Genomic DNA, 142,925 nt, shown 5'->3' with positions numbered 1-142,925 from the left:
TCAGGAAGTATTTGATGAACAGATGGTTTTCTTGGCTCCTGTGAAATTTCTCGAAAGTGTTCTCTTGGCTTCCCACGGGCCAATGCAACCACATTAGCAGCTCTGGCTCTGGCACTTGCTGTGTACCAGGCACACTGACCACTGTTCTCAGCCTGCTGCACAGAATCCTCAGGGTGGCTTCCCCAATGGGTGTTTCTTTTTGCCCCATTTCAAAAATGAGCAAGAAGTGAGTCAAAGTCTGTGGCTGTCACCTCAGGACCTGCTGAAGGCCAGGTCCCGAGGAAGGCAACAAGAGCTGGGCAGGGGCTACAGACAAGCAGGACCCCCCAAAACAGAAATTCCCACCTTCCAGCTTCCAGCTATGAGGAATGCTAGGAATTTTGAAAGAGCTTGGTTTTGTTGTTGTTGTTATTTATTTGTGTGTGGGGTGGGCACACACATGCCACCTCATGCATATAGAGATCTAAGGACAGCTTTCAGGGGTCAGTTCTCACCTCCACCTTGTAGATCTCTCTTCTTGCTCCCTCTGTTGCCCAGTGTACCCATGCCCACCCGCTTGCAAGCTTCCGGTTGATTCTCTTGTCTTCACTCCCATCTTGCTGTAAGAGCACTAGGACTTCAGACGGAGTACCATTGAGCCAGGCTTTGTTATGTTGTTTCTGGGAACCAAACTCAGGTTACCAGGTTTGTATGGCAAGAGATTTTACCCACTAGGCTAAATCCCCCAAAGAGCATCTTGGGTCACTCTAGATGAACTGAGAAGTCGAAGTGGAAATCCCCTTGCATATGACCAACTCTCATCTAGAAATGAGGATCTCTGGGCCTAGGTGTCACAGCCCTTTCCATGGGTCAGTTCCAAGCCTCATTCCTGGAAGGCGGGGTTCACCAGGTGTCACTCAGTAATTTACCAACTATTGCGTGCCAATCATTCCATCTGTAGCCTTCCCTACTGGCCACCTCCTGGACCCCACTGTTCACATGGGAAGTTTGAGGCTCTGAGAAATATAGCCACATCATTAAGATGGTTTTGCTATGAACCTGTCTGATGGTGGAGCAGCAACTGTCCGTAAGCCAGAAAGGACACGTGGCAATTTAAAAGGCTCCCTCAAGTCCTTCATGTTGTTTGATCCCATTGCTTCTCTCTCTCTCTCTCTCTCTCTCTCTCTCTCTCTCTCTGTGTGTGTGTGTGTGTGTGTGTGCATGTGGAGGCTCAACATGCGTTAGGATAGGCTGGCTGTCCAGTGAGCCCCAGGGATCTACCTGTCTCCACCTTCCTGGTGCTGAGATTGCAAATGCAGCCACCACACTTGGTTTTTATGCAGTTGCTGGTAATCCGAACCCAGACCCTCATGCTTGTACAAGAACTCTGCTGAGGAGCCATCAGCGTCCAGAAACTAACCCCCCCACACTTATTTTTCAGTCATTGTTACTATTCAGATGTACAGAAAACAAGTGTGAGAAAGAGCACAAACTGTAATTGCTTTATGAGTTTTGACAGTGTGAACCCCCACATAACTAAGCACTACAGACACAACTCCCACAGCACTTCCAAACACCCCTGGTAACCTCTTGGGAAGTCACCACACATGCCTGTGGGCCGCTGTCATTCTGGATCATGCAAGTGCAGGTTACCTAGACAGTTCTGGAATACCACGGAGCTGGAGTCTTTCCCCCAAGCTACCTTCTCTCCTGTCCTTATGTTTGGGAGGATCATCAGGTCCCCGTGTGTCTTGGTTCACTGACCTGGTATCTTAGTGAGTGCCTGGGCTGACACAGGCCTGTGCATTCTGTGGCGACAGCCATGAGCATGGCTCCTGTGGTTTGACCCACTTCTTTGGTTCTGCTTGGTGTGGATGAACGATGCCATCACACTCCCACCAAAGACAAACTCAGCCTCCCTCATCTGAGCTCTGCCCCCCTCCCGGGGGAGGGTGGGGGGAGCCTGGCTGCAGTGTCCTCTATGGTGTTTGTGCCTGCTGTGTGTCTCTGAGAGTCTTTTGTTGGAGACAGATCTAGTCAGTGGGACTGTCTGGCAAATGGAACTATGCAGGAGGAGAAGCCCCTAATCCTGGCTGGAGGCCATGACTTCATCCCATGGGAGGCTCTTAGGAGAGGCCCCTTTACTCTGCTGCAGTGGATGGAGGCAGCAGCATCCTGGCTCTGCTGGCTCTTCCTGTTTCCACCCCTGTGCATGCTGGGAGAGTCAGGAGGCTCCTCCATGCTGTGACGCGCGTGCCTATTTGCACCACACTCCTGTGAGACCTGTTAAATTATGCTCTACACCTATGCTCTACACTTAAGGGGTCCCTGGCAGACTTGTGTGCTAACCCCAACTCTGCCGTGTACTTTCTGGATGACTGTGCATAGTTCCTAACCTCTCTGAGTCTCAGTTTCCCTGTTTGTGAAATGGGAACAATAGTCTCTCTTTCCTGCTGTGGTTGTAAGAGTTAAATTAGGTAACTATACAGTGCTTGGTGAAAAGGAAGGCCAGGACAAAGGTAACTTTTTTCTACTGTTTTTTTTTTTTTTTCATTTTGTGTGTTACAAGTTGGTGCATGTGTGCACATGTCTGTACATGTGTATGGAGCTAGCATTTGACATCAATCACTCTCTACCTCTTCTTTTGAGTTAGCATCTCTCACTGGATCTGGAAATCTCCATTTGTACTAGACAGGCTGGCTGACAAGCCCAGGGATCCTTCTGTTCCCGTCTCCCTGGTGCCGGCACTACAGGTGAGCACCATGCCTGGTTTTTTAACTTGGGCATTTGGGGATTAAACCCAATTTTCCATGCTTGCATGACAAGCCCTTTCATGATGGAGCCATTTCACAGCCCCCAGTGGTAACTGTTGTGGTGGAATCTTGTCTGTGACATTCAAGGTCTTCCTCTTCCCTTCCACCCACCAACTGGAGAGTGTGCTGGGCTGTGTCTAACAGTCTTAGCAAGAGTCTTCCAGGCTGTGACCAGGGAAGCAAGCTAAGGACTTCCGACAGTGACCAGAAACACCCCAGGGCACTTCGGCTGGAGCAGAAGTGGTAGAGGGAGTTGCTAAAATCACACAGACTCTCACTGAAACCTTCATACCTTATGATTCTCCCAACTCACTTCTGAAAGTCTGCACTCTAGAAACCATTAAACAACAGAGAAAGCCATTGAAATGGCCCAGATGGTAAGACTGGGATTTCTAACTAAACCCTGTCTGCTTCTAAAGATAAAAAAAAAAAAAGCTTAAACACAGAAGGTTTAAACATGGTAAAAACATGGAAGGTATAAAAAACAGACCCAGATGAATTTATATATAGAGAATAATGTATTGAACTAAGAGAGACATCTGATAAAATTAACAGTAGATTAGACAATGCAGAAGAGGGGGTTAGCTGTTTATTCTGGGTACCTTAAGCAGTGAGGATGAGGATGAAGAAGATGATGCTGATGGGGAGATACCCTCAGCTAACATTTATTTACCTCTAGCTGTGGACCAAAGCCTGTTCATGTCACAAATTAGTTTCTTTGTTGTGACTGTAATGAAAGACCTGAGGCTAGGCCCTTTATAAAGAGGTGAGTGTAGCTCCCATTTCGGAAGACTAAAAGTCCAAGACCAGGTGGCTCTGCAGATTCCTTTATGGTTAAGGCCTTCTTGACTGGGTCACACCTCAGTTATTGGTACTGTGAAGGAGTGTGGAGGAGTACCTGTGTGAGAGAGAGAGTTAACTCAGCAAGATAGGCAACCAGAGACAGGGAGGGGTAATAATGGCCTCCCACTAGGCTTTATATCTTTTTTGTTTTGTTTTTGAAATAGGTCTTGCTGTATAGCCCATGCTAACCTAGATCTTGTTATATAGACTAGACAGGCCTCAAACTGACATTAAGCCCCCTGCCTCTGCCTCCCTGGTACTGAGATTACAGGTGTGCACCACAATGCCATGTCCCATCTCTTAAAAGGCCCCTTGCTTCTCAATATTGGCATAGGAGGACCAAGCAGGGCTGATGCAAATGCTTTCTAGCCTATAATATACACACATGGACTCTATGCCTTGCAACGTTCCTATTCCATGGGTACCATTGTCAAGCTATCTCACACAGGACTAACGGAAGGGGCAGAGAGAATTGACCTGCTCCAGTTTGATCTGCCGGGACAATGGGAAGGCCAGGCTCCTTAACCCAGGTAGCCTACATTTTAATCAATCCTGTCTCCTGAGCCCTCTCCTACTCCATGTCCCACTACCGCCCACAAATGGCTTGCTGTCGAGGCATCCTTCACCGGGTGGCTCAGTGTGGTGTGCTTTGACCACAGCTTACCTCAGGATTTTCCAGCAATCTTAACAGGGAGGAAACCTTGGCCCAGGTTTGCAAATGAGGACACCAAACCTCATGGTGGCAAAATCTTTTCCCAGGGACCCAGAGCTGGCAAAAGAAAGAGCTCGAACCTGAGCGAGGTCTCTCTGCCAGGTGTGCCCTGACTCTGCTAAATGTGTCAGGAGCAACAGTGAGGCAGGTGCTTTGAATGTCTGTTTGTGGCCTTCTGGGACCAACAGAGAACTACTGTGCCTCCTGCCTAAGACAGGTCAGATGGGGGGAGGTGGCCACAGGCCCTATCAAGAACCCCAATCTAGAAGGTTGCTTTCGGTTAAAGAGGCATGTGGGCAGGAATTTGGGTCTAGTATTGAGCAGGTGGAGGCCTGACATGAGCCAGCCAGTCACAGGAAATGCTGGAGGCCATGGGCATGTCTGCAGCTTCCACTGGTGTGACGGTTTCACAGGAGCACTCATTCCCACACCCATCAAGTTTCTTATAATTTACTGAATGACAATCACCCCTCTACTAAGTAACTTACACAGATAAGAATATGCCAGAAGAATCTAGTTTGCCTGATATTGGGTATTTTTCTCCTTTTTAAAAATTATTATTGGGTGAGGGCATTTTGTTTTATTTTGCTGTGCCTTCAAGAAAATTTTTGGTGGCCCAACAGCTCAGATTGGCTTTGGACTTGCAGCCATCCTCCTGCCTCAGCCACCCAAGTGCTGGGATGAACTGCATAAGCCACCATGCCCAGGTCATTACTTCGAAGGCACATAGTTTTCTCACAAAGGAATATTAGTTCATTGGCTGAGTCAAGAAACAAAGGGGCAGCCAGTAGAGTGTTCTGTAGCCCTAGCACTCCTGAAAACCGAGGCAGAGGGGCTGCAACTTTGAAAGCAGACTGGGCCACAGAGTGAGACTCTGCCTAAAACAAAGGAAGGAAGAAAGAAGAAAGGGAGGAAGGAAGGGAACCTGCTGTCAACACTTTGGAATGAACTCATAGGCCAGGAGTAAGGAGGTCAGTCTAGGCATTACGTCCCCAGCAGTCACCTACAAGCATGGAGGAGCCCATCTTCTGTTGATGGACAAGGTCCTTGGATGTGTACTTCAAGCAACAGCTCTGTCCTCATTGGCTAGGTCCCAGCTGTTTGCCACATTAGTATTCTTTCCAGTAAATTGGGGCAGATGATTGGTAGATTCAGTTGTCAGCGCAGGTCAATTGCCCTCCAATCGTCATAGGTGTTCTTTGAGTCAGCAAGCCCACATGAGGCAATAGTCGGGCATCAACTGGGATATCGAGACATCTCTTTTTTGAACTTGAATGGAAAAAAAAAAAGTCAGCAACCTGTGCGTCCGTCTGTAAGAGACTTACTATATAGATAGTACAGTGGTAAAGTAGGCAAAGCGTTAAATTGTGAAGCTGCGTCCCAAAACCGCAGCTAAAGAACACTTAACAACACAGACACGCGTTCACTTAAGTGAATTAAAGACCAAGGCTGGGGCTGGGCCTCAACTGGCAAAGTGCTGGCCTCAGATGCATGAGGCCTTGGGTGCCAAGCCTGGCACCACACAAACTGGACATGATGGCACACCGCTGTGATTCTAGAACTTGGGAGGTGGAGGAGGACTGGAAATTCAAGGTCATCTTTGACTAAATGAAGACTTTGAGGCCAACCTGGGTTACACGAGGCCTTGTCTGTGGTGAGGTAAGGGACTAACTACAAAGTACCGCATATAACGTTTTCCTAGTTTGGTAAAGTGAAAATCTGGAAGCAGAAAAATAAAAACTATATACGTAAGCGTGTAGAAGACGGATAGTAGATAAGTAGATAGAAGGAGAGATGACAGATTAGAAAGATGGTAAATGTTAGATTGATTGGCAATAGATAGATAATAGATTACGTAGATGGCAGATGATAGATTGTTGATTTTTATGATATTAGATTTATGATATGATATTAGATGGATAATAGATTATTGATGATAGATGATTGATGATAGACACATACATACATAGATACATAAATGCATAGATATATAGATAAATTTTTTAAAAAAGTACCACAAGGACATAAGCCAAAAAGCTAATCATGTTTCCTGTTTTTGCAGATGATCCTACATTTCAAGTTTGTGTTTTTCAGATCTTGGGCTGTGGGGCTGGGGTTGTGGCTCAATGACAGAGTGCTTGCCTAGCTTGCCGGCGGCCTTGGGTCCTATGCTCTTAATCTTGAGGGTGCGTCCCAAATCTCCCATTCTAGATACATGTTTCCTTTTTTAAAAAACCTGGTGGGGACCCCAATATATCAAAAAAGAGAAAGAAATACAACCCCAGACTCATAGAAAAGAGGAAGTGTGAGGCACTTGGGTTGATTCAGCAGGAACTGGAAGGGTTGGGTAGCATGGGTGGGGGGACCTGATATAAGGGGCTGCCCACGAGACAGGGGACTTCTAATAGCTGCTGGCCTCACTTTGTGCTGGAACCATGAGACTTGCCCTGCTGTGTGGACTGCTGATGCTGGCTGGTGAGTGGGGACAGGTGGTCTGGGGAGGAAGCAGGATTGAAGGTAGATCCCGAGTGTCCCATCCTAGCCTGGGTTGCTTTGTTCCTGGAGACACCAGAAGTCTGGTCCCCAACACTTACACCACCAGCAAGGAGTCATCCAAGGCTCAAGGCTACCAGGCACCTAGGAATATGACTTCTGGCTTCAGCCAGAGAAGCAGGGGCAGGGAGACTGAACTGTGTAGCAGCATTCTGGGAAGAGGATCCCTCGTGCATTGGCCAGGAGGGGATCCGGGGACAGTTTCTACTCTCTAGAAGATCAGATGTAAAAACATGGCTGCTTGCACATTGGCTTTCATTTTCTTAATCCATCTCAAAATACATGGTTTTTAAAAGGTAATTTCATAGCTGGGCAGTGTGTCACACACCTTTAATCAAAGCACTGGGGAGGCAGAGGCAGGCAAATCTCTGACTGCAAGGCCAGTCTGGTTTATAGACAGAGCTCCAGGATAGCCAGGGCTACACAGAGAAAGCCTGTCTCCAAACACCCCCCAAAAGTGATTTTCTGTTGTTTTGGGACTCCCACACCCTTGAGAGGGATACTTGCCCAGAGTTACAGTGAAGTCCATTAAGCATGAAATGGAGCTACCGAAATTCATCCTGCAGCTTAGACAATGGAATGCGGACTTCTAGGGTGCATCGCATTTACCCACCACCTCCTCGTGGCAGCACGTGCTAGACCACACCACCCAACCTCTTCATGCCCTCACCTGCTCAGTGGACCAGGGCATCCTCTCTCTGTCGAAGAAGAGACCCCTAGTGAGAAAATAGTGACCAAGTGTTATATAAGAGTCACACAAAGGGACTCTTCTGACCATGTATTCCTCATCCCTGAGAGTGGAGGGATGCGAGGGAATCAAGGACGAATTGTTGAGATAGGAATCTCTGACAAACTGGTGGACATCGCTTGAGTGTACTTCCACAGGCTCCGTTTGCCTCACTACTGAATGATGAGAAATGGAACCACCCCACGAAGCATATAGAATTCAGCTGAATGCATTACTTGCCTGCCTGGCGAGGCAGAGCTGCCCCCTTCAGGAGGGAGCTGAGTGGCTCTTTCTGGGTTGAAACTGAGAGGGCTAGCTTTGAAGCAAAGAAATAGAGGGAAAGCCTGGTGGGGTGGCTTAAAACCGGAATCCCAGAGCCGGGTGTTGGTGGCACACGCCTTTAATCCCAGCACCCGGGAGGCAGAGGCAAGTGAATCTCTGTGAGTTCGAGACCAGCCTGGTCTACAAGAGCTAGTTCCAAGACAGCCTCCAAAGCCACAGAGAAACCCTGTCTCGAAAACAAAAACAAAAAACAACAAACAAACAAAACGGAATTCCAGCACTTGGGAGGCTGAGATAGGAAGATAGCCATGAGTTCAAGGCCAGAGGAAAAAAATTGTTGGAGGTGAAGTTGGGGGGACATAGACAGCAACAGAGAGGCCAAGAAAGGCAAGAAAGATTCTGAATTCAGATCTTCAGTTGGTGCCCAAAGAGGACTCTGCCTTTGCAGTTAATTGCTTCATCATGGAATTCAGGACAGTTTTCTAGTTCCAAATGGCAATCCTAGATGATTCCCAGGGGCCTGGGGTTATTTATCAGCACAGTCACGGATTAACTAGGCCTCCCTTTAACAGCCCTTAGCCAGAAGCACTGTGTCAAAGAGGAGTGTACACACAGGCTACACACAGAGAGGACAACACTGCCTACACAACAGTCACTTCTAATTACAGCCCAGGGCCTCCTGCTTATGACCTCCTCTTTGTCCACTGCACGAAAACTTTCCAAAGCTCCATTTCTCACACCAGAGTCCTGAAACATGGGCCTCAGCTCTCCTTAATATTTACTATGTGCCTGAAGGCACTCACTTTGATGCCAGACTAGGAATGGACTGCTTGGTCCCATCTCCCCTAAGCCTTGTGGCTGTACCTAACCTGCATTCCCCACATTCTTGACACACACTATTGTCCTCATCTTGTCTGTTTCTCCCAACTTTGCCCTGAATTCATCGATTCCATATATTTTATTTCTCCTAATTTAACATAATGTGCTCCTCTCTCCCAATAAAGCAGATTTCCCTTAAGATCAATTCTAGCCAGCAGCTACGAGGCCTGAAATGAGCAGTATTGACTTCTAAATCATCTTCCCCCTGCCGACACCCAGAGTCCTACCGGGCTTCTGTAAAGCAAAGATTTCTCTGGAGAGGAAGGACGGGCTGTGGGAGGGAGGGTGAGTCAGGCCCCCTCTTCTCATTCCGAGTGGGAAATCAATGCCCAGAGACAGCATCGGTTTTGATCCTAACTCGATTTTCTTCCTTCTATGACCTTGAGTAAGTCAGGGAGACTTCATCTGCTCACTTGTAAAATGAGGGTTACAAATGGAATTCCCGGGCTTGGTGGACAGCCCAGTTGGTAAAGGTCCTGCCTTGAGAACATGAGAACCCGTGTTTGACCCTTAGAACCCGAGTGGGAAATGCCAGATGTAGTAGCATGTGCTTATAAGCTCAGTACTGGATGGGGCAGAGATTGTTGGGCTCAGTGGCTTGCCTAATTGGTGAGCTTCGGGCTAATGATAGACCTGGTCTCAAAGACAAGTAGACAATGTTCCCAAAGATATTAGGCTGTCCTTTCTTCTCTCTACTCATGTGTGCATGTGCCCAAACACACACACACACACACACACACACACACACACACACACACACACACACTGGAACTCTTGCTGGGTGCACCTTTCCAGCAATGGAGACAAAGGCAGGCAGATCTCTGTGAGTCCGAGGCCAGCCTGGTCTACATAGCCTCTGTCTGTTAGAGCTACATAGCGAAACCCTGTCTCAGTGACAAGAAATGGAATTCCCAGCTGGCCATGGTGGTACAAAGTATAATCCAAGCCCTGGGGGTGGGAGGGTTGGAGGCATGATGGTCAGGAATTCAAAAGTCAGCCTCAGCTACTTAGCAAGTTCAAGACCAGCCTGTGCTATCTGAGACCTGTCTCAATCCTCCTTGCCAAAATAAAGGATTCCCAGCACGGCCCCCACCTATGTACCAGCTTTGATTTTCACAACAGATCCCCAATAATGTAAGATGAAAACATTAGGAGAAACCGAGTGAGGAGGGAATGAGAGCCCTCTGGACCATCACTGCCATTTTTCTGAACATCTGAAGCTACTCCAAACTAAGTATTTACTTATTTAAAAAGGGATGGAGGGGATAGAACAATGGCTCAGGGGTTATGAGCACCCCTTACTCTTGCAGAAGACCCATAATTAATTTATAGCACCCACACCAAGATGCTCACAAGCACCTGTAACTACACCCAGATAATTCTATGCTCTCTTCCAGCCTCTGAAGGCACCTGCATTCATGTGCCCAGGCATACACACACACACACACACACACACACACACACATACACACACACACACTAATAATAATAATAATAATAATAATAATAATAATAATAATAAACCTTTTAAAAGAGATGGAATCAGGAAATTAATACATAAAAGATCTGCCACTAAGGACTCAGTTCCAATCGCTGTATTTTTTATCTTACCTTCTCAGGTCTGGGCACAGAGCTCAGGGCTGACACATGCTAAGCTTGCACTCGATCACCAAGCTACACTATCTTAACCGGTACTTTTTTAAACACCGGGAGAAGTTGCCACTATTTGATAACACCATCCTTTTAAGTCCCTTGCTTGGCCCAGCACAGTTGAGCGCCCCCCACCCTGCCCCACCCAGTGGGATCCCTGTACCCCCATGATCTTCACTCCTGTCCTCCTTGTTTGGATGTTTGGCAGGTAGGACTCCAACCCAGGGAGGGCTCCTGAACCTGAACAAGATGGTCAGACGCATGACTGGGAAGATAGCCTTCCTCAACTACTGGCCCTATGGCTGTCATTGCGGACTTGGCGGCAAAGGAACTCCCAAAGATGCCACAGACTGGTAACCTCCCCTCTCTGGCCTACTTGGGACTCTTTCCTCCCTTCTGTGTTCACTGATTCATTTAGAAAATGCATTTTATTGAGCATGTACTGCATGCTGGGAACTCTGCTGAGTGCTAATATAGTCCCATTCCTCTTAGAACTGGCCTTCCAGAAGGTTCCCCAGAGTTCCTTCAAGTCCTGACATCTTCCTAACCTGGGTCTTAAGTCCCTCACTCCCTGTTTCCATTATATATGGTATTCTGAAGCTCAACCTTGACCTCCTTGCCTTTTCTCGGTTGATTTTTTTCACAACCATTTTCAGAGTCAGCCAGAGAAGTCACATGACCTTTGCCAAGCATCTCAAGCCTCAGAATTATGTTTCTTCATCTGTGAAATGGGGATGACACCAGCATCTCCATCATGGGGTAGTCACGGGGACTAAGAGAGAGCATGTGGCTGGAACAGGTGTTCATGGGGCAGTCATGGGGACTAAGAGAGAGCATGTGGCTGGAACAGGTGTTTAGTATATGGCAGCTCTTGATCAACAGCAGCTCTCGTGACCTCAAGGGAACCCAAATGTCACTCGTCCCTGGTGGGCATGTGGGGGGAGCAGGCAGTGACCAGAGCTGACTGCATAACTCCTACAGTTGTGTGCCCTGCCTGCCTATCCTCGTAGGTGCTGTCACAAGCATGATTGCTGCTATGCCCACCTGAAGACCGATGGATGCAGGATCATGACAGACAATTACAAATACAGCATTTCCCAGGGCGTTATCCAGTGCTGTGAGTGTCTGGGGGCCAAGGGCTGGAGCTGGGGAGTCCTAGCCCTCCCTGCTTCCATAGGACCAGTGGTATTATATGAAACACCCAACACCTGAGCTGTTTCTCTCTCATGGGCAGTAGGGGACAGGCAGGAACAGGGTAGGGGTATGGAGAGGACCAAGGGGACATCTCACCCTTTTGGTATCCGGAAGGCAGGCCCATCACTGACCAGCTGTGTGCTCAACACTGTTTAACGTCTCTGAAATTCAGTGTCCTTCTTGGTAATCTGCTGAACCAAGCCAACAGGAAGAACTTCAGGGGGATGCTAGCCACTCCCATTCTCATGGGGGAGCACATAGGCACCCCTAGGATGACCTTTCCTTTTTGCCACTATTGGACCCATAACAGCTCACCACTGTAGAAGCTAACACAGATGCTCACCCTGTGGGGACACTCGCTGGCTACCCCAGCTTTCAGTGCGGACGGTGATGTGAGCTAGGATGGCTCCTTGACACTGCCTTGCCCTCCCGCAGGCCTGCACCTCTCATGCTTTGGCTTGGCACTGTTTGGTTGTTCATTCTGTGGCCTTCTACCTCCTGCCTTCCCACTGTCCATTTGGTTTAGCTTTCGTCCCCCAGGGTCAGTCTCCCGGTAGCTGCTCAGGGAATGGATGTAAAACAGGTAAAGAGCAAGAACACGGGGAGGTGGAAGACACGCTCACCGTGCAGCCAAAGCAGCTGTTTGGGGACAGGGGAGCAATTCAGCAAAGATGAGCAGGGACCCTGTGTTGATTTCAGGACCCCACCCCACCCCACCCCATAGGCAGTCTCCGGAAGGGACAGATACTGAGCCATCCCTGTTTCTTCTGCCCACAGCTGACAAAGGGAGCTGGTGTGAGAGGGAGTTGTGCGCTTGTGACAAGGAGGTGGCCTTGTGCCTGAAGCAAAATCTGGACAGCTACAACAAGCGCCTGCGTTACTACTGGCGGTCCCGCTGCACGGGCCACATTCCCACATGCTAGGAGAGCCCACTGTCTGCCCCCTGGATTTCACCCTGTTCCAGGGCTTCTCAAGCACTCAAGTCCTGCAGGATTGCTGCCTCCCTCCCCAGTGTCTAGTCTCCCAGACCAGCTGGCTTTTAAAGCCCTACTTGGGAAAGGTCCTGGCCTTGAGGACTTTCTCTTGGTGTCTCTCTGCTATAAAGGACCGTATTGATCTTTCTGTCTATGGCTCTTCTCCTTTCAAACTCTGGTCTTTCTGGGATTAGGATAAAACCTCACCTATGTGTTCAGAGTCCAGCACTCTGGCCCTGCGTCCTTTTCCCCAGCTAGGCTGTGAGGCCCTCCAGCCCATCTTGGATTCAGTTGGCACCTTGATGCCCAGGTAGCCTCCTAGAGCCAAGACCAGCAGGGTCACCACCATCAAGGACTTGAGGACTGGAGCAAGCTGCAATCTTGTTGCTCCGGGTGCTGGGGCCTGACCTGCTGTTTCCTGTCTATTTGTGCTTTCTCTTGGGTCTTCTGCTGCAATGTAGGCTCAGGGGTCCCTCCTCTGGAAGCCCTTCTGGGCTGGCCCTACTCCCTAGTTCTGAGGGCTTCTTTGTACTGAACTGTCTGGATGGCATAACAGTCCACGCGTCTCCTGAGGCCAGAATGGTGAGATGTCCCAGAAGGTCATCTCTCCCCAGGCCTGGTGTCTTTCCCTGGTTCCCTGAAAACTTTCCCTGGAAGGTCTCTCCAAAGAGTCCTTTCAATAAAACACTGGCACAAGAACCCCTGACTCATGTCCCACCTGTAGGGAGACACATGGCAGACAGATAACAGGAGAGCCCACTGTCTTTGTGTTTGTCCTGCCTCCCAGGACTATGGACCTGATTACAAAACCCAGAGCTGCTGCTGCTACAGCCAAGGAAAGTGTGTGTTCATTGGTGGCAGAATCAGGAGAAGGCATCCTTGGAAGATCAGCCTCCCATCTGAACAAGGATGAGGGCCCTTTTAACAGGGAGAGGGGGACCGGGGTTGGAGGGGTGGTTCCACTGGGTAGGTAGCCTTTTTGGCTCAAACCCTCATCCCTGCTATTGGGATTACAGAGGTCCCCATGGTTGGCTGAGCTGGTGTAGTGTCAGAAACAGAATTTGGCAAAAGGGGTCATCTGGCAGGATTATATCTGGTATTTGACTGGTAACAACTGTTTCAGAGAACATCTGTCATCCTTGTGTGATTAGCTGTGTTTCCAGCCACAGGGCCGAGGCACCTAGAGCCACCCACACCCTCCAGCCTGTGACACACTGCAATGAATGACAGAGCAGTTTTCTCAAAACCACATCGAGGCAGAGTACAAAGACTTCCCAGCAGTGGGCTCTGGGTTCAAGTTCCCTCGTTCAAAATACCGTCTCCGGTGGGGGACCCTGAGAGTAGTAAGTTGTGTGTGCTGAGGACAGTGTACTAAACGCTGCCAGTTTGTTTATTTTTAAAATCTAGTAAAAAAAAAAAAAAAGAATTCTAGGCTTGGCAGGATGGTATTGAGGATGGCAAGTTCAAAGCCAGTGACTAATCATGTTACTGAGGTATTCTCCGATTCCTTGTGTGGAAGGTAGAGAGGAAAACAGGAAGGAAGTAGGGTCAGTGTGAGCTCAGTAATGTTAGTATCCACACAACTCTGAGCATGGTGCCTGAGGGCATGCAGGAAACCCTGAGTTCTGTAGGGCACTGTACAAGAGAGATGGTACACGGCTGTAACCCCAGCACTCAGTGGGCAGAGGCAGAAAGGTCAGAAGTTCGAGGTCATCCTCAGCTACATTGAGCCACCCTGGGCTACATGAGAGCCTGTCTCAGAAAAAAGAAAAAGGAAGGTGAGAGGCTGGAAATTGGAAGTGGGGTGGGTGTGGGGTGAGGGGCGCCTGGCTCTCAGCTTGGCCCTTAGGTGGCTTGATGATGTCTTCAGAGCATGGTTTCTCCCCTGCCCTTTGCTGGGTCAACATCACCCATTGTTCCAGTTTTCCTCCGGGGCAGGCTACCCACAGCTCCAATTGCAGACATGGTCCTCCAGATCTCAAGGCAGAACAGTGACACTGTCTCTTCCACTTTCCAGCCAGCTTTCCCTAGGGACTGGCCACCTGGAGTTAGAGCCGGCTTAAGAGAGTAGGGTTACCCTGGTTGGTTCGGACTACCATGAATTTAGTTGTCCCTGAGAAGATGTGCAGATCCAGCCCTTAATGGTCTGCAGACAATAGCCTTGAGGCTGTGCCTTGTGTGGCGTACTCCACGTTGTTACAAAGTAGCAGCTCCCTCTATTTTGAGCGCATGCTGAGGCGGGAAGGCAGAATCTCACTGTGCACACAGACACCGCCACTTGCTCAGCAAGACCCACAAGGCACAGAATGATAGGTACCTTATTCATGCATGTGAACTTAATCAAGGTAAATCAGAAAACAGTGGGCACATCAGCGTATCAACATTGGTGGGGCTGACAGCTCACACAGTAGAGTGCTCGCCTAGCATGTATGAAGCCCCAGGCTCAACCCTCACCAACAAATAAAATGGGATGGATTGGTGCACACCTGTTATCCTAGTACTGCACAAAAGGTAGAGGCAGGAGAATTAGAAATTCAAGATCACTGGGCAGTGGTGGCGCATGTCTTTAATCCCAGCACTCGGGAGACAGAGGCAAGGGGATCCGAGTTCAAGGCCAGCCAGGGCTACATAGAGAAACAGGTCTGGGGGAGGGGGGTTTGTTCAAGGTCCTCCTCAACTACTTATTGAATTAAAGCTAACTTGGGCAAGAAACTCAAAGGAAAACGAAAGACAAAACAGAAAAACCAGGCTCATGAGCTTATAGAACACATCATATCTGGAAAGGATGTAACTGCCACAGCCTCCCTGGGCCCCACAGAAGGAGGGCCACCCGACAGTGCAGACCTTCTCTAGCCATGTGGATGGGTGGCTCAATCACTGCCAGGTCCTTGTCTTGCCTCTGCCTCAAAGCCTTGGCCCAGCAATGTGGCTTAGCTGGCCTCCAGAGCCCTGCCCAGCAGCTTCGCTGGCCACCTGAGGTGCCTCCGCATCCACGCCTGCTCTCGCCTCTCCCTCCAGGAGGGTCTCGGAGCTCCATAGCCCCTTTCACTCCTTTCCCAGCCACTCTGGACCCTGTTTGCAGTGTGGAGTGTGACCGAGAGTTAATATCAGTACTTCAGTTCGGAATAAAGGGCCTGTGACGGCCAGTGGCCGGGCCACCAGGGGAAAATTAGGATGACTTGGTACATGAAACCAACAGATGCTGATGTTGCGAGTGACTGTGGCTTGGGAATCTGTTGCGGAAAGACACGTGTGTCTGTGGTTGTGACGCCGTGTCTCACTACGCGTGGCTGATAGAATCAGGGTAGTGGGGCACTGCTGCCAGAGTGACAAGCCAGGGCTGAGGACTGAGATGTGCGAATGGGGAAGACAAGGCGTGAGGCAGAGCTGTCCTTCCCTTGTGGCCATATATGGTCACCGCGCAGGTAAAGACACAGGACAGGGGACCAGGATAGGCAGATGGCGCCTCCGGCAGCCATGTCTCTGGACCTCAAGACAGGAAGTCGAGACTTCTTCTGAACAAATTTCTATTACTAAAACTGGGCAAGAAGCAGAAAAGAAGGAGAGACTCCCAGCGTGTGTTTGCCATCCACTCTCTTCCCCTTGAGGTGAATCAGTGACGGGGCCAGGAGGAAGTATCTCTTAGGCTTCTGGATTCCTCCAGCCCAGGTCTACCAAGGAATGCCCTGTGGGTAAGAGGTGGGCAGCTCTGAAGACCTGTCAAACACGGGAGCCCACTCCTTCCCCACCACCTCAGACTTAGGTGGTGTCCCCTGCACTACAGAAACTTCAGGAGTGAATCAGCCGTTGATAAGCACCAGGGCTGGAATTCGAACCCAGATCTTCCTGGCTACAGGGCCCAGTCCCACCCTTACTCCTACACTCTTAACTGGGGCAGCTTCTGATTCAGCCCAAATATCCCTCCAGGGTATTAGTCACACCCATGGACCATGCTGTGAGTGTGGGGTGGAGTAGTAACACAAAGCACCAGGGAAAATGGTTACAATCACACAGTGGCGATAATGGTGTTCAAACCAAGCCCAGTAGCAATAGGCCTGTAATCCAGGTTCCTAAAAATAACTGGGAGAAGAAGATCCCAAATTAAAGGTCAGTTTGGAGTATAGAGTGAGTTCAAAGCCAGGCTGAGACACTTAGTGAGACCCTGTCTCAAAAGTTCAGGGGTTGGAAAGACAGCTCAGCAGCTAAGAACCTTTGTTGCACAGTCATGAGGACCTGAGTTAGGGTCCCGGAAGCCACATAACGAGCAAATGACCTGTGCATGCCTGGAATCCCAGCTCCAAGAGGGAGGGGACAGGAGGATCACTGGAGCTTTCCAGCCTAGCAGAGAAAACCGGAGCCCCCAGGTTCAAAGGAACGCCCTGCCTCAAAGGAATAGAAGGTTGATGGAGGACACCTGGTGCCCTTTTCTGGGCTCTGCTTGCATTCCCAGACATACATGCTTATGCATGCATGTGTGCACACCACACACACACACACACACACACACACACACACACACACACAAAGTAGTGTTAGGGGAGATATTCTAGGCTAGGCCTCAGTGGTGGAATGTTTGCTGAACATGAGCAAGGCCCAGTTCTCCATCCCCAGTGCTGTCAAACACAAGAGGGGGTCTTTCAATGGAACCCCACTTTATCTCACACCAGGGCCTCTCCCAGCTCTTGGCTGATGCAGTCCTCTGGCCTTATGGATTCAGGGTTCTACCTCCATGACTAGATCAAGGAGAGATGACTGGCAATGGCTTTGACCTGCCCCTGCCTGTTTTTCCAGCTGGATCCTGCCCCAAATACCTGTGTTCCTTCCATCCATCTTGCCCTCCTTGTGACATGCTTGTGCATGGCTGGGCTCCTGCTCTTCCACACCCTCCCACGGTGTCCCCTTGAGGGAGACTGGAGTGTAGGGATGTTTTTCACTTGGAATCTTTGCCATCCTCTCTCATTCCTGGGAGCTGGCAAATACCCCTGTCTCCCAGACAGCCAGGGGTCTGGCTGAAGGGTGACCCAACTTGCTCTCTCTAGAATCCTGTGAGTTTATTGTTAGTTTATTTGTGACAGGGTTTTTGGGAGCCTCCACTGGCTTTGACATTGCTGTGTAGAGAGAACGATGATTTTGAACTCCAAATCATCCCGCCTCCACTTTCTGAGTTCTGGGATCACCGGTGTGTTCTACCACACCAATTTATAGCTAGGGTGATGGGGACAGATCTCAGGGCTTACTGTGTGCTGGTCAAGGACTCTACCAACTGACCTGGATCCCCAACACTTCCTCTGAGATGTTTAAAAACTAAGAATAGAGTATTTTGAGAAAGTTATCTGGATATGTGCGCTTTACAGATCAAATACAAATTAGAGAGGTTGCAACGGATACAGAGGCCTCAGAAGTGGGCTGACAGAAATGCAAGTAGAGTCTGGATTGAAGAGATAATGGGATAATGAACCCCAAAGTAGCCAAGAAAAGGGTGTGGCCAGAGGGTCCAGGTCCACGTGGGCAGGCAGGCAGGCAGGCGGACGGGTACTGCAATGAGTAGGCCTTGTCAGTATCTGTGGTGGTCTGAAAGAGAATGGCCCCCAAGGCGAGTGGCAATATTAGGAGGTATGGCCTTGTTGGAGGAAGTGTGTCACTGTGGGGACAAGCTTTGAGGTCTCATTTGTTCAAGCATTCTCCGTGCGACGACAGCCAGTCGACTTCCTGCTGCCTTCTGGTCAAGATTTAGCACTCTAAGCTCCAGCACCACGTGGGTCTGTACATCCCTCAGGATCCTCATCCCCTAGATCTCAAGTAGAAGACAAGAAATGTCCTTCTCCCTTCCCTCCCTCCCTCCCTCCCTCCCTCCCTCCCTCCCTCCCTCCCTCCCTGCCTCTCAGCCTTTGCTGTCACTTCTTCCTCCATTCCTGGTTTCTGCCTTGCTCTCATGTACTAGGGATCAAACACAGGGCCTCATATGCTAGACAGTTACTTTACCATTGAGTTACAGGGTGCTGTCCACCTTTGAGGGTGTGTGGGTGTCAAGACAGGGCCTCAGATGACCCAAGCCTTGAACTTGATTTGTAGTCGAGGCTTGAATTCCTGATCCTTCTACCTCCACCTCCCACATGCTGAGATTTCAAGCATGTACTCTCATGCCTGGCTTCCCAGCCCTTTCTGTAAGTTTTACTTTAAGATAAAGTGTTGCTCAATTGCCCAGCTGTATCTTGAACTGGGGATCCTCCTGTCCCAGCCTTCCAAACAGCTGGGATCACAAGTGGGTACCACTGTCCTGAGTCAGGAAGCTGCGTGTATATGTGTTTTATAGGTAGGCATGTATGCATGCATGTGTGTGTATGTATGTATGTATGTATGTATGTATGTATGTATGTATGAATGTGTCATATGTACGTGTGTGATGGGTGTGTGTTCCAGTGTCATATTACATGCGTGTGTGATGGGTGTGTGTTCCAGTGTCATATTACATGTGTGTGTGATGGGTGTGTATGAGTGTGACGGTACAAGTATAGCAGTGTGCACTTGCACAAGGAGACCAGAAGCCAATGCTGAGTGTCTTCCTTGATTGCTCTCTCCACTTAATCTTTTGAGACACAGGCTGTTGCTGACCCTGGAGCTCACCTGTCTGACTAGACTGCCTGGCTGGCAAGCCCCAAAGATCCTCCCCTCTCTACCTCCTCAATGCTGGCACTACACTCACTCACTGCTGTGCCTGGCTCTTTATGTAGCTGTTGGGATTCAAACTCCAGTCTTTGTGTTTGTAAGCGTTTTACCAACTGAGACATCTTAGCCCCAGAAGCACTTTGAACAGTTGATACTGGAGATTCAGCTGTGCCTGGCCTGAGTCGCCCTCTGAGGAAGCCTTTCTCCTCTAGGTTGTGTGCTCACCCCACCTTCCTCTCTGGACACCGGCAGCAGAGATCCACCCCATCACTAGCCAGGACTAAGCACATCCATCCCTGGTGCCAAGGCACAGCCACAGAGCTGAAAGACAAGATGCATTCTAGACTAAACTCTAGCCCAGCGGACTCATGGGCTTCTAGCCCTCACTGACAGCTCACCTCGTCTCAGCCTATTGCAGGACCTTCACAGGGGTCACTGCGTATTCGCTTTCTTTCTTTCTTTTTTTTTTTTTAGGGCCTCATGCATGCAGGGGTCAGTAACCCGAGCTGAACTATAGCCCAGCTCTCTCCCTTTTCCACTTTTGTTGATCTAAATAGTTTATTTAAGAAAGAAATGTCTACCCCTCTCTGGTTCCTTGGTTCAAAGGCTCCAGGAAATGATCCACGCTCACTAGTTACCTTTGCCTCCTTTGCTGTTGCTGTGATCAGACACTGACAAAATAACTTCCTGAAGGAGGAAGGATTCTTTTTAGCACAGTTCAAGGGTACAGTCAGTGGTGGTGGGGAAGTCTAGGCAGCAGGCACTTGAAGCAGCAGGTGCTTGAAAGAGCCAGTCACATTCCACCCACAACCGGGGAATGAGAGGTATGAGTGTGCTTGCTAAGCCCAGCTGGCTTTCCCTGTTTTATACATCCCAGGATTCCCAGTCTAGGGAATGATTATTACCACAAATGAAATGGGTTTTCTACATCAATCTACGTAATCAAGATAATCACAGACATGCTCAGAGGCACGACCTCCGGGTGATTCTAGATTCTGTCAGGTTGGCAACCAACGCCACAGTCATGAAGGGGAATAGAACATGCAGCTCTGATGTAAGGATTGTTTAATGCCGATGGCAACTGAGAATCAATAGATTTTAGAAAGAGAGCTCTTGGCCTCCCCTTTATGAGAGCAGCAAGTATCAATTTCCCTTTGAGGAGGGGGGGGCTTTCCTCTTGTACTACTGAAGTCGTGTACGAACATCAGGATAACTTTGCACAAAAGACCTTATCTTAGAAGCCCTTATCTTTCATTGTGTGTACTTCCTAGTTATTTCTCCTCAATTCATCATCCTTGAAGCCCAAACTTCTCTTTATTAAAATTATAAAGAAGTTAAACCTCATTTTACACTTCCATGAACGGACATACACACACACACACACACACACACACACACACACACACACACACACACACTTATTATATATATATATATATATATATAATTTATTTATATATTTAACCATATATAATTATATAAATACATATTATCTATTTTATACATTTCCCCTGCTGATCTGCCCTTTGCTAGTTGAGTTTGCTGGCCTCGCAATGGCTGAACATGAGAAGGTAGAGAACATTTTCTCTCAACAGTGGCCTGCAATTTCCCATCAACACTCAAGTGACCAAGGGAAAAAATCCCCAAACCTCATACTAATAGAAAAATGACTAGAAAATCCCAAACACACCACACAGTACTGAGGGGATGTGTTGCATGGAAGGCTGGCAGAGAACATCGATGTCATGGCCGTGTACGGGGTTTCTGAGCCCCATGGGCGGACCTTGTCAGTGCTGGGGTCTCCTGATTTCCAGGCTGTCGAATCTTGGGTACAAGTTGTTGGCACTCTCTGAGCTTCAGCTATTGCCCAGGGAGAGGAATTACAGTCCTGTCCCCACCAGTTTCCAAGTGTGATGATGAAATGGAGTGTGCTTTGTAGCACAGAGGCAGTGTGGAAGCCAGGAGTGGCCATCATCAGTATTGGAGGCCATGGGTGATGTGTTTTATTGACATGTTTTATGACTGTGTCCTTCCCCAGGGCTCATTGCCACCCAGGGAGGTTATCTGAGCTCTATGAAATGATCCAACAAGCCACAGAGAAATGATCTCTCTGCTGTGACTTGGGGAGACAAGGGTAGCTCATAGATGCTTCCAACATGTGAGTCTCCTCCTGGGACAGCAACCGCACTGTTCCTGGTCCCTTGAGTTGCAACTTGGATTGCTTGGACTGCCCCCAACTCCAGGATCAGAGAGCCTGTTTTGAGCCCCACTTCCATCACAAATCCAAGTGCAACCTTCCCCAAGACACTTCTTTCATCTCTCAGGCTCCTTCTCACTCAAGTGTGCTTCTGGAAGATTCAGCCTGGGTCAGAACACTTGGAAAAGGACAATCCAGCGATCCACACTGGACGGAATATTTAGAATTCCTAATGTTCCACAAGGTGGCAGGCCTGTCTAGACCCAGCCAGATCTGGAAGGTAATGACAGGCTCACAGTTTACAGCCCACAGGTTTATTGGAAACCTGAGTAAGATCAGTGCCCAGCAGCTGGCTAGCTTTGATTCATGGGAAACCAGTTGTGCAGCATTCTGAATTTCCCAGATCAGCAGTTCAGGACTGATGACTCAACGAATTTTTGACTCCGAGAAAAACAATCTTCAGAGTCTCAGGGTTGGGTGCTCAGACTTGACAAGTGGCTTGGCGGATTCCCAGAAACTCTGCAGAGAGGAACACGTGGCTTTGAAATGCAACTGTTCTCTCTCTAAGAGAACATATTCTCCTAAGCACCTTGCTGGGCTAGGAAAAGATCAGTAGGTCAGTAGCTGTAGGTGGGTGCAGGAGGATTGACTTGAAGACCCAGAATCATTTGGAAAGGGTAAGAACCGGTTAGCGAGATGGCATAGTCTGTAAGTCGCTTGCTGCACATGCATGGATGGATGAATGAGGACTTACATCTGATACCCTAGAATCTGTGAAAGATGCTTCACAGTCAAAAACTGTAACCCCAGCTGAGGGAGGCATGGGTGGAAACCTGCTGCCGACCAGCTAGCTGCCTTGATGAGCTCCAGATTCAGCGAAAGCCTCCCAGAGTCACTTTCTGGGCCTCATATGCATATACACACATAGGAATATATGCACACACCCTCATGTTTGTGTGCCCACAACACACACACACACACACACTCACACACACACTCACACTCGGGAGGGAGTAAGGCAGTTGTTACAGGCATGCAGTATGTTTTAAAAGCAGAGAAGTGAAGACCACATTGTAAGAAATTGTTCTATCATAACATGAAGAAAGCTATAAATAAACCCTTAAAAGGTAAAAAAAACCAATAAAGTGTACCTATGTGGCAGACGCTGGTCGTGATGTCTCTTGTATTCATGATCAGGATGTGACTCCTGCACAGACCTCTGGGCCACCGTTCCAGCTTCAGAGATCTGGAAAGTTAGTGCCAGAAACTCAAGTTGCCCCAGACTCTAGATGTCTTCAATATATCCCTCAGGTGTATGTGAGCATCAGATGAGCTCTGCCCGCCTTTTTGACTGGGAGTAAAAGAATAGCATGCATGCGTGTGACCCGTTCAGCTTCCCAGGGCTTGTCTCTTCCCGGTGTCTCCACACATGACCACAGATTCCCAGGCGTGGATCATCAGCTCTGTTCACTTGGGAGTCTGGTCTTTCTGAAATGGACTTTCCGCCTATGCATCCCAAGGGCATCGAACTTTAGAATATCCCTTGGGCATAGTCTCAGAATCCCCCAGATTCCACCTGGGCTGAGCTTTCTCCTCTCTGCTAGGTCAAGGAGGCTGAGCTGTGCCCCCATGAAAGTCAGTTTTCCCAATCCAGAGTCTCGGGCTCCATGTTGGAGGCTGGTGTTGGGAACATAAACCACACCCTTCATAGTTGCTGACTGCTGCTCCTCTTCAGGGGACATGGGGTCCAGGGTTCCTTGGCAGGCATCCACCTTCCTGCCCCGTGTCTTGGATTCGGCCTGGTCTTCTTCCCTTAACCTCCTGCTCTCTCACAAAGCTAGTACTTGTCTGTTGCTAGTCACTCCCTGCCCCAGCGTGAACCTCCTGAGGGACAGACTGGCAGATGCCTGAGTCCAGCCAAGCCTGGCACAGGTAGATGCTTAGAAAACATGTGTTACAGTATTAACCATGGGTGCTCAGGAGACAAAGGAGGAGGGAGGGAGAGAGAGAGAGAGAGAGAGAGAGAGAGAGAGAGAGAGAGAGAGAGAGAGAGAGACTGTGAAAGACCGGAAGAGGAAGGAGGACCCCTGCTGGGGATGATGGAGATGGCACACTTTTCTGGAGGAAGCACTGGCAGAGCCTTGGTGCAGAAGGTTTTGCCTGGTGAAGCTGCTGCATTCAGCCTGCTACACCACACAAGCAAAGGGTGGAGTGTGGGAATGAGTAGCCTTTGGGACCAGCTACTGGCCTGTTTGCCCGGTGTTCAACTAGGGTCTCCCTGTAGGTGCTGTCTGTCTCACAACCATGGCTTCTTCCTCCTGGAAGTTCATTAGTGCTCCCCTAAGAAGGACTACACCATTGGAGCATCACCTGTAGTCACAGCCATGAGGGTGAGGTCTGGGAAAGAGGAGAGGGGTCCTCCCCACCTCTGGCTCATAAGCTGCCTCGATTCTCCCTTCTTGTGTTTAGGGGCTGACATTGCAGTTAGAGGCTTAGGCTTGGTTTGGTGCTCCACTCCCATGACATGCACCATTTATGAAGTGCCAACTGTATGCCAGGCAATATAATGTATGCTTCGTACCCCACTTTAACATAGAGACACCCCTGGCAAGCTAACAAGAAGGTATGAATTAACCCACTGGACAGCCACAGAGCAAAGGCATAGAAAACGGAATTCAGGTCACCTTGGGGGGATGTGAGCCCCATTCTGTTTTGTTTTGCTTTTTAAGGTTGTTTTTTTTTTAAAGTATGTATATACATGCATGTCTGTGTATATGTGCACACGAATACAGATGCCTGAGGAGTCCAGAATAGGGTAGGCATTGGCTCTCCTGGAGCTGGAGTCAGTCAGTTGTGAGCTGCCCATTGTGGGCACTGGGAACTGAACCAGAGTTCTCTGCAAGACTATTGGTGTGGTTAACTGAAAAACCATCTCTCTAGCCATTTTTTGAGACAGAGACTCAAGTAGCCCAGGCTGTCATTGACCTCTGTGTAGCCCAGGATGTCCTTGAACCCCTGAGCCTCCTGCCTCCATGTCCCAAGTGCTGGGATTATAGGCAAGTGCCACCATGCCCAGTAACTGTCCTTATCTCCTAGTGTCACTGCACTTTGTGGATGGAATCATGTGTGACTTTATGACTTGGCAGACCCAACAGCCAACCAGCAATCCTCTCAAAAGAAGTTTCTCAGCAGACTCCATGCCACAGGGTCCCCCAGGAGTCTCTGAGACAGAAGACCCTGTGTTGTGGTGGTATTTACAGATATCTAAGGCATCTTTGGGTCTTAGTGTAAAGTACGCTTCAGTTAGACATGGTGGCACACACCTGTAATCCCTGCTTGGTCTACATAGCAAATGCCAGGCCAGGCTGGGCTATATAAGAAGACCCTGTTCCCACAACTGTCCAAGACAGAAAGGACTGAAAGAGGGAAAGATGACACATGACAGACAGGTGGAAGGAGGGAGGCCAAGACAGAGAGAAAGAAAGAAAGAAAGAAAGAAAGAAAGAAAGAAAGAAAGAAAGAAAGGAAAGAAGAATCACCAGGTCCATCCAGTAGAATGTTACCTGTGGGACAGAGCAGGGTGGTGTCCTGTGGATGGAAAGATGACTCAGCTCAGTCCCTCTGTCCAGGTCATGACCAGGATGGAAAGCCCCTGCTGCTGGGCCATTGCAAAACAAGGGAGCAGTGCCGTTCTGACAGCTAAAGCCAGTGTTTGTGACAGCTTCATGACAACAAGTCACGCAAACATCTGTGAAATAGGAGCCAGAGACCAAGCTTATCTGCTCCGACTGCATCAGAACAGCTGGAGGCTCCAGTGCCCTCCCACCCCAGCCTCTCTGTGGGTAGCCATGCCCTGCCCAGACAGCAAGAAAACATTCCTGTCCCTTCTGCAGGTCTTGGGTGGGAATTTAAAGCCTCGAATTCATGGTTTCTTCCTATAAGCTCTCCTGTCCCATAGTTTTTATTTCACTAAAATGCTCTGTTGCACCAATTACTTGGCCATCCAAGGACTACGTGCTTGAATGGGGGTATGCATACGAAACAATGAGGTCACTGCTTGAGCCCTGCAGGCTGTGGGAAACCCCTTTATCACTGAAATCCAGTCATAAATGCATTTTAATCAAGAAAAGAAACCAATCCTAGATAATCCTGAAGCAAGCCAGAAAGCCTTCCTTTGGGTTCTGTTCCTCGGAAACTACAGCTAGTAACAGATTCAGAGGCAGGACACCACTCTACAATGATATACTGATGTGGGGATCTGGCTGGCTTCCCATGGTATGGGAGGGAGGCCGTTTCCCTTGTGCCTGATGCTGTCTCTGGAAGTTAGCAGGGCAGACAGTCGGGAAGGGAGGACTGTTGCAAAGCGGATGGAGAGGTCGGATTGGAAGCCGGGAGGGTGAGGGTGAGGTGTCCACAGGGTAGACTGAGTCTCAGAGTCCTCAGCCCAGCTTGCTGTGTCACATCCTTCAGAAGCCCCCTCCCCCCACTGAGTTAAAAACAACCTGGGCCCAGTGCAGATGGAGAGACCCGGCAGGTTCCCACCTGCCGGATGAGCCAGCCTGTGACAGTAGGTCTGAGCCATGAGTAAATCTGACTTCGTGCTGGGCTCAGACCTTGTAGGTGCAAAGAGAGAATGTCTGCAGCTTCCCTTCTGCTTTGCAGACAGGGTACACAAAAAACACCCCCTCTCCTTCCCTTGCAAGCCCAGTGCTCTGTGGGGAAAGGAACTCTGGGAAACACAGCTTGGGCTCAGCCTGAGAGAAACAGAATGAGTCTTCCTCCAGACTTGTTGCAAGACCTGGCCCTTGCTCCCAGCTTCTGAAGTGGTTGGTGGATACCATCTGCTCCAGCTTGAGCATAGGCAGCTGGCTGCCTCCTTCCTACCTGCCTTCCTCAGAACCTCTGTGGCCTCGGGCAAAGCACTCTACTTCCCTGAACTTCCGGTGGCACTCTTACTGTGAGATGAGAACATCTGCCTGCCATGTGGGTGCTCCGGGCTAGGCAGCCTCCTGCATGGTGACACTCAATGCACTAGCCTGTTCAGCTTTGCCCTCCCTGCTCAGCTACCACAAGGAGACTTCCTCTTTATCTCCTTTCCAGTCTGGAGACAGCTATGAGCGTGTGAACACACACACACACACACACACACACACTCATATACATGCACCACACACACATACATGCTTTCCCCCCCCCACATACACACATAAGTATGCTCGCACTGACATCTGTATGTTCACATATTTGGCCCATGTCGGCCCATATTTGGCTCCATTTGGAGTCCAAAGCACAATTTCAGATGCTGGCACCGGTCCTGCAGTCCCAGAGGCCTAATGAGTGTGATTCCACATTCCCCGATGGCTTTTACCTGAAATTTCAGGGAGATGACTTCTCTTGATGGGGTTTCTGCTTAGGAGTCCCCAGATCAAACAAGAGGAGGTTTCTTCACAGGTTTGGGGGTTCACTCAGCTCTCGGCTTCCTCAGAGCTGTTCACAGCAGTGAAGGTGGGCCCAAGGTGGCAACTGCCATGTGTGGCTTCACAGGAGCAGCAGGAATCCTGGAGCCCTGCCAGACGAACCACCCAGGGGACAATTCAAAGAGACATTTAGAACAGAGAAAAAAGTGGCTGGCTCTTGGTCTGAGTACAGGGGCATCTCTTGGGAAGCCCTTAGTACGGGGGTAGTCACTGAATTGTGATTTCCTCACTGGAGTGGAGTTGAGGACAGTGTGTGACTATGGGCAAAGTGAGGCCTTTGAGTCACATCCCCGGGTCTGATTCTGGGATCAGTCTCCACCCTCTCCTGACCCTAGTGGATAAACAGAGGTCCCTCATGGTCCCATCCAGCCCAAAGCCTCCATGCTGTGTTACTGTTTTTCTAATTACACAGCATCCCTGGCCTGACTGAGCATCTTTGAATACAAGGGCTCAGAGCCAGGAAGCCCAGAGAGAAGAAGCTGACTGCTTGCCCTTCAGCAGAACTTAGCAGCAGCATGACACCCAGCCTGCCACCTGACCCTGACAGGAGAAGCAGGGTCCAGGTCTCTTCGTGCCATCAAAACAAACACCAAGCAACAGAGGGACACTTCTGAGTTCCCACAAACCCACTTAAGGCTGAACTTGGAAAATGGCTCTGATTCTGAAAAAAATAATGTGTATAGGTCTATGTGTTTGTGCCAATGCCCATGTGAGTGTGTGTGTGTGTGTGTGTGTGTGTGTGTGTGTGCATAACAACTTCAGTTGTCATTCCCATGGCTGGCTACTGAGCTCCAGGAATCTGACTCTCTCCCCTCCCCACTACTGAGATTACAAACACGCACACACCGTGCCCAGCATTTGTTTGTTTGTTTGTTTGTTTTTATTAAGGAGTCCTGGTGATCCATTCCGGGTCTTCATGCTTGCTTGAAGCTGGCTCTTTACCCACTGAGCCATCTCTCCCAGTCCCCTGGATTTTGAAATGTTCATGTGTGAAATCAGCATGTGAGGCCCTCTCTGGTATTGTTTAAATATAGTCGCTAGCATATGCCAAAAGGTGTGAATCCAGAGTGGTCTCATATAATTGACTTTATTTAGAAAATGTTCGAACACTGGAGTTCTCTGAATAGAGACCTCATGTGTGCTGCACAGATTTTGGAGATGTGAGTGAAGAGACCCCCCTTTGGGGTTGAGCGAATCTCTTCTTCCTGTCATATTGGTATGAGAAAGCTCTATCTTTCACAAGGCGATAGATGACTTGGGATTTTCAGTGCCCTTAACTTGTTGAAAACTAAACAGGCAGCCCCTCTGCCATTAAGCTGTACTTCCAGCCCCTTGAGTCTTATTTAAAACATTTATTCCCACCCAGTGACACCTCAGGAACCCTGCAGCCCTGTATCTGCACCAGGGGAGCACTAGGAGCCTCATTTTAATTAGTTAATTGGTTCCCTTTGAGACACACTCTGTTGTAGTCTAGGCTAACCTCGAACTTTCTGTGGAGCAGAGGCTGACCTTGAACCCCTGACTCTCCTGCCTCCTCCACCCCGCAGGCACTGTGATGAGGGGTGGGCACTAACAGTGCTCCTGGAAGGAGTCTCATTTTATATGCTGAGGAAAGTCAGAGCAGTTCAGACTATCCAGAGGTTCAAGAGCACACAGCCACAGAAGCCAGGGCTGGGGGCTGGATGCTGCCCTCTCTAGCCAGGGGACCAAGGGGGCACAAGACCGTGTCTCAACTTCCTCTAGAAAAAGCGTGAGCCCCAGTTCTGGCTTGAAGGATGCCAAGGTTTAAGAAGATGAACTCAGACGAAACATGAAAGACATCTAAGAAGGCTCCCACCTGTTCCCACCTCCATCCCTGAGGGCATACAGGTGCCTTGGGTGTAAGAAAGGCTTAGGCAATCCTACCCCAGCCCCCATCAGAGGAAATGCTGGGGGTGTTTACTAGCCTTGAGAATTGGTTTTATTTAATATCTACATAGCAGATTTATAGAGTTAATTTGCCTTCTACTCCAGTAAAAGGTCTCTTGAGGGTGATAATGACAGTTCAGTTCCAGAAATCGAAAGAAAAGTCAACACGGCATTGGCCTGGAGCTGGGGGAACTCCTGGGCCCAGAGCCAACTTGACAAGTGCAGGTTCAGCCATCCTGGGAGTTTGCCAAACTTGGATCAGAGTACCTCTCTAGGACTGTGGAGGACAGAGTGTAGCCCTGAGGGCTCTAGGGCGTGGATCAGGAATACAGCAGGGGGCCCTCCAGTGTAGGAGGGCCCACACAGAACATTAGCAGAGGAAGTTGGGGTAAAACTGGTAATAAGGATTGTAGCTCCAGAGGTTTCTCCTCAGGCAGTAGACCAGCTTCCGATCACAGGCACACAGCCTCGTCTGACAGAAGGACCCGTAGCCTACAAAAGGGACATCAAGTGCCAAATGAGCATGGAAAAATTGTGCCCCACAAACTCTGCCTTGTTCAAAGTCACACCTGAGGGTGGCTTCTAGTCTGCATAGACCCCCATCTGTCCTGCTCTGGGGGAATCTCATAGTGTGTGGAGGAGGACTCTGTGCCACGGTGACACATAATCTGATGGGAGAGCTTCAGGTCCTAAGCTGAGGAGATGTGAGATCTGGTGAAAGAGGCTTGGCTGCCAAACTAGAGTCCAAGATCTTGATCAGGACGAGGTTTCCGTTCAGGGAGTGCCGGGTCTGATGGAGCAGACACATCCCCTTTGGGTGGAGTGGCTAGCTTAAGGGTGGAGATGGTTTCTGTGAGGGCATTAAATAGAGCTGTACTGGGGCCAGGCTTTGAACTCGGGGCCCTGGGCATGAGTCCCTCTTGCTGCACACTGGCAAACCTTTAATGACCTTCCATTACATATGTGAAATAAGGGAGATGAAGCCTACACCATCCAGGGAAAGGAAATCTGCAAGCCCACAGTACCTACTGAACAGTGGCTCTAAACCGGGCCCAGCCTTCCCTGGAAACCCAAAAAGGCTACAACAGCCCAGGTCCCTCACCCACACTCTGCCTCACAAGATACAGGCTGGCACATCTCTTGAGTAGCACAACTCCCAGCCTGAATGGGAAGTCACCCTTACCGCAGACAACCATGCCCTGTGTGAATCTGTAGTCGTAGGACTGGGTCCGGATGCCACAGTCTTTCTCCTCCAGCTCCCCATAACAGCGGTCATGCATCCAACAGCACCTGTCAATGTGAGAGATGGGGATGCTGAGTGGAGAGGTACCCTCTTGACCTCTGAACCCGCACCCAAGAGAGATCCCAAGGTGAGAGACAGTTCAGGTCAAATCTAAACAAAAATCAGAGCTAGAGGTGCCAGGGGGTGGGGGTGTCAGTGTGCTTGACTTTGGCCGTCTAAGCTAAGTTGTCTCTGAAGGACTTTTGAAGCCCCAGCCCCTACCAGAGGGTCTCTCTTTGTCCTACATGCACCCCTGCTTTACGAAGCTTGCCTGAGAGCACAGATGCCTGACACTAAGTTTGACTTTCTCTAAGACTGCGACAGTTTAGACAAGATGCTCCACATAGAAGGCTTGCCTAGAAACAGCACCTCCACCAATGAGCCGATGCCAGCTCTCGCCTCTGGTCTCCACAACCAATGAGCTTGGTATCTAAGCAGCTTATGTAAAAGTTCTGGCTCTCCTGCTAATTAAAACTTCCCCTTACCTTACCCTCCCTGAACAGATCCATGGTTTTTACAGTGTGCATATTCTCATTGCCGGGTACCACAGCTCCCAAATCAATAGCTACTCTTTGGAGAGTCCCTGGGAATGCTATTTAGGCTGACACCCCTAGCAGGTGTGCAACTAAGACCATGCTCCTCTGGCAGACGTCGTGGCAGTGGGTGTGAGCTGGCAGGGATGGTGTCTGTCAAAGTGAGAGACGGGGGTTCTGAGTTTCAGAGAGGCACCCTCTTGACCTCCATACCCTGGAGAGATTCCAAGGTGAGAATTCAAGTCTAGAACCGCCACGGATCCAAAGTTCGTTGACCTGTTTTTGCCTTGTAATAGCTAGATGGAGTGTAGGTGTGGTGGTTTGAATGAAAACGGCCCCCATGGGCTCATAGGGACTGACACTATTAGGAGCTGCGTTCTTGTTGGAGTAGGTATGGCCTTGGTGGAAGTTTCAAATGCTCAAGCCAGGCCCAGTGTCATCCCCTGTCTGCTCCCTGCCCATCCAGAGGCAAAACTCTCATAAACCTCTCCAACACCATGTCTGCCTGCTGCCATGCTTCCTGTCATGACAATAAGGGACTAAACCTCTGGCCTGTAAGCCCAAATTAAATATTTTCCTTTATTAGAGTTGGCATGGTCATGGTGTCTCTTCACAGCAATAAAACCCTAACTATGACAGAAGTGGGTACCAACGGCTGTATTGCTGTGGTAGGCTGAACCATGCTTTTGTCTGGAAGAATTTGGGACTTTGGACTAGAAATGTGACTGGACACTTTAAGCGGGGTTTAATGGGCCACACTAGTAGGAGCATATAAGACAGTGGTGCTGAGGGAGGTTTGAACTCTGAGGGCCTGGCTTAAGAGGTTTCAGAGGAAAAGAATATTAATTTGTGGGCGGGGCGTTGGTGGCACACGCCTTTAATCCCAGCACTATGGAGGGAAGCATAGTGGTGGATCCACAGAGGTGGATCTCTGTGAGTTCAAAGCCATCCTGGTTTACTGAACTGGGAGGCAGAGATAGGTGGATTTCAGAGTTCAAGGCCAGGCTGGTCTACAGATCCAGTTTCAAAACTTCCAAGCATGGGCAGTGACAGAGACCATCAAAAACAGAAAACGAGTGATTCATATGCTGCATTTGTTATAATTAATGAATTGGTATAGATATATTCTAAACTAGGTAACGGATTCTGTAATTGATAATATTAATTGTAAAAAATCCATTGTTTGTTTTAATTTCCTTATCAGTTACTTTCCCTGTCACTGTCAAGCCTGACAAGAAGCAACCCGAGGGAGGCAGGGTTTGCTTTGGCCTGCAGTCTGAGACAGCCCATCACGGCAAGGAAGGCATGATGGCTGGAGCATGGTGCAGCTGTTCACATTGCATCTATAGTCAGGTAGCAGAGTGGAGTGGATTTGGCTAAGATATTTCAAGGTCCACCAAAGTGACCCTCTTCTTCCAGCTACACCTCACCTCTTCTTCCAGCTAGGCCCCACTTTAAGGCCCACCCCAAAGTATCCTAACGCATGAGCTTATGGGACATTTCCCATTTAAACTTCAGTGTGTGTGTGTGTGTGTGTGTGTGTGTGTGTGTGTGTGTGTGTGTGTGTGTTTACATGAAGGCCAGAGGGGGCTGTGTCCTGTGTCTCCATTAACCACTCTCCACCTTAGTTTTTGAGGCAGGGTCTCTCACCGGAACCCAAGGATCACTGATTCAGCTAGACTGGCTGGCCAGCAAGCCCAGGAATCTGCCTGTCTCCACCTCCTCTCACAGCAGCATCCAGCTTATTCAAGAATCCTTATGTGGACTCTGGGGGACCAAACTCAGGTCCTCATGATTGTACAGCAAGGACTTTACTGACTGAGTCATTGTTTCAGTCCCATATCTCTGAATGTCTATATAATATAACATATTAAGCTAAATAGTGAAAGGTCCAGAAACAGGGATATGGAAGTAAAAGGACCCAGTAATAGGAATATAAATGTACAGGAATGTAAATTTGTAGCATAAAAAGAAATAGGAGCTGACAGTCACCAGCCATGTCAGCAATTAGGGATTAACTTCTAACAATGGAGTTCCTTGCTTTATGACTGGCAGTTGAAGGTTAGTTATCAGATAACCCCTGGCACTTACAACCGACAACTGTTGTGAACTAGGTTAACTTTCACTGCCAAGTTGTAACTTTCGGGCTGCTTTGCTCCACATTCTTCCCTGCCTCAGAAAAAACTGCAATTGCCAAGGAACTGCAGAGTTACAGTAAACACCACTAGAAGTGCGCGGCAAAAATAAGTTAATAAAATACTAACTTAGCCAAAGACCTTGTTAATGAAAGGTGTAAAAAACAATCTGTACTTAAGTTTTGTCTTGGGATTGTAAAAATTCTTTTGCTCATGTCTAATGCTTACTTCTACCTCTAAAAGGGGATCTCAAGTCCGCCCCGATTGCCATAGTTTCAGAAGTCTGATCTCTGACTGTGGTCCCAGTTAATTGGTAAGCTTTTGGAAATTTTAAAAACCAATCCATACTTAAGTTTTGCCTTGGGATTGTAAAAATTCTTTTACCCATGCCTAATGCTTACTTCTTACTATAAAAAGGGAGTTTGCGTCCACCATGTTGCCACAGTTTCAGAAGCCTGATCTCTGGCTGTGCTCCCAGCTAACTGATAAGCTTTTTGTGCCCCATGGTGATTGTTTTTTAAATAAAGTTTGCTTCTGCTTCAGACTTTGGTGGTCTGTTCCCCCACCCTTTGTGCCTCAGACCCAACAAGAGTTTATAATGGTGTGTTCAACTACAATCCATTACCACACAGGCCATTCTAGGCTCTCCTTGCTTTTTCATAGGGTCCCCACTCCAACTTGGCCCCAAAACTCTGATGTCCCTTTGACACCATCTACCATGGCACCCACTGGCATCAGAACTGTTAACTCTGTACACTGAGTTGTCCAAAGAACAACATCTCCTGTCTCACACAGTCTTCTAGAATGGCGACACTCCCCTATCAAAAGGTGGAATCCAGACCCTCTCTCCTTTCAAGCTGACACATAGCAACTGGACATATTGATGAGCACAACATGGTACTATATACATCATCCCATTGAAATTGCTCATCTTGACTGTCAACTTGACCCCATTAATAGCTGTCTAGAAGGCTATAGAATCCCACCTTTGGATGTGTCTTAGAGAGATTCTCTAGAGATTAGATCATGTGGGCTAATGGATGGCTTTATCCACTGATGGATTCATAATATGTTAGGAGGTGGTGAAGGAACTTGGGTGCCACATATTCCCACCATTGTATCCTGCCTCAAAATGGGCCCAGAAACGTGGACCCAAGTGCCATGTGCTGAGCCCTTTGAAACTATGAGCCCAAATAGCTGATTATGCTCTGAAGCCATTTCCTCATGGTGGGAGAGGAGTAACTAAGATAACCATGGTGTTGCACAACCACCATAGGAATGCAAACCACTTACCCATTGCCTCAAACAAGCATTTCTAGGTGGCAAGACCATCAGAGATCTCTCTTGAGCTGCTCATCTCTTGAGCTGTTCACTGCACATTGACTACAGTCATAGAACATCAAAGCTTATCCCCTGCCATTGCATCTGTGTGCTCTTTGGCTAGCCTAGGTCTCTTTTTTCTTGAGCTTTTGTGGCTGGACCAATTAAGAGAGCCACATAAGCAACACTGTGGAGTTTTGGAGGTCTATGATAAAAATACTACCTTCTATTGTTATTGTTGAGACAGGGTCTTGCCATGCAGCTGAGGCTGACCTGGAACTTGCTGTATCCATCAACCTCGAACACTTGCTTCTTCTTCCTCTACCTCCCCAGGACTGGGATTGCAAGCTCATACTCCCACATCCAACAAGCCATCCTCTTTCGCCTTGTAGTTTGGGAATGTTTGTTCATAACCCCCCAACTGTCACCATGCTGTTAGAAGACCGAGACAGCCCTGCAAAGGACCCATTGAAAGGGCCTGAGGCTCCACCCTTGGACGGCAACAATCCGAGCCACAGCTGTGAGCCACCTGTGGTGTGGGTCATCCAGCCCCAGCCAGCCACTGCAAAAGGAAACCGAACAGATAGGAGCCACTCTGCAATGGCCTCCCTGGATGGCAGGTTCATGAGCAAAGTAATCAATTGTGGTTGCATTAAGTCAACATGTAAGGATCATTTCTTTTATTTCAATAAACCAAGTGACTGAGATCTTGGAGTTCTTGGGAGTTATGTGGCATGTCTTTAAAAGATGCTTAACTCCTCTGAGCCTTAGTTTTACTTATTTTAGAAGCCAGCGTAGGGGTGCACACCTTTAATCCCAGCACTAAAGACGAAGATGCAGGTGGATCTCTGTAAGTTTGAGGTCAGCCTGGTCTACACAGTGAGTTCCAAGGTAGCCGGGGCTACATAGTGATATCCTATCCAGAAAAAAATGAAATAAAAATAAATAAAATTTATTTTAGTTTCGCTCAAGCACTGGTGCCCAAAGAGGCCTAAGGCATCAATCAGATCCTCTGTAGCTGGAGTTACAGGTGATTGTGAGCTGACTACCTTGGATCCTGAGAACCGAACTCAGGTCCCCTGACAAGAGAAGTGACACTCTTAACCACTGAACATCTCTCTACTCCTGAGCCTCAGTTGTAATTCTCATCTCCTAGAATAGACATGGAATCAGAGGAGGTAACGAGGGCAGAGCCCACAGCTTTAAAGGTGGTGATGATGTCAGCTCACCAATCAGTACCATCCTTGGGGGTCCCTCCGCCGCCCCAGCCACAGTAGCAGCCATAGAAGCTATAGTTGATTATTGGATCCATCCCAGTCACTTCCTCAATCATGGACTTCAGTTCTAGCAAGCCCCCTGGCACTGCAGGCACACCTGGAAAACAGTCCAAGCCCCCAGGTGACTCTGGGCACCTGGCAGCAACCCACTTGCCACCCCTCCCACCCACTCTTATCCTCCCGGTTAATGGGAGGAGGGCCAGGCAGATGACAGCAAGTGACCTGGAATAAAAGTTTGTTAGCCAGGCAGTGGTGGTGCAGGTGGATCTCTGTGAGTTTGAGGCCAGCCTAGTCTATAGAGCTAGTTCCAGGACAGCCAGGGATACACAAGAAACCCTGTCTTGAAACACCCCACCCCCAGCAAAAAAAGAGTTTGCACTTGGGGGCTGGGGCATGTGGCTCAGTTGACAAATGATTCCTCTAGTGTACGTGAAGCCCTAGTTTTGATGACCAGCACTTTGTAAACTGGGTGTGGAGTATGCCTGTAATCCTAGCACTCACGAGGTGGATGGAGGAGATTCAGAAGTTCATCCTTACCCTTGGCTACATAGCAAGTTCAAGGCCAGCCCCAGGCTGCATGAGATGCTTTCTTAAAAAACCCAAACTTTTAAAAATTGAATTTAGAAGCAGAGTTTGGAGTCAACTCCCTTGCATTGCAAATTGGGAAACTGATGCTCTGTAAGTCTAGAAGGAAGTATCTTGCCTAGGGTTTTCAATGCAAGAAGCCAGGGGCTCTTTCCCTGCCTTGGATCTCAAGTTTCTCCTAGGATCTCCAGATAGCTGGCAAGACATCAAAGTGCAGAGTTGCCCACCAGGGGCTTGTATACGGGGCTGCAGTGAAGCCTAAAGCCAGATTATTGTACCAGGCCCCCAGACCTTAGCATGACTGACTCCATGATGGAAGTACCATTCAGGCCATAAAACACAGCAGGTACACAGCACCATCAGCCAACATGAAGACAAAGGCTCAATCCATCAAAGTCTATCCAAGTTCTGGGAAAGTCTCTAAAATGTACTACCTTGCGTCTTGGCTTCTGTAGTTCCGTTCTGGCTAACTGTTCTTGCTAACTGAAGTATGTCAACCCAGAGTAGAGTTTTTGTACTTATAAAGCTCACCCCGAGAAAGGCTCAAGGCTGTACTTCAATCACCCAGCCGGCTAGTAGACTTTCTATTGGCTTAAACCCATGTCTAAGCAGTCTTCTCTAGTGGCTGCCCCACAAGATGGGGGCCAGCCCAGACCCGCCCAGATGGGGTGGTATGCAGACGTACTAAGCCGAGAATGACTCCGGAATCAACTGGAGTCTGTCTGTCTCTGTCTGTCTGTCTGTCTGTCTGTCTATCCTTCATTGAACCAAATGTATCACTGTATTGCAAGTGCTCTGCTACTGAGCTGTCCCCCAGCCCGGACCTGGGATATTTCCTAAGGATTTTGTGTTCTATTTTGTTCTCACTGTTTGTTCTTATTCTATTTTTACTCTTCGGGGAAATATCTGCTTCCCACATCCACAAGCCCCACCTCTGCCTGCTCACACCCTGACCTAGAGTATCCAAATCCTGCCACAGCACCACGCCCACCAGCACAAAAGCAGGGGCCCAGGGAGACCAAGGCCATTGCTGATATCTTCACCTGCCCCGCAAGGGTGGAGCTGAGACTCAGACACAGGTCTCTGAACCTCAAAGGCTGGTGGCCACCTTCCTTTCCACTACCCAGTCACTCGCAGGAAGACAGGAGGGGGCTGGGGGGTCCGGGGTTCAGAGGTCGTGAAATCAACACTTACTGCAAGCCAGGAACCAAGCCAGTGTGAGGAGGCCCTTCATCTTGGGTTCTGGAAAACAAAACACATCCCATGGTGTCTTAAATCATCACTGCCAAAGCCTGTTTAGACCCCACCCGGCTCCAAACTAGGTCTGGGTGTTCCCTCCCTCATTGGGTAATCCACAGACTGCTCCAGCTGGAAAAGACAAGGCAAAGCCTCCAGGCCTGGATCCACTGAATTCCCTAGAGACAGAGGGTCATTATCGACTCTACCGGAATGTGGCAGTGACAAGTGCCCCCGATTTTGTCCCCTTGGTAGATGCGTAAATGGATATTACTGGCACAAGATCAAGGGCAGGAACTGACAGGCCTCTCGACACAGCGGGAATCGGTGGGGAGGGGGCTGCTGGTGAGGTGGCTCAGTGGGTAAAGGTGCCTGCTGCCAAGCCCGGTGACCCGAGTTTGATCCCTGGGACCTACATGTTGGAAGAAGAGAACTGATTCCCACAAGTTCTCCTCTGATCTCCAGGTACACACCTTTACACATACACACCATACACTAAATAAAATGTAAATAAAGGGAGGAGGGAGCTGGAGCACTAAGAGTGGAGGGATCCGGAGCAGGGGGGGCAGAAGGAGCTGGAGCACTGGGGACAGAGGGAGCTGGAGCACTGGGGACAGAGGGAGCTGGAGCACTGAGGGAAAGGAGAGCTGGAGCACTGAGGGAAAGGAGAGCTGGAGCACTAAGGGCAGAGGGAGCTGGAGCACTGAGGGCAGAGGGAGCTGGAGCACTGAGGGCAGAGGGAGCTGGAGCACTGAGGGCAGAGGGAGCTGGAGCACTGAGGGCAGAGGGAGCTGGAGCACTGAGGGCAGAGGGAGCTGGAGCACTGAGGGCAGAGGGAGCTGGAGCACTGAGGGCAGAGGGAGCTGGAACACTGGGGGCAGGGGGAGCTGGCACTTGTATCTTGTTCCCATAGTTCATGGAGCTGACATCTCTGAGTTCCCGGATGCTCGTTTGAGGGCTGTAGCTGTTGGTTTGCTCACTGTTCCTGCACTGAGAAAGGTGGCTGGCCCGGCAGGTGCTCCAGAATTGAGTCCAGCACCCAGAGTGAGTCCTGGCCAGTGGGGGATTCACGATGGCTTCGTGGCCTCACTGCAGGTCTTTGATAGTCCTACATGTGTCACTGTTCCCATGTGCCAATGGGAAGATGAGGCTCAGAAACTGCCCAGAATCTGCCAGAGGCCACTCAGCGGCTGAAATAGAATCAGAATATGGTGCCTTCCTTCCTTCCTTCCTTCCTTCCTTCCTTCCTTCCTTCCTTCCTTCCTTCCTTTCTTCCTTCCCCTCTCTCTCTCTCTCTCTCTCTTTTTTTGTCAGGATCTCCTGGAGTCTAGATGGACCTTGGACTATGTAGTCAAGGTTAACTTTGGATTCCTGATCTCACTACCACCACACCTCATCTACAGACACACACCAACAACCATGGCCAGTTTATACGGTGCTGGGTGGAAGACAGGGCCTCATGCATGCTAGCCAAGAGCTCTGCAAACTGAGCTACATTTTCTCCTTGCAGGCTAGCCAGTTCCTACAGCTAGGACCAGGCTCTCCTGTGGACATGCTTTTCACATACCAGTCAAGCAAATCAAAACCTTCAACCCCAGCACCCACCACTTAACTCTCTCAGGTCAGGCCAGTCAGTGTTATCCCGATTGTCCCTAGAGGGAAGCCCAGAGCTGCTGAGGTGAATCTCACACATCCTGAGGCTACATACTGTGTTCCCTTTCTCTCCATTCAGACTCACTCACACTAGTGACAACCCCACCCAGTGTGACTCTTAGCAATGTAGCCCTCTTCTCCTCTGGACTGTAAATAGAAGACTCTTAGTAGCTATCATTTTTGTCACCTGCTGTCCTCATCCTGGATCCCATTGAGCTCCCTGGGCTGCACCATTGTGATGCAGATACAGTGGGAGTCCCTACAAAGGAGTTGAAAAGATAAGACAATTTCAAGGGAGGATCTGGCAGTAGGGCCTGGAGACAATTGTCCCTCTGAGGCCCCCAAGGGAGCCCTGAGACAAGGCTTGTCTGTTTTTATCTGATGACCATATGGGCCCAGGGACACTGCTAGATAATTTAAGAGTAGAGAAAGGCTGCCATAATGAAAGGTGGGACAAGAAGGCAGACAAGAAGGAAGCATAGAGGACGATGTGGAAGCCAGGGAGCTGCCAAGGTCATGTGAGAACAGGTCCTTCAAGGTCACATGAGGGAGCCCCGAATGCCCTGGACCCCCGTTCCCATATCCTGTCTGGAAAAGAATACAATGGACAGTCAGTTTTGAGATGCAGGCACCCCGTGCTGTTTCTGGTCCCCCACAGAGGGGCAGGCCCCCACTCACCCATACTGGGCAGCTCCAAGAATGAGTCTCACCTGAGGGCCCTCTCTGTCTTCAGCTCCAGAGAACAGGCAGCAGCTGGGCCTGCTTGGTCTAAGCCTGCCTGACACCTCCCACAAGCTGCCTGGGCCACCTCCAAGATTCCTGGGAACTCAGAGAGGCCCTCTTCAAGACCCTCTGCTGTTTCCCCTCTAGATTCTTGATTCAGGCCTCAGGGCTGGGTGGCTTTCAGGAGAGAGAGATCCAGAAGGGTCTGGCTGGAGCTGACCTGGGTCCAAGGCTCTTCCCCACCAGGGATGGATCCCTGAATCCCCTCCCAGGCACACTTCCTCTGCCACAGTAGGCCTTTGTGGGATGACAGTCTCTGGTTCCTTGTGGTTTCCAGCCCACGGCAGCGGCTTCTATTTTGTTCTGTCTTCTTCGGCCTCAGCTCAGGAGCAGCCATGGGAGCAGGGTTACTCACAACCCTGTCTTCCTTCTCTCCTTCAGCCCCAACTGTCTCTGGAGCCTGTATGCCCCCTGTGGGGACACTGCAGGATGCCACTTCCCACGTCCAGCGGGACCACCTGTTAACATGTGACTCACTCACTATTGAATCCCTTCACCCAGTTGTCTTCCATACATATCAAGACCAGCCCAAGATACCAAAACTGTGTTTCAAAAACCCCCAAATTGCCACATCCCTTCACCTCTGGTGGCTTTCTCTGGCTTTCATTTTCCTCTAAACATCCCATTTCTGGGTTGAGGCCTCCATGTCACCCGATCTTCACCCTCCTGGCTGGGATCCTGCAGTGCCCCAAGCCTGGCAGCCTGCACTTGAGGGTCATCCCTAAGTCTCCCAGGGCATTTTATCTCCTTCTGCAGGCTCCCTCTGCTGGCGCAAGTCCCACTGGTCAGCCCCCTTTCCCGATCCTCCCCTGACCCTGCTGCCCATCCCTACCCCCAGACACAGGTGGACTCTCCACCACACAAACACACTCTGACCCGCTCTCAGGAGAATCTATCCCACCCCTCTCTTGGTGGGCCATCAGCGTTCAGGGACTTGCTTTTAGACCTGAACAGGTGTTTAGAAAACAGGTGTCTAGGTGACAGGTGTCTAGGTGACAGGTATCTAGGTGACAGGTATCTAGCTGACAGATGTCTAGGTGACAGTTGTCTAGGTGACAGTTGTCTAGGTGGCAGGTTTCTATGTGACAGGTGTCTAGGTGACAGGTGTCTATGTGACAGGTGTCTAGGAAACAGGTGTCTAGCTGACAGGTGTCTAGGTGGCAGGTGTCTAGGTGACAGGTGTCTAGGTGACAGGTGTCTAGGTGGCAGATTTCTATGTGACAGGTGTCTATGTGACAGGTGTCTAGGAAACAGGTGTCTAGCTGACAGGTGTCTAGGAAACAGGTGTCTAGCTGACAGGTGTCTAGCTGACAGGTGTCTAGGTGACAGGTGTCCAGGTGACAGTTGTCTAGGTGGCAGGTGTCTAGGTGACAGGTGACTAGGTGACAGGTGTCTAGGTGACAGTTGTCTAGGTGGCAGGTGTCTACGTAACAGGTGTCTAGGTGACAGGTGTCTAGGAGACAGGTGTCTAGGTGACAGGTGCCTAGGTGACAGGTGTCTAGGTGACAGTTGTCTAGGTGGCAGGTGTCTAGGTGACAGGTGTCTATGTGACAGGTGTCTAGGAAACAGGTGTCTATGTGACAGGTGTCTAGGAAACAGGTGTCTAGCTGACAGGTGTCTAGGTGGCAGGTGTCTAGCTGACAGGTGTCTAGGTGACAGGTGTCTAGGTGGCAGATTTCTATGTGACAGGTGTCTAGGTGACAGGTGTCTATGTGACAGGTGTCTAGGAAACAGGTGTCTAGCTGACAGGTGTCTAGGAAACAGGTGTCTAGCTGACAGGTGTCTAGCTGACAGGTGTCTAGGTGACAGGTGTCCAGGTGACAGTTGTCTAGGTGGCAGGTGTCTAGGTGACAGGTGACTAGGTGACAGGTGTCTAGGTGACAGTTGTCTAGGTGGCAGGTGTCTACGTAACAGGTGTCTAGGTGACAGGTGTCTAGGAGACAGGTGTCTAGGTGACAGGTGCCTAGGTGACAGGTGTCTAGGTGACAGTTGTCTAGGTGGCAGGTGTCTAGGTGACAGGTGTCTAGGTGACAGGTGTCTATGTGACAGGTGTCTAGGAAACAGGTGTCTAGCTGACAGGTGTCTAGGAAACAGGTGTCTAACTGACAGGTGTCTAGCTGACAGGTGTCTAGCTGACAGGTGTCTAGGTGACAGGTATCTAGGTGGCAGGTGTCTAGGTGACAGGTGACTAGGTGACAGGTGTCTAGGTGACAGTTGTCTAGGTGGCAGGTGTCTAGGTAACAGGTGTCTAGGTGACAGGTGTCTAGGAGACAGGTGTCTAGGTGACAGGTGCCTAGGTGACAGGTGTCTAGGTGACAGTTGTCTAGGTGGCAGGTGTCTGTCTAGGTGGGTGTGGGGGCTGGGCTGAGTTTGGTAGGACTTTTGACTCAGCTAAGACAGGCTTAATGACCAAAGGACAGAATGTAGGAATGAGAAGGCACAGTGCCAGCCAGGGAAGCCAAGCTTCCAGTCACACACCTGATTCCAATCTACAGGTCCTTACCCTAGCAGGGGTTTTACCTGCTCAAGAGCATAGCCTCAAACACAAACTACAGTGAAGCTAAGGCTGTCTTCAGCAGGGGCAAAGAAAACCTGCTGAGATGGGTTGGGCTTAAGAGGGCAGGATTCCAGAGTGACCCTGTCTGATGAGGCCCAAGAATGGCTTGTCACACTAAAAGGGCCCCAGGATATCCCCACGGGATGAATTAAGCATCTCATAACATGTTTACTCTGGAGTTTTCTGCATCTAAGAGCAAGCCAAAGCAAGGATACCTGGCCACTCCTGCTCCAAGACCCCTGACTTCAACAATAACCCTGGACTTGGAATATGGTTTGTGTTCCCCAGGACAGTTCATCCAGGGACCCCTGGCAGAAAAATCTGCTTGCAGCCCTCCTCCTGCAGGACGTCTTCCAGGATTCCTGGTCACAGAAGCATGCTGGATGTCACCACATACAACTGTCCTCTTGGGCGCTTCCTGTTGGAGGGGTTCCTGCAAGTGGTGGTTCAGGAAGGAGGATGAGAATTCAGGGTTCACTGAACACTTTCGAGGTCCAAGGCCACATCGTCACCTGCAGTCCCCTCAAACCCTCCTAGAGTCTTGGGATGCACGGTGATTCCACTCTCCCGAGTAAGAGAATGGAAACCGAGGGGCAGGTATTGTGTGATAGCTTGCTGAGGTCACACAGCTGGTGAAAAAGCTTCAGAACCATGAGTCTGACCTGCAGCCCAAATACCTAGGGCTTTCCTCTCAGAAAAATGGGGAATGGAAAGTTGAGCCCCAATTTGTCATAAGAGCTCAAGATCCCAGGGGTTGTCTGTGACTGGCCTAGGATCTTTGCTTGTTCACTTTCAGCCCAGAGTTTGGAAGCTTGGGCTCTTAGAGCAAGAGTGGCCAGGCATCCTTGCTTTGGTCTAGGTGATAGCCTGTTCCTTTTAGACCCAGCAAGTTCCAGAGAGTGAAGGTATTGTGTGTTCTCCTAGAAGGGTCTGGCTTAGCACACATGGTGCTTTTTCAAAACATGTAACCAGGACAGGAAGATAGATCAGTCAGTAAATTGCTTGCAATGCAGTCAAGAGGACATGAGTTCATGCTTGTCATCCAGCTTATCCTACTGGGCAGTTCCAGACCAGTGGGAAAGCCTGTCTCAAAAGAGAAAGGGTGGACAGAACCTTGGGACCAACAGCCAATGTTGTCCTCTGGCTTCAACATATGTAAGCCCTCATGTACTCAATCACACATGAACACACCAGCATATACACACATAAACAAAAAATAAGTAGTAGGTTGCCAATGTACCAATGTTGAAATCTTACACACAACTCTAAATTCTGGCCTCTCTTAAGACACCTGGCATCCTATGTTGGCCACAGTTTCCTTTATGGTCATCTCACCAATCCTTATTGTCTTTAGCCCAACTTGACTCACAGGGGCTCACTTCTGGGGGTGTGGGGGATTCTTTAGAGATCTGTGTCAGAGTTCAAAGAGGAAAGGTCATCTCTTAGGACATCTCACAATGCAAGTGCTGAGCTCCGAACCCCATATACAGTAGTTGCTCAGTCAGTGCACAGTACAGGACATAAGGCACCCACTCCAAGAGGAAGAGGAAACACCTGTATTGAAGTCTACAGGTTGAGTTGGTCAGTAGTCAGAGCTTTTCTACCATGCTTGAAGCCCTGAGTTCAGTCCCCGGCACTGCATAAACCAGGTCTAGCAGTACATGTTGGCATTCCTAGTACCTGAGATGGAACAAGGAAGAACCAAAGTTCAAGGTCACCCTCAGCCACATATCAAGTTCTGGGTTAGGCAAGAATACCCGAAACCCTGTTTCTAAGGGCATGAACTGGGTGGAGGCCAGTTAAATTGAAGGGTATTTGAGGTAGAAGGAACCGCCTGTGCCAGACCCACAGGCAGGCACCTTCAGGGAACTGAAAATAGCTGTGGTGGATCTGGTGTTAAACGACTAACTGTAAGGGAAGAAACTGCTCCTTTAACACCTTCCAGATTCTGTGGCCAAACAGGTTCCCACAGTTGACCATCCCCTGCCATCACCACAAGGTCCCTGAACATAGAGCTGAGAAGACATGTGACCTTGACAAGTTAACTTAACTGCTGTGTGTGTGTGTGTGTGTGTGTGTGTGTGTGTGTGTGTGTGTCTTGGCTTAGCATATGGAGTAATGGGGGCCAGTGATTTTTCCCTGTTCTGAGATGACACAAACCAGGTGTTTAGGTACACAGGAAGGTGTCAATAAATGTTGGCTATTTTCTGTAGGAGGGAGGGACATACTCCCAGTCCACATATCACAGAAAATGATAACTGTCTTTAAATAATGAGTAGGTATCCTGGAAGAGATTTGGGAAGGGCAGTCCAACATACAACTGCAGCATCAGAAGGTACCTAGGAGACCAGGCAGAGAAGTCAGTCTGCTGTCCTTTGTTGTAGAATACCTTGATGGAGTCCCTAAGAAGAGACTCTGATTTTTTTTTCTAGGCTTGAAATGCACAAGGTCGGGAGGGGTGACACAGCTCAGTCATCACAGAGGTGACACCACCCCAAGCCAATTTCCATGACATCACCTGCAAAGGACACCTTGAACATGGAGACAGAAGGACAAACCCACAGGAACTCCAGAAGATCACAGACCACCCCTAGAGGGCAGGAGGGAACCAGGGCTCAGCCTTGGACTGAATAGAGTCTGGAAGAGCAGGGGACATCTGGGTCACAAGACATAGGTTAGAGGAAGTGGCTGACTGGCCTTGTGAAGGTGACTCAGAGAACCACATCTTCAAATCTCTGAAGGGCTGAGGACATCAAGACCACCATACACAGTGGGGCTCAGATGGAAGAATCAACAAAGGTTCCTCACTTTCTGGACTCGGAGTTTGGCTTAGGCCAAGACATCTCTGTGTCCTGGGAAAAGAATGAGCTGTCATGGGAGACTTTCTTGTCCCTGTAGTGTTGTGGGGTATTTGTACACTGTGTGAAGATGTGTCGCTGTGATTGGTGTAATAAAAAGCTGAATGGTCAATAGCTAGGCAGGAGGTATAGGAGGGACTTCCAGGCAGAGAGAGAGAGCGAGCTCTGGGAAGAAGAAAGGCAGAGTTGGGAGCCAGACAGGGAAAGGAAACAGGAAGAGAGGTAATGCCATGTAGCAGAACACAGATCAATATAACTGGATTAATTTACATTGTAAGCGCTAGTTGAGACCAGCCAAAGCTAAAGGTCAAGCTTTCATAATTAATAATAAGTCTCCGTGTCATTACTGGGGCGGTGGCAATCCCACAAAAGACAGTCTGACAAGAAAGTTTGCTACACTACAGGGCACTTTCTATCCATCCTTTGTCAGGAAAAGCAATAAAGAGTGGGACATGGGGATAGAGTGAGTGGGACACGCCCACTTCACCTTTCAAGCAAATGAAGTTTTGCTTTAAGGGCTAGAAACACGATGCTCTGTCAAACCAACCATTGCAACCCTTCCATGCTACTCTGTAAAATTGTCAAACAAAGACCCAGGGGTGTGGCTCAGCTGGTAGAGCACTTGTTTAGCACACACCGAGTCCCATCCCCAGCATTGCACTAATGAGATGTGGTAGTGTACACTATTGGGAAGCTCCACCCAGCCCCCCTCCTCCCATTCCAGACCCCACCCCCGAGAAAGCCGGCCTCCGACAGCTCCTCCCCCTGAGATGCTCAAGACCACGCCTATAGCCTATTTAAGATATGGTCCTGACCTGCTAAGTGGTTATCCCTCCTAGCTTTCTCCTCCCACCCCCAGACCACCTGGCAGTTTTTGTTTTTTTTTTTACTCGTTAAACTTGAACTATTAAATCTTAATTTGGCTTGGTTTGACTGGCTGTGTTGGAGGAGAGACTTAATATTGGGATACGGAGGCAGGAGGGTCTGGAGTTGATTAGCCAATATACCTCAGGTTGAAGTCCAGCTTGGGTTATAGGATACAATGTCTCAAACAAGCAAACAAACAAACAAATAGAAAGGTGTGAGAGGGAAATAAAATAAAAGCATTTTAGTAATTGCTTGTTTTGCTTTTGGCATTTTGTTGCTGTTGTTGTTGTTGTTATTCTGGTTTTTGCTTTTGTGGTCCAGACTGGCCTACTCACTGTGTAGCTCAGGCTGGTAATCCCACTGTTTGAGGCTCCTGAGCATTGGGAACACTAGCTGTGCCACAACACGAGTATTAATTAATATATTTTATTGACATTAGTATATTTTGTTATCATTTTTATTTTAAATATATGGGTTTTTTTTTTTTTTGCCTGCATGTATAGGTATATAGTGCCCACTGAGACTAGTAAGATGTCCAGTCCCTCGGAACTGGAATTACAGAGGTTGTAAGATACCACGTGGGTGTTGCGAATAAAACCCAGGTCCTCTAGAAGAGCAGCAAATGAGCAATCTCTCCAGCCTCAGGGTTGGTTTTTAAAGAAGAAAATTATGCACCAATCAGTAGCCATATGACCTGAAGGGAATGCTTCATTCCTTCTGTACCCTGGATCCCTCCTGTACCGATGACCACGCCCGGTTTAGACTAAAAGCTCGCTCAGCCTCCTGAGTAGCTGGGACTACAAGCATGACCATGCCCGGCTCCTGAGAGCCCTTTATCCTGCCCTTTACATACCTTTGACCACGCCCATGCGGGCGTGGTCATCGGTACAGGTATTGCGGTCTCTCCCTACACCCTCCCCTAATTTTTCTTCAGGCTGGAGTCCTGTTCAGTGACATGGCAAGCAATGGCAAAGCAACATCCGTGAGGTGGGACCCAGACTGGGCAGCAGGTGCCCACCAGGTCTGCTGTTCCACCAGAGGGGCACCTGGATTGCTCTAGAACCTTCGAGGCTTTCTACCCAGATTCCTTTACAGAATGCCCGCTAAAATACTTGGCAGTCGTGGTGCTCTTACTTTATTAACCTCCAGGCCTCATCTTAAAGGCCACCTCTTCCAGGATGTGTGAGAGCCAAAATTATGTTTTAAGTTTCAATTACTATGCCATTGAGATCCATGAAACAAAAATGCCTCTGATCTGCAAGTCACTTGCCCAAAGACAGATAGCTCCTGAAATGCTGGAGGCTGTTGTTTACGGGAGATAACAAGCCACATGTTTTCACTCCCCTAAACAAGTTTGTTTGACCTGTCTGCACCAGATGTGCTTGATCACATGTGGTCAGGAAGTTCACAGGCAGGAAACACATCAGGATGTATGCTTGCCCCTGATTGGCTATAGGCTGAAGGTACCTCAGGATGTAGCTTGCCCCTGATTGGCTATAGGCTGAAGGTACCTCAGGATGTAGCTTGCCCCTGATTGCTTCCCTAACGGGAAATACTGAAGCTGCTGTAAAACTTGATTGGGGGACATTTTTCTGGGAACCAGAGATGGACCTGGCCAGAGTCCATCCACCTGGATCACATTTAATTAAAGCTTGCTTCAAATTTGGTTTTAAATTGTGGTAGTGGTCTTACCCTCCATTGGTGGGATTTACAGATGCCTTCTCAGATGACCTACCTAAAGTCAGCATACTTTTTTCTTGCTGTCAAAACATTATGTGCTTGTTTGGTCTTGGCATTGCCCGAGAACCCCTTCCTTTAGAACTTGAGTATCAACAGGACAAAGGCACCTCTGTCTTCTTTACTGTATGAAGAATTTGATTGGATAAAATCTTGGAGTCTGGGGCAAACAGTGGCTCCACCCGGGTTAGAGCCCAGTGTCTCGCTGGCAGCCACTCTTACAGATACACATGGCTAGTCCTCCGTCCTGGGTAGTTCATGGCAAGTCACAGTTTGGATGGGTATAGCAGCCACCACTCAATCACTGGCTCAAGTACATCCACGTACTGTCCTAGGGAGGAATGTGTAGTCCTTCATACCCTTCCCTTTGGCTACTGCTGAAGCAATGGATCCTCTCCAGAATTTTTGCCTTTATAAGGACCCGACCAACATAACTTGCGGCCATTCTCTGGGAATCTCAGGTATGGATCTGGCCAGTGTCCATCATCCTGGCAGTATTTAAGAATGCTTGCTTCAAATTTGGCTTAAAAACTGTGGTAGTGGTCTTACTCTCGCCCAGGGAGATTAACAGAACCTCACCATGCTGTGATACCCACTCCCCCAAAATCCCTAGAGAGAGGAATTGTGTGCCTTGTTTTGACATCGCATGCCCAGTGTGGGGCAAATCCTTTCTTCTATAGGGTAGACTCTACTGTGTTGTTAAATCAAATGTTTTGTCTACCGTCGCTCCATAAAGTTTGGTTCAAAGACTTCTCCGTAAATAGTAAACTGAAGCTTAACTTGACACATAAATAAGACTTAGATACAAAAAATAGTCACCCACCCACCAAGTTATGGAGCCCACCTAGATGCCCATCAACAGAAGAATGGCAGGTATGCACAATGGAGAATTATTCAACAATAAAGGACATTACATCACCTGCAGGAAAACTGACAGACTTGGAGATTATCATGTTAAGTGAAATGAAAGGGACACCAAGATAAATGTCATGTTTTCTCTTGTATGTGAAATCTGTCTATCCATCTACCCTTTGTCCATCAGGATTCATCTATAATTATCCATATTACAGGAAAGAAGAAGGGAGGGTATTGAGACAAGATAAAGGACCTGTAGGATAGGGAAGAGAGCCACGAATGCCTAGTGGGTGGCAAATAGGGGGCAGAGTGTGATACACACTATAAAGATTTCAAAGTGAGAGCCGCCAAGATGGTTCAGTGGGTGAAGGTGCTTGCTACAAAACCTGATGACCTGAGTTCAATCCCCAGCACCCACATGATGGGAGGAATGAACTGAATAGTCTCATACATTGTCTTCTGACCTACATTCAAACACACACACACACACACACACACACACACACACACACACACTCACACACACACACACACTCACACACACACACACACACACACACACACACACACACACACACACTCACACACACTCACACACACACACACACACACACACACACACACTCACACACACACACACACACACTCACACACACACACACACACACTCACACACACTCACACACACACTCACACACACACTCACACACACACACACACACACACACACACACACACTCACACTGTGGCTTGTGCAAATCTCCACACTCCCACAAAAGAAATAAATAAATATGTCATGATGAAATCCATCCCTTTGCACAATGAATACATGATAGTGAAAAAAGTTAAGATATTCCACAGGCTTAGTGAAAAAAGTTAAGATATTCCATAGGCTTAGTGAAAAAAGTTAAGATATTCCATAGGCAAGAAGACAGAAAAAAAATAAACACTACCTATGTGAATAATTGGGCTGAAGGTTTAGGTTTTTTGTTTGACTGGCTTTTTATTTTGTTTTTAGTAATTCAGGACTTGGGCCAGCACAAGCTACCTACTGTTTAAACCAGGTGCTCACAACACAGTGAGTTTGAACCAGTCAGGCTGTCTCTCCCTCAGTCTCCACACCACTTCCTCTCCTCTGGCCATAAATACAGCCAGCCATTGAGAGGGTGAGGCATCCTGAACTGCTTTTGGTCTGGAGTGTTGCCTGATTCCAATCACCACCACAGTGAAGGTCTGTGGCAAACTGCTAAACTAGGCTTGTCACTTTCGCCCTTAGCAATATGCCCTTTGGATCACAACACAAGGGAGGCGAGGGCCAGGAACTGGCATGCCCTTGACACACAGCACTTAAGCTCAAGTTGAACCTCAATGACTGCAATGTCAAGGCCAAATACGTTCCAGAGCAGGGGCAATCAGGGAATGGAGGAAGAGGCCTGGAGGATGCGGACAGAGGAGAAAGAGCTCCTTGTATGAGCCAGCAGTTGTGTGGCACCCTTTTCTGGATTGCTTCATTGTGCCCTAAGTAGCTGGCACACAAAAGTCAAGGGGGTGGTAACTAGATGTGGATGAGCCCTTTCCCAAAGGTAATGTTTTCTTGTGCTTTGGATTAAAAAGAAATCCAGGGGCTGAGGAGATGATTCATCCATACAATCATGCAAGCATAGAGACCTGACCTTTCTCCCCAGAACCCATGGGAAGAAAACAAAACAAAACACTGGCACAGGGTGTGTGCCTGCCATCCCAGCACCAGGGAGGCAAGGAGCTCGAAAAATGGCCAGTGTATTCAGTCAGTGAGCTGCATGTTCAGTGAGAGGCCCTGCTTCCAAACATGATTGGAGATGTGAATAAGTACGGCATCTGAGGTAAGCCTCTGGTCTCCATGTGCATGTGCATGCATACGTGCACATATGTGTGTACATATATACACATCCATATACACACACACACACCTGAACACAACCATGTACATGTACAGACATCCGAGGAAGCTGCACACGCCCTCAGGAGAATGTAAGCATTGAGCCTTAACCACCCTGCTCATAACCCTGCCTTTGTTCATTTAGAAATGACCCTCTGAGTACCCTTACTCTAGACACGATCGGCCTTGGGAACTGCCCCAGCCCTGGTCTGACAAAGACTCCAGTAAGGGATCCTGAACCCTAGTACCCTCCTCTGGCAGAAGCTGTGCCCACCCCTACCCGGGTCCCTCTTGGGTTCTTCAGACCCCACTTGCCCAGATTCTCTCTCTCCAGCCCTTTGCTCCTCCCTGTTGGAGGCTCCTCACTCCCCATACCTGACCTCTTTGGCCTGGTCTCAGCTCCTGCTCCTAGGGCCTGTCCCCATGAGCAACCTTAGTCAGGGTCTGGATCCCCAAGTTTATGGTCTGCAGCCCAAGCATTCGGGTTGACAAGCTGCTAGACAGGAGGCCCAGACTCCAAGATGCTCTTTGTGGGATGACACAGTGAACACTGGCCTGCAAGCACCCTGCTCAGCCCCCAGCAGCATTCATGACAGCAGAAAATCCAACAAAAGCAGAGACTGGCACAGCACTGGCCCTTCTGCCACAGGGCCCTGGGCACTTACCCAGTACATTCCAGCAGAGGGGTGTGGCCCAGTCCCAGGTTACCCAAGTCACAGCCTTATCCTTGTCACAAGCCTTTGCTAATCCCTTCAGTACTCACTGACCCCATGGAGCCTGCACTGGAACTTTCTTAATTACCTGAGAGGCTGCAAAGTGCCTTGACTGTCTGAAGACTTCAGTATTGTCCTGGCCAGGAGTCTGAACACAGATCCTGCAGTTGGGATGACTCCCAGGGCGGTGCAGGAGAAATCTGTGCTGCTGAAGCCACTGGAGAGGCCAGAGCATCTCTGGATGCTGGGCCTGAGCCAGGAGAGCAGAGGCAGAGAAGCACCAGTTTCAGTTTCGATTACTCCAAAATTTTTTTTCTGACTAACAAGGGAAAATCTCTGTTGGAGTCTTTGGCTGGGGCTCAGACTCACAAGGGAAAGTCATGGCTCCTGTGGAACTCAAAGTTCAATCCTGGACACTGTACACAAGCAGGCATGTCACCAAAAACATTACCCGAGTGAGTGACAGATGTGCTTAGAGCAACAGAGCGAGCAGATAGCCCCTCCTTGCCCAGCCAAGACAACAACAGGGAAAAGGAAGGAAGGAACAAATGAACAGAAATGATGGGCCATCAAGAACTCATGTCTCTCCAAATTCCATTCTGAAAAGTTTGAAATCTGCTGACAGTTATGGGATTTATCCACAAATCCTTAATTATTAATATTTTACTGCTCTCTCTCTCTTTCTCTCTCTCTCTCTCTCTCTCTCTCACACACACACACACACACACACACACACACACACACACATACACACACAATTTGAGGACAATTTGCAGAAACTTACCCTTAAATCAATCTCCATTTCTTCTCTAAAGAGAAGATGGTACTTTATATAAACAAGCAAAATTGTAACCACGGAGAATTTTAGCGTTAACACAATACTGTTATCTGGTATCCATTAACTATCTAACAATCAAAAGTTTCCTCTTGTAAGGACAGTGGCGTCCTTAAATATCACTTTTCTTTATTTTTGTCTTTGCTTTTCTCCCATGGAATTCCTACACTGGGCATTCCTAAGGTTGTGGCTAGATTGTCTCCTATAACCTGGAACTTCTTGGTCCTGTACATAACACTGGATGTTTGGAGCCTGGACATTTGTTCAGCAGACCCCCCTCCTGGACTTGTCAGTTTCCTCAAAGAACAGTGTTAAATCTTTTTTTAGTAAGACTATCACGAGGGTCGAAGTCTGGGACCTGTGTGTTTTCAACCTTGTTAGTGATCTCTGTCTCAGGTTATTTCTCCTCACTGTGGTAAAATACCCAACAGACCCAGCTTATGGGGAGAAGTTTAGCCCATGGTGGAGGGAGAGGCATGGCCGAGCAGCTTCATGGTCCCTGAAGTACATCACAACAGCTTCCTAGGTCTTGGTGAATCAGGAAGCAAAAGCTCAGACAAGAACCAGAAACTGGCAGCAGTTTCAAGGCCACCCCCAGTGACTACTTTGAACTAGGCTGCTGTATCCCACCCCCCAAACTCCACAAACTCCTCCTAACAGCACCACCCTCTGGAGACCAAGTTGTAGACCGAAGTTTCTGTGCTACCTGGTCCCGAAGCCGTTTGGTCCCCAATAAAGGCTTATATTAATTATAAACTCTTTGACCGATGAGTCAGGCTTCTTATTGGATAGTTCTCTCTTAATTATTAACCGATTTCTATTAATCTAAGTATCTCCAAGTGGTCTTGTATTGCTGGTGATGGCCAGGCATCTTTCTTCCTCAGCAGCTACATGGCATCTCCCCCGAGACTCCTCTCTTCATTCCTCCTCCCAGCTTTCTCCTTGTCTGGTAGCCCTGCCTATACTTCCTGCCTGGCTACATCCTGCCTGTCCATTGACTGAAACAGCTGTATTCATCAACCAATAAAAGAAACACATATTCATAGCATACAGAAGTACATCCCCCATCACCAACACATGACCCTATGGGTAACATTTGAGATTTAAATCTTAACAGTTTTCCAATATTTTTCCTAAGGGACCTGATTATCTTCTGTTGCTGTGATATAAGCACCAGAACTACAAAGCAACTTGGGGAGAAAAGGGGTTATTTCATCTTACAGTTTACAGTCCATTATGGAAGAAAAGTGAAGGCAGGACCTCAAGGCAGAAACCTAGAGACATGAAGCAGAGGCCATGGAGGAGTGCTGCTTACTGGCTTGATCCCATGACTTGCTCAGCTCACTGTCTTCTATAACACAAGACTACCTGCCCCAAGATGGCAACATCCAGAGTGAGTTGGGTCTCTCATATCAATCATTAATCAAGAAAATATTGCACAGATACGCTGAAGACCAATGTGATGAAGACAATTCCTAGTTGACATTCTCTCCCCCCAGGTGGATGCAGTCTGTTCCAAGTTGACAAAAACCAGCCAACACACCATCCAAGGTGATACTTCTAGCAACAGCAAATGGAGCAGTTACTCTTCTCAATTCTCTGACCAACAAAAGCAACGTAAAGGGGTGAAGGATTTATTTTGGCTCCTGGTATGAGGGAATACAGTCCACTGTGGCAGGGAAAGCAGAATGAGTTCCAGGAAAACCAAGGCTACACAGAGAAACTCTGTCTTGAAAAACAAAAATCAACACCAAAAACGCCATAATGATGAAGGCCTGGTCCCCAGCCTGTGGCATATTACGAAACGATGGAAACTTAGGAAGATTGTGTACAAAAGGGAAATGCCAGGAAGGGGAATCTGAATCTTTAAAACCCTCTCTCTCTCTCTCTCTCTCTCTCTCTCTCTCTCTCTCTTTCTCTCTCCTTCTTTCTCTCCCTTTCTCTCTCTCCCTCTTTCTGTCTCTTTCCCTCTCTTTCTCTTTCTCTCTCTTTCTCTCTCTCTCTCTCCCTCTCTCTCCCTCTTTCTGTCTCTTTCCCTCTCTCTCTCTTTCTCTCTCTCTCTCTCTCTCTCTCTCTCTCTCTCTCTCTCTCTCTCCAGCCCCACCATTACTTATCTCTCCCCTTTATGTCCTGGGAATGGCGACCTACAACAACCTTCTGGGGTTGTCATTTGTCTCTGTCACACTAACACAAACATCATTATATTAACTGAGTGGTTCCACGTGGCTGCCTGCAGCCCAAGCCATTCCTTTCCCCTTTAGTGACTTCCACTGAAGTAAAACCATGTTCCTGCCTATGCCACAGAAAAGAATTTCAGGGTGGTGTAGAGTTGGAGTTCATTAAAAGGTGTTTTTGACTTAGATTTGAAGCACAGGTGCCTAGGGGAACAGTGAGACAGACCCAAGTGTGGGTATGGCCTTCTCAAGGGAGAGTCACACCTTGTCTTGGACAGGGCTGCACATCTAATCCCTGGGCTCTCTAATTCCCATCACTGGGAGAAAATCCTTCACAGCAAGTTAAATGTTAAAGCATTTCCTTTTATGGGGGAAGCTGTAAAGTTGATTTATGAGGGTGTGGTCAGGAAGTACCTAGGAGGGGTTACAAGTCCTGTGAGCCCAGGAAAGGCACTGTTTGCTTAGTTTACTCATTATTTTTAATGGTTTTGGCTTGAGATGTCTTAAGGAAAACATCAATCGTCTCTGCAGGCTTTTTTTTTTTTTTTTTTTTTTGGTTTTATCAATGGTGTGTGGAGCTTCCTGAGTCTGTCAGCAGGAGAGACGAACCAACCAGATCTCAGGAGGAAGGGTTTCTTTTCCCTCTCCCACCTCCTCAATCTTCTTTCTATCCTGCTGGTTAGGAGTGGCAGTCCTTGTCTAGTCTGGGGAACAGTTTCAGCTTTCTATCGTAGAATGTTGGCTAGGGCATTTTCATGAATAGATTTTGAATTTTATCTAATTTGGTGGGAGTATTTTTTTAATCATAAAAGTAAAATGCATCTTAAGAAATGCCTGTTCTACATCTGTTGAGATGGCCGGACGGCTTTTGCTTCTCCCTCTCCCTTGACACACAATGCAATTTTTTCATCAATTTGCAGACACCAAACCATCCTTGTATACTGGGGATGAATCCCACTTGGTCCTGGGTGTGACCTTCTTAACCTACGGTTGCATCTTGTTTGTTAGGATGTTGCTGAGGATTTTTTGAGTCTGTTCATCAGAGAACAAATTTGGGTCTTCATCCCCCTCAACCAGCATGGGCTTCCCATTTGAGCAGGCGTCTTGTCCTGTTCAAAGATGTTCAACAGTTTAGGGTAGACATCTGCAGAATACAACTATGTGGCCAGAATTCTGAGAAAAAGTGCTGAAGAAATAAGAAATGCCATCTGGTGTCATGGGGCCACCAGGATGTATGGGGTGGGAGGCAGCTTCTGCCTATTGTGTAGTAAGTGCTCCAGAGCCTGAAAGGTTGACCCAAAGGGGGATGGTCCACCCCAGCTGATGAAGTCTCTGAAGGGGACTAGATCTCTCTGAACCTTGATGTAGGCTTCACATCAGCTGTTCAGGGGAGGATCTGGACTGAAAGGCAAGCAGGATCTGGCAGGAAGCTTTGGAGGGTGCATTACTTCGTTGCAGCTTTCTTTTCTTTTTCTTTCTTTCTTTCATTTTTATGGGAGAGCATAAACACTCCCCCACCACCACAAATTATAGTCAAGATTCCCGCATTTGGGAAACTCTCAGGGATCAGTACATCCAGGGTGCCATGCCATCATGAGAAACCCGCCATCATGATCCTGGTGTCTCCCCACCAGGGAAGTATTCACTGCGGCCTCATAATAACAGTACAGTCCCCCCAAATGAGTAGTCTAAACGATGCAAAACAGAAAGACCCAAAACTGGGGTGACATGAGAAGGAAACCTTTCATCCTGATCTAGTTATTTTGTCCTTCCTGCTAGCACAGCCAGGAAGCTCCACACACCACTGATAATGCCAGAACTGCCCACAGAGATGATGGGTTTTTTTGTTTTTGTTTTTTTTTTCTAATGACATCTCAACCGAAAACATTAAAGACAAATTAAACCATGCCTACTTAGGATCAAAGTGATTTCTAACCTTGATTTTTAGCACTTCTTATTCCCATCAGCACCTGTTATAAATCCACTTTACAACTTTGTTCATAAAAGGAAATTCTTTGACCTCTCAACTTGCTGTGAATTACACAGAGAGATGGAAATTAGAAACACATGGGGCCAAGGAGTGACTGTCCCCTGAGAAGCCCATGCCCACACTTGAGGATGCCTCAGTCTTCCCCTGGGTGCCTCTCTATTAAGTTCTGTGCTGAAGGTCTATGCTTTAGGAGTCCTTCAATGAGCCCTGCTTATTGCTGGCCTGGCCTGATATGCTTCCATGGCAGAGCCAGGAATTCAGCTTCATCTGAGTACAAGGCACTAAGAGGGGCAGGGAACTCCCCAGGCTACACTTCCTGAAGTGCTGACTCCACCTACCTCCCTGCTGACAGAAGTAGCAGAAATTGATTGGCTCAGGGCTTTGAGGCAGAGACCAGAGGAGCCCAGATGGTTGGGTCCTTGTGAGGGCTCAGAGAGAGTCTGTCCAGGACTCTCCTGCCTTCTGTGCTTTGCAGGCATCTTGTGCTCATTGAGTAGTAGAAATGTCACCCTGTGAACACCTCTCTGAACCCACATGTCCCCTTGGTGTAAAGACATCAAGGTATATAGGTCTAATGACCTCATCTTTACTATTCATATCTGTAATGACCTTATTTCCAAATAGGGTCATAGTTTAAGGTTTCAAGGCTTGAACAGCAAGTGAGGTCAGGAAAAGGGGACACCATTCAACCAATGACACATTGGAAGAAAATCTGCCTTTTAATAAATGGAGTAAACCTGAATTTTCAGGAAGACATCTGCTTGAATGGCTCATAGTATAAACTACATAATGATGCAATGATCTTGTTTATCAAATACTAAATAGAAAAATACTTTACTTCTTACTCACACTAGATTCTCTCTCTAAGTGTACCAGAATGTTCCAGAATAGCTATCCTCCATTCCACCACTTAGTGTCCCAGAGCTGCTTCCACCCTCATGATCTTCCAAGAGAAACATAGATAGGACATGAGTTGCATCTGATTTGGGGTTTGTCCCAGCCTGGGTATGACACATTGAGCTCATGTTCATGTCTAATCAGGTCTATGATACCCATCTGCCGTTGGCTGGAAAGAGGGAGAAACAAGCAGAGCGCCTTGGTATCCCATAGCTTCTACTGTAGGGATGTCTGAAGGACTGGTGTCTTATGATTTACTTAAAGCCATAAGGCAACCGAAGCCTTATTCTTAGCAGAGGTTGGGGGGTAGTATTTACATTAGGAACTAAGGGTCTTGAATCACTGTATCCCGGAAGCCTGGAGAATAGAGGCATCATGAACCCAGGGAGCATTTAGAAGCCTAGTGCCAAACAGGTGAGAATGAGGAGGGACAGTGGTGGCGTGGAAAAAATCAAGAAGAGCAGCTGGATTTTTCCAGGTTTAAAACTTCATAAGGGACTGGTGAGGTGGTTCAGTCTGCAAAGTGCTTGCCTTGCAGTCCCAAGGACTTGAGTTCAAATCCCCAGAACCCATGGAGAGAAGCCAGATGTGACAGCACTCATTTGTCATCCCAGTGCTGGGGAGGGGAAGGTGACCAGATTCCTGAGACTGCCTGGGCTGCCAGACTGGCTTACTTTGTGAAGTCCAGGTCAATGAGAGGCCCTGTCTCAAAAAGCAAGGTGGGCAGCCCCTGAAGAACAATATCCAAGGTTGTCTTCTAAACTCCACACTCAAGCACACACACATGCACACATGTATATGCACACACACATGTATACGCGCACACACAGAGCTGCACACACACGCACCTGCGTGCACAGGAACAACCGCAGTTACACAACACGGAGAAGAAAGTCATCTGGGATGAGAGGGGGAGGAGCATGGAGGGAGGAAAAGAGAATCTGGAGGTGCTGGGCAGTGGGGGGCACAGAATCCACCCCACCCACTCCTTCCCATGCTAGACTGCACTGTGGGGACCCCAAGAACTGAACCCCTGCATTGTTCTCATCACCCTCCAGAAGTCTGTGCAGCCTTGAACCTTCACAGAGGCTTAGCATGGACCTTCTGAAACCCACTGCAGGGAGGATGGATGAAATGAACAAACACTCTTGAATCAATGTCCCCTTTCCTATGCCCAAATGTCACAGTTGATCAGGAGAAAGGAACATTGCAAACACTCTCACTCCCACCGCTGGACAAAGTCCTTGCCCACTCCTGGATGTGGCTGCTGGGAGGTGGCCTGTTGGTCACACCCAGATTGGATTATGGAAAGTTCCTCCTCCAGGAACTGAGCCGTTTTCTCAGCAGCTGGGGAGGTTTCAAAATCAGCAGGAATTTATGTCAACCCATGGCACGAAGGACTTTACAGCACTCACAAATGTCCTGTAAGATTATAAGGGGGGAAAGAGGGGATTTCCAAGGGCATTGGGTATGCCTATCTATGAGGCCATTATTTGCCACGCCCAGCTCTTCATCCCTGTGTCTCACCAACCCCAACCATGGAGGAGTAGCTATTTAAGGGCAGTTGGACTTCAGGAAAAACAAGACAGAACCTTGAACAAGAAACTGCAGCATCATCTGAGAGGTAAATGCCCTGAAACTCCTGCCCTGTGGCTACATTTGAGTGGTTGTGTAGGAGAATGTACGCATGTGTGTGCATATGGACATGCGTGTGGAAGTGAGCCCCCGTCATGTAAACATGTACTAGGCAGTATTTGTGTGCAAGTATGTTGTATGGGTTTGTGAAGGTGCTGAGGGAGAATTCAAGAGCATGTGTGTATCCATGTGATCTACACAGGGTTAGAAAGGCTTCCAAAGAGAATGTGCAGTTTTAGCTGGGGACAAGGACATTGGGAAATAGACTCCATAGGTGGAATTCCCAAGCCTTGAATCTAATGGAAGGATGCAGGTGGAGTATCTAAAGAGGAGAGGCATTGCCTTCAACCTCCCAAATTTGTGGAGTCTCTCAAGATGAATGAAGGGTACTATGTGTATCCCAGCATCATTGCTGTATGAGAAAGCATGCCACAGAGCCAGGAAGGGACAAGAGGTGACTTTCGTGATGCGCTGTCAGAAGCCACTCTGTATGCACTCTGTGACTTAGCCCCATGTAAGAGCACTTCTGTGCTCCAGGGTTGCTAAATCAGACAGCAGGGCAGGGCCTGGGGCAGAGGCTGAGACTCCTGGGAGGAAATGCCCAGGCCAGGCCCTCTGCCTTGTTCTTCACAGACTGACAACATGAAGGTCCTCCTGCTGCTAGCAGCCTTGATCATGGCCTTTGGTAAGAGCTGACTCTGAACTCAGCAGGGTGGGGGGTAATCTGAGAAGAGAGGCACCCCATCCTCCAGCTTTACTAACCATTGCCCCAGCCCTCTCACAGTGGGAAGAGGAAGGCACCCTCTGTGGGGAGAAGGCAGTAGAGAGATGCCAATGCAGAGGAGGGGTCCAGGCTCACTGCCCTTTGCCAGCCATTTCTCCATTTCCTTTCAGGCTCAATCCAGATCCAAGGAAGCATTGTTGAGTTTGGGCAAATGATCCTGTTTAAGACAGGAAAGAGACCTGACACCAGCTATGCCTTCTATGGTTGCCACTGTGGCGTGGGTGGCAAAGGAACCCCCAAAGATGCTACAGATCGGTGAAGACACCCTCTCTTTTATTCACTCTGGCTGGGATGGGACTAGGACAGAGTTGGTACCTGCTGCCTCAGCGCCCTGGTGGGGACAGGACTAGGACAGACCTGGTAGCCTCTGCCTCAGCGCCCTGGTGGGGACAGGACTAGGACAGACCTGGTAGCCTCTGCCTCAGTGCCCTGGTGAATCCCTGCCAGCAAAATAGTCAGCACAATGGGAACTCTGCTCTAGAGTTTGAGTCTACTCAGGGTCAAAGGTCAAGGGAAGTACTGAGGCACCAGGACTTCAGGGCTGTGAGAAGGCAGCCTCAACAGGATGTGTCCCCCAACCAGGTGCTGTGTGGCTCATGACTGTTGCTACTACCGTCTGGAGAAAAAGGGCTGTGGCACAAAATTTCTGACCTACAAGTTCAGCGCCCGAGGGGGCAAAATCACCTGCTCTGGTAAGAAAGACCCCAAGATGCCTGCAAGCTTCCCTCAGGTGTTTTTTTGAGCACACAAATGCTGGGCAGTTTGATGGAGCAGAAGGGGAATTTATCCCTGCATTAAGACCTTCACACAAGTCTCCAATGGGAAGGCAGAAAGAACCTTTGCACACCTGAGGCTTGAGGTGGATCCTGCAAGAGTCAGGGAGGCACACAGTGAGAGAGGAAGGTTGGGCCATCCCCCAAACAAGGCTCAGCATGGGCAAAGGGTCAAAGTGAACCACACTGTGCTGCCCAATGGACACCTGAGGATGAGTTTCAGCAGTGAGACAAGGAAGGGACAAGGTCAAGCCAGGTCGTCCTGAACATTGTCTAGAGGTTTGTGGACCACAGCAGCAGGGACCAATTATTTGACAAAACAGCAAGAAAGACTTTGCAAAAAGAGGGCTCACCCAAGGCCAGTGAAGCTGGGATTCTTCACACAGCAGGTCTGTTAGCAAAGGGAGTGGGGCAGAGATGAGCTCAGTTGGCACAGTGTGAGCCTAGCACACAAGAGTCCCTGGGCTCTATCCCTAGCACTGTATACACTGGGCATGATTTAGCATGCCTGGAATCCCAGAGCTGAGGACGTGGAGGCAGGAAGATCAGAAGTTCGAGGCCATCCTCACCTACAAAGAGTTCAAGCCCAGGCTGAGCTACATGAGACCCTGTCTTTAAAAACAAAAACAAAAACAAAACAGTCATAAACTAGAAGAGGGTGTCTAGGAAGCGAGGCCAACCTTTGGCAATGCCATGCTTGGCTGCTGTGTCCCCATCAGATGAGGTTCCGTCTTCCTTGTCTCAGAACAGGCCAGTCCCCACAAGCAGCCATGGAATATTAGCAACCATCAGCTCAGTGTCTATTTTCCCTAATTTCAGCAAACCAGAACTCCTGTAGGAAACAGCTGTGCCAGTGCGATAAAGCCGCCGCTGAATGTTTCGCCCGGAACCGGAAAAGCTACAGTTTGAAGTACCAATTCTATCCCAACAAGTTTTGTAGTGGAAAGTCACCTAAGTGCTGAGACAGCTGCCGTCTTTTATATCTGGATACATTGTTTACGCTAGTAACCCCCCCACCCCCGCCGGCAGACCAGCCAAGTTCCCCCAATGATAAACACCCCTCTCCCACCCTAGAGGCATGGTAGGGGCCCTCCTGTCATGACCCAGAATGAGCCACCAAAGCCTGATGGGTTAGGCTGATCTTTCCCCAACACTCGTCTACCTTGAACTGACAGATTGCTCATGCCCACTTCCCCTTTGTCACCAAACTTCCTGCCTCAAAGTACCAAAGAGAGACTTGGAAAGGTCTTAGAAATAAAGTAATTTTTCAATGACCATGTGTGTTCTCTTAATGTGAAGTGAGACTGATGTATAAAGCATGTAAAAGCTAAAGGTACAGGTTTTGGAGCAGAGGAGATCACTCAGTTCATAAAGCGCTTAGCATGCAAGCATGAAGTCCTGTGTTCAATCCCCAGGACCCACAATACATAAAGCACACACTTGTTAGCAATCCTAGAGTTGGGGAAACAAAGACAGGTGGATCCCTGGGGCTCCCTGGCTAGCTAGCCTATTTGAACCAGCAAGTTCCAGGCCGCAAAGAGACCCTGCCTCAAAACTAACATCCATGGCGTCCTGAGGTCCTACACCTGAGCTTGATCTACAACCACCACACATAAATGTGCATACATATATGCATGTATGTGTGGGCACATGCTCAGACACAAGCACACACATGCACACAGAAGAACAGACTTCCGGGTCAGTCTAGCTGGCTCCAACCATAAGTACCCCACCACTTAAGCCCTGATTCTCTTATTCAAGGGGAGAGACCCTTGTTGGAGCCTCTGCTAGGGTTTGTTTGGGAATTAAGAGGGGAAACAGAAGTCAAGCAGTGTTTGAACACTATAGCTGCCATCCCTGTCAAAGGCAGGCCTCTATCCCCCCTCCCCAGGCCAGAGCCATTTTTCCTGGCCTGTCTGGGGCATGTGGAGGCCTAAGCTGGCAGAATAAAGCAGAGTTCTCCTGTCAAGGTGCCACGACTTTGAACTAAAAGAAAACAGAAATTGTAGAAGACGGCATCTTGTGCCTACACGCCTGACACAGATCTACTCCCAGAAGACTGCCAGAGCCACGGCGTGTGCAAAGCTGGCCACCTGGCAAAAATAGACTCCTGTGCCACCCACACTTGTCAAACTGAGAAGCTTTGCACAGATCCTTAAAACGCCCTGACAGCTCCTCAGATTCTCTTTGCCTGTGAAAGAGCAGTCAGAAACCAGCGAGAGCCCCCAATTCTGGGTAGGTCCTTGGGACCAGGGTCGATAAGTAAACACTCCCAGTCATTTGTGTCTGTTGTTCCCTCTGCCTATATTGAATCTGATAACCTTTACACTTATATCAAGATAAAGACAAACAAATTTTAAAAAATTGAAACCCTGGCCAACCCCCAGATGAAAGTTTCTCTTTTGACATTTTGGCCAATTGAAGAAACAATATTCAATTCCCCCCACAACCAAATAGTGATCTTACAACTTACAACAACTCCTTGGGAACCCAGGCACCTAAGGCACCCTTCTCTGAAATGAAAGCTTGGGACGGGAGCCTTGGAATGAGAGCTTCATGAAGTTGTTCTGCCCTTTCAAGTCACCCTGATGCCGAGGTCTGATCCTTGTGCAATAGTAAGATCTCTGGCATGAAAAATCAGTTTCTTCTGCCACGCCCACACAGAGACTGCCAACCACCTTTCAAAACTCACCCCCCAAAATGCTTCCTGCCCAAACTGAAGAGTCAAGCAAACCATCCAAGCAAAACAAACAAAAAAAAATGATTGGGATGAGCATGGGGCAGGGGTAAGGGACGTTGGCGGGCCATAAAGATGGTTTAGTGGATAAAAATATTTATTAAACAAGCCTGCCAACCCCAGTTTGATCCCTAGAACTGCCACAGTGGAATGGGAGAAAGTTGTCCTCTGACCAACATGTGTGCAGTGGCAGGCACCTGTGTGCTCATACTCATGCATCATATGTATTGACATAAATAATATATATGCTATATATATAGTAATCCAATTAATCTTAAGAGGCAATTATTATTGTTATTGAATTCAGGATGCTTTGGCAGTGTGTTATCCTCTAGTGCTGGCTAACATGTAAACTGAGTGAGTTCCAGGAAAACCAGATCTATATGGAGAAATTGTGTCTCAGGAGAATAAAAGAAAGCCACCCTCACTGTGCGAACTGGACAGAAGCTAGACTCAATCCAGCAGACAATGCCTGTGTATATTGACCACTAATTGACATGGGAAGACCCATCTTCATTGTGGTACTAGGGAGCATTCTTTGTTCTCTTCTTGTGACTGCCTCATGCTCCTGGAGCCTTGATATCCCCACCAACAATGAACTTACCTTGAACTGGGAGCCAGAGCACACACCTTCTCTCCTGAGATAACTCTGTCAAGACTACAAAAGGAAAAGAAACTAAGACAGACACCGAGAGGCTAACCCGCTGTGTTCCGTTACACTGGGACTACAGGCATGCTCCCTCATGCCCAGCAAGCAGGCCTGTATCCGTAATTACATTCTTTATAATTAGCGTTTATACTCATGGGCTTTCAGATGGTTCCTTGCCCTTGCCTTGAGCAGCTGACACTTTCCCTGATCTGGAAGGACCGAATCAGATGCTCTGTGCTTTCCAGTCAATGTCCTATCCTCCTGGTGACTGTCACTCTGGGTAGGGGGCAGAGGGATAATAGACCATCCTTTTCTTTATCCCCTTGCTGCCACCGTACATGGGTACTTTGCTCAGCACCTTGTCAACAAGCACCTGAATCGGCAGCACTCACTGAGACGCTCGTCCCGAGGCATGACCTGCCACCCAGGAATAAGGACATGAGAACAGGAAGGAATGAACTTGAAGGTCAGGACACAGCCTGCATTGTTCTCACGTTTCTCACCAAGAGTGATTTGGGACAGTTGTCACTGTGACAGAAATGGAGATGTCCTAGGCAGACACTTGTGCCCTGCTCTTCAATGAAGGTCCCCAAAAGGTGGAATTTCCCCGGTGGCTCAGCCTGGTTCCTTAGGGCTGCCAGGTCCCGGCTTCTGACCCTAAGGGCTCTGGAGACATCCTCACACCCCTGGAGCTTCATCACCTCAGAATCAAGGAGGAAAACAGAAGAAAAACACAGTCTAGAAAGTTCTCTAGCTGGGTGCAGTAGCTTAAACCTGTAATTCTAGCACTCAGAGACTGAGGAGGAGCCTGAACCTGAGACCAGCCTAGGCTACAGAATGAGAGAAAGGAAAAGAAACAGCTTCCTCCAGCCCCGCCCACTCCGACCCTGCTCATCCTCTGCCTCAGGACCCACAGGCTCACTCCCCAGAACTGCACCCCGTGGTCCAGGTTGTCCCCAGCTTCCTTCAAGGCTTGGCATAGGATCTTTCAATATTTCCTCAGATCCAAGCTCTTCTCTCAGGCCTGTCATTCTGCCAGACTGATTTTGGCAAAGGAGCCAGGAGCCTCTGTTAATTTGCAGTCTTGGCACACAAAAAGAGGGGTGTGGTGTACAGTGCAGGATCGTGTGTATAATTTAAAAGTACACACAGTTACACAAACACTGAATCCCTTTCAAGGAACCAAGCATCTAAATAAAATAGGTGGCTCCAGTGGTGGAGCGAGGGTGAGAGAGGAAAAGGAATGCAATACAGAAAAACCGTGTCTTCCACCAGCCAGTGAGAAGAGCTTGCTGTGACGAGAGACCACTTCTCTGATCTTTCAGTATTTACCTCGATATCTGAGTCCAGGTTTTTATTATTAAGACCAATTAGAATTCGTGCACATCTGGCACCCAATGTGGGGCACAAACTCATGAAAATGCTGCTTGCCTGTGTATTTGCAGACACTGGCACATGCCTGTGCTCCATGTGGGTGGTGCCAAAGGAGTTACCACCCCCCAGCCGAGTTAGCCTCTCTTTTTTCCTAATCCTCTAAGCAAGTTTGGGATTTTTCTGTTGTAGCCTCTCTGCAGCAAACTCCACAGGCATTCAGCCTCCAAACATTGGGGGAGTTAGCTGCATTAGCAAGTTCCCCTTGTAGTCAGTCAGCTCTTTAAGCTTCTTTACTCCCATTGGCTGTGGGCTTTCCCTGGACCCTTTTCTCAGGCTGCTGCCAAGCAAGGTAGCTGCTTTGAAAGCCACTCAGGCTTCCACTGTTCCAGGTAGTAGCAGTCAGCCTCACATTTCACCATCATCAGAATCATCATTCATTTTTGGCAGATTTGGTGAGACAATTGTAAATTCTTAAAGGGAGGAATTAGCTAAAAGACAGAGTTATTTCCCATATTAAAATAGGAATCAGTGATACAATGGAGGGAGTCAGGTCTCTGTGTGATAATATGCTGAGCAGTTTGAAAATGGACAATTAGATGAGAAGGTAACTAGTTTAGATGATTGACTTACACAATGTCAATCATAAACACTACCAGTTTTATCATTTTTGTTTTATCACTAAAAATGTTGATTATTATGAGTGCTAAGATATAAGTTTTAGAAAAACTTAATAAATCAGATCATAGAGATATTCAGACCCAGACAGCGGAACTTTAAAAGGAACCAATTTTGGCATTGCATTATAAAGTTAGAGAGGAACAGCCTAAGGTTTTCAAGCAAACAACTTCAATTTATTCAGTAACCTTACAGGAATTGCCAAATGATAGATATCTCTAAGGCTGTGTAAGAGCTGATTTGATCCTGTGGAAATGATAGATTTCAGGAAGTGATAGTCTCGTATGGCATGCATTCACCTTTTGTGAAGCAGATGTGAAACTTGTGGTCAACTTGTAATGGAATTATCCCTCAAGACTTGAGTCTTGGTTACAGCAGTCTTGGAGCCTGGTCCTCAATTACAATGAAGGGCCCGGTGGAAACATAAGGCTAAGACCATTGAACAATGAAGTGTGGCAGTCTCCCACAACCAACTTCCTAAAGAGGGAGATTATGTTAATGTACAAAGGCAATCTCTATATGATGACCAGATGCTGGCTTCATCCTCCCAGCAGCTTTGACTGCTTGGGACAGAATTGAAAAAGTAGGAAAGAAAATTGAGTCATTTACTAAAGTTATACAGGGCCCAAAAGAAAATGTCACTGATTTCTTACAAGGATTGACTTCAACAGTATATAGAATAATATCAACTTCAGAAGCTAGAAAAATAATAATTGAATATCTGGCTTTTGAAAATGCTAATGCACATGCAAAAGGGTAATTAGGTTTTTAAGGGCAAGATCAGCACCCTTGGAGGAATAGATCCAAGATACTATCAATATTGAATTTCAAAATGATGATGATGCTTGGATAGGAGAGGTGATTTCTAGAGATTTGAAAAAAATCAAAACGTTAAATGTTTCAATTTTAGTAAGCAAGGTCACCTAAATGGACTGTAAATAAGGCTTTCTTAGATGCGATGTTTTTTCTAAGCATAATCCAAACAGAATGCCCTCCTTTCTGGATCATGCAGAGTGTATGGCAAAGGAAGGAATTGAACCAATGAATGTGGATCAACGAGGTAACCCTTTGCATCAGGAAATTCCTTGATGGCCTCTTTTCAGGCTGCATGTCAAATTCAGTTCATTTGTTTCCAGGAACTGTGAAGGAGACTCCTTCCCAGAGCAATTAAAGAACCTAATGCCTGTTGTAAGAAACCATACTGCTCTGAATGATAGAACAGCTATAGAAGAAAAAACAAAAACATTCAGGAGAAACTGTAAAGCACATATTTTGTCAAACTTCTGTAAATGATCCAAGACCAAAATTAAAAAAATATAAATAAATGACATCATTATTAAAGGTCTTATAAACACATGTTTAGATATAACAATAATTGCACCAAAATCTTGGCATCCAAATTGGCCTCTACAGGAGGCAAATGTTCAGCTTTTGGGGATTGGTTTAACAAAGCACAAGATGGCCAGAAAGACAGAAGGGAAAATTAAAGCTATATGTAGCTAACATAACAACGAACTTGTGAGGATGTGATTTATTACAGCAATGGAACACTCAGATTAGCATTCCTCCAATCTTAGAAACAAAGCATAAATTAATGTGTGTTTCTGGGGAAAACATTAGAAGGTATTATAAAGAACAGTCACTGATCATTCAGGTTGTACAAGAACAGGGTACAACAGCTGCTGATCTTTCAAAGGCACCAATAATCCTACATTTAAATTGGTTGACAGACAAACATATATGGATTGAGCAATGGCTTTTAATATCAGAGAAACTGCAGGTCTTAGAACAGCTGGTACAAGACCAGCTAAATGCTCAGCATATTGAAAAATCAATCAGCCCTTGGAATTCTCCTACATTTGTTATTAAAAAAGAAATCTGGAAAATGGAGAATGGTAACACATCTAATAGCTGTTAATAAGGTGATACAGCCAATGGATCTCTACAGTCTGGACTTTCTTTGCTTTCTTTATTACCAAAAGGATGGCCTTTTATACTTATTGATTTAAAAAATTGTTCCTTTGCTATACCTTCACAAGAAAAAGACAGAGAAAAATTTGCCTTTCTGTTGCCTACTGATAATTCTCAGCCTGTTAAGAGATATCAATGGAAGGTTCTCCCATAGGGAATGTTAAATAGTCCCACCCTGTGCCAATAGTTTGCATGGCAGTTGTTAGAAATAATACTTAAGCAATTTCCTCAATCTATTGTTTACCATTACATGGATGGCATCTTATTAGCTGATTCAAATGCAGACACTTTAGAAATAATGAAGAAGTAAAGAAAATTTTGCCTTGTTGGGGATGACAAATTGCTCCTGAAAAAATACAAAGTGGAGATTCTGTTAATTATTTAGGATATAAAATAGGTCTACAAAAATTCAGTCCCAGAAGGTGCAGATCAGGTAAGATCAATTGTGGAATCTTAATGTCTTTCAAAGACTACTGGGAGGCATTTCCAATCTACAGCCCACTATTGAGGAAAAAAAAAAATGATGACCTGGGTAATGTGTTCCAAACATTAAATGGTGGCACGGACTTAAATAGTCTAAGAGAATTATCACCTGAATCTGAGAGAGAATTGGCTTTGATGGAAAAAAAATTACAGGATGCTCATGTGGATCATTTAGATACAGAGGTTGATTGCATTCTGGTTATTTTCCCCTCTATACATTCCCCTACAGAAATACTAGTGCAGAGGGAAGATGTTATCTTAGAATGGATCTTTTTACCACATAAACAGAGTAAAAAATTAAAAACTTATGTGGAAAAAGGTCTGACTTGATTCTAAGAGCAAAATTGAGACCTGGTCAATTAGCAGGAATAGACACAGCAGAAATTATAGTACCTTTTACTAATGATGAAACTGACAAATTATGGGCAAAAGGTGAACCTTGGAAAAAAGCTTGCAGTAATTTTTGGGGAGAGATTAACAGCAATTATCCCAAAGGCAATAGAATTCAACTTATAAAGAGAACTAACTGGGTCCTTCAGGAAACACCAGTATCTGGAGCCCCTACATTCTATACTGATGCAAATGAATCAGGAAAGGCAGGTTACAAATCAGAAAATTTAAGTAAAGTGGCTCAAAGTCCTTATGGTTCTGTCCAAAAATCAGAATTATATGTTTTTCTCATGGTATTAATGGATTTGATAGAAACTCTTAACATAACTACTGATTCACAATATGCAGAAAGAGTTGCTTTGCATGTTGAAACTGCTGAATTTACACCAGATGATACAGAATTGACTTTATTATTTATTCATTTACAAGAAATAATCAGGAATAGGAATCATCCAAAATATAAAACAAATATCAGATCCCATGCAGGTCTACCAGGCCCTCTAGCACAAGGTAATGAAGAAATTGATCAACTATTGATTGCAAATGCGCTAGAGGCCTTAGAATTTAATTTAAAGAAATCACAACATTAGCTAAGGTTTGAAAAAAGATTTTTCTATCATTTGACAACAAGCTAAAGTCTCCTACTTGCTTTTTGTACAACCAAACTCCACTACCTGCAGGAAGTAATCCAAAGGATCCTCAAAATAATGAAATCTAGCAGATGGATGTGTTCCACTTGGAAAATTAAAATATGTGCACTACACCATTGATACCTATTCAGTTTAAGATTTCAATGGGCAACTGCTTTGAGTTCTGAAAAGGCTGATTCTGTAATCACACATTTGTTAGAAGTTACGGCCATCATGGGAATACCTGTACAAATTAAGACTGACAGTGCTCCAGCATATGTCTATAAGAAAATGAAAAAGGGTTTTTGGTTTTTTTTTTTTTTTTTTTTGCTTATTGCAACATAAAGCATATTGCAGATACACCACACAATCCACAGGGCAAGCAGTTATAGAAAGACCAAATTGAACTCTAAAGGATATGCTAAATAAACGAAAGGGGTAATAAAGACCTCCAGAAATAGATTGCATAATGCTTTATTGACTTTGAATTTTCTAAATGCTAATGAGAAAGTAATGACAACTGCAAATAGACATTGGTTAGCAGAAAAAAAAACTGCTGAATTAAATCAGCCTTAATACTTTAAAGATGTGCTGACCTCAGAATGCAACCAGGATATGTGTTATGTTGAGGAAGGGGTTTTGCTTTTGTTTCCACAGGAGAAGAAAAGCTATGGATGCCATCAACATTGATAAATGTTTAATTTGAACAGGAGAGACCTCTTGATCAGAAGAGGTGATAGTTCATCACACAGCTTGACCGTTCAATCTAAACTTAGCTATATGACTAACAAATGCTTCTCATTTGATCAGAGAAAACTTTCCAAAAAGGAAACTCCCCAAAGTCAGGGTGGGGGAAGGGTTTTGGTTTTGTCTTTTCAGGAGAATGAAGGCATCCAGCTAATGAAGCTAAGCCATTGCACAAATGAGACATCTGGAGCAAAAGGACAAATCGTCCCGGAAAAAAATCTCAAGAAAAAGAGTAAATTGGCCTAATGGTATGTTACATCTTTAACAGTATAAAATTTCATAAATCTTCCCAAATGTTTGTTTCTGCTGTTCTCAACAGACATATAATGCAAATGCTCTTTCTGTAGTCCAGTCCCATTAAAAATTAAAGCAGGCTTTGGAGTTGGAGTGTGGCTCTCTCCTTTTCTAAACCCAAACATGCTTATTAAAGTAAAATCCCAAATCTCTGTTTCATGTCAGAAAAGCCACCTGATATATGACAGAAGAAAACCCAAAATTTAGGGACTATTTTATTGCCACTAATCTCATATCTTTGGTTTATTTTGACTCTTTAATAGCTTTTCTTAAGGTATAAATATTATCTCAAATTTATAAGATTAGCATATATATATTTTAAACTTTCTATAATATTAATGGTCATATAGAGTACAAACTAATTCTTGAAAGGGGCTTCATTTAGCATTCTGTACATGATTTTGGATTTGAATGTTGCTGTCTGGTGGGCTAGCTTCCAGTAGCACAGGGCCTTGACGGGAATCCACGGAGTCAGAGAGCCTAGACTTTTCTATCTGAGGGGGATTACAGAAAAAGGCACTCACAAAAACTCTGGATGATTTTCATCTTTATTCTCAATCTCTTTATTTACTCTCTCTCACCTCATGTTTTTTTTCACAGCTTTTATACCCCAACAGAATCTTCTAGGCAGAACAAGAGTCAAAACAATTGCATTCCATTTCTCAAGTGAATGGTTATAGGTAAAAACATATTTTTCATCTCCCTCATGTGATTAAACCTTTTATGTATTACAGGTGAAAAACAAATTATCCCAAGAACCCACATACATTCATACCCAAGCAACTTGTTATAGATTAACCATGTGGGCAAGCAAGGTGTTCTTGTCAGGTCTTACACTGGCAGGCTGCATTTTGCAGTTAAAAAGAAAGGGCCAATTACTGTGTTACTTTTCTTGAAAGGTAATCTTATAAGGAATCTTAAAGGAATCACAAACCTAAGCTTTTATATATGAAAAAGAGTCAGTTAGCTCTACTTTAAATCTTTAGGGTACATATCCATTCATTAATGGTTTCATTTTTTATTTCCAGTGATTGGGGCAGAAATGGACATAAGAAATTAATCATCACCTTTGGTCATCAACCAAACCTAGCAAGGAGAGTATGTCAGCCAGTAATAGTCGTGCTGCTTTGTTCTTGTTCCCTGACCTTAAAGAGTTCCTCACTCAACTATGTGTCTTTCTAAAACTTTAGATTGTCTTCTTGAGTTTTTCACTTCAAAGATACTTAACAAAAACATCTTAGTCTAACTTTGTTGTTTTCAAAGCTTTGTTTCAGCTGTGATGCACTCTGAGACCTGGGAACATATCTCCTGACATTAAGATTAGAAGCATTTAAAGTAGCTGAGCTACTGGGACTCAATTGTTAATTCTTAACCTGAGCTGTAATCCATGAAGCTCCTTAGGTGAAACTCACAGACCCTGGCTGTGAAGCATATCCTTGTATTTACTTTTATTCACCAAAACTCTGTATAAGCTGTCATTATTATCAAATTAGGGTTTCAAGTTGTTACTGGTAATGGTCAGAAAAAAAGCTGAACAAAGGAGTTTAGATTCAGCGTTCTTGTTTTGAAAAATAAAGAAAAGGATATAGATATAATGGGATAAAAGGGTAGATTATTGAATGTACTCTGGAAAGAAAAAAATGGAGGATATAGATATGATAAGATAAAAAGGTAGATTATTGAATCTACTTTTAGAAGTAACCACTCGTTTTAAATATTTTACATTGGATTTGACTTTTGAATATTGTATACAACTTTTATATTGGTTCAAATTTGAGATTAATTTTTAAAAAACATACTGTACATGCATTTCTAATCTTGTTCAAGGTATTGTACCTATACAGATCCTTTAACAATGTAATGTAAATTTCTAGCCCTTGAAAGTTATTATTACCAACAGTTTACAATAATAAGGAAAGGCAGGTTACTAATTAGTCACCTATTATAATCAAACTTGTAGTCATATTAGGTATATTTTCAAGGTCAAATAGAAATATAGTTTAGAAAGACAGGCTGTCTCCCAAGACTTCAGAGATCTACAGAATGAGACATTTAAGATATATTAGTAACATATGGCTCTTTTTTATGACAATGAGACATGTCTGCTCCTGACAGCACTGATTTACTTCAGAGAAGATGATGGACATCAAAGAAACTCACATGGAGTTCACTCCTTTATAGTAAAAGTAGCCACTGGACAAGAAAGTGCTCTTGCCTTGGCTGCTGACAGTACGCTGTCCAAAGTGGACAAACAGAAGACAAAATAAAGTGACTGCCAAAGCTTAGCCAACACAAGGAGGGACGGTCCTTCAAAAATCCTGCTTCACAGAAAAGTCTATCGAATATTACAGAGCTGAAGATGGATGCTCCAACATGGCAGAGGAACCTTGGGTGACTGTCAGGCAGCCAGCTGTTTCTGTTATTTCTAACATTTTTTGAAGTCTCCTGGGCTCTTTTGAGGGGATTCAGGACACTCCTGGTACAGCCATTGCCCACCGGCTCATCCTGTGTTCCTTCAGTGGTAGCCATAAGCTGGCTTCTTCTTCTTCCTTGGAAGCTTTTCCACCCACAACCTGCTCCGGCATCAGCGGTCCATCAAGTACAGGCACATCCCTTGTGTTTCTGGCCTTTCAGGCTTCCCCAACCACCACTGTGTGTCTGTCTTCATTTCTGGCAACAATTTAACAAACAAAGTTACAAACTTGATGGCTTAAAATAACATTAATACTCTCACAAAGTCCATGATCTGCTTTGCTGTGTACAAATCAAGGTGTAAGCAGGACGTGATTCTTCGGGAGGTTCTGGGAGGAGAGTCATGCCGTTGCCTCTCTGGCATCCTCCATCTGCAGATCCAGAAGTGTGGCATCTTGTTTCAGTGGCAATGCCACTTTCTTCCCCTGTGGAAAAACCTCCCTTTGCCTCCATCCTGTAATAATAGACACTGTGGCTCCATGCAGGATTCACCTTGTCAATCCAGGATAATCTCTTCATTGTGCCTTCCTTACTTTCCTCACTCCTGCTTCTTCCTGTGCTGCCACAGTCACCTGGTTGCGGGGATCAGGTCCTGGACATCTTGGGTACCACCTGGGCATCTTCAGAGTCACAACCCTCCTGCGGGGCCTTTGACACCCAAGAAGGTAGGTTTCTCTACAGCCTTGCCCCTTCCCACATCTCTCATGATCCTAGGACACTGGGAGACTGTGCCTGCTGAGAGTTTTCCTAGGAGGGGCTGAGAGCCCAGGGCCCTGATGGGTGGGAGCCTTGTCTCAACTGTGTTCCTCCCACCAGCTCTACCGTGTCCTGTTATAAACCTTCCTCCTTGAAGCCTTCATCTTCACCAGTCCACACAACAGAGACTCTGCTCTTGCTGGCTAAAGCATCGATCTTGAAATCTCCTCTCCCGAGCAGCCCTGATGCCTTCTCCACACATCTGGCCCCCACTGTTTCTGTCCCCACAGAAAAAGCATCCCAACTGACTGAGGCACCAGCCTTGGCCTTCTGCTTACAGGTTGGCCACTGTGCTAGAGAGCCCCTGGGCCATCTCTGGGAGTGTTTTCCTATTTGAGCATGGTGGAGGTCTACTCAGCCCTTCCCAAGTTCTCTAAAGCACACTTTCTCTTAGCCTTTCCACGCACCCAACTCCAGCCTTCCTCTGACCCCTGTGTTGGAAGCCTGAACTCCATACAGTCCTGGCTTCTCAGGAGCTCCACACAGGCAGCCAGGCAGCCATCTTGGCAGGTCAGTGCCTCTTCACTCACCTCTGAGTGGAGCACTTATAGGGTGAATAAATCCCCTTCATGAAGCTATTGACATCGTCTCTTGGCACAAATGACCTTGGTTGCATCTTCTTTCCTCAGAATGGTAAGGAAAATGAAGAAGAGCACATAGCCTGTCTTCTGGCAGCTAGCTTCTTGGCTCTGCTTCCAGACGACCCCCTTCCAGGGAGCAGCAAGATGGGAGTCGATTTCAGGAAGTCAATAAGGAGTTGTTAACATTTTTCTCCTGATGAAAGAATGGAGACAGGATAAGGAACTTGTTCTACAGTTCATTTTAAAGATCTAGTTTATTTTAATTGGTATATATGTGCGTCTATCTGTGTCTTTGTATGTGCACATTTGTGTGTGTGAGAGTGCCTGCAGAGGTCAAAAGATGGTGTTGGATCCCAAGGTTGTCTTTGACAACAAGCAGCTGTGTTTGCTGTGTGGCTTCTTCAAGCTCTCAGGGGAGTGTTCACAGTAGCTGGGTTTTTAGTATTTTATTCAGGGCAGCCAGGGCACCAGGAAAGGGTCTAACAACTGTCAATCAAAGCATCAAACCACCTCAGTCTCCCAGCATTGCAGCTTGTTAAAAGAAATGAAAAAAAAAAAAAGAAATCTTACATTAAAAACACCATTAACACTAACAGTGGTTCAATAGCATCTTCCAGTGCTTAACTCCTGCCTGGAACTCTGAGAGAACAGTGGGCCCCTTAATCTCTTTCATTTCCTCTGCAAACACCAGTCTAGGGAACTTTTATCCAAGGCTAGCTCAAGGCGGGGCTTCTCAGAGCCCCTGACATGAGGAAAGGTCTCCACTGCAGTGAATACTCATGACTTGTAGTAAGGACTGACCTATGACTTCTGTCTGCTTCCATGTCTGGATTCCATGCTAGGAGGCTGTGATAGGGAAGCAAGGATGTGGGTTCAGGGTCTCGGGAATCTTCTCTAGTTCTGTGGTCAATGCATGGGAACCTGATAGATGTCTAAATAGTCATTGGAAAGGTGACCAGCAAGTTAGTCATTTGGCTGTGTGGTTTCTCTGACTACAATTGTTGGTTAGGAGACCATAAAGAGACCCAGACAATGGTGGCATCAAATAACTATGTTTTAAAAGAAATAGTAAGTCAGGCGGTGGTGGCACATGCCTTTAATTCTAGCAGAGGATCTCTGTGAGTTCAAGGCCAGCCTGGTCTACAGAGTGAGTTCCAGAACAGTCAGGGTTACACAGAGAAACCCTATCTTTACCCCCACCCCTCAAAAGAAATAATAAAATGGTATTATCTGAGCCAAGTACAAGTGAGTGGGGTCTTGGAAACACAGACTCAAGTTACCCGGATGGCAAACTCTTCTACCCACAACGAGGCTGCCTTACTTCAGCTTGGCCAGATATGCAGCAGCCAGTGGGGTCATGAGGCAGGCTGACTGTGGAGACATGGGCAGTCTTCCAGTTCAGATGCTGGTCTTTCACGAGTTCAGAAAATCTCTGCCTAGAGTCACACATTGTCGCATTCTTAGATTGTGGTTTGCTACAGCCAGAAGAATGTCAAGCTTGGTGTACATTCTAAGCTTTGTATCCAGTGGGCAGTGTGTGTGTGTGTGTGTGTGTGTGTGTGTGTGTGTGTGTGTGTGTGTGTGTGTGTGTGTGTGTGTGTTGCATGTTGCCTGGCCTGCATGTGCCTGTGGATGTCAATCGCATGTGTGCAAGTCCATGTGGAGGCCAGACACCTCAGGCACCGCTCGGGCTTTGTTCACCTTCTTTTGAGACAAACTCTTTCACTGACCTGCAGCCCCTCATACATCCCTAGGACTGGCTTATAGGCATAAGCCACATATCCGGTTCCTTTCCCCATATCAATTATGTCTATTCATGGTTACTGTATTTATATGGGAAACTACAAACAAAGCAAGCTCAGTTGAGATGATCATGGCATACTGCGTGGGCGGACCTACACAGGCAAACAGACAAGCTCAAGGTTATTTTTAAGCACAGATCAGCACTTGGTAAAGGTTGAACTGCAGCAGCCCAGCTTCCATGTATGCCTTTGGGTTCCAGGAATTGAACTCAAGACCTCACGCTTGTAGAGTAAGTTCTTAACTGACTGACCTATTTCCCTAGCCTCCCCAATAACCCACGATGACTCTGGCTTCATCTTATTTAAAATTTATTTATTCATTATACATACAGTGTTCTCTCTGCATGGATGCCTGCACACCAGAATAGGGCACAAAATCTCATTACAGATGGTTGTGAGCCACCTTGTGGTTTCTGGGAATTGAACTCGGGACCTCTGGAAGAGCAGTCAGTGCTCCTGAGGTATCTCTCCAACCAAGACTTTGGCTTCTTGATCTCTCCAGAGTCACAGGGCTCCAATGAACATACTTACTTCAAGCCTCAAAGCATGGCTATGGCCTCTTAGGAACACTTCATTCCACCGGTATGATAGGGTGAGGTCAGTGTCCACAGACTGGAGCAGGATCACGGGGATCCGGCTCCTGGACCTGAGTCCATAGAAAGCCTTGGTGAAAATGGTGTTCATGGGTCAGGGTGACATTGTGACGAGGCAGGTGGCTGAGCTCGGGAGAGAGCAGATAAAGAGTGGAGGGTGAACAAAGAGGCTTATTTTTTTTTTGAGGAAGTTCTATTGTGAATAGGAGAAGAGAGAGAATGGAAGGCTGCTGGGAGATTATTTTTAGTCTGAGTCGGATAATCGAGGGTGCTGGATGATAGAACTCAGAGTTAAGATTACTGGTTCTTTAAGGCTTTCTCTCTCATACCAGGGCTCCTCCAATTCAAGGATAGTATCCTCTCAATGTTGGATTGGGTTATATACCTCAGAGGAGGCTGTCTCCTCATCACACTAAAAGTCCCTGGAGGACAGTCTAGGTCTCCCTCAGAATAAGTGGCCGCTGGCTACAGGGACTATGTCTTGACTGAGAGGTCCTGATGCAATGCATTGTCTTCATTGCTCTGGAGGCCCTAGAGCAGCAGTTTGCAACCTGTGGGTCATGATCCCTTTGAGGATTCAATGACCTTTTCACAGAGGTCAAATAAAACCATCAGAAATGCACACAATGATTCAAAACAGTAGCAAAATTACAATTATGAAGCTGCAATGAAAATTATTTGATGGTTGGCGGTTTCCACAACACGAGGAACTGTATTAAAGGGCGGCAGCATTAGGAAGGTTGAGGACCACTGACCTAGACACAAAGGCCAAGTCCTCCCTTTTCTCGACAGATCCACAATGTATCCAGTGTTGATCTCCAGGCACCTCTGTCCTTGCCCTGTGTCTATTTCTCTGGCTTTAAAGGGTGACTTCTGCCGGAAAGCTGCCTAGGATCCTGATGGGGATGTAACTTGCTGTTTCCTTGACAACTGCAGCACCTACAATAGGACTGCTATAGTGTGACTGTCAGTGGCCCATGGGCTCATGTTTTGAATGCTGTGCTCAGCTGGTGGTGCTATTTTGGCATTCGATCTTGAGGAGGCAGGGATGAGCTGACAGAAAGAAGTCACTTTGATGGGCTATGAAGGGGGAACACTCCCCATCTCCTGCTTCCGCCTCTGCATCCTGGTCCTCTATGGTGTGAACAGTCTGCCTTATACCCCTGACACCATGAACTGAGATTCTCTCCACTATGGACCCATACCCTCTGAAACCATGAGTGAAGAGAAGTCTTCCTTCCTTCAGGCTGCCCATAATGTCATGCATTCTGTCGCAGAGACATAGAAACAATACAAAACCATTGACAGCCAAGCCACCTCCTGGGTAAAAACCTGGTTCCCCAATCCCAAGTGACTTTTTCACTCCAATAAAAATACATCATTCTATGATAGCTGTAATGAGTATGTCCCCCATAGGCTCATGTATTGAAGACTTGGTCTCCAGTGTGTTTGGGGAGGTTATGGAGCCTTTAGGAGGTGCAGCCTTGCTTAAGGAAATGTGTCACTGGGGGTGGGCTTTGATGCCTGATAGCCTCACCCCATTCCCCCGCCCCTCTCTCTGTCTCCCTACTTCCTGCGTGTCTTTCCTGCCATGATGGACTCTTTCCTTCCGGAACTGTAAATCATGATATTTTATCACAGTAACATCAAAGTAACTAATATATTATTGTGTGATCAGTACCACATACTTAAGTTATTATCCTCACAATTTATATAATTAAAAACATGTAGAGGACTAGAGAGATGGCTCAGAAGTTAAGAACTGTCTGGTCTTTTAGAGAATTTGGGTTCAATTCCCAGGTCGTATGGCATCTCACAACTGTCTGTAACTCTAGACCTGGGAGTATGATGCCCTCTTCTGGCCCCCTTGGCCACCAGGAGGCATGCATGTGGTACATATACCCACATACAGGCAAAGCACCACACACATAAATGCTTGTTAGAAACAGCATAGAGAACACACTCCTGATTTGTTCAGAACATGAATTACTTTTTTTATACCACGAGGAAGAATTCAGACATGAAGAGTCTTCTAGTATATTATTTTATATAGGCCATTCTAAAGCAAGCAAAGTAACAGGATGAATATTCCAGAAATAGTGCCTTTCTGTGTGCGAAGGGTTTAACTGTGGCTCTCCCCCCATTTATATGGTCAAGTCTCTACCCCCACCTTTTCAGACTATGACTGTGCCATGTGATCCCAGCAGTTGTGGGTGGAGGCAGGAGGATCAGGAATTCCAAGTTCATCCTTAGTTACATAGTGACTTTGAGGGCAGCCTGAGTGACTTGAGATGTTGTCTGAAAAAAACACATGACTGTGTTTGGAGTTAGGGCTTTAAATAATGACTGAGTTAAAATGAGGCCATTAGAGTGAGCCTCTACCAACAAGGCTGCTGTTCTCATATGAAGAAAAGGTCTGGACACAGGGATGACAGTGGGAGGACACAGGGAAGAGGTGGCATCTACGGGGTCCTGGAGACCCCTAGGAAGAAGCCCACCCCATATTCAGCCTTCCTGTTTTCCTGATGGGATCTATTTCTGTTACTTAAGCTCTCAAATTTGTGATAGTTTGCTCTGGCAGCCTCTGGAAAAATTTTATACTTTTGTGTTGCTCTGGCAACCATTTAAAATTAAAGTTGGACTTGCGCAGACTCAGTGCACAGACAGTTTCCAGTTAATACCTCCTCCAGTTTCCCAAAAGGTCAGTTCAGAAACTGTGTCCAGTCCCTTTCTCCTAGTGGCCATCTCCCCATTTTTCTGACTCAACCTTCTCATTCGGCACAGCCTATAGGAGCCACACAGATAAACCTCCTGAGTGCTGGATGATAATAAAAGTGTCTTTCTTTGTTTCTTTGTTGCTGTGATTAATGTCATCACCAAAAGCAATAAGAGCAAGGAAAGGGTTTATTTCAGCTTGCAGTTTGCAGTCCACCGTGAAGGGATGTCAGGGTAGGAGCTTGAAGCAGAAACCATGGAGGGATACTGCTCACATATTTGCTCCCCATGCTTCTCAGCGGCTCCTCTAATATAGCCCAGGCCCACCAGCCTACAGACGGCAGTGCCCCCAGGGAGAAGGACCTACCCATGCCAACCTGAAATCATGAAAACACCCTACAGATATGCTTCCCTGCTAATCTGATGGGGGAAGTTTTTCAGCTGACATTCCCTCATCTTGTGACTCTATGTGTCACACTGACAGCTAAAGTTGTGACAGATAAGTCGCCATACCTGATTAATTAGTGAAGATTCCTAGGTTAAGTAGGTCTTAGAATGAGCGGTCATATTATCTGTCATCGTCAGGAAAACTTTCATTGCAACGAGGAACCCTTTGCAGCCACATGAGAGGAAGACTAAACAAAAGCCTGAGTTCTTACAGTCTAAAAGGGTTGAGTGACCTACTTTCTGGTATGCCTACCTTTTCCTTCAAAAAAAAAAAAAAAAAAAAAAAAAAAAAAAAAAAAAAAAAAAAAAAAAACTTCCCAGAAAGCTGCAAACCCAGAGATCACCAGGAGTTAGGGGAGTTGGCCACTGAGAGGGAAGCCTATATTGATGAATCACATTTGGTCTGTGGGAGATTGTCTGTTTGGTAATTCGTGCAGGAGGGCCTAGTCCAGTGTGGGTGGCAACATTCCCTATACAGATAGTCCTTGGCCATATAAGAAAGGTACCTAAGCACAAGCCTCCCAGTTGAGCCAGAAAGGGAGCCTTCAAGTAGTGTTCTTCTGGAGTCCAGCCCCAATGTGCCTCAAACATTGGCTCTGGGTCATGGAAGTGTAAGATAAGTAAATGCTTTCCTCCTCTAAGTGGCTGTTAGGTCAGAGTGTTCTGTCACAGCAACAGGAAGGCTACTAGAATACAGGGGAAGAGGCAAAGACTCATCCTTTAATTCACATGTGTCCATCACACTGTCTTTACCAGTGTGTGTCCAACACACTATCCTTAGTTAGTGTGTGTCCATCACACTGTCCTTAGTGTGTGTCCATCACACTGTCCTTAGTGTGTGTCCATCACACTGTCCTTATTGTGTGTCCATCACACTGTCCTTAGTTAGTGTGTGTCCATCACACTGTCCTTAGTGTGTGTCCATCACACTGTCCTTAGTGTGTGTCCATCACACTGTCCTTAGTGTGTGTCCATCACACTGTCCTTAGTGTGTGCCCATCACACTGTCCTTAGTGTGTGTCCATCACACTGTCCTTAGTGTGTGTCCATCACACTGTCCTTATTGTGTGTCCATCACACTATCCTTAGTTAGTGTGTGTCCATCACACTGTCCTTAGTTAGTGTGTGTCCATCACACTGTCCTTAGTGTGTGCCCATCACACTGTCCTTAGTGTGTGCCCATCACACTGTCCTTAGTGTGTGCCCATCACACTGTCCTTAGTGTGTGTCCATCACACTGTCCTTAGTGTGTGTCCATCACACTGTCCTTATTGTGTGTCCATCACACTATCCTTAGTTAGTGTGTGTCCATCACACTGTCCTTAGTTAGTGTGTGTCCATCACACTGTCCTTAGTGTGTGCCCATCACACTGTCCTTAGTGTGTGTCCATCACACTGTCCTTAGTGTGTGCCCATCACACTGTCCTTAGTGTGTGTCCATCACACTGTCCTTAGTGTGTGTCCATCACACTGTCCTTAGTTAGTGTGTGTCCATCACACTGTCCTTAGTGTGTGCCCATCACACTGTCCTTAGTGTGTGTCCATCACACTGTCCTTAGTTAGTGTGTGTCCATCACACTGTCCTTAGTTAGTGTGTGTCCATCACACTGTCCTTATTGTGTGCCCATCACACTGTCCTTAGTGTGTGTCCATCACACTGTCCTTAGTGTGTGTCCATCACACTGTCCTTAGTGTGTGCCCATCACACTGTCCTTAGTTAGTGTGTGCCCATCACACTGTCCTTAGTGTGTGTCCATCACACTGTCCTTAGTGTGTGTCCATCACACTGTCCTTAGTGTGTGCCCATCACACTGTCCTTAGTGTGTGCCCATCACACTGTCCTTAGTGTGTGCCCATCACACTGTCCTTAGTGTGTGTCCATCACACTGTCCTTAGTGTGTGTCCATCACACTGTCCTTAGTGTGTGCCCATCACACTGTCCTTAGTTAGTGTGTGCCCATCACACTGTCCTTAGTGTGTGTCCATCACACTGTCCTTAGTGTGTGTCCATCACACTGTCCTTAGTGTGTGCCCATCACACTGTCCTTAGTGTGTGCCCATCACACTGTCCTTAGTTAGTGTGTGTCCATCACACTGTCCTATAGTTAGTGTGTATCCACCACACCATCATAATACTACCTCGACCTCTTGATTGCTTAGGGGCTTGCATAGACGGGTTGAGAAGCTTCCTTGGGGGAATAGAAGGCTATGTGTCCACAGGGAAGCTCTCAATAGTCTGCCTGCCATTTCCCTTTAGCAGTGGGGACAGAAAGAGTCTAATGTGGGTGAGTGTGGTCTGAGTGGCTACTATCCCAGACCTAACATCTGACCCTAAAATTGATGTTAAAAGCATGTAACTAAAACCAAGCAAATTCAGCTAGAGACTTGATTCAGGCATTCCTGTAGCTGCAACAGGGAATGTTCCAAAAAGACCGGAAGACTCACCCAAGTGTTTCACTTTTGGAGGTGGAGAGGGGGATCCTACACCTTAGAAACAATGAGATGTGCTTTTCATTCATAGGCAGAAGCTTCTAAAAATATCTCAGGACAGAAAATGTTGCCTCTAAACGATGCCTTAAATAAGATGCATGAAAGCCAAGCAACTTATGGATGGAGAAATTCCAATCCAACAGAAAAATGATGAATAAGTATCGATATAAAAAGCAAAATTGTTATTATTCAAGCCTATGGGGCTGTTGAGATGGCTCAGGGGGTAAGGATGCTTTAAACTAATTAATCCTGTGTGGGCATGTGTGCGTGGAGCTCACAGGACACCTTGTGGGAGTCTCTTCTCCCATCTTGTGGGTCCCTGGGATCTAACTCAGGTATCAGGCTCAGTTGCAAGCATCTTTACCCCCTGAGCCATCTTGCCAGTCACAAATTCTCTTTGGGTAACAGGTTCATTAGAAATTATTTAATACTACAAGCAACAGGGCAGGATTTTTAGAGTTTGCTCCCAAAAATCAAAGTGGGGTTCCCTTATTAAGGTTTCAGAGAGCAGAGGACAGTCCCCTGTGGTGTAGTTAGAACAAAGTAACTTCTTTTATTCAGGCAGTCTCTGACTCTGGGTGACAGGAGAAGCTGAGCCCATGGTAATGGCAGTGTCACAGCCTGTGAGTGCCTGTTAGCTCCTCCAGGCTGTGTCAGCTGCTGGGGTGTGGCTTGATCTGTGAGACTGCAGCTCCTGATCCAACACTTGCAAAGCTTCTCCTCCCCACTATCTCTCCCTCCTGTCTTTTCTTCTATTTCCCCTTTTGCAAACAGAGCTCACTTAGCATCCCAGACTGGCCTCAGACCTGCATCCCCCAAACCCCAGCATCCTGGGTGCTGGCATTAGCAGCCTCTGCCTCCAAGAGGGGTCTTGTTATCTGTAGCCAATGAGAGTTAGATTTTTCAAGACAGGGTTTCTCTGTGTAACCCTGGCTGTCCTGAAATTTGTTCTGTAGACCAGACTGGCCTTGAACTCACAGAGATCTGCCAGTCTCTGCCTCCTGAGCACTGAGATTGAAGGCATGCCCCACCATGGCCCCACCCTGTAAACAGCCAAATGTCTCAAAGTTTCCTTGGCTGTGGGTCTAGGGGACAGTTCTCTGTTGCTGATGTAAAGAATTCCAATACAGTGGTCCTCAATACTCGAGATGCTGTGATCCAATGCAGTGGCCCCTTAATTCAGTTCCTTGTGTTGTGGTGACCCCCAACCATAAAATTATTTTGTTGCTATTTCATCAACTGTAATTTTGCTCTGTTGTGAATCATGATGTAAATATCTGATAATTCCAATGTTCTTAGGCGATCCCTGTGAAAGGGCCATTAGATCCCCACAGGGTGGTGACCTACAGGTTAAGAACCTGGAACCTAGTGCCTAGGACTTGGCCTTTTTTCTACCTAGCATCTGAAACGGCCCAGTCAAGCCTTTAGTGTCAGCTGTTCCTCAGCCCATTGGTTTTGCCTTTCACAGTCCAGACTCCGGGCATTAGAAATTATTGTAAGGAGACATGATGTGGGTTGTGTCCTTGGAGAGTCTCTGGGGCACCTGGAAGATAATTTACACTCTGGCCTCCCGCCCCCCATATGCCAGCATGTCCAGAGACCAGTAGATGGCAGCATAGGACAGGCCAAGCTCTTGGGCTCTGCACTAAGGGGTGAAGGATCCTGGGCTGTTTTTGATGATTTCCTTTCTCTTATCCCCCCTCCTCCCGCCCCATTTTTGTTTTTGTTTATTTTTTAAAGATACACCAGTCAACGATGGAGGGATGACAATCTGTTCTCAAGAACACACCTGTGGGCTGCATTTTGCCACTTTTAAGTGGCTAGTCATTTTATGTAACAATGTCATTGGTCCCCTGTGCAGAGAGGAAGAGAAGAAATTTCTTTCAACCATGGAAGCTTCAACCACGGGCAATTCACCTGTTAGGTTTGTCTTCTAAAGGAAAGGGCAGTAGTCTGATATTCTCTGTGCTCAGATATTCGTTGGCACTGAGGCTGACCCCAAGTCTGAGAGTCTGGCAGGATGGGATGCCCTGGTAAGCCTCTGTCTGGGAAACAGACATGTCTTCTCTGACCAGTGCGAATCTGGGTGTTAACTGCAGCCCATTGCACTGTCTGCTGAGCCTGAGAACTGCAGCCATCTTTGCCTCCCCAGTTCTCAGGGCAGGAAATGTCTTCTCTTTTGGAAAGTGACACATGATAAAGGGATCAGAAGCACACATGTCCCCTTTGAGATTAAAGTAGCTCAGGAAAAACTACATTTTCATTTGGAAAGGAGTCTCCTACTATGTTGTTTAGCTTCCTTTGTTTGTTTGCTGGTTTCAGACAGTGCTCACCTGCCTGCCTCTGCTTCCCCTGGGTGCTGAGACTCAAGGTGAGCACCACCACACCCTGACAAAACCAAGGATCTACCACACAAGTTGATTTAAATTGCTGGTCAGAGAAAATAGAATCCAGGTATCATGACCCATGTCTGTAATTCCTGCACTCAGGAGTCAGAGGAAAGAGACTCATGGCCAACCTGGTCTACCTAGCAAGTTCCAGGCCATCCTGGACTAGAGTGGGATTTTTTGGGCGGGAGGAGTGAAGAAGAACCATCTTTCAAAAAAGAGTTTTACTAGGAGTTAACACCATAGGCAGGCAGGAGCATAGTCTAGCTAGAGTCTTAAGAAAGAGGGCGAGATGGAAAAAGGGAAGGAGGCAAAAGGGAGGGAGGGAAGAATGGAAGGAGAGAGAGAGAGAGAGAGAGAGAGAGAGAGAGAGAGAGAGAGAGAGCGCCTTTAGTCCCATCAGACACAGTAAGGCATCATTCTTAAAGGATTGAGACAGGGTAGATGGTGCTCCAAGGAGCAGCAGGTTTGAGTACTAAGTGTGCCCACGGTCAGGTGCCTGGATTCAAGGATGGTGGGAGAGCCATCTGCTCTAGTGAGGGGGGAGGGAAAGAGGACCCAGTTAGGGCAGGCACTGAGGAAGCCTGTCAGCGCTTCACAGCAACACCTGGAGGGATGGTGACTGAAGGTTTGTGTGGCACATCTGTGAGACAGCAGCACCCGTGACCTGACAAACTGGGTTCCCAATTTTCCCAACAGTGTAACTGAAAATACTCCATTGTCCAATGCAGGTCCTTAGCCTTTTTTGTAAAACAAAACAAAACAAAACAAAAGCAAACAAACAAAAAACAGTTCCATTTCACTAATGTGTGTGTCTTGTATTATGCCAGCAGCATGTACTCATTCCAGCACTGGAATGCAATTATAATTAGGCAGAGTGATGTTCTTTTGAGATGACTTGGGGACTTTGGTATTTGTGTGTGTGTGTGTGTGTGTGTGTGTGTGTGTTTGTGCCTGTGTGTGTGTGCATTTCTCTGTGTATGTGTGTGTGCTTGTGTGTGCATGCACGCATGTAGGCTTGTGCCTTCACATTTCTGTCTCTGTGTTTTGTGTGCTTGTGTGCATATATGTGTTTGTGTATACCTATGCTAGAATATTTCATTGTTGAGTGTGTACATTTGTGCTTATGTGTCTGTGTTTGTGTTGCCTCTGTTTGGGTGTGCAGTTTCATATATATGTATTTTATGTGTGCATTGTCTGTGAATGTATGTTTTCTGTGAGTTTGTATGTGCGTGTGTTTGTGCATCTGTGCCTGTGTGTTCATGTGTGTCTGTGTGTTGGAGTTCTATACATTTGTATGTGTGCATATGCATACATGTACACTGTGTGCATGTGTGCATATTATGTTTGTGTGCTCGTGTGAGTGTACACTAATGTATTTGCATGTGTGAGTTTGTGCACATGTGTAGGCTTGTGTGTTTTGTGTATACATGCATATATGTGTTTATGTGTGTGCATGTGTTTGTATGCTTGTGTGTACTTGGTGTGTATATAAACACATATGCATGTGTTTTGTGTGAATCTTATGTGCATAATCTCTTCCAAGCTTTGGTGTGGGTTTGTTTTCATGCATCTGCCTTTGTGGTTTTTGTTATCATCTGAATATTGGTTCCAATGTGCGTGTTCTGTGTTTGTGCTTGTGCATGTGTGTTTTGTGTGTTTGTATGATCTTGTATTTGTGTGTCCATTTGAGTTTGTTGCCTGTGCTTATGTATGTGTACTATGTGCATGTCTTTATATGCCTGTGTGTTTCTACTTGTAAAGTTGTGTATGCATCTAGGCATGTTTTCATGTGCCTGTGTATTTGTGTGTTTATGCTGGTGATCAGTTTGTGTCTGTGTGTTGTGTCTGCTCATTTATGTGTCTTGTCTACTTGTGCATTGTGTTGTTGTCTGTAGGTGTGCATGTGTATTTGCATGTGTCTGTGTGTGTTTCTGCATGTCTGTACATATGTGTGCACATGTGCATGTAGAGGCCAGAGGTTGACATTAAATATGTTCCTCAATTATTCTGTCTTTTTACTTTTTCAGCCAGAGTCTCTCACTGGACCTGGAACTCACCTACCCAGCTAGACTGGCTGGCCCAGGATCCTCTTGTTCCTGTCCGCACACCCTTGGATGATGGGGTTACAGGCATGCCTAGATCTTTGCATGGGTGCTGGGAATCCAGGCAAAGGTCCTTGCACTTGTACAGAAAGTACTTTGCCCATGGGACCAGCTCTCAGCTCCTGGATTGCATCTTCCAGTGAGCACAGTGGACTAGCATGTCCCTTTGGGTTGCAAGGGTACTGGATGGGGCTGCTTCTTCCTATTCAGTGGCACAGGGCATGTCCTGTCCCCTCATCCTCTATAATCTCTTCAAACATTCAGTGTTTCACAGTTTTCATTTGAGAGCTCTTACAAAGTCACCCTGGGGATTTTAGATTTTTGTCCCTACAATATATGTTTGATTTCTAGTTCAAGGAAGTCAATGTTGGTGATTTCAAAACTACCGTTTTTCTGTCTTTGTATCCTGAAGCTTTTTTTAAATGGAGTTTCTGGGGTTTTCCACCTGGAAGAGCATGGTGTACTCAAACTGACAATTTGGTATCGCACTTTCTTTCTCCTAGCTCCGATGCCCTTTGTAGTTACCCAGGTGACTCTGTTTTGAATTTTTCTATTTTCTTGTATTTTGCCCATCATATATTCTATCCAGTAATTGCCCCAGGCTCACAAAAGACAAGCTTCTTTTGATCAGAACAAGCTGATTTGGAATGATAACAGCAGAGCATGTCTAGAAGGATAGATGGACAAGAGAAAAATGTGTCACCTTGCAATAGTATATTTTCCTCTTTTATTTCGTTTCCTGTCTTTAGACACATGCCACATAGCTGTTGTTTTTTGACGTAAACCTGCCAAAATAATATTTTTTGAGACAGAGTCTTGTGTAGCTCGGGCTGGCTGTCTAGCCAAGGGTAACTTACTACATAGCCATGGATAACCTTGAACTTCTGATCTTGCTGCCTCTACATCCCAAGTGCTGGGATTATAGACATGCCCCACCATGTCTGGTTTTACGTGGCGTTGGACCTTGAACCTAGTGCTCTGTGCACGGTAGGTAAGCTCTCTACCACCTGAGTCACATCCCCAGCTCTACTAAAACTTTTAAATTAGGGCTGATGATGTGGCATAAGGCCTGAATTCGATCAGCAGTACCAAAGGTTTTGGCCTGTTTGCTTTTTTGAAATTGGGATGCCATGGAGCAGAGATAATGACCGGACTTTGAGATCCTCTGTAAACAAACAGAAGCCCCAGATAAATAGTAAACAGACCCTTGAGCTTACCCAGTCCCTCACTGTTCCTTTCCATTTTAACCAATGGATTTTCATTTCTAACTTTCCCAAACATTTTATAAGAATTTTTTTCTCTCTTGTCCCTCTCAGTGATGTTTTAAAACTCTCATACTCTTGAACTGCCTGATCTGTGCATGAGCCAAATTTGCTAGATTTAATTTGCCTAAACTTATCTTTGATTCCTTTATAGGATCTGGCTTGGGGCTTGGCGCTGCCCATTGACCATGTACCTTCCTCTTGGGATCCTGAGAGATCCTGAGGAGCTGTAATGGGTAGATCCAACCTGTGGCCTGTGGGCCAACTGTGTCCCAGGCCAGCTACAAACACAGTCCAACAATTTGTACACCACAATAGACCGTCTCAGTGCTAGTCAATGGGACTGCCTGGGAGTAGCATGTGCCACAGATGCTGGGTGGAGTGGATGGTCAGGAGTGGGTCTGAGTGGCTCAAGGTTGGTCTCTGTTGGACACAGCATCATGTCTGTCACAAAGGTTCTTCCGGCCTCACACGTCTCCTTAGCAGTTATAGAGAAAATGCTCAGCCATCTCTGTGAACCTGCCTCAATTCCACCTGTGACCAGGTTGTCTTTGTCCTAAAACTGGGGACAGGAGTGAAATAAAATGGACTCTCCTATTACCCCTGAGCTCAGGTCCAAGATGGAGGTGAGAAGTCAGTCTCTCCCTCTAGCTAGGTGCTATGAACTTGTCAGAGGCCCAGCCGGCTATTTTGGGAGGGGACACTCAAAGACCAGCCCTTATTCAGATGGCTCTGGTTTTGACTGTCACTCTTCCCGACGCTGCCCCGAGCTCATTGTGTGTTTGTGTGCCTGTGTGTGACCGCACATCTGGAGCCTTTTTCTACAAGGAAGTTTCATGAGTCCAGGGATAAATGCTTGTCTTTTCTTTTAAAAACTGTGACTAAATTGTTTATTAATTGTCTATATGGGTGTGTGTCCCTGAGCCCTGGAATATGTGTGGAAGAGGTAGGCTGGTTTGCAGGAGCTGTTTCTCTCCTATTATGTGTGTCGCAGGGATCAAACTCGGGTCCAGTAGGGCAGCAGGCCCCCTAATCACCTTACTAACTGTCCAATTCATAACCCCCCTGTCAGTGGTCTCTCGTCACAGCAAGCTCTTATCACTGGCTCACTTCTCACTGGAAGACACGGTTTTTCTGTATTGCATTCCTTTTCCACTCTCACCCTCCCTCCACCACTGGAGCCACCTATTTTATTTAGATGCTTGGTTCCTCGAAAGGGACTCAGTGTTTGTGTAACTCTGTGTGTACTTTTAAACTACACACATGATCCTGCACTGTACAACACACCCCCTTTTTTGTGTGACAAGAGTGGAAATTAGCAGAAGCCCCTGGCTCCTTTGCCAAAACCAGTCTGGCAGAATGACAGGCCTGAGAGAAGAGCTTGGATCTGAGGAAATATTGAAAGATCCTATGCCAAGCCTTGTAGGAAGCTGGGGACAACCTGGACCACAGGGTGCAGTTCTGGGGAGTGAGCCTGTGGGTCCTGAGGCAGAGGATGAGCAGGGTCGGAGTGGGCGGGGCTGGAGGAAGCTGTTTCTTTTCCTTTCTCTCATTCTGTAGCCTAGGCTGGTCTCAGGTTCAGGCTCCTCCTCAGTCTCTGAGTGCTAGAATTACAGGTTTAAGCTACTGCACCCAGCTAGAGAACTTTCTAGACTGTGTTTTTCTTCTGTTTTCCTCCTTGATTCTGAGGTGATGAAGCTCCAGGGGTGTGAGGATGTCTCCAGAGCCCTTAGGGTCAGAAGCCGGGACCTGGCAGCCCTAAGGAACCAGGCTGAGCCACCGGGGAAATTCCACCTTTTGGGGACCTTCATTGAAGAGCAGGGCACAAGTGTCTGCCTAGGACATCTCCATTTCTGTCAAAGTGACAACTGTCCCAAATCACTGCTTGGTGAGAAACGTGAGAACAATGCAGGCTGTGTCCTGACCTTCAAGTTCATTCCTTCACCAGGAGGATAGGACATTGACTGGAAAGCACAGAGCATCTGATTCGGTCCTTCCAGATCAGGGAAAGTGTCAGCTGCACAAGGCAAGGGCAAGGAACCGTCTGAAAGCCCATGAGTATAAACGCTAATTATAAAGAATGTAATTACGGACACAGACCTGCTTGCTGGGCATGAGGGAGCATGCCTGTAGTCCCAGTGTAACGGAACACAGCGGGTTAGCCTCTTGGTGTCTGTCTTAGTTTCTTTTCCTTTTGTAGTCTTGATAGAATTATCTCAGGAGAGAAGTTGTGTGCTCTGGCTCCCAGTTCAAGGTAAGTTCATTGTTGGTGGGGTCATCAAGGCTCCAGGAACGTGAGGCAGCTGGTCACATGGCATCCACAGTCACTGGAAGAGAGCAAAGAATGCTCCCTAGTACTCAGCTCTCCATTTTATGCAGTCCTAGTCCAGGAAGTGGTGCCAACCACATTGAAGATTGATCTTCCCATGTCAATTAGTGGAATCAAGACAATACACACAGGCATTGTCTGCCGGGTTGAGTCTAGCTTCTGTCCAGTTTACACAGTGAGGATGACTTTGTTTTATTTCCCAGAGACATAATTTCTCTGTGTAGATATGGCTCTCCTGGAACTCACTCAGTTTACATGTTAACTACCACTAGAGAATAATACACTGCCAAAGCATCCTGACTTCAATAATAATAATAAAATTGCCTTTTAAATTATTTGCATTTATTTATATATGATGCATCTGAGTATGAGCACACAGGTGCCTGCCACTGTACATATGTTGGTCAGAGGACAACTTTCTCCGCTTCTACTCTGGCATTTCCAGTGGTCGAACTCACATTGGCAGGCTTGTTTAATAAATATTTTTACCCAATAAGCCATCTTGCTGGCCCAGCTATATCCACACCCTCCACCCCATCCTTTTTTGTTTGTTTGTTTGTTTGTTTGTTTGTTTTGCTTGGTTTGTTTAACCCATCAGTTTGGGCAGGAAGCATTTTGGGGGGTGAGTTTTGAAAGGTGGTTGGCAGTCTCTGTGTGGGCATGGCAGTAGAAACTGATTTTTCATGCCAGAGATCTTACTATAGCACAAGGATCAGACCCCGGCATCAGGGTGACTTGAAAGGGCAGAACAACTTCATGAAGCTCTCATTCCAAGGCTCCCGTCCCAAGCTTTCATTTCAGAGAAGGGCGCCTTACGTGCCTGGGTTCCCAAGGAGTTGTTGTAAGCTGTAAGATCACTGTTTGGGGATGGGAGGAATTGAAAAATGTTTCTTCTATTGGCCAAAATGTCAAAGAGAAACTTTCATTTGGGGATTGGCAAGGTTTTAAAATTTTTTAAATTTCAGTTTGTCTTTATCTTGATTTAAGTGTAAAGGTTATCAGATTCAATATAGGCAGAGGGAACAACAGACACAAATGACTGGGAGTGTTTACTTATCGACCCTGGTCCCAAGGACCTACCCAGAACTGGGGGCTCTCGCTGGTTTCTGACTGCTCTTTCACAGGCAAAGAGAATCTGAGGAGCTGTCAGGGCATTTTAAGGATCTGTGCAAAGCTTCTCAGTTTGACAAGTGTGGGTGGCACAGGAGTCTATTTTTGCCAGGTGGCCAGCTTTGCACACGCCGTGGCTCTGGCAGTCTTCTGGGAGTAGATCTGTGTCAGGCGTGTGGGCACAAGATGCCGTCTTCTACAATTTCTGTTTTCTTTTAGTTCAAAGTCGTGGCACCTTGACAGGAGAACTCTGCTTTATTCTGCCAGCTTAGGCCTCCACATGCCCCAGACAGGCCAGGAAAAATGGCTCTGGCCTGGGGACGGGGGATGGAGGCCTGCCTTTGACAGGGATGGCAGCTATAGTGTTCAAACACTGCTTGACTTCTGTTTCCCCTCTTAATTCCCAAACAAACCCTAGCAGAGGCTCCAACAAGGGTCTCTCCCCTTGAATAAGAGAATCAGGGCTTAAGTGGTGGGGTACTTATGGTTGGAGCCAGCTAGACTGACCCGGAAGTCTGTTCTTCTGTGTGTATGTGTGTGTGATTGTGTCTGAGCATGTGCCCACACATACATGCATATATGTATGCACATTTATGTGTGGTGGTTGTAGATCAAGCTCAGGTGTAGGACCTCAGGACGCCATGTATGTTAGTTTTGAGGCAGGGTCTCTTTGCGGCCTGGAACTTGCTGGTTCAAATAGGCTAGCTAGCCAGGGAGCCCCAGGGATCCACCTGTCTTTGTTTCCCCAACTCTAGGATTGCTAACAAGTGTGTGCTTTATGTATTGTGGGTCCTGGGGATTGAACATAGGACTTCATGCTTGCATGGTAAGCAGATTATTGTCTCGTTTATCTCCCCAGCCCCAAAGCCTGTATGTTGTGGGAAATCTTTCAGCCAATAGCTTTTGAGGTAGCGGCCCCGTCTGGGTGTGATCTCAGGTGCTGTGTGACCTCAGATCAGATGTGGTGACCCACTGAATTTAAGCATATTAGTCAGCAGAGGAAAAAAAACTAACCAGGATTCACTCAGAAATAATAAGTGAACAGCATCTCCGGGCATTGGTGGCACACGCCTTTAATCCCAGCACTCGGGAGGCAGAGGCAGGCAGATCTCTGTGAGTTCGAGGCCAGCCTGATTTCCAGAGCGAGTGCCAGGATAGGCTCCAAAGCTACACAGAGAAACTCTGTCTCGAAAAACCAAAAACAAACAAACAAACAAACAAACAAAAATAAGTGAACAGGGAAGAACCCAGCAATGGAGCCTGACCTCACAGTAAGGTGCAGGAACTGTGTCTTGCCGAAGACCCACTCCTTGGAGCCATTCATGGGAGACCCAAGTCCAGAATTCTGATGTAGGGACAGGCTGTGGACTGTGTGCATCCAGTAGCCTGGGTCTTCCCAGAGTGGGGTTGCTTGAGAATGCAGCCCAAAGTGAGTGGTAAACTCCTTTTAAGGCTAAATGCTGGTACAAGACCAATAGTCAACAAACCTTAAGGGAAAGTTGAAAAGATTTGAACAAGAGATGGGGGAGGGAGGGGAGAAGAGAGAGAGAGAGAGAGAGAGAGAGAGAGAGAGAGAGAGAGAGAGAGAGAGAGCATGCTTCCTGGCTGAATGAGTTCCCACAGCGCCTGTTCTTTTAGCACGCATGATTTACATCAGTCTCATTTCACTTTAAGAGAACACACATGTTCACTGATGAATTACTTTATTTGCAAGAACCTCTTGGATGTGAAGGGGAAGGTGGGTGAGGACTATCTGTCAGTCCAAGGTAGTGGAGAAAGATGAGCCTGACACATCAGGCTTTGGTGTCTCTGAACAGAAGGTGTCTAGGGAAGGAGAGGAATGTTTTCTTTATCACTGGGGGACTCCGTTGGGCTATATGACCAGAGAGCGGTTCTCTGAGCAGCTGGGTGACTTTTCTTTGCAAGATTTGCTCGTATACAATAGGTGCAGCCAATTGTAGGTTTGCTTGTTTCGGGCGAAACATTCAACAAGAATTTTATCACACTTACACAGCTGTTGCGCACAGAAGTCGTCATTTACTGAAATTAGGAAAAGTAGACACTGAGCTGATGGTTGCTAATATTCCACGGCTGCTTGTGGGGACTGGCCTGTTCTGAGACAAGTGCTAGAGTTGCTGGGAAGGCAGACCCTCATCTGATGGGAACACACAGCAGCCAAGCATGGCACTGCCAGAGGTTGGCCTCGCTTCTTAGACACCCTCTTCTAGTTTAAATCTAGTTTTTGTTTTTAAAGACAGGGTCTCATGTAGCTCAGCCTGGGCTTGAACTCTGTGTAGGTGAGGATGGCCTCGAACTTCTGATCTTCCTGCCTCCACATCCTGAGCTCTGGGATTCCAGGCATGCTAAATCATGCCCAGTGTATACAGTGCTAGAGATAGAGCCCAGGGACTCTTGTGTGCTAGGCTCACACTGTGCCAACTGAGCTCATCTCTGCCCCACTCCCTTTGCTAACAGACCTGCTGTGTGAAGAATCCCAGCTTCACTGGCCTTGGGACGGATGGAACTGGTGAATACCTGTGTGGACCACCCTCTCTCCTCGGCTGGGATTGGTCTAAGGTACTATGCAGCTGTATTCTGAATACAGAGCCAATAGAGGAGGTCCACAGGGGCTGCCAGGAAGTGTTCATTTCTCCTCTCCAGAGGCTTAGTGAGAGAAAGCACCTGTTGTTGGAGGCCAGGCGGCTCTTGGAGCTATAGAGTGTCTTACAGTATAAGCACAGATTGGCAACAGCTCAGAGCTGAGGAGCAGGTCTGATCCAGGCCATAGACGTTGCCCAGACTTGGTACCACACTGCTCTGGAATTCTCACAGGTTGTGATCTTTCCAATCTGACCATGGCCCTTTTACACCAGGTGTCACACCCCTGCAGGCAGCATGGCTCACTGGCTCCCCTCCCTCCTATGCATCCACCCAGCCAGGGTGAGCCCTCTTTTTGCAAAGTCTTTCTTGCTGTTTTGTCAAATAATTGGCCCCTGCTGCTGTGGTCCACAAACCTCTAGACAATGTTCAGGACGACCTGGCTTGACCTTGTCCCTTCCTTGTCTCACTGCTGAAACTCATCCTCAGGTGTCCATTGGGCAGCACAGCGTGGTTCACTTTGACCCTTTGCCCATGCTGAGCCTTGTTTGGGGGATGGCCCAACCTTCCTCTCTCACTGTGTGCCTCACTGACTCTTGCAAGATTCAGCTTAGATAGCACAGCTTGCAGGATCCACCTCAAGCCTCAGGTGAGCAAAGGTTCTTTCTGCCTTCCTTTTGGAATCTTCTGTGAGGGTCTTAAAGCAAGGATAAATTCCCCTTCTGCTCCAGCAAATTGCCCAGCATTTGTGTGCTCAAAAACATGTAAGGGAAGCTTGCAGGCATCTTGGCGTCTTTCTTACCAGAGCAGATGATTTGCCCCCATAGATAATCGAATCTGTAGTCCAGTGATTTTGTGCCACAAGTAAGGTCCTCCAGACGGTCGTAGCAACAGTCATGAGCAAAGCAGCACCTGGTTGGGGGACACATTCTGTTGAGGCTGCCTTCTCACAGCCCTGGTGCCCCAACAGTTCCCTTGACCTTTGACCCTGAGTAGACTCAAACTCTAGAGCAGAGTTCCCATTGTGCTATTTTGCTGGCAGGGATTCACCAGGGCACTGAGGCAGAGGCTACCAGGTCTGTCCTAGTCCTGTCCCCACCAGGGCAATGAGTCAGCAGGTACCAACTTTGTCCTAGTCCTGTCCCCACCAGGGCAATGAGGCAGAGGGTACCAACTCTGTCCTAGTCCCATCCCAGCCAGAGTGAAATATGACAGGGGTGTCCTCACCAATCTGTTGCATCCTTGGGGATTCCTCCACCACCCAGGCCACAGTGGCAACCATAATACATATATTTGAACACATCTACTTTTCCTATCTTACGCTGGATCATTTCTTTTAACTGCGTAATGCTTCCTTGGATCTGGATTGAGCCTGAAAGGAAATGGAGAAATGGCTGGCAAAGGGCAGTGAGCCTGGACCCCTCCTCTGCATTGGCATCTCTCTACTGCCTTCTCCCCACAGAGGGTGCCTTCCTCTTCCCACTGTGAGAGGGCTGGGGCAATGGTTAGTAAAGCTGGAGGATGGGGTGCCTCTCTTCTCAGATTACCCCCCACCCTGCTGAGTTCAGAGTCAGCTCTTACCAAAGGCCATGATCAAGGCTGCTAGCAGCAGGAGGACCTTCATGTTGTCAGTCTGTGAAGAACAAGGCAGAGGGCCTGGCCTGGGCATTTCCTCCCAGGAGTCTCAGCCTCTGACCCAGGCCCTGCCCTGCTGTCTGATTTAGCGACCCGGGAGCACAGAAGTGCTCTTACATGGGGCTAAGTCACAGAGTGCATACAGAGTGGCTTCTGACAGTGCATCACACAAGTCACCTCTTGTCCCTTCCTGGCTCTGTGGCATGCTTTCTCATACAGCAATGATGCTGGGATACACATAGTACCCTTCATTCATCTTGAGAGACTCCACAAATTTGGGAGGTTGAAGGCAATGCCTCTCCTCTTTAGATACTCCACCTGCATCCTTCCATTAGATTCAAGGCTTGGGAATTCCACCTATGGAGTCTATTTCCCAATGTCTTTGTCCCCAGCTAAAACTGCACATTCTCTTTGGAAGCCTTTCTAACCCTGTGTAGATCACATGGATACACAATACACACATGCTCTTGAATTCTCCCTCAGCACCTTCACAAACCCATACAACATACTTGCACACAAATACTGCCTGGTACATGTTTACATGACGGGGGCTCACTTCCACACGCATGTCCATATGCACACACATGCGTACATTCTCCTACACAACCACTCAAATGTAGCCACAGGGCAGGAGTTTCAGGGCATTTACCTCTCAGATGATGCTGTAGTTTCTTGTTCAGGGTTCTGTCTCATATTTCCCGAGCTCCAACTGTCCTTAAATAGCTACTTCTTCTGCAAGGTTGGGGGTTGGTGAGGCACAGGGATGAAGAGATAGACATGCCCAAATATTGGACTGGGCCAAAACTGGACTCGTAGATAGGCATGCCCAGTGCCCTGGGAAATCCCCTCCTCTTTCCCCTCATCATCTTTGCAGGGCAGCCGTGAGAGCTGGAAAATCCTTCATACCATGGGTTGGCACCGTATGAAATTCCTACTGGTTTAGAAACCTCTCTGGTTTCTGAAAAAAATGGCTCAGTTCCTGGAGGAGGGACTTTCCATAATCCAATCTGGATGTGACCAACAGGCCACCTCCCAGCTGCCACATCCAGGAGTGGGCAAGGACTTTGTCCAGCGGTGGGAGTGAGAGTGTTTGCAATGCTCCTTTCTCCTGATCAACTGTGACATTTGGGCATAGGAAAGGGGACATTGATTCAAGAGTGTTTGTTCATTTCATCCATCCTCCCTGCAGTGGGTTTCAGAAAGTCCATGCTAAGCCTCTGTGAAGGTTCAAGGCTGCACAGACTTCTGGAGGGTGATGAGGACAATGCAGGAGTCCAGTTCTTGGGGTCCCCACAGTGCAGTCTAGCATGGGAAGGAGTGGGTGGGGTGGATTCTGTGCCCCCCACTGCCCAGCACCTCCAGATTCTCTTTTCCTCCCTCCATGGTCCTCCCTCTCTTACCCCGGATGATTTTCTTCTCCGTGTTGTGTAACTGCTGTTGTTCCTGTGCACGCAGGTGCGTGTGTGTGCAGCTCTGTGTGTGTGCATATACATGTGTGTGCAGCTCTGTGTGTGTGCATATACATGTGTGTATATGTGTGTGCATGAGTGTGGAGTTTATTTTATTTTTAAATACTTCCCTTTACTTTTCTTATTGGCAATTCATCTATAATGTAACTGTTCCAAGTTAAAGCAGGATTCCTTTCCTGCCTGGTCCCACAACTGCTGCTTCTCCTCTTTTCTGTCTACATAAAAAGAAGGGTACTAACTTTAACATAGTCAAATCATAAATAACAAAACAGTTTTCTAGCAAGAATAGAGTTAATATTTAGTTCATTAACATTTGGCAAAATTTAAAGAAAATATTCTATCTTCTATCCTACCTTTGTGAGTCTAAAGTTTTGTATGTAACTTACCTTTTATCGTAACTAAGGAAAACCATAACTGTCTTCAACTCCATCAAAGACCTCAGAAGGGTAATGTATAAACTCTAGAATTGACAGAGACATCTTGATGCCTGGACAATCACCCAAAGTTCCTCTGTAATTTTGGGGCATCCATCTTTAGCCTACAGGCCAAGGGTGTAGGGCAGACTTCTCAGCAAAGCAGGAAATTTGAAACTGTCCGTCTGTGTGGGCAAGTTAGTTAGTCATTTTTCTCTGTGTCCTGCAGAATGTCTGTCAGACTCCTCCATGAAGCAGGAACCCTGGCAGACTGTCCCATCTTGTTTTGGCAAATTCAGCAGTCACTTTCCTGTGGGTCCTGTATGTCCAGTTTATACAGCATACACACCAAACAGTCCAGGCAAGAGCAGTTTCTTGCCCAAATGGCTAGTCTTGCCATGTCAGAGGTAAACTCCACAATGAGTTTCTTTGATGCCCATCTTCCACTCTGAAGTAATTGGTGTTCCAGGAGCAGTTGTGTCTCACTGTCATGAAAAACCCTAAACCGTTTTAAATACCATATTTTGTAGATCTTTCAAAGGTTTGAAGAATATCGATCCATTGAAATAATCTCTGTGTATCTAGAAGACTTAACCAACATGATTATAAGTCTTGACTATTATAGGAGACTATACATAATCTATATTTAATTATACATTACATTTTTTCAATATATGTTTATTTTTCATTTACAAAATGGTGAATTTGAATAAAGTTTTAGCTATGTGTTCCTTTGTTAACTACTATTAATGCCTTTTGAGCACAAATAGGATGTTTTAATTTTCTAAGACTATATGATATATTATGTGCACACATATGTGTTGTTAAGTGTGTATATATGCATGTATATATGTATATCTGTGTGTGTGTTGTGCTATGAATGTGTATGTGCATGTATTTGAATGTATGTAAATGTGTGTATATTAAGGTATGTTGATGTTCTTAAGTGTTAATGACATTTCTTCCCTTTTATCTTTTGAATTTGTATTTAGTTTATGGCATATGATAGGATTTTATTTTCGAATTCTATCAATACTTTTTTCTGTTTTTAATTACTTATTGTGTGTTAGTATATACATTACATTTTTAAAGAGCTGTATAAACACAATACCTAAACAAGAGGAGAAACATACCCATAACAAGTTGACCTTAAATTTGTATCAATAAATCAAAATCCATACAATACAAAGTATTCATTTCTATATCTTATTCTTTTTTTTTCTTTAGAAAGAGATTGGTTGTGATCACTAACCATTTTTAACTAACCCCATTTAAATGAAAAAAATCATAAACAATATTTGGGAATTTGGGTGTTGTTCTCTCCAAACTGCTTCCTGCTGTTAGGGGGCGCTGTCAATACCATGGGGATCCCAAGAAAACACAGAAACCTGACCAAATCCTGGCTGTAGTAGTCTGAGGCTGCATCATCTAAGCTGTTTTGAATGTTGGATCACCTGGGCCAATGCTTCAGGGCGTCTTGCTTCATCAAACCATATTAGTCTGAAAGGAACTCACAGCTTTTCATTTTCAGAGAATGCCCGGTGTGTTCTATATTTCCAGTCTCTACATGGTGTCTCTTCCTGGTGGCCTCCAAGTGTGGAGTTTAGAGGACAGCCTTGGATATTGTTCTCCAGGGGCTGTCCACTTTGTTTTTGAGATAGGGCCTCTCATTGACCTGGACTTCACAAAGTAAGCCAGCCTGGCAGCCCAGGCAGTCCCAGGAATCTGGTCACCTTCCCCTCCCCAGCACTGGGATGACGAATGAGTGCTGTCACACCTGACTTGTCTACATGGGTTCTGGGGATTTGAACTCAAGTCCTTGGGACTGCAAGGCAAACACTTTGCAGACTGAACCATCTCACCAGTCCTTTATGAATTTTTAAACCTGGAAAAATCTAGCTGCTGTTCTTGATTTTCCCCACCAAACTGGGGCCACCACTGTCCCTCCTCATTCTCATCTCTTTGGTAGTGGACGTCTTATTTTTTGACTTTTTTTTTTTTACATACTAATTGCAAGTCCCTCTCCCTCCCCTCCTCATGCTTTCCCCACCTTCCCTTCACCCCACCCCCATCTGCTCATCATAGAAGGCAAGGCCTCTCATGGGGAGTCAACTAAGTCTGTCCCATCACCATGTTGAGGCTGCGCCCCCTGTGTCTAGGCTGAGAAAGGTGTCTCTCCATAGAAAATGGGCTCCAAACAGCCAGTTCACACACTAGGGATAGATCCCGGTCCCACTGTCAGTAGCCCCACAACTGTCCAAGCCATCCATTGTCACCTGCATTCCGGGGACCTGGTTTGATCCTATACAGGTTCCCCTGCTGTTAGTCTGGAATCCGTGAGATCCACTAGCTCGGGCCAGCTGTTGCCATGGGTTTCCCCATCATGGTCTTTGCTCATATTATTGCTCCTCCCACTTGGACTGAACTCCAGCATCTCACCCAGTGGTTATTTGTGGATCTCTGCATCTGCTTCCATCAGTTACTGGATGAAGGTTCTTGATGACAATTATGGTGGTCCTCTATCTAATGCCAGGGGAAGGCCAATCTAAGCACCCATTCCACTATTGCTTAAAGTTTCATCTGGGGTCATCCTTGTGGATTCCTGGGAGTTCCTCTAGCACCAGATTTCTCCCTAACCCCATAATGGCTCCCTCTATCAAGATATTTCTTTCCTTGATCTTCCTCTATGTCCTTTCCTCAACTGAACCATCCTGTTCTTCATGTTCTCCTCCCCACTCCTATTCCCTCCTCCCAGCTCCCTCCCACACTCCCAATTTATTCAGGAGATCAAGTCTATTTCCCCTTCCTAGGCTGAACCATGTAAGTCTATCTTAGTGTCCTTTTTGGTACCTGCTTCTCTTGGGTCATGGACTATAGGCTGGTTATCCTTTGCTTTATGCCTAACATCCACTCAAGTGTGAGTACATACCATATTTGTCTTTCTGCATCTGGGTGACCTCACTCAGGATGGTTTTTTCTAATTCTGTCCACTTGCCTGCAAATTTCAAGATGTCATTGTGTTTTTGCTTCTGACTAGTACTCCATTGTGTCAATGTACATTTTCTTATCCACTCTTCAGTTGAGGGGCATCTAGGTTGTTACCAGATTATGGCTATTATGACGACTGCTGCTGTGAACATAGTTGAGCAAACGTCCTTGTCAAATGATTGTGCATCCTTTGAGTATATGCCTGAAAGTGGTATTGCTGGGTCTTGAGGTAGATCGATTCCCAATTTTCTAAGAAACCACCATACTGATTTCTAAAACAGCTGTAAAAGTTTGCACTCCCACCAGCAACAGAGGAGTGTTCCCCTTTCTCCACATCCTCTCCACCATAAGCCGTCATCAGTGTTTTTGATCTTAGCCATTCTGACAGGTTTAAGATGGTATCTCACAATTGTTTTGATTTGCATTTCCCTGATGGCTAAGGATGTTCAACACTTCCTTCAATGTCTTTCAGTCATTTGAGTTTCTTCTCTTGGTAATTCTCTGTTTAGATCTGTACTCCTTTTTCAAATTGGATTATTGAGTATTTTGGTGTCTATTTTGGAGATCAGCCCTCTGTCAGATGTGGGGTTGGTAAAGATCTTTTTCCATCTGAAGGCTGCTGTTTTGTCTTGTTGATCATGTCCTTTGCCTTACAGTAGCTTCTCAGTTTCAGGAGGTCACATTTATTAATTGTTGCTCTCAGTGTCTGTGCTACTGGTATTATATTTAGGAAGTGGTTTCCTGTGCCCATGTGTTCAAGGGTATTTCTCACTTTTGATTCTGTGAAGTTCAGTATGATTGGATTCATGTTGAGGTGTTTGATCCATTTGGACTTGTGCATGGTGATAGATATGGATCTATCTGCAGTCTTCTACATGTCAATCTCCAGTTACGCCAGCACCATTTGTTGAAGGTGCTTTGTATAATTTTAGTTTCTTTATCAAAAATCAGGTGTTCGTAGGTGTGTGGATTAATATCGGGGTCTTAAATTTGATTCTATTGGTCCACCTGTCTGTTTTTATGCTAACACCAAGCTGTTTTCATTGCTGTAGCTCTATAATAGAACTTGATGGCAGGGATGGTGATCCTCCCAGAAGTTCCTTTCTTGTACAGGATTGCTTTGGCTATCCTGGGTGTTTTGTTTTTGCATATGAAGTTGAATATTGTTCTTTTGAAGCTTGTGAAGAATTGTGCTGGGATTTTGATGGGGATTGCATTGAATCTGGAGACTGCTTTTGTAGGACTGCCATTTTTACTAAGTTGATCCTACCTATTCAAGAGCATGGGAGATCTTTCCATTTTCTGATATCCTCTTCAATTTCATTCATCAAAGACTTAAAGTTCTTTGCATACAGGTCTTTCACTTGTTTGATTAGTGTTACCCCATGATATTTTATGTTGTTTGTGGCTATTTTAAAGGATGGTGTTTCTCTGATTTCTTTCTCCACCCATTTATCATCAGTATATAAGAGGGCTACTGATTTTTTTTATTTAATCCTGTACCTGGCCACATTACTGAAGGTGTTTATCAGCTGTAGGCATTTCCTGGTATAATTTTTTTGTCATCACTTATGTATACTATCCTATTATCAGCAAATAGCAAAAGTTTGACTTCCTTCTTTCCAACTTGTATCCTCTTGATTTCCTTTTGTTGTCTTATTGCTCTAACTAGAACTTCAAGTACTATATTGAATAGATATGGAGAGAATGGACAGCCTTTGTCTTGTCCCTGATTTCAGTGGGATTGCTTTGAGTTTTTCTTCATTTAGTTTGATGTGTGCTCCCTCCAAGACAGGAATCATTGCAGCTATGAATAGTAAAGATGAGGTCATTAGAACCCTGAACCTATGTACCTTGATGTCTTTACACAAAGGGGGAATGTGGGTCCAGAAAGGTGTTCACAGGATGGCATTCTACTACTCAAGTAGCTCAAGATTCCTGCAGAGTACAGAAGGCAGTGAGTCCTGGACAGACTCTCTCTGAGACCTCACAAGGACCCCACCATCTGGGCTCCTCTGGACTCTGCCTCAGAGCCCTGAGCCAATCAATTTCTGCTACTTCTGTCAGCAGGGAGGGAACAAGGTTCAGAGAGATCTAGTCCCCTTCAAAGACCTCATTACCTGTGATGGACCATACCCATTTGGGTCAACCTTTCAGGCTCTGGAGCACTTACTACACAATAGGTAGAAGCTGCCTCCCACCCCATACATCCTGGTGGCCCCAGCATGTCCCAGATTTAGGACTGCATCAACACTAAGGACCCTGGTGATGACACCAGATGGCATTTCTCATTACTTCAGCACTTTTTCTCAGAATTCTGGCCACATAGTTGTATTCCTTCCACTGATGTCTAACCTAAACTGTTGAACATCATTGAACAGGACAAGACGCCTGCTCAAATGGGAAGCCCATGCTGGTTCTCTGATGAACAGACTCCAAAGTCCTCAGATACATAGTAACAAACAAGATGCAACAGTAGGTTAAGAAGGTCACACCCAGGACCAAGTGGGATTCATCCCCAGTATACAAGGATGGTTTGGTGTCTGCAAATTGATGAAAAAATTGCATTGTGTGTCAAGGGAGAGGCAAAAGCCATCTGGCCATCTCAACAGATATAGAACAGGCATTTCTTAAGATACGACCTATTTTTACGATAAAAAAATCCAACAAATTAGATAAAATTCAGAATCTATTCATGAAAATGCCCTAGCCAACATTCTACGATAGGAAGCTGAAACTGTTCCCCAGACTAGACAAGGACTGCCACTCCTAACCAGCAGGATAGAAAGAAGATTGAGGAGGTGGGAGAGGGAAAAGAAACCCTTCCTCCTGAGATCTGGTTGGTTCGTCTCTCCTGCTGACAGACTCAGAAGTTCCACACACCACTGATAAAGCCAAATTTGCCTACAGAGCCAATGGGCGTTTTCCTTAAGACTTCTCAAGCCAAAACCATTAAAAATAATGAGTAAACTAAGCAAACAGTGCCTTTCCTGGGCTCACAGGACTTGCAACCCCTCCTAGGTACTTCCTGACTACACCCTCATAAATCCACTTTACAGCTTCCCCCATAAAAGGAAATGCTTTAACATTTAACTTACTGTGAAGGATTTTCTCCTAGTGATGGGAATTAGAGAGCCCAGGGATTAATGTGCAGCCCTGTCCAAGACAAGGTGTGACTCTCCCTTGAGAAGGCCATACCCATACTTGGGTCTATCTCGCTGTTCCCCTGGGCACCTGTACTTCAAATCTAAGTCAAAAACACCTTTTAATGAACTCCAACTCTACACCACCCTGAAATTCTTTTCTGTGGCATAGGCAGGAACATGGTTTTACTTCAGTGGAAATCACTAAAGGGGAAAGGAATGGCTTGGGCTGCAGGCAGCCACGTGGAACCACTCAGTTAATATAATGATGTTTGTGTTAGTGTGACAGAGACAAATGACAACCCCAGAAGGGTGGTGTAGGTCGCCATTCCCAGGATATAATGGCAAAAGATAAGTAATGGTGGAGAGAGGGGGGAAGGGAGAGAGAGAGAGAATATTAAGAATTCAGATATCCGCTTCCAGGCATGGTTCCAGGAATCTCCCTTTTGCCCACTGTCTTCCCAAGTTTCCCTCATTTCACAATATGCCACCTTCTGGGGACCAGGCCTTCATCATTATGTCTTAAAAGGCACATTTACAATCCAATCATTACACAAGCTAACCAGTGCTTTCACTTTCTCCAGAGTTTCTTTTTCTTGGAATGTTAAATTTTCCATGATGCTGGAGTCGCACAGTCTATAGCCTAATATGCTATGAGGATCCTGCTGGTCTTGACAGTCTTGGGCCTTTCTTGCTTCCACACAAAACTCTGGATTTTGTTTCCACTCTTGGTGAAGACTGCTGCTGGAATTGTGATGGAGATTGCACTGACAGCTTTTGTCGGGTTAAGTCTGGAGTTTCTGCATCCTTTTTCCTGAAGAATGGAGCATGGAGGAAATCAGGGGATCAATGCTCTCGCTAGTACTGTATCTGGATTCGTCTTTCTCCTTATACACACTAGTGTGACAGACTTTAGTGCATACGTATGGCCAGTTTGTGTCTCTGTTGCTGTGATAAAACTCTGACCAAAAGCAACTTGAGGAGGAAAGGGTTCTTTTGACTCAAAGGTTCCAGTCCATCATCAGGGAGCCCAAGCACAAAGTGGGAACCTACAGGCAGGAGCTGATGCAGAGGCCATGGAAGATGCTGCTTGCTGGTTTGCTCCCCATGGCTTGCTCAGCCTGCTTCTTTACGCAATCCAGGGCCACATGTGCAGAGATGGCATGGTCCAGAGTGGGCTGTGGGTCCTCCAACATCAACCATCCTCTATGGAAAAACCCCAGACGTGCACACAGGCCAATCTGATTGAAGCAATTCCTCAACCGAGATTCCCTCTTCCTGGGTATGTCAGGAAGCAGAGGAAGGCTTTGCCATTTCCCCCTGGGCCTCACCCCACCCTCACAGGGCCAGGAAGCTTTGCCATTTTCTCTTGGGTCTCAGGACTTTACTTACTAAGGGCTTCCTTCACTCCTTAGGGTGCTTGCAGCCAAACCTGATGACCCAGGTTCAAACCAGCTGAGCTTCTCTGTCTGTTGATTGTCTGAAACGTTAAGTGGGCAGCGTAGATTCCCAAGGCATAGTGCTGCCCCCCCCCACTGCTTTCCCTGCCACAATGGACTGTATCCCCTTGTACCAGGAGCCAAAAGAAATCCTTCACCCACCCACCCACCCACCCCCCTTTTGTCTGTATTTGGTCAAAAATGAGTAGAGTAACTGTGCCAGTGGCTGCTGTTAGAAGTATAATCTTGAATAGTATGCTGGCTAGTTAGTGTCAACTTGATAAAAACTGCATTTATCTGGAAAGAAGTAACATCAACTGAGGAATTGCCTCCATCAGATTGGCCATGAGCAGATCTGTAGGATATTTCCTTGATTAATGACTGACATAGCAGGCCCAACCCACTGTGCATGGTTGCCACCCTGGGGCAGGTAGTCTTGTGTTATAGAAGAAAGTGAGCTGAGCAAGTCATGGGATCAAGCCAGTAAGCAGCACTCCTCCATGGCCTCTGCTTCAGCTCCTGTGTCTAGGTTCCTGCCTAGAGCTATTGTCTTCACTTTTCTTCCATAATGGACTGTAAGCTATAAGGTGAAGTAACCCTTTTTCTCCCCAAGTTGCTTTGTAGTTCTGGTGCTTATATCACAGCAACAGAAGATAATCAGGTCCCTTGGGAAAAATACTGGAAAACTGTTCAGATTTAAATCTGAAGTGTTACCCACAGACTCATTTGTTTAAACACTTGGTATCCAGAAAATGGTGCTATTAGGAGGAGTTTGTGGAGTTTGGGGGGTGGGATACAGCAGCCTAGTTCAAAGTAGTCACTGGGGGTGGCCTTGAAACTGCTGCCAGTTTCTGGTTCTTGTCTGAGTCTGATTCATCAAGAACTAGGAAGCTGTTGTGATGTACTCCAAGGACCATGAAGCTGCTCGGCCATCCCTCTCCCTCCACCATGGGCTAAACTTCCCCCCTTAAGCTGGGTCTGTTGGGTATTTTAGCACAGTGATGATAAATACCTGAGAGAGATAACTAGCAAGGTTGAAAACACACATGTCCCAGACTTTGACCCTCGTGATAAAAAAAAAAAAGAAAGAAAGAAAGTAGCATTGCTCTTATGAGGAAACTGACAAGTCCAGGAGGGGGTTCTGCTGAACAAATGTTGTGGCTCCAAACATCCAGTGTCAGGTACAGAACCAAGGAGTTCCAGGTTACAGGAGAACAAGTCACAACTGAAGGGATGCCCAGTGTATAAATTCTATGGGGGAAAAGCAAAGACAAGATAAAAAAATTATATTTAAGGGCATTATTTTCCTTACAATAGGAAACTTTTGACTGTTACATAGTTAATGGATTCCAGATAACGGTATTGTGTTAGTGCTAAATTTCTCCAAGGTGACATTTTGCTTGTTTGTGTAAAATACCATTTTCTCATTAGAGGAGAGATGGAGATTGATTTAAGGGTAAGTTTCTGCAAATTGTCCTCAAATGTGTGTGTGTGTGTGTGTGTGTGTGTGAGAGAGAGAGAGAGAGAGAGAGAGAGAGAGAGAGAGAGAGAGAGAGAGATCAGTAAAATATTAATAATTAAGGATTTGTGGATAAATCCCATAACTTTCAGCAGATTTCAAACTTTTCAGAATGGAATTTGGAGAGACAAGAATTTTTAAATTTAATTTTATTTTATTAGTTCAAATTAGGAAAAATCTTGCTTCAGATGTCAATCCCTTCTCCCTCTCCCTCTCCCACCCCTCCCCCCAACATCCCACCTGCCCCTAGCCATCCCCCCTCCACTTCCCAGGTAGGGTAGGGCCCTCAAAAGGGGCTCCCCAAAATCTACCACATCATCCTGGGCCAGGCCTAGGCCCTTCCCCATGTATCCAGGTCAAGAGAGCATCCCTTCACAAGGGATAGGCTCTCAAAATCCCTTCTTTATTTTTAAGACCTTACATATTTAATACAGTGCATTTCCCCTGTACAAATGGAAAAAAATTAAGTTCAACATTTCTAGACCAATATGACTGTTAATTTTTGTACAATGTCAACTCAACACGGTAAACTGGGATACTTTTTTCCAAAGTTGACAGCACAGCTAAAGTTTCCAAAAATTCAAATTATATATATATATATATATATATATATATATATATATAGACCAATAATGGCAGTATGTTATGCATCAATAGCAGCAACAGCTTTTCCAGGTTCTGCAGTCATTTGAACAAAATTGTAGAGACATCCAGCACTCTCCATTTAAAAAAAAAAAAAGTAAAAAACAAAATCCCAGAAAAACAGCACAGTTCTATTACTCTTGTGGTACCTGGAACCTTTTTTTTTTTTAAATTAGCTTCTCAGTCATCATCTGGGAGGAAACCATTCTGAGCAACATCATTAAAAACAGCTCAGATAAAGCACAGTCATTACTATGTATCATAAAGCAGGACCACATTTGAGTGAGTACATATCATGTTTGTCTTTTTGTGATTGGGTTACCTCGCTCAGAATGGTTTCTTCGAGTTCCATCCATTTTCCTGCAAATTTCAAGATTCCATTCTTTTTTTCTGCTGAGTAGTACTCCATTGTGTAAATGTACCACAATTTCTCTATCCATTCTTCGGTTGAGGGGCATCTAGGCTGCTTCCAGTTTCTGGCTATTACAAATAATGCTGCTATGAACATGGTTGAACATATGTCCTTGTTATATGAATGTGCTTCTTTTGGGTATATGCCTAGGAGTGGAATTGCTGGATCTTGTGGTAGACTCATTCCCATTTTTTTGAGGAATCGCCATACTGATTTCCAAAGTAGCTGTACAAGTTTGCACTCCCACCAGCAGTGGAGGAGTGTTCCTCTTTCTCCGCATCCTCTCCGGCATAAACTGTCATTGGTGTTTTTGATTTTAGCCATTCTGACAGGAGTAAGATGGTATCTCAGAGTTGTTTTGATTTGCATTTCCCTGATGGCTAAGGATGTTGAACACTTTCTTATGTGTCTTTCAGCCATTTTAGATTCCTCTATTGAGAATCGTCTATTTAGTTCTGTATCCCATTTTTTAATTGGATTGTTTGGTGTTTTCAAACACAATAGCTTCTTGAGTTCTTTGTATATTTTGGAGATCAGCCTCTGTCAGATGTGGGGTTAGTGAATATCTTTTCCCAGTCTGTGTGCTGTCGTTTTGTCTTGCTAACTATGTCCTTTGCCTTACAGAAGCTTCTAAGTTTCAGGAGGTCCCATTTATTGTTGATCTCAGTGTCTGTGCTACTGGTGTTATGTTCAGGAAGCGGTCTCCTGTGTTTCCCCACTTTATCTTCTAGTAGGTTCAGTGTGGCTGCGTTTATGTTGAGGTCTTTGATCCATTTTGACTTAAGTTTTGTGCAGGGCGAAAGGCTTGGGTCTATCTGTAGTCTTCTACATGTTTGCATCCAGTTATGCCAGCACCATTTGTTGAAGATGCTCTCTTTGTTCCAGCGTATATATTTGGATTGTTTGTCAAAAATCAGGTGTTCGTAGGTGTGTGGGTTAATTTCAGGGTTTTCAACTCTATTCCATTGGTCTACCTATCTATTTTTGTGCCAATACCAAGCTGTTTTCAGGACTATAGCTCTGTAATAGAGCTTAAAGTTAGGGATGGTGATGCCTCCAGAAGTTCCTCTATTGTACAGGGTTGTTTTGGCTATCCTTTTGTTTTGTCTTTTGTTTCTCCATATAAAGTTGAGAATTGTTCTTTCAAGGTCAGTGAAGAAATGTGTTGGGATTTTGATGGGGGTTTCATTAAAGTAGATTGCTTTTGGCAAGATTGTCATTTTTACTATGTTGATCCTACCTATCCACGAGCATGGGAGATCTTTCCATTTTCTGGTATCTTCTTTAATTTCTTTCTTTAGAGACTCAAAATTCTTGTGGTACAGGTCTTTCACTTTTTTTTTGTTAGTGTTACTCCAAGGTTTTTTTTTGTTTGTGGCAATTGTAAAGGGTGATGCTTCTCTGATTTCTTTCTCCACCAATGTGCCATCCGTATATAGTAGGGCTACAGATTTTTTTGAGTTAATCTTGTATCCTGCCACTTTGCTGAAGGTGTTTATCAGCTGTAGGAGTTCCCTGGTAGAGTTTTTCGGGTCACTTATGTAGACTATCATATCATCTGCAAATAGTGAGAGTTTGACTTCTTCCTTAACAATTTGTATTCCCTTGATCTCCTTTTGTTGTCTTATTGCTCTAGCTAGAACTTCAAGGACAATATTAAAGAGGTATGGAGCGAGTGGACAGCCTTGTCTTGTACCTGATTTTAGAGGAGTTGCATTGAGTTTCTCTCCATTTAATTTGATGTTGGCTGTTGGCTTGCTGTATATTGCTTTTATTATGTTGAGATATGTTCCTGTTATCCCTGATTTCTCCAGGACCTTTATCATGAAGGGATGTTGGATTTTGAGACATGAATTCTTGATGACCCATCATTTCTGTTCATTTGTTCCTTCCTTCCTTTTCCCTGTTGTTGTCTTGGCTGGGCAAGGAGGGGCTATCTGCTCGCTCTGTTGCTCTAAGCATATCTGTCACTCACTCGGGTGATGTTTTTGGCGACATGCCTGCTGTTTACAGTGTCCAGGATTGAACTCCGGGTTCCCCAGGGGCCATGACTTTCCCTTGTGAATCTGAGCCCCAGCCAAAGACTCCCACAGAGATTTTCCCTTGTTAGTCAGAAAAAAATTTTTGGAGTAATCGAAACTGAAACTGGTGCTTCTCTGCCTCTGCTCTCCTGGCTCAGGCCCAGCATCCAGAGATGCTCTGGCCTCTCCAGTGGCTTCAGCAGCACAGATTTCTCCTGCCCCGCCCTGGGAGTCATCCCAACTGCAGGATCTGTGTTCAGACTCCTGGCCAGGACAATACTGAAGTCTTCAGACAGTCAAGGCACTTTGCAGCCTCTCAGGTAATTAAGAAAGTTCCAGTACAGGCTCCATGGGGTCAGTGAGTACTGAAGGGATTAGCAAAGGCTTGTGACAAGGATAAGGCTGTGACCTGAGTAACCTGGGCCACGCCCCTCTGCTGGAATGTACTGGGTAAGTGCCCAGGGCCCTGTGGCAGAAGGGCCAGTGCTGTGCCAGTCTCTGCTTTTGTTGGATTTTCCGCTGTCATGAATGCTGCTGGGGGCTGAGCAGGGTGCTTGCAGGCCAGTGTTCACTGTGTTATCCCACAAAGAGCATCTCAGAGTCTGGTCCTCCTATCTAGAAGCTTGTCAGTCCTAATGCTTGGGCTGCAGACCACAAACTTGGGTATCCAGACCCTGACTCCCGCTCATGGGGACAGGCCCTAGGAGCAGGAGCTGAGACCAGGCCAAAGAGGTCAGGTATGGGGAGTGAGGAGCCTCCAACAGGGAGGAGCAAAGGGCTGGAGAGAGAGAATCTGGGCAAGTGGGGTCTGAAGAACCCAAGAGGGACCTGGGTAGGGGTGGGCATAGCTGCTGCCAGAGAAAGGTCCTAGGGTTCAGGATCTCTTACAGGAGTCTTTGTCAGACCAGGGCTGGGGCAGTTCCTGAGGCCGGTCATGTCTAAAGTAAGGGTACTCAGAGGGTCATTCCTAAATGAACAAAGGCAGGGTTATGAGCAGGGTGGTTAAGGCTCAATGCTTACATTCTCCTTAGGGCTTGTGCAGCTTCCTCAGATTTCTGTACATGTACATGTTTGTATACGGGTGTGTGTGTGTGTGTGTGTATATATATATATATATATATATATGGATGTGTATATATGTACACACATATGTACAGGTATGCATGCACATGCATGTGGAGACCAGAGGTTTACCTCAGATGCCATACTCAATCACATCTCCAACTCATGTTTGGAAGCAGGGCATTTCACTGAATATGGAGCTCACTGACTGAATACACTGGCCATTTTGCAAGTTTCTTGCCTCCCTGGTACTGGGGTGGCAGGCACACAGCCTGTGCCAGTGTTTTGTTTTGTTTTCTTTCCATGGGTTCTGGGGAGAAAGGTCAGGTCTCTATGCTTGCATGATTGTATGAACAAATCATCTCCTCAACCCCTGGATTTCTTTTTAATAGTGTCTCTGCGTCCCTAATGCTAGAATTGCAAGGATGTGCCATCTTGGTTTGTTTTGTTTTGTTTTTAAAATTTTTTTAATGTGGGTTCTGGAGATCGAAGTCATCTCTGGGGATAGGGATGGGTAGCAGGGTCAGGGGAGGATCGGGAAAGGGGGCTGACCAGTGTGGGACTTGTGCCAGCAGAGGGAGCCTGCAGAAGGAGATAAAATGCCCTGGGAGACTTAGAGATGACAAGTGCAGGCTGCCAGGCTTGGGGCACTGCAGGATCTCAGCCAGGAGGGTAAAGATCAGGTGACATGGAGGCCTCTACCCAGAAATGGGATGTTTAGAGGAAAATGAAAGCCAGAGAAGGCCACCAGAGGTGAAGGGATGTGGCAATTTGGGGGTTTTTGAAACACAGTTTTGGTATCTTGGGCTGGTCTTGATATGTATGGAAGATGACCCTCTTTGCCTCTACCTCCTGAACACTGGAATCACAGGAGTGCACCACTACACCCAGTTAATACTGGAACAGGAATCGAACATAGTGGTTCCTATATCACACACACACACACACACACACACACACACACACACACACACACACACACACAGAGGATTCACACAGGTACACAATATCCTATTTCTAGAACATACCATCCTTCATTTATTAACAGTGTTCTGCCTTTACTATTGTCATAAGTGTTATATATACAAGCACACATGGGCATCTCCTTGTTTCCCATTATTTAGTCAGTTTTGTCCCATTTAGGATGGTGAGGCCAGCAGGTGTTTGTGACAGAGGAAGTAATTTGAGGGCTTGGCAAGTTGACTTACCAGGTAAAGACTTGCTGCCAAGCCTGCTTCTGTGGCTTTTATCTCTGAGCCCACTTGGTCAGAGTCACCCAACTCCTGCAAGCTGTTCTCTGACCTCACCATGTCCTACGACCACACGTCCCCACCCAGTCTTCCCCAAGGAGAAGACAACTGGTCAAGAAGGAGGAATGAGAACACAGAATAGATGCTTCTGGCTGCAGCACCTGTCACTGGCGATCATGTGCCTTTACTCACAGTCTCTCCCCACCAGAAGTCAGCGGCTCTGTCTCCTTCACTACTGGAGCCCTTCAGTGCCTGACACACAGTAGACAAGTATTTCTGTGTGGGGTTGAGTTCCCAGGGCCATGTGGAAGGTCCTGTGGTTAGGTCCTAGGGAGAGAAGTAGTCATGAGTGCTCCTGGCTGATCCTGCTGCTCCTCCTGCTTTCGCTACTGCTGGAGATGGGAGGGAGAAGGGCTAGAGAGGCCAGAGGGCTGGGGGATGCTCAGACAGCAGAGTGCCTGTCACACAAGTATGAGGCTCCAACTTTGATCCCTAGAGTTAAAATGAAGCCAGGCATGGTGGCGAGCACTGAAATCCTAGCTCTCTCTGGGGTTGATAGCTAGACAGTTTGGCTGCACTGAGAAGTTCCAGTCCTAGTCAGAAACCCTGCTCCAATAAGTGAAGAGGGCAGAGCCTGAGATGATGATGAAGATGATGAGATAGAGTTAGCTGGATTCAGACAAGTGCACAATGTCCTACTTCTGGAATACTCAATCATTCCTTTGCTGGCACTATTCAGCCTTTACCTTTGTTACAAGTGGTAATTCATGCACTGATTAATTGAAGGCTCCTCACAGCTCTTCCGAGCAGGTGAACTACCTGACATGATGCTTTCAATTAGTGAGAATGTCTAGATTCGAACCCAGGATGGAGGATCTGTGACATTACCCACTGAGCCACATGCTTTTTTGTGTGTGACATTATTGCATAGTTTGTCCAGAACCCTCCTCACTGGACTTGGAGTGAGAAGGAGTCATGGTGTTCACGTTTCACGTGAAGAAACAGAGAGGTATAGTTACTTGCCCAGGATCACACAGCTACTAAGTGGCTCCTGCAGACAAACTGGGTGAAGGGATTCAATAGTGAGTGAGTCACATGTTAACAGGTGGTCCCGCTGGACGTGGGAAGTGGCATCCTGCAGTGTCCCCACAGGGGGCATACAGGCTCCAGAGACAGTTGGGGCTGAAGGAGAGAAGGAAGACAGGGTTGTGAGTAACCCTGCTCCCATGGCTGCTCCTGAGTTGAGGCCGAAGAAGACAGAACAAAATAGAAGCCGCTGCCGTGGGCTGGAAACCACAAGGAACCAGAGACTGTCATCCCACAAAGGCCTACTGTGGCGGAGGAAGTGTGCCTGGGAGGGGATTCAGGGCTCCATCCCTGGTGGGGAAGAGCCTTGGACCCAGGTCAGCTCCAGCCAGACCCTTCTGGATCTCTCTCTCCTGAAAGCCACCCAGCCCTGAGGACTGAATCAAGAATCTAGAGGGGAAACAGCAGAGGGTCTTGAAGAGGGCCTCTCTGAGTTCCCAGGAATCTTGGAGGTGGCCCAGGCAGCTTGTGGGAGGTGTCAGGCAGGCTTAGACCAAGCAGGCCCAGCTGCTGCCTGTTCTCTGGAGCTGAAGACAGAGAGGGCCCTCAGGTGAGACTCATTCTTGGAGCTGCCCAGTATGGGTGAGTGGGGGCCTGCCCCTCTGTGGGGGACCAGAAACAGCACGGGGTGCCTGCATCTCAAAACTGACTGTCCATTGTATTCTTTTCCAGACAGGATATGGGAACGGGAGTCCAGGGCATTCGGGGCTCCCTCATGTGACCTTGAAGGACCTGTTCTCACATGACCTTGGCAGCTCCCTGGCTTCCACATCGTCCTCTATGCTTCCTTCTTGTCTGCCTTCTTGTCCCACCTTTCATTATGGCAGCCTTTCTCTACTCTTAAATTATCTAGCAGTGTCCCTGGGCCCCTGTGGTCATCAGATAAAAACAGACAAGCCTTGTCTCAGGGCTCCCTTGGGGGCCTCAGAGGGACAATTGTCTCCAGGCCCTACTGCCAGATCCGCCCTCAGAATTGTCTTACCTTTTCAACCCCTTTGTAGGGACTCCTGCTGTACCTGCACCACAATCTTGCAACCCAGGGTAAAGGGGGGAATTACCAATATAAGGGTATTTAATAGGGAAACGTCTTACTTACAGAGTGACCTAGCCAGCCGGCATGGCAGCAGTCCGTACAGCAGGCGGAAAAGTGAAACCCAGCCAACTGAACCTATCACTCTACGTCACCCCTAAGCGGGAGCTTCCCCTACACCAGGGAGCTCAATAGGTTCCTGGATGAGGACAGCAGGTGAGAAAAATGAAAACTATTAAGAGTCTTGTATTTACAGTCCACAGAAGAAGAGGGCTACAGTGCCAAGAGTCACACTGGGTGGGGTTGTCACAGTGTGAATGAGTCTGAAGGGAGAGAAAGGGAGCAGAATTGATAGCTTATTGGGATACCCCTTAGCTCTGGGCTTCCCTCTAGGGACAACTGGGCTAACACTGACTTGCACTGATACTTTTTTTTGTGCTCTAACAAATAAATCTTGCCTAAGATCAGAGGAAGGAGCTAGCCATTAGTTAACCATAAAGGTCTGGAGGTCTGTACAGACAGAAAGGAAGTAATATTTCTAGGCTGAGAGAGGAAGTGGAAAGGCAGGGTGGAGCATTGAGCTTCCTCTCTTTTCAGCTGAGAATTATTATTATTATTATTATTATTATTATTATTATTATTATTATTTGGTTTTCCAAGACAGGGTTTCTCTGTGTAGCTTTGGATTCTGTCCTGGAACTCTCTCTGTAGATCAGGCTGGCCTTGAACTCACAGAAATCTGCATGCCTCCGCCTCCCAAGTGCTGGGATTAATGTGTGTGCCACCAATGCCTGGCTTCAGCTGAGGATTTCTTAGAGGTAAGAACTAATGGCTGGAAGAGAGGAAATTTAAAGCCATATGTGGCTAATATAGAAATGAATTTATGGGGACATGATATATGACAGCAATGGAATACTCAGATTAGCATTCCTCCAGTCTCAGAAAGAAAACATAAATTAACATAAGTTTCTGGGAAAAAAAACATCAGAAGGTATTATAAAGAACAGTCACTGACAATTCAGGTTGCACAAGAACAGGGCACAACAGCTTTCAAAGGCACCAACAACCCTACATTTAAATTGGTTGGCAGACAATCCTGTATACGTTGAGCAATGGCTTTTAACATCAGAGAAACTGCAGGCTTTAGGACAGCTTGTACAAGATCAGCTAAATGCTCAGCATATTGAAAGATCAACCAGCCTTTGAAATTTTCCTATATTTGTTATTAAAAAGAAATCTGGAAAATGAATTGTAACAGACCTAAATGCTCTTAATAAGGTGATACAGCCAATAGGCTCTCTACAGTCGGAATTCCTTTGCCTTCTCTATTACCTTGATGGCCTCTTAAGAGTTACCGAGTTCGCTCAGAGATGAACTGTAGTCTGTGATGGTAAGACTTCTTTATTCGGGTAAACACCAGAGCAAAACGCAAGCCAGAGCGAGCTCACAGGAAGCAAGCTAGCACAGCCAGAGAGAAGGGCCAGGGTCTCCACGTGCAGCCCTTAAGAACCTTCCCTTATGTCACCCCGACTTCCCTTCACCCCACCCTCATGGGCGAGTCCCGGGTCCACCTGGCACCTGTTCCGGTTGCCTGGGGCGGGGCTAGGGTGTCTCCCTACAATGGCCTCTTATACTTATTGATGTAAAAGATTGTTTCTTTACAAGAAAAAGACAGAAAAATATGCTTTCATGGTGCCTACCTATAATAATTCTCAGCCTGTTAGGAGATATCAATGGAAGGTTCTCCCACAGGAAATGTTAAATAAACCCACCCTGTGCTAATATTTTAGATGGCATCCATACAAAATGAAATGTAATCGATTTCCTCAACCCATAGTTTACCATTACATGGAGTACATCTTATTAGCTGATTCACATGTAGATACTTTAGAAAGAATGTTTGAAGAAGAAAATTTTGCCTTGTTGGGGAGTACAAAAATACAAAGAGCAGATTCTATTGATAATTTAGGATACAATATAGGTCTATGCAAAATTAGATCCCATAGGGTGCAAATTAGGAGAGATAGATTGTGGACTCTTAAAGACTTTCAGAGATTGCTAGGAAATAATTCTGAGCTACAGCCCACTATTGGGGTAAAATAACCATGAACTGAGTAATTTGTTCCAGACCTTAAATGGTGACAAGGACTTACACAGTCAAGAGAATTATCAACTGAATCTGACAGAGAATTGGCTTTGATGGAAAAGAAATCACAGGACGCACAATGGATTGTTTAGATCCAGCACTTGATGGAATTCTAATGATTGCACTCTCTACCCATTCCCCTCCAGGAATATTAATGCAGAGGGAATATACTATCTTAAAATGGATCTTTTTACCACATAAACAGGGTAAAAAAATAAAAACTTATTTGGAAAATGTCTCTGATTTGATTCTAAAAGGAAAATTGAGACATTGTCAATTAGTAGGAATAGATCCAGCAGATATTGTAGTACCTTTTACTAATGATGGAATTGACAAATTATGGGCAGAAAGTAAACCTTGGCACAGAGTTTGAAGTAATTTGGGGTGTGGGAGAGATTAGCAACAATTATCCCAAAGGCAATAGAATTCAACTTATAAAGAGAACTAACTGGATTTCCTCACATTGTTCAGGGAACACCAATATCTGGAGCCCCTACATTCTATACTGATGCAAATAAATCAGGAAAGGCAGGTTATAAATCAGAAAATTTAAGTAAAGTGGCTCAAAGCCCTTATAGTTCTGTCCAAAAGTCAGAATTATATGCTATTCTCATGATATTAATGAATTTTATGGAAACTCTTTTAACATAATTAGTGATTTACAGTATCCAGAAAGAGTTATTTTGCATATTGAAACTGCTGAATTTATACAAGTTGATACAGAATTGACTTTATTATTTATTTGGTTATAAGAAATAATCAGGAACAGGAATCATACCATATATATAACACACATAGGCTCCCATATATGTCTTCCAGGCCATCTAGCACAAGGTAATAAAGAAATTGATCAACTATTGATTGGAAATTTTCTGGAAGCCTCAGAATTTCATTTAAAAAATCATGTCAATAGCACAGGTTTGGAAAAAGACTTTTCTATCCCTTGGCAACAAGCCAAGTACATGTCCTACTTGTTATTTATGCAACCAAACCCCACTGCCTGCAGGAAGTAACCCAAAGGGTACTCAAAAAATGAAATCTGGAAGATGGATGTGTTCCATTTCATAGAATTTGGAAAATTAAAATATGTGCATCACACCATTGATACCTATTCAGGATTTCAATGGGCAACTGCTTTGAGTTCTGAAAAGGCTGATTCTGTAATCACACATTTGTTAGAAGTTATGCCCATCATACCAGGCATTGGTGGTGTGCGCCTTTAATCCCAGCACTTGGGAGGCAGAGGTAGGCAGATCTCTGTGAGTTCCAGGCCAGCATGTTCTACAGAGCGAGTACCAGGATAGGCTCCAAAGCCACAGAGAAACCCTACCTCAAAACAAAACAAAGAAGTTATGACCATCATGAGAATACCTGTACAATTAAAACTGACAATTCTGCAGCTTATGTCTGTAAGAAAATGAAAAAGACTTTTGCTTATTACAATATAAAGCAATATTACGTATACCACACAATCCACAGGGCAAGCAGTTACAGAAAGATCAAATTGAACTCTAAATGATATGCTAAATTAACAGAAATGGGGAATAAATACCCCCCAAAATAGATTGCATAATGTTCTATTAACTTTGAATTTTCTAAATGCTAATGAGAAAGGAATGACAGCTGCAGAGAGACATTGGCTAATAGAAAAAACTGCTGAATTAAATCAGTCTGTATACTTTAAGATCTGTTGATCTCTACTCTAGCCAGGACTTGAAACAAGTCCTGCACTTTCCCACAACAAATGATACAGCTACATCTCCCAGGACTTGACAATTAACCTGAATTTTTCTTTTCAGGAGCCCTAAAAGATGCCACTGCCCCAGACAGCAGGAATTAATTTTAAGTACATGATGCCCACATTCCCAAGGGGAGGGGTGAGTGGTTTTTAGTCATTCAATGGGTTATGGATATTTGTCATTATTTAGGGTGGTTAGTTACAAGTTGTTATTGGTAATGGTCAGGAAAAAAACTGAACAAAGGAGACTAGATTCAGGGTTCTTGTTTTGAAAAGAAACAAGGGGGATACAGATATGATAGTATAAAAGGGTAGATTACTGAATCTACTCTGAAAAGAAAAGGGGGGATATAGAAATAGGATAAAATGTAGATTATTGAATCTACTTTTAAACCAAAAATACTAGTTTTAAATATTTTACATTGATAAGGATTTTTGTATATTGATAAAAATTTAAGGTTATTTTTGTTAGAACACACTGTACATACATTTCTAGTCTTGTTCAAGATGTTGTATCTATACAGTTCATTTAACAAAGTAATACAAATTTCTAGTCCTTGAAAGTTATTATTACTACCTATTTAGGATAATAATGAATCAGGTTAGTAGTTATGCACTATTACAATTGAACTTGTAGTCATATTAGGTATGTTTTCAAGATCAAACATGGATAGGTTTTAGATAGGTTATCTTCAAACACTTCAGAGATCTACAGGATATGGCATTTAAGATGTTTCAATAACATATGGGATTTTTGGTTTTTTTTGTTTGTTTTTTGTATTAAAATCAGACATGTCTGCTCCTGGAAGCATCAGTCTACTCTGGAGAAGATGATGGGCTTGAAGAAAGTTCACATTGTTGCTTTCTTTTTATGTCCCACCAGATCCCGCTGCCCTTGAGCCCCAAAAAAACACACAGACACTGTAGTAACTATCAAACTGTTGGCCGATGTCTAGGGCTTCTTTTTTTTTTCCCGAGACAGGGTTTCCCTGTGGCTTTGGAGGCTGTCCTGGAACTAACTCTTGTAAACCAGGCTGGTCTCGAACTCACAGAGATCCACCTGACTCTGCCACCCGAGTGCTGGGACTAAAGGCGTGCGGCACCAACGCCCGGCACCTAGGGCTTCTTATTGGCTAGCTCTGTCTTAATTATTAACCCATAACTACTAATCTATGTATTTCTACATGGTCTTATCTTACCAGAGAATGCCTGGCACATCCTGTCTTCCCAGGCTCTACATGGCAACCTCTGTGGTCTCTCTTCACCTACCTTTCCCAGCATTCTCCTCATCTCCTAGCCCCACCTATCTTCCTGCCTGGCCAATCAGTATTTTATTCATCAACCAATAAGAGAAATATATATACAGAAGGAAATCCCCCATCATCACACGGAGTTAACTTTCTTTGTGGTAAAATAAGCCACTGGGCAAGAAAGTGTTCTTGCCTCGACTACTGACAGTATGCTGTCCAAACTGGAAAGGCAGGGCACAAAAGAAAGTGACTGCCAAACTTTGCCAAGACAAATTTGGACAGCACAGAAAAGTTTGTCAGATATGCTAGGCCTGTAGGCTGAAGACGGATGCCCCAACATTGCAGAAGAACATTGAGTGACTTTCTGTCATGTCTCACATTTTTGGAAGTCGCTTGCTTACACTTTCTGCTTTACTCAGGTAATGTTATTTCCTTCTTGGGTCTCTTATTGAGTTTCAGACTTTATAGTTATAGTTCTCCTTGTTGTCAGATTCAGAAAAGAAATTCACTAGAGAGGTGTAAAGTGTTTAGGGTTAAGAGAAATTAAAAGATAGTTTTGGTAATGCAAGTTAGAGTAGAAAGTGAAATAGGTACAACTTTTTGGCCTCACCAAAATAACACAGATAATGAAGTATTTTCTCTGAGTTTGCCAAATGTTTATAGATGAGACATTGTTGATGTATTTATTACCTGTATATATTGTATATAGTTATTGTGCTTATTGTATACAGTTTGTTATATTAGTCATATATAGTAAGAAATTACCAATACAGAGTCAGGTAGAAATATAAGGGTATTTAATAGGGAAAAGCCTTATTTTCAGAGCGAACCAGCCAGCCGGTGGTAGTCTGTACAGCAAGAAGCAAAGAGAAACCGAAACCGAAAAAGCAGTCCCCCTACTCACTCTGACCACGCCCTCACAAGCCCTCAGGTACTCTTGTAGCCAGCCCCTAAGAAGGCGTGGCTACAGCTTCCCCTACAGTCATATCCTTTTTTTATTTTAGAGAAAAAGAGGGAAAAATGTTTGCCTGGAGATGAGAGTGCAGAGCTAGCCACTAGTTAACCATAGAGGCCAGGCAGGGTGGCACACACCTTTGATCCCAGTACTTGGGAGGCACACGCCTTCAATCCCAGCACTAGGAAGGTGGAGAAGGGAGTAACATGGCAGGCCTGAAAGAGGAATATAAGATGGGAGGAGAAAGAAACTCAGCCCTTCCGGCTGAGAATTCCAAAGAGGTAAAAAGTCTCTGGTGGCTGATTCCTTTACTTCTCTGATCTTTCAGCTTTTACCCCAATATCTCACTCTGGGTTTTTATTACTAAAACCAATTAGAATTTGTGCTACAAGTAATCGTTTTTAAAATAAAAAACAAACATTTATCCCTGAACTCACAAACCTTCCTTATAGGAAAAGGTTCCAGACGTGCGGTCACACACAGGCACACAAACACACAATGAGCTCAGGGCAGCGTCGGGAAGAGTGACAGTCAAACCAGAGCCATCTGAATAAGGGCTGGTCTTTGAGTGTCCCCTCCCAAAACAGCCGGCTGGGCCTCTGACAAGTTCATAGCACCTAGCTAGAGGGAGAGACTGACTTCTCACCTCCATCTTGGCCCTGAGCTCAAGGGTATTAGGAGAGTCCATTTTATTTCACTCCTGTCCCCAGTTTTAAGACAAAGACAACCTGGTCACAGGTGGAATTGAGGCAGGTTCATTCTGGGTGACACAGAGATGGCTGAGCATTTTCTCTCTATAACTGCTAAGGAGATGTGTGAGGCCGGAAGAACCTTTGTGACAGACATGATGCTGAATCCAACAGAGACCAATCTTGAGGCACTCAGACCCACTTCCATCCCTCCAGCCCACCCAGCATCCATGACACAAAGGGATCCACTAGTCCTGTGTGCTCACTGGCAGATACCAATTATAGTGGGAAATTACCAATACGGAGTCAGGTAGAAATATAAGGGTATTTAATAGGGAAAAGCCTTACTTACAGAGCAGCCTAGCCAGCTGGCCTGCTAGCAGTCTGTACAGCAAGCAGCAAAGTGAAACCGAAAGAGCAAACGCAGTCACAATACGTCACTCTGACCACGCCCTCACAAGTGTGGTCAGGCACACCTGTAGCCAGCCCCTAAGTAGGCGTGGCTACAGCTTCCCCTACAATTCCCCTTTTAGTCTAAAAGAGGATTAAAACTTAACAGTTTAAAGTATCCAAAATTAACAATCATAAAGGTAAAATATAAGAAGATACAACAATCTGCTTATGTCACATCCTAACTATCTATTTTAACTAAACCCTAAAGTCATCTGAAAGAGGTGTCCAAGCCTGAACACCTCCTTACAATCCCAACCATAAACAATAGGAAGCTATTCCTAACTAGGTATATACACTATCCTAAGTGACAACAATGGGGAAAGGGAGCGTAGCATCCTCCGAGTTACTTCCTGCTGAAATGGGACGATGATAGTCATGTGGGGTCCTGCAGGAAGAAAATGTTAGGATAGTGAAAGTCTTGAATGAATTGTATGATTCACTTGATTGAAGATCTCGCTTGAAATCCTCAACTTGATTGAAGTCAGTACCCAAACCTCTGGCCGGGGTGTCAGTTGAAATGGAGCAAGTTGGATCCAGTGCAGTCGAGGAGCTGTGGCCCATTTTCTTTCCAGGGTGTTTAGGGATTGCTGTCAGGCAGGTCTTCATTGGCTGTGTGGGACTCAAACATAAAAAGTTAGCAGAGAAATGTTTGCTTGTGTATGTACACATGCTGGAGAATGTAACCATGAGAGCATAACAATTATGAGAGGGTATACACCTTGAGAGAAAGATCCAAGAAAAGACAAAGTCCCCAAATTCTTCTTTTATTCTGTATTACATCAATTGGCTTCTTGATACAATACAGAAACACTAAATCTTAGTTAAATAACGTGCTTGGATTTTAGAGGAGGAAAGCCAAATCCACCTCTAAACCCAGCATTGGTTTAATTGAATAGGGACTAGGAAATAAAGAGAAATAGAGTTCTCTGAGAGACAGCTGTAAAGTTTACCGTATGGCACGTTCCTTTGTTTGATGGTTATAGCTACCTTTTCTTCCCAAGTATCTATCCATGCAGTGTCCTTTGCCTTCTGGAGATGAGTTTTCCTGTGAAGATAAAAGCAAAACACTTCCCTTTCCTTTGGGGGGTTTCTATTTAGTTTATAAGATATACCTTAGTAGAATACCTGTCATTTGTCCTCATCAAGAGGTTTTTTTCTTTTTCATTCGAATCTTGATCAACTTTGATGGTATCCAAAGTTTTTCTTCTCCTGTAGAAACCAATGCTTGTAGGGAAAGCTGTAGCCACGTATGGTTTCAGTATCCCTTTCTGTCCTTCCGGTCCAATGTAGACCATTGAGTTAACACTCTGTCGAACTCTAGATAGAGTTTCAATTTCTAAAAATTGTACATTTGCCTCTCTAAGAGGCCATTTTTGAGGCCAAGACTTTTGAGTAATAATAGTTACATCCGCCCCATTGTCCACTAAGCCAGAAATAACTTTATTATTAATTTTTACTTTTAACTGGGGCCTTTTATCATTAATAGAAGCTTGCCAAAATATGCGTTTCTCATTTTGTCCATTCACACTTGATTCGTCGTCACTATTTAAACTACCATCTAGAGTAGTATCATTTTTCACAATAGGCAAAGAACTATCTATTGTTCCTGTGAGAGATTGTCTTCCACTGCTATTGGGAATAACCCAACCTTTCTCGATGTGGGGGGGCCTTCTTGAGTCCCCCCTTGGGGTTTCCTGACCTTAAGGGGTTTTCTTGTATGTCCCTGGTCGATCTACATTCATTGGTCCAGTGTCTGCCCTTACCACATCTTTTACACAATCCATAAGGCAGTGGCCTTCCATATGAGGCATTGTTAGAATTTATTTGTCTACAATTTCTCTTAGTATGTCCCATTTTACCACAGTTGAAACATCTAGGTTCCTGGAGCCTTCGTGGTCTCCAGGGGAAGGCTCTTTCTACCCAAGGTTCTGGTTCATAGTAGTAGTAACCTCTAGCCTCTTGGTACCTATGTTGACCTCTGTAAGGTGTTTCTCCTTGCCAAGCCCTTATATCCTGACCTCTAGAACTTTTAATTTCCTGTTGCCTTTTTAAACCTTTTGAAATGGCTTCTCCTACCCAAGATCCAGTATCTTGTACATTATAATCAATGTTGGCTGTATACAAAACCCATTCTTCTAGCGGAGCTGATCTGATCTTTAAAGGCAAAAGTATTCTTTTGCATATAGGGTTTGCATTCTCATAAGCTATTGTATATATAATTGATTGTCTTGTTTCTGGATCTGTTACCTATAATTCTACTGCCCTAGTTAACCTTTGTAAGAAATCCTGGAACTGTTCTGTAGGTCCCTGTTCGATTCTGGTATAAGCTTCTAGGCGTTCTCCTGGCTCACGAACCTTATCCCAGGCATTTAATGCTGCTTTCCTGCATAGAGACAGTATATCGTCATCATATTCAGCCTGAACCTGTGGGTCAGCATAAATACCCTGACCAAGAAGCTTATCTAGAGGGGCTTCAAAACCTTCCTTTATGCCCTGACGCTCAAGGAGCTTTGCCTCTTCCCTTACTAATGCCTTCCACTGGATTTGGCATGAATTCTCAAGTACAGCTGCTACCAATCGTTCCCAATCTGTGGGTGTCACCCTGTTAAAGGTTGCCCATGAATGTAATAGCTGTTTTACGTATGGGCTATGGAGACCATATGAGACAACTGATTCTTTAATATTCTTAAGATCCTTCAGCTGTATAGGTTGCCATTCATAAGCCATCCGTCCATGAGGGTGTTTCTTAGAAGCTGGCTTTTCTACCATGGTAGCTGGGTACACTAATGGTGTACGAGTAACAACCTTAGAAGAATAGTCACGATACCTGGGTGGAGTAGGTGCCTGGGATTGGAGTGATTCTGCTTTTGAGGCATCCCAATGATCTTTAAGCCTGGCAATGATATCCTTTTGAAAAGTTTCAATCTCCTTAATCATAAAAGATTCCAAGCATGTTAGTGAATCTGTAAATCGCTCTAACTGCTCATCTACATGTTTTTCTAGATCTTTAATACGATCATCCTTAGGCAGCATCTGGATGGCATGGAAACTGCCTTCTAGGTATTGGAGTCTAGATTCGAGGTCATGATTTGCTGATTTTGAGTCCTCAGCAATCGACCATATGGACCTATGTAATCTGTCAGCCCTGTACTGTAAATTATCTTCCAAACATTCAAATCTAGACTCAAATTTATGATCTGCTACCTTGGATGCTTCAATAACTGATTGAATTGCATTGTCCAATTCTTCAACCCTATGCTGGGTATTTTGCACCGTTGCATCTAGTTGATGAGTAACATTGCCTATCTGAGTTTCTAGCTGGCTACAGATATTCTTTAGCTGGTCATGGTCTTCTGACAGCCTAGCCTCTAAGGCCTCAGACATGGAGGATCTCTCTGTGTTTATCTTATCATAAATACGCTGCATCTCATCAGACAGCTCTGTCTTTAGTGTATTGGACACAGAGCCAAGCTTATCATCCAATTTCTGTTCCACTTGCTGCACAATTGTGGTCTGACCTAATCTGTTCTCCAAAACCTCATTGCGTAAAGCTGTTATTTCCTGTAAATAGGTGGTGAGATTATCCTTATCCCTATTCCTGAGTCCTCTGGCTAGTAATACTATTTGTGCCAGCAAGCTAACTGCCATTATGGCATATTAGCCAGTAATTAGCACATTAACATCCTCCTCAAACAGTGAATTCACGTAATAAGCAAAAATATTACCAATTTTAGCAAATGATAAATATTCTGCCATAATTTTACCTGATTTCTACTCCAGATGTAGTAAATATATTTGACCAGCAGGTAGCATAGGCATTCAGTTATTCCGAGGCATTTGGCAGCAGTCGGTCAGCAGTGGAGAGAGGTCACAAAAGCGGCTGCGCTTATCTTAGAGAGTATACGGTCTTGCGGCCGCAACCACTGAAACAGATGCAGCTTTATCGAAGCAGCGGCCAGGGGAAGCCTCTGCTGAAAGCCGAGGCCTACCTCCTCTCTAGGCAGCTAGAAACTGTCTCCGAGCTGGGTGGATGGTTCTGAGCAGCTCAGTGGCAGCGGGTCAGCTGCTAGCCGGGAGCACCTGTGGAGAGAGGGCGCTTTCCCGGGCCTAGGCTGTGAGCCCGATGGAACCCACAGCCTGTCCCAAATGGGGTGTAGGTTTCCAATATCCCGCTTCTGACACCAGATATATTGGGAAATTACCAATACGGAGTCAGGTAGAAATATAAGGGTATTTAATAGGGAAAAGCCTTACTTCCAGCTGGCCTGCTAGCAGTCTGTACAGCAAGCAGCAAAGTGAAACCGAAAGAGCAAACGCTGTCACAATACATCACTCTGACCACACCCTCACAAGCGTGGTCAGGCACACCTGTAGCCAGCCCCTAAGTAGGCGTGGCTACAGCTTCCCCTACAACCAATGGCAGGAGCTGAGAGGTCCCATGGACAAAGTGTTTGTTGTACAAGTGCAAGGACCTTTGCCTGGATTCCCAGCACCCATGCAAAGATCTAGGCATGCCTGTAACCCCATCATCCAAGGGTGTGCGGACAGGAACAAGAGGATCCTGGGCCAGCCAGTCTAGCTGGGTAGGTGAGTTCCAGGTTCCAGTGAGAGACTCTGGCTGAAAAAGTAAAAAGACAGAATAATTGAGGAACATATTTAATGTCAACCTCTGGCCTCTACATGCACATGTGCACACATATGTACAGACATGCAGAAACACACACAGACACATGCAAATACACATGCACACCTACAGACAACAACACAATGCACAAGTAGACAAGACACATAAATGAGCAGACACAACACACAGACACAAACTGATCACCAGCATAAACACACAAATACACAGGCACATAAAAACATGCCTAAAGCATACACAACTTTATAAGCAGAAACACACAGGCATATAAAGACATGCACATAGATATGTACACATGCACAAGGCCATACAACAAACTCACATGGGCATGAAAATACAAGATCATGCAAACACACAAAATACACATGCATAAGCACACACATACAAACGCATGGAAACCAACATTCAGATGGCAACAAAACCCACAAACACAGATGCATGAAATACAAACCCACACATGCACACAAGATACATGAACATGTGTACATATGCACACCAGATACACACAGTCATACAAACACATGTACACAAACAAACCCGTGTATGCATGTACACACACAAACACAGGCCTATACATGTACACAAACATAAATTCACACACAAAAATACATTAGTGTGCACAGAGACACACAACCACACAAACAAAATATGCACACATGCTTATACAACACACACAATGTGCACAAATGTGTCTGCACACATGCAAATGCATAGAGAGACCAACACAGACACTTATGAACACACAAGCATATATGCACACACACATTTGCAAACACACACATACACATACAAACATGCAGAAAATGTATAAACACACAGACACATACACACATAAAATGCAGATAGATAATAATGCAAACCCAAACAGAAGCAATACAAACACACACAGGCATACAAGCACAAATGTACAAATTCTACAACTACATATTACAACACAGATATACACAAAAACATACATTCATACAAGTACACACAAAACAAAGACAGAAATGTGAATGTACAACCCTACATGTGTGAATGCACACACAAGCACACATTCATACACAAACACATGAACATACACAAATATGCACACACACACACAAACACTAATACCAAATAGCCAAAGTCATCTCAAGCAGAAAGACTCAAACAGGAGAAATCACTCTGCCTAATTAAAATTGCATTCCAGTGAGAACAAGAACAGGCTGCTGGCATGAGGTCAGACACACACACTAGTGAAGCAGACTACTGGTTGTTTTGTTTGCTTGTGTTTTGGTTTGGCTGGGTTTGGGTCTTTTGGTTTTTTTACAAAAAGGCTAAGAACCTGCATTGGACAATGCAGTCTTTTTGGTTACACTGCTGGGAAATTTGGAAACCAGTGTGTCAGGTCACAGGTGCTTCTATCTAACAGATGGGCCACACAAGCTTCAGTCATCATCCCTCCAGATGCTGCTGTGAAAAGCTGACAGTCTTCCTGAAGTGCCTGCTGTAACAGGGCCCCCTCTTCCCCTCACTAGAGTGATGACTCTCCCATCATCCATGAATCCAGGCACCTGACCATGGGCACACTTAGTATCCAAAGCTGGAGCACCATCTACCCTGTCTCAGAATCCTTTAAGAATGATGTCTCACTGTGTCTGATAGGACTGAAGGAGCGCTCTCTCTCTCTCTCTCTCTCTCTCTCTCTCTCTCTCTCTCTCTCTCTCTCTCTCTCCCTCCTCCCTCTCCCTCACTCCTTCTCTCTCTCTCTCCTCTCTCTCTCTCACTCTCTCTCTCTCCTTCCCTCCCTCTCCCTCACTCCTTCTCTCTCTCGCTCTGTCTCTCTCTGTGTCTCTCTGTCTCTCTCTCTCTGTCTCTCTCTCTGTCTCTGTGTGTGTGTGTGTGTGTGTCCTCCTTCCCTCTCTCCTTCCCTCCCTCTCTCCTTGTCTCTCTCTCTCCCTTTCTCCCTCTCTTCCTCCCTCTCTCCCTGTCTCTTCAGACCCAAGCTACACTGTGCTTCTGCCTGACTATGCCATTAATAATTCCTAATAAAACGCTCTCTTGAAGGATAGTTCCTTGATCTTTTTATTCTTTCAAAAACCCCACTCTAGTAGAGGCTGGCCTGGACCTTGTTAAGTAGACCAGGTTGGCCATGAGTCTCCTGCCTCTGACTCCTGAGTGCAGGAATTACAGACATGGGTCATGATACCTGGATTCTATTTTCTCTGACCAGCAATTTAAATCAACTTGTGTGGTAGATCCTTGGTTTTGTCAGGGTGTGGTGGTGCTCACCTTGAGTCTCAGCACCCAGGGGAAGCAGAGGCAGGCAGGTGAGCACTGTCTGAAACAAGCAAACAAACAAAGGAAGCTAAACAACATAGCAGGAGACTCCTTTCCAAATGAAAATGTAGTTTTTCCTGAGCTACTTTAATCTCAAAGGGGACATGTGTGCTTCTGATCCCTTTATCATGTGTCACTTTCCAAAAGAGAAGACATTTCCTGCCCTGAGAACTGGGGAGGCAAAGATGGCTGCAGTTCTCAGGCTCAGCAGACAGTGCAGTAGGCTGCAGTTAACACCAATATTCGCACTGGTCAGAGAAGACATGTCTGTTTCCCAGACAGAGGCTTACCAGGGCATCCCATCCTGCCAGACTCTCAGACTTGGGGTCAGCCTCAGTGCCAACGAATATCTGAGCACAGAGAATATCAGACTACTGTCCTTTCCTTTAGAAGACAAACCTAACAGGTGAATTGCCCGTGGTTGAAGCTTCCATGGTTGAAAGAAATTTCTTCTCTTCCTCTCTGCACAGGGGACCAATGACATTGTTACATAAAATGACTAGCCACTTAAAAGTGGCAAAATGCAGCCCACAGGTGTGTTCTTGAGAACAGATTGTCATCCCTCCATCGTTGACTGGTGTATCTTTAAAAAATAAACAAAAACAAAAATGGGGCGGGAGGAGGGGGGATAAGAGAAAGGAAATCATCAAAAACAGCCCAGGATCCTTCACCCCTTAGTGCAGAGCCCAAGAGCTTGGCCTGTCCTATGCTGCCATCTACTGGTCTCTGGACATGCTGGCATATGGGGGGCGGGAGGCCAGAGTGTAAATTATCTTCCAGGTGCCCCAGAGACTCTCCAAGGACACAACCCACATCATGTCTCCTTACAATAATTTCTAATGCCCGGAGTCTGGACTGTGAAAGGCAAAACCAATGGGCTGAGGAACAGCTGACACTAAAGGCTTGACTGGGCCGTTTCAGATGCTAGGTAGAAAAAAGGCCAAGTCCTAGGCACTAGGTTCCAGGTTCTTAACCTGTGGGTCACCACCCTGTGGGGATCTAATGGCCCTTTCACAGGGATCGCCTAAGAACATTCAAATTATCAGATATTTACATCATGATTCATAACAGAGCAAAATTACAGTTGATGAAATAGCAACAAAATAATTTTATGGTTGGGGGTCACCACAACACGAGGAACTGAATTAAGGGGCCACTGCATTGGATCACAGCATCTCGAGTATTGAGGACCACTGTATTGGAATTCTTTACATCAGCAACAGAGAACTGTCCCCTAGACCCACAGCCAAGGAAACTTTGAGACATTTGGCTGTTTACAGGGTGGGGCCATGGTGGGGCATGCCTTCAATCTCAGCGCTCAGGAGGCAGAGACTGGCAGATCTCTGTGAGTTCAAGGCCAGTCTGGTCTACAGAACAAATTTCAGGACAGCCAGGGTTACACAGAGAAACCCTGTCTTGAAAAACCTAACTCTCATTGGCTACAGATAACAAGACCCCTCTTGGAGGCAGAGGCTGCTAATGCCAGCACCCAGGATGCTGGGGTTTGGGGGATGCAGGTCTGAGGCCAGTCTGGGATGCTAAGTGAGCTCTGTTTGCAAAAGGGGAAATAGAAGAAAAGACAGGAGGGAGAGATAGTGGGGAGGAGAAGCTTTGCCAGTGTTGGATCAGGAGCTGCAGTCTCACAGATCAAGCCACACCCCAGCAGCTGACACAGCCTGGAGGAGCTCACAGGCGCTCACAGGCTGTGACACTGCCATCACCATGGGCTCAGCTTCTCCTGTCACCCAGAGTCAGAGACTGCCTGAATAAAAGAAGTTACTTTGTTCTAACTACACCACAGGGGACTGTCCTCTACTCTGAAACCTTAATAAGGGAACCCCACTTTGCTTTGTGGGAGCAAACTCTAAACATCCTGCCCTGTTGCTTGTAGTATTAAATAACTTCTAATGAACCTGTTACCCAAAGAGAATTTGTGACTGGCAAGATGGCTCAGGGGGTAAAGATGCTTGCAACTGAGCCTGATACCTGAGTTAGATCCCAGGGACCCACAAGATGGGAGAAGAGACTCCCACAAGGTGTCCTGTGAGCTCCACGCACACATGCCCACACAGGATTAATTAGTTTAAAGCATCCTTACCCCCTGAGCCATCTCAACAGCCCCATAGGCTGTTTGAATAATAACAATTTTGCTTTTTACATGGGCACTTATCATTTTTCTGTTTACACAACTGGAATTTCTCCATCCGTGAGTTGCCTGGCTTTTATTCATTTTCTTGTAAGATGTCTTTTAGAGGCAACATTTTCTGTCCCGAGATATTTTTAGATGCTTCTGCCTATGAATGAAAAGCACATCTCCTTGTTTCTAAGGTGTAGGATCCCCCTCTCCACCTCCATAAGTGAAACACTTGGGTGAGTCTTTCAGTCCTTCTGTAACATTCCCTGTTGCAGCTACAGAAATGCCTTGATCAAGTCTCTAGCTGAAAATCCTTGGTTTTAGTTATATGCTTTTAGCATCAATTTTCGGGTCAGATGTTAGGTCTGGGATAGTAGCCACTCAGACCACACTCACCCACAGTAGACTCTTTTGTCCCCACTGCTAAAGGGAAATGGCAGGCAGACTATTGAGAGCTTCCCTGTGGACACATAGCCTTCTATTCCCCCAAGGAAGCTTCTCAACCCATCTATGCAAGCCCCTAAGCAATCAAGATGTCAACATGGTATGTATGATAGACACACACTAACTATAGAACTGTGTGATGGACACACACTAACTAAAGGACAATGTGATGGGTACGCATTAACTAAAGGACAAGACTTTGTCCCTTCCCCCTGTGTTCTAGTTTCCTTCTTGTTGCTGTCACACAACACTCTGATCTAACAGCAACATAAAGGGGGAAAGCATTTGCTTAGTTTGTATTTCCATGACCCCGATCCAATGTTTGAGGCACATTGGGGCAGGACTTTGAAGAAACACTGCTAGCTGGCTCCCTTTCTGGCTCAACTGGGAGGCTTGTACTTAGGTACCTTTGTTATATAGCCCAGGACCATCTGTGTAGGGAATGGTGCCACCCACACTGGACTAGGCCCTCATGCACCAATTACCAAAGAAGACCTTCTCCCACGGAATGAATGTGATCTAGGTGGTTCATCAATATAGGCTTCCCTCTCAGTGGCCAACTCCCCTAACCTCTGGATTTGCAGCTTCCTGAGAATATTTTTTAATGTAAGGAAAAGGTAGGCATACCAGAAAGCAGGTCACTCAACCCTTTTAGAATGTAAGAACTCAGGCTTTTGTTTAGTCTTCCTCTCATGTGGCTGCAAAGTGTTTCTCGTTACAATGAAAGTTTTCCTGAGGATGACAAGTAATCTGACCGCCCATTCTAAGACCGACTTAACCTAGGAATCATTGCTAAGTAATCAGGTGTGGCGACTTATCTGTCACAACTTTAGCTGTCAGTGTGATATAAAACTAGATTCACCTAAGATGAGAGAATATAGGCTGAAAAAACAGCCCCCATCAGATTAACAGGGAAGCATATCTGTACAGTGTTTTCTTGATTTCAGGTTGGCATGGGTAGGTCCTTCTCCCTGGGGGCACTGCCGTCTGTAGGCTGGTGGGCCTGGGCTATATTAGATGAGCCGCTGAGAAGCATGGGGAGAAAATATGTGAGCAGTATCCCTCCATGGTTTCTGCTTCAAGCTCCTACCCTGACATCCCTTCACGGTGGACTGCAAACTGCAAGCTGAAATAAACCCTTTCCTTGCTCTTATTGCTTTTGGTCATGACATTAGTCACAGCAACAAAGAAACAAAGAAAGACACTTTTATTATCATCCAGCACTCAAGAGGTTTATCTGTGTGGCTCCTATAGGCTGTGCCGAATGAGGAGGGTGAGTCAGAAAAATGGGGAGATGGCCACTAGGAGAAAGGGACTGGACACAGTTTCTGAACTGACCTTTTGGGAAACTGGAGGAGGTATTAACTGGAAACTGTCTGTGCACTGAGTCTGCGCAAGTCCAACTTTAATTTTAAATGGTTGCCAGAGCAACACAAAAGTATAAGATTTTTCCAGAGGCTGCCAGAGAAAACTATCACAAACTTGAGAGCTTAAGTAACAGAAATAGATCCCATCAGGAAAACAGGAAGGCTGAATATGGGGTGGGCTTCTTCCTAGGGGGTCTCCAGGACCACGTAGATGCCACCTCTTCCCTGTGTCCTCCCACTGTCATCCCTGTGTTCAGACCTTTTCTTCATATGAGACAGCAGCCTTGTTGGTAGAGGCTCATTCTAATGGCCTCATTTTAACTCAGTCATTATTTGAAGCCCTAACTCCAAACACAGTCATTTTTTTTTTTTTTGAGACAACATCTCAAGTCACTCAGGCTGCCCTCAAAGTCACTATGTAACTAAGGATGAACTTGGAATTCCTGATCCTCCTGCCTCCATCCCCCAACTGCTGGGATCACATGGCACAGTCATAGTCTGAAAAGGTGGGGGTAGAGACTTGACCATATAAATGGGGGGAGGGCCACAGTTAAACCCTTCACACACAGAAAGGCACTATTTCTGGAATATTCATCCTGTTACTTTGCTTGCTTTAGAATGGCCTATATAAATAATACACTAGAAGACTCTTCATGTCTGAATTCTTCATCGTGGTATAAAAAAAGTAATTCATGTTCTGAACAAATCAGGAGTGCATTCTCTATGCTGTTTCTAACAAGCATTTATGTGTGTGGTGCTTTGCTGTATGTGGGTATATGTACCACATGCATGCCTCCTGGTGGCCAAGGGGGCCAGAAGAGGGCATCATACTCCCAGGTCTAGAGTTACAGACAGTTGTGAGATGCCATACGACCTGGGAATTGAACCCAAATTCTCTAAAAGACCAGACAGTTCTTAACTTCTGAGCCATCTCTCTAGTCCTCTACATGTTTTAATTATATAAATTGTGAGGATAATAACTTAAGTATGTGGTACTGATCACATAATAATATATTAGTTACTTTGATGTTACTGTGATAAAATATCATGATTTACAGTTCCGGAAGGAAAGAGTCCATCATGGCAGGAAAGACACGCAGGAAGTAGGGAGACAGAGAGAGGGGCGGGGGAATGGGGTGAGGCTATCAGCCATCAAAGCCCACCCCCCAGTGACACATTTCCTTAAGCAAGGCTGCACCTCCTAAAGGCTCCATAACCTCCCCAAACACAAGACTTGGGGACCAAGTCTTCAAATACATGAGCCTATGGGGGACATACTCATTAAAGCCACCACAGAATGATGTATACTTAATTGAAGTGAAAAAGTCACTTGGGATTGGAGAACCAGGTTTTTACCCAGGAGGTGGCTTGGCTGCCTATGACTTTGTGTTGTTTCTATGTCTCTGAGACAGAATGCATGGCATGATGGACAGCCTGAAGGAAGGAAGACTTCTCTTCACTCATGATTTCAGAGGGTTTGGGTCCATCGTGGAGGGAATCTCAGTTCATGGTGACAGGGGTATAAGGTAAAGGCTGTTCACACCATAGAGGACCAGGAGGCAGAGGGGGAAGCAGGAAAGGACCATTAAAGTTGAGGAATTCCACCCTGACAAATGGTTCCCAGAGATAGAGATGTAACTGCCCTGAACGACCCATGAGCCTGGAGATTTCGGTCGGCTACCTGGAACCAGCCAATCAGAACTGTTACCCTCGATTACCCCAGACCCCATCTGTTTGCACTTTTTGCCTTTAAGAAACCCCTAGACCCCAGCTCTGAGTCCAACTCCTCTGCTTCTGCATGAGTAACGAGTTGGGCACAGCCCACCGGTTACTGAATAAAGCCTCTTGCAGTTTCCATAAAGTCCTCGCCTCTGCCTGGTGATGCTGCATTCCCTAGTGGTCACCCCAGGGTCCCACCCCGTGGCGGATCTTTCAGAGTCATGGTGGGTTATAGGAGGGGAGGGCTAGGGAAATAGTTCAGTCAGTAAAGAACTTGCTCTATAAGCATGAGGTCCTGAGTTCAAATCCTGGAACCCAAAAGCACAGATGGAAGCTGGGCTGCTGCAGCCCAACCGTGTCATCCACTTTGCCAAGTGCTGATCTGTGTTCAAAAATAACCTTGAGCTTGTCTGTTTGCCTGTGTAGGTCTGCCCACGCAGGATACCATGATCATCTCAACTGAGCTTGCTTTGTTTCCCATATAAATACAGTAACCATGAAAAGACATAATTGATATAGGGATAGGAACCGGATATGTGGCTTATGCCTATAAGCCAGTCCTAGGGATGTATGAGGGGCTGCAGGTCAGTGAAAGAGTCTGTCTCAAAAGAAGGTGGACAGAGCCAGAGCAGTGACCTGAACAACATGCAAACATACACACACACACACACACACACACACACACACACACACACACTGCCCACTGGATACAAAGCTTAGAATGTACACCAAGCTTGACATTCCTCTGGCTGTAGCAAACCTCAGTCTAAGAATGTGACAGTGTGTGACTCTAGGCAGAGATTTTCTGAACTCGTGAAAGACCAGCATCTGAACTGGAAGAATGCCCATGTCTCCACAGTCAGCCTGCCTCATGACCCCACTGGCTGCTGCATATCTGGCCAAGCTGATGTAAGGCAGCCTCGTTGTGAGTAATAGAGTTTGCCATCCGGGTAACTTGAGTCTGTGTTTCCAAGACCCCACTCACTTGTACTTGGCTCAGATAATACCATTTTATTATTTCTTTTGAGGGGTGGGGGTAAAGACAGGGTTTCTCTGTGTAGCCCTGACTGTTCTGGAACTCACTCTGTAGACCAGGCTGGCCTTGAACTCACAGAGATCCTCCTGCTTTTCCCTCCCGACTGCTGGAATTAAAGGCATGTGCCACCACCGCCTGACTTACTATTTCTTTTAAAACATAGTTGTTATTTGATGCCACTATTGTCTGGGTCTCTTCATGGTCTCCTAACCAACAATTGTAGTCAGAGAAAACAGCCAAATGACTAACTTGCTGGTCACCTTTCCAATGACTATTTAGACATCTAACAGGTTCCCATGCATTGGCCACAGAACTAGAGAAGATTCCGGAGACCCTGAACCCACATCCCCAGTCACCACCTTGCTTCCCTATCACAGCCTCCTAGCATGGAATCCAGACATGGAAGCAGACAGAAGTCATAGGTCAGTCCTTACTACAAGTCGTGAGGAGTATTCACTGCAGTGGAGACCTTTCCTCATGTCAGGGGCTCTGAGAGGCCCTGCCTTGAGCTAGCCTTGGATAAAAGTTCCCTAAGACTGGTTTTTGCAGAGGAAATGAAATTGATTAAGGGGCCCACTGCTCTCTCAGAGTTCCAGGCAGGAGTTAAGCACTGGAAGATGCTATTGAACCACTGTTAGTGTTAATGGTGTTTTTAATGTAAGATTTCTTTTTTTTTTTTCATTTCTTTTAACAAGCTACAATGCTGGGAGGCTGAGGTGTTTTGATGCCTTGATTGACAGTTGTTAGACCCTTTCCTGGTGCCCTGGCTGCCTTGAATAAAATACTAAAAACCCAGCTACTGTGAACACTCCACTGAGAGCTTGAAGAAGCCACACAACAAACACAGCTGCTTGTTGTCAAAGACAACCTTGGGATCCAACACCATCTTTTGACCTCTGCAGGCACTCTCACACACACAAATGTGCACATACAAAGACACAGATAGACGCACATATATAACAATTAAAATAAACTAGATCTTTAAAAAATGCTGCAGAACAAGTTCCTTATCCTGTCTTCATTCTTTCTTCAGGAGAAAAATGTTAGCAACTCCTTATTGACTTCCTGAAATCGACTCCCATCTTGCTGCTCCCTGGAAGGGGGGCTGTCTGGAAGCAGAGCCTGAAAGCTGGATACTCTGTGCTTTTCTTCATTTTCCTCACCATTCTGAGGGAAGAAGATGAAGCCTAGGTCATTTGTGCCAAGAGACGATGTCAACAGCTTCATGAAGGGGATTTGTTCACCCTATAAGTGCTCCACTTAGAGGTGAGTGAACAGGCACTGACCTGCCAAGATGGCTGCCTGGCTGCCTGTGTGGAGCTCCTGAGAAGCCAGGACTGTATGGAGTTCAGGCTTCCAACACAGGGGTCAGAGGAAGGCTGGAGTTGGGTGCGTGGAAAGGCTAAGAGAAAGTGTGCTTTAGAGAACTTGGGAAGGGCTGAGTAGACCTCCACCATGCTCAAATAGGAAAACACTCCCAGAGATGGCCCAGGGGCTCTCTAGCACAGTGGTCAACCTGTAAGCAGAAGGACAAGGCTGGTGCCTCAGTCAGTTGGGATGCTTTTTCTGTGGGGACAGAAACAGTGGGGGCCAGATGTGTGGAGAAGGAAAGCATCAGGGCTGCTCGGGAGAGGAGATTTCAAGATCGATGCTTTAGCCAGCAAGAGCAGAGTCTCTGTTGTGTGGACTGGTGAAGATGAAGGCTTCAAGGAGGAAGGTTTATAACAGGACACGGTAGAGCCGGTGGGAGGAGCACAGTTGAGACAAGGCTCCCACCCTCAGGGCCCTGGGCTTTCAGCCCCTCCTAGGAAAACTCTCAGCAGGCACAGTCTCCCAGTGTCCTAGGATCATGAGAGATGTGGGAAGGGGCAAGGCTGTAGAGAAACCTACCTTCTTGGGTGTCAAAGGCCCCGCAGGAGGGTTGTGACTCTGAAGATGTCCAGGTGGTACCCAAGATGTCCAGGACCTGATCCCCGCAACCAGGTGACTGTGGCAGCACAGGAAGAAGCAGGAGTGAGGAAAGTAAGGAAGGCACAATGAAGAGATTATCCTGGATTGACAAGGTGAATCCTGCATGGAGCCACAGTGTCTATTATTACAGGATGGAGGCAAAGGGAGGTTTTTCCACAGGGGAAGAAAGTGGCATTGCCACTGAAACAAGATGCCACACTTCTGGATCTGCAGATGGAGGATGCCAGAGAGGCAACGGCATGACTCTCCTCCCAGAACCTCCTGTGGAGTGAGGTCCCATGTATGCCTTGGTTTGTACACAGCAAAGGCGATCATGGACATCAGGCCTCCACTGCTGTGAGAGAATTGATGGGTATTATTTTAAGCTCACAAGCTTGTAATAATTTTTTAATATGTCACCAGAAATGAAGACAGACAGACACCCACAGTGGTGGTTGGGGAAGCCTGAAAGGCCAGAAACACAAGGGATGTGCCTGTACTTGATGGACCGCTGATGCCGGAGCAGGTTGTGGGTGGAAAAGCTTCCAAGGAAGAAGAAGCCAGCTATGGCTACCACTGAAGGAACACAGGATGAGCCTGTGTGGGGGCAACAGCCAGGGAGGCAAATTGAGTCCCCTGTACCAGGAGTGTCCTGGATCCCCTCAAAAGAGCTCAGGAGATCCACAGTGCTTGGCAATTTAAGTATTCTGGTAGTTAATCTGAGTGAAGAGGAGGAGGGGGAGGATGAGAAGGGAAATTCAATCCCTGAGACCCACATAGTGGAAGGAGAAAACCAACTTGACAAGTGTCCTCTGACTTGCATACGTGCACGGTGGCAAGCACACACCCACAAACAAAGGAATAAAGAAAGAAATGTAATTTTCAAAGAGTGTTTAAAGATCGGGGTTGGAGAAATGACCCCACAGTTAAAAGAATTTGCTCTTCTTGCAGAGGACGTAGGTTCAGGTCCCAGCTTTCACATTAGGTGGCTCACAGTCCAGCTCCCGGGAAGCTCACGCCCTCTTCTGGCCTCTCAGGGCACTGCACTTGTACATATACACACAGATCATACATGTGTATACGTGACTAAAAATTTAAAACGTAATTAATCAATTAAAAAATAAATGAGAACAGAAATTCTAGCCAAATCTCCCAAACAGACCGGTCTAGCCAGCATAACCATACGGTTCCCTCCACTAAAACTGACTTAACATCACCTGGTGTCAACCAGTTATTTTTCTGGTGTTGCCCAGTCCCCTTTCTGCTGTCCTGAGCCCTCCTGTCTATAAACCCAGGCTCCTCTGCTCAGCCTGTGGGACCCTCATTCTCTTTCCTAGAATAATCTAGTGCTTGGTTCTAGAATCCCTAATGGGGCCAATTAAGAGCTTTAACTTGTTGTCCTTGTGACTTTCGACCACACCAATAGAACCTGTTGATGATTGGATATGGGCTGTGAGGGTGAGATGGGTGGTCAGGATGGCTACATGGTTTTCAACCAAAGCAACTAGGCGTCGGTGCTGGCAGCAGGCTGGGTAGGGAGGATGGCTTTAATCCTGTTAAGTGTGATATGCTTACTAACCTGGCAACTGCATCCAGACAGTCCTCAGTCCTTAGGGGCGTTTAAAGCTCAGAGAGATGGATGTCTCCAGGAGAGTTTGGATGAAGAGATGGGATCCAAAGATAGTGGGGAGTGGCTGGGAGGAGGAGAGTTAGAAGAGCTGGAGGAGGGGGGTAAGCAGCTAGGGAGCCAGGAGGGCAGCCCCCGGGGGTGGGGGGTGTGAGGTGTAAAAGGAAAGAACTGTGATGGCTCAGACAGGTGACAATGTGTGAGCAGCCTGATGACTTTCCCAGAGTGAGATGGCTTGGTTGGTAGGTGAAAATAATTCAAGGTCTTGCGGGGGGGGGGGGTAGGGGGTGGGGGGGGGAGATGCCCTTCAAATCGGGGAGTTCAAGCAGCTCCAATAAAGATACTGAGTAAGGGCAGGGGTAGAGCAGAGAAATCACAGGGAATGTGAAACACTGAGGCCAGTATTACTGTCGCCAAAAGTTACAAGGAAAAAGAGACCCAGAACCAGTAGTGGGGACAGGGACAAGGGCTGGGATCCTCCATGGAGGGGCACAAGCCATGCAATGAGACAGACTTCTCCTGCAGGCATGGGCCCTGGAGAATAATCCTCTGGCATCAAGAAACCCTGAAAATGCAGCCACGGGGTTCAGCCTCTGGGGACACAGGAACTCATGGCAGGATGGAGACTGAGATCCAAGGTCTAATGAGGGATATCAGGACAGAGGAGGATCCTGAGAAGAGTGTGTGCTGTGAGTTTCTGATGAGTTTTAAAGCATTTCCAGAACATTCTAAGTCGGTAGTGTCCTGTGTGCACAAAGAGTGGGGGGGGGTCCTACAATTGTAGCTGAGATGGTAAAATTGTAAAGGGATGATTCTTTTAATAAACTATTTCCAGGGGTTAAGAGAGATGATTTAGCAGAGGACCTGAGTTCAAATCCTGGCACCTACATTAGGCAGCTTACAACTGCCTGTAACTCTGGCTCCATGGGATCTGATGCCCTCTGACCTCCTTATGTAGACATGGGCATGCATGTATGCATACATACATACATACATACATACATACATACAAACATACATACATACATACTTTTTAAAAAATAGACTGTTTCCAAAGACAAAAAAAAAATTGGTAAGTCTGGCCAAAGAGGCTCTGCCAATCTCTCCTCCATCAAGGTCTCACCCCACCCTACCATTCTTTGAGACAGGGACTCAAGTAGCCTAGGCTGACTCAAACTATGTAGCAGAGGATGAGCTTGAATTGCAGGCATGCACCATCACACCAGGTTTTATGTGGTGTTGGGATCAACTCCAGGGCCTCATGAATGCTAGGCAAGCACTCTGCTGTCAGAGCTACAGCCCAGCCACCCCACCCCATCTCCACCCTTTGATCCATCCATTTTCCTGCCTCGCTGATTCCCCTTCTATCTCCAAGGTAGGCTTCCTCCCCTACTTCATGCCAGTTCCCCTAAGCTTGGCCCTAGATCCTTACTCTCTCCTAACATTCTTTTCTAAGATGGAATGTGGACACAATGGCTGCCTTTCAGGCAATCATACTGAACCATGAGGTGTTGCACATTCAACACTGTCCTTCTTGAGTTCTGTGAACTCACCTTTGTATTCAAGACTTTCTTTCCAGACTTTTCTTTTTTTCCATTATGTTTTAGTGTGTGTGTGTGTGTGTGTGTGTGTGTGTGTGTGTGTGTAATAGGTACATGCACACTACAGTACATGTGTGAAGGCAGAGAACAATTTATGGGAGTTAGCTCTCTCCTTTCCCCATGTGGTTCCCAGGAATTGAACTCCGGTCATCAAGCTTGGCAGCTAGTACTCTTCCCCACTGAGCCATCTCCAGAGAGCTACATACACTTATGTAATGTTTAAGTCATCATTCTCGGGGGATATCTATTACCCGTAGCTTGAGTGTGATCCAGATAGGTCACCTCAACCTGGAAGCCGAAAATGCAATCCATATTTTATTGTCCATTTCCAAATCATTTCCTCTTCATTGTTCAGCGCAGCTGATTGATTTATGGTCTGCAATCACTTCAAAAAACATGAGACAGGTACTCCAAGAGCGAATTCATGAAAGAAGTGACCCTAGTTAAATATGAGCTCTCTCTCATTATCCAAGTCTCAAGAAGAGAGCACAGCCTGGAAAATGACCTAATTCACATATTATGAATGAACATTTGGTTGATTTTAACATCTCTACAACCTGGATGTGCCTTAAATCAGTGTCCTCCGATTACCAGGCATTCTTTCATAACCAGGCTGTGTGAAACCTCCAAAGCGTCTGTGTAAAGGGCCAGCAGCTGCTGGGTGTGGTGGCTCAATATCTTTAATCCCAGCACTCAGTAGATAGAGGCAGGTGGATCTCTCTGTGAGTTCAAGGCCAGCCTGGCCTACATAGTGAGTTCCAGGTCAGTCAGAGCTACATAGGAGAACACTTTAAAAATTAAATTTAAAGAGGGCCAGCCGTGTAACATGATAGGTGAAAGAAAATGAGGTATGTCCCCAACAACTAGAAGCCCAAGGATGGTGATTCAGTTAATCCTCCCCAGTTTCTCATTGGCTCAGCCTCGACTAAGAGGATGCTAGATGTCTGACTCTTCAGATTTCATTCTGGAGACTTTGGAGATAGTTCAGTGAGTAAAGTCTTTGCCACACAAGCATGAGAAACTGAGCTTAAGTGCCCAGCACCCGCAGAAAAGAGGGATGTGGCAGTGTGCTTTTGTAATCCCAGCCCTGAAGGACAGAGACAGGAAGATGACAAGGGCTTGCTGGCCTGCTAGCCTAGTCAAAAAACAGTGAGCTCCAGGCCAAGCACACGCCTTTCACCCCAGCACTCAGGAGGCAGAGGCAGGAGGATCTTTGTGAGTTTGAGGCCAGCCTTGTCTACAGAGTGAGTTCCAGACCAGCAAGGGCTGTTATACAGAGAAACCCTGTCTCAAAAAAAAAAAAATCAAAGAAACAAAAAAGTAAGATGGCCATTATCAAACCCTGACCTCTATACAGGTCCACAGGGGCAGGCACACACATGTACTCACCCGCACGCACGCACGCACGCACGCATGCACACATGCTCACACACATGCTCTCGAACACACAAAACTTTTTTCCCTCATTTCTTGTCTCTCCTAGTACCTCACCCTTTCTCTTAAGGCAGTGTGGTCTTCACACTTAGGCAAGCATCAGAATTACCATAACGAGCCAGGAAATTTTACTTCCAGGGCCCAATCCGCAGAGCTTCTGATTTGGCAGGTCTGGGCAGGGCCTAAGAATCCACATTTCTACTAAGTCCCTGGACTCACTGGTTTCATTGCTGTGACAAAACACTACAAAAGCAAGTTAAGGAAGGAAGAGTTCACGCTGGCTCATAGTTCCAGGGGACACAGTCCAACATGGCCATGGAGCATGAGGCAGCTGGGCCACATCCCGTCCACAATCAGGAAGCAGAGAGATGGACACTGGTGCTCAGCTGCCTTCGTCCTTTGTATTCAGTTAGGACCCCAGCCTAGGGAATGGTGCCGCCCACGTGGAGGGTGGGTCTTCCCAACTCAATCAATCAGTCTCAATGATCTCTCCTAACATTCCCGAAGATTTGTTTCCATGGAGATGGAGTCGACAGGATGAACCGCCACAGCAGCTGATGTTGATTCTGCTGGTAGGGGACCGCGAGAATCTCTTCCTGCTTCCTGTATTTACTTCATTTTCCTTCATTCACTGTTCCTGTTCAGATTCTTTTTTTAGTGGAAAAAAAATAAGTATACTGAGTCACATTTCTCAAGTCATTCTGGTCTCTTTTTAAACTCCCCATGCAATCTGGATCTTAGAGGCAGAGTCATATGACATTGGCTGTTTTTGCTTCCTGACCCACAAGTCATCAAGAACCCTTAATGGCATTAATTCCTATGCCTCAATATACGTCAGCTGACATGTCATATTTATACATAGAGCATCCATAACTTTTTTTAACCTCCCATGGCCAAATCTGGCAATTAGTTGTGACCCACCTTCGGTGATCAAGATATCCAGAAGTAGCTTTTAAAAAAATTATTCGTGTGTGTGTGTGTGTGTGTGTGTGTGTGTGTGTGTGTGTGTGTGTGTCTGTGTGTCTGTGTGTGTGTGTGTGTATGGATGGATGAATGTATGCAACCGCGTGCATGCGGGTGACCAAGAAGGCCATAGGAAGGTGTTGGGTCCCTTGCAACTACGGTTATAGGTGTTTGTGAGGCACCAGCCCATGTCCTTCTGACTGAACCACAAGCACTCTGACCTTCTCAGCCATCTCTCCGGCCCCAGGGCTCTCCCCTGATTTCTACTGGAATTGATCACAGGCTTAGATGGCTCCCTGGAAGCCAGTTCATTCCCATTGTGCTGAGTGGCCTCTAGAGCATTGTTCTCAACCAGGGGTGTCTAGCTGTCTTGGGGCACTTGGAAACATCAGGAGAATGTGTATGTGGCAACTAAGAAGGCACTACTGATGTGGCTAGCCCAAGAAGTTCAGGAGTGCCCTTACACCAAAGGTGAGACCGTGAAAAGGTAGTGAGGATGAAAAACTACCTTTTCTGATAG

General features: G+C 46.3%; 4 protein-coding genes, 1 long non-coding RNA gene and 1 pseudogene across 13 annotated transcripts; 3 read left to right on the top strand and 3 right to left on the bottom strand.

Moving 5' to 3' along the window:
• Positions 1 to 6,782: 6,782 nt before the first annotated feature.
• On the top strand, positions 6,783 to 12,555 carry Pla2g2d (phospholipase A2 group IID). Its single transcript, XM_027399809.2, has 4 exons — positions 6,783 to 6,822; positions 10,647 to 10,791; positions 11,449 to 11,555; positions 12,410 to 12,555. The coding sequence occupies exons 1-4, from the start codon at positions 6,783 to 6,785 to the stop codon at positions 12,553 to 12,555; spliced, it is 438 nt and encodes a 145-aa protein (XP_027255610.1).
• Positions 12,556 to 28,014: 15,459 nt separating this feature from the next.
• Pla2g5 (phospholipase A2 group V) lies at positions 28,015 to 51,447 on the bottom strand. 6 transcript variants are annotated; one of them, XM_035439478.1, is made up of 7 exons: positions 51,252 to 51,438; positions 42,431 to 42,648; positions 39,586 to 40,116; positions 37,181 to 37,228; positions 35,354 to 35,498; positions 30,038 to 30,144; positions 28,015 to 29,346 (listed from the first exon to the last, which is right to left on the bottom strand). In XM_035439478.1, exons 4-7 carry the CDS (start codon positions 37,218 to 37,220, stop codon positions 29,225 to 29,227), a joined length of 414 nt encoding a protein of 137 aa, XP_035295369.1. In that variant the 5' UTR covers positions 37,221 to 37,228; positions 39,586 to 40,116; positions 42,431 to 42,648; positions 51,252 to 51,438; the 3' UTR covers positions 28,015 to 29,224. The 6 variants fall into 6 exon arrangements, with proteins under 6 accessions (XP_035295369.1, XP_035295371.1, XP_035295370.1 ...); XM_035439480.1 differs by lacking the exon at positions 39,586 to 40,116; XM_035439479.1 differs by lacking the exon at positions 42,431 to 42,648.
• Positions 51,448 to 55,664: 4,217 nt separating this feature from the next.
• LOC113833925 lies at positions 55,665 to 55,814 on the bottom strand (annotated as a pseudogene).
• Positions 55,815 to 59,335: 3,521 nt separating this feature from the next.
• Positions 59,336 to 61,472, top strand: Pla2g2a (phospholipase A2 group IIA). Its single transcript, XM_035438888.1, has 4 exons — positions 59,336 to 59,379; positions 59,589 to 59,733; positions 60,061 to 60,170; positions 61,071 to 61,472. Exons 1-4 carry the CDS (start codon positions 59,337 to 59,339, stop codon positions 61,211 to 61,213), a joined length of 441 nt encoding a protein of 146 aa, XP_035294779.1. The 5' UTR covers position 59,336; the 3' UTR covers positions 61,214 to 61,472.
• Positions 61,473 to 93,122: 31,650 nt separating this feature from the next.
• On the bottom strand, positions 93,123 to 95,471 carry LOC113833875 (phospholipase A2, membrane associated-like). The gene is made up of 4 exons (XM_035438636.1): positions 95,429 to 95,471; positions 95,075 to 95,219; positions 94,650 to 94,759; positions 93,123 to 93,289 (listed from the first exon to the last, which is right to left on the bottom strand). The coding sequence occupies exons 1-4, from the start codon at positions 95,469 to 95,471 to the stop codon at positions 93,123 to 93,125; spliced, it is 465 nt and encodes a 154-aa protein (XP_035294527.1).
• A 14,187-nt stretch (positions 95,472 to 109,658) lies between these two features.
• On the top strand, positions 109,659 to 142,377 carry LOC113833876. Of its 4 annotated transcripts, none has more exons than XR_004768135.1 (6): positions 109,659 to 109,848; positions 114,025 to 114,172; positions 117,902 to 117,979; positions 135,864 to 136,096; positions 138,933 to 139,096; positions 141,950 to 142,377. It is a non-coding gene; the product is annotated as an uncharacterized LOC113833876 (long non-coding RNA). The 4 variants fall into 4 exon arrangements; XR_004768136.1 differs by lacking the exon at positions 141,950 to 142,377 and adding an exon at positions 133,488 to 133,601 and having other exon boundaries at positions 138,933 to 139,253; XR_004768137.1 differs by lacking the exon at positions 138,933 to 139,096.
• Positions 142,378 to 142,925: the final 548 nt, after the last annotated feature.

This window comes from Cricetulus griseus, chromosome 2, assembly GCF_003668045.3.
Source record: "Cricetulus griseus strain 17A/GY chromosome 2, alternate assembly CriGri-PICRH-1.0, whole genome shotgun sequence".
Lineage (NCBI taxonomy): Eukaryota > Metazoa > Chordata > Mammalia > Rodentia > Cricetidae > Cricetulus > Cricetulus griseus.
Note: the sequence above shows the minus strand (reverse complement) of the source record. Positions and strands in the feature narration are given on the sequence as shown.

Excerpts from the sequence above, each read along its gene's own strand:
- Pla2g2d (XM_027399809.2), top strand. The coding sequence starts at position 6,783 with ATGAGACTTGCCCTGCTGTGTGGACTGCTGATGCTGGCTG. Across the intron at positions 10,792-11,448 it reads CCCAAAGATGCCACAGACTG|GTGCTGTCACAAGCATGATT; the intron begins GTAACCTCCCCT and ends CTATCCTCGTAG. Across the intron at positions 11,556-12,409 it reads CCAGGGCGTTATCCAGTGCT|CTGACAAAGGGAGCTGGTGT; the intron begins GTGAGTGTCTGG and ends TTCTGCCCACAG.
- Pla2g5 (XM_035439477.1), bottom strand. The coding sequence starts at position 51,398 with ATGCTCTGGCCTCTCCAGTGGCTTCAGCAGCACAGATTTCTCCTGCAC. Across the intron at positions 42,649-51,251 it reads GGCACTTTGCAGCCTCTCAG|GAACCCCTCCAACAGGAAGC; the intron begins GTAATTAAGAAA and ends CACCACTTGCAG. Across the intron at positions 40,117-42,430 it reads CTTGGAGCAGGAGTGGCCAG|GTGGTCCCGCTGGACGTGGG; the intron begins GTATCCTTGCTT and ends ACATGTTAACAG.
- Pla2g2a (XM_035438888.1), top strand. The coding sequence starts at position 59,337 with ATGAAGGTCCTCCTGCTGCTAGCAGCCTTGATCATGGCCTTTG. Across the intron at positions 59,380-59,588 it reads AGCCTTGATCATGGCCTTTG|GCTCAATCCAGATCCAAGGA; the intron begins GTAAGAGCTGAC and ends ATTTCCTTTCAG. Across the intron at positions 59,734-60,060 it reads CCCAAAGATGCTACAGATCG|GTGCTGTGTGGCTCATGACT; the intron begins GTGAAGACACCC and ends TCCCCCAACCAG.
- LOC113833875 (XM_035438636.1), bottom strand. The coding sequence starts at position 95,471 with ATGAAGGTCCTCCTGCTGCTAGCAGCCTTGATCATGGCCTTTG. Across the intron at positions 95,220-95,428 it reads AGCCTTGATCATGGCCTTTG|GCTCAATCCAGATCCAAGGA; the intron begins GTAAGAGCTGAC and ends ATTTCCTTTCAG. Across the intron at positions 94,760-95,074 it reads CCCAAGGATGCAACAGATTG|GTGCTGCTTTGCTCATGACT; the intron begins GTGAGGACACCC and ends TCCCCCAACCAG.